Source organism: Filicampus tigris, chromosome 5, assembly GCF_054856515.1.
Source record: "Filicampus tigris isolate MCC_2025a chromosome 5, RoL_Ftig_1.0, whole genome shotgun sequence".
Taxonomy (NCBI): Eukaryota; Metazoa; Chordata; class Actinopteri; order Syngnathiformes; family Syngnathidae; genus Filicampus; species Filicampus tigris.
In genome coordinates, this window is record NC_141221.1 from 2371922 (window position 1) to 2513476 (window position 141555).

Here is a 141555-nt window from a genome sequence, read left to right on the forward strand (position 1 = left end):
TAATATTGCATTTTAAGTTCAGCAGCAAAATGCACCCACTTTTAGTCATGTCAAGTGTTTGTGGAATATGAGGAATCCACCGTTTTTAGCTAGCTCAGGAGGCGGCCATTTTGTCACCTGAGTCGACTGAAAATGACATCACAACTGCTCAGGTAACAACCAATCGTGGCTCAACTTAAGAAAACAGGTGAGTCGTGATTGCACAGCTTCAGAAAACAGGTGAGCCGTGATTGGTTGTTATGTGAGCCCTGAGCAACTTCGATGTCATCTTCAGTTGACAGAAGTGACAAAATGGCCGCCCCTTGAGCTAGCTAAAAACGGGCGGATTTCTCATATTACACAAACACAATCTTAATCAGTATGCCGTGTTTACACTAGTGAGCCTTCATAGAACATATTTTGAAAAAAATATGTATGGGCTGACTTCTCTTTAAGGTAAGGTTATAATGGTGGGATTGAGAATTCAGTAAAGATCAAGAGAGATATTAGAGGTTAACCAATAAAAAATTGTCAAAAAGTTACGGTAAGGTTAGGAAACAGAAAGTTACTGGACTGACACCCTAACGGCCACAGCTGTAATCGGGAAACAATTTAATGTGGAAGCCAGTAGAATCGTAACATGGTAGCATACACACTAAAATAACCACCACCACTTTAATCGGGGTAAAATAGAAAATTGGGCAAAACAGAGAGTCACGTGGCTCAGGTTCAGAAAACAGGTTAGCCATGATTGGTCGTTACCTGAGCCCTGAGCAACTGTGATGTCATTTTCAGTCGAGAGAAAGTGGCAAAATGGCCGCCCGCCTGAGAAGGAAAAGGGGTGGATTTTACTGCTTAATTCATATTCCACAAATGCAGTATTAATTAGAATGCCATGTTTTCTAGTGGATCTGTATAGGTCTAAACATTTTAAGGTGTATAGTTAGTTAGCATACACCTGTCGCGTAAAACCGCTTGTTTGTAGCCGCTCCTTTTTTCATCTCCATTTTCACGTTAGCGCAGAGGAGATCTGCAAGTTGGGTATTTCAAGTAGTCCCATTACTTATTGAATGTATAAAGAATATAAACAAATGAAGTTTAATTGACCAATCAAAGTACCCATTACTTTTAAAGAATAAACAAATGAAGTTTAACTGACCATATCATACTGATATCAAATGACAGTGTCAGTGTTGACTATAAAGGTTAACATTTGGGCAACAATATATTAAATTGACAATATAAAATGAATTTAAGTTAGAATGAATAATTGTCCATCTAAGTAGTTTTCTTTACAGATTAAAAATGTGAGGTAGGAGGTAGCATTCTGCATTCTCATTTAGTCATACGTGGACCGCCTGTGAGGCAAGACTCTGGGCACACTCGTCAACTTGTATTTACATAGCAAAGAAGAAATTGGATGATCGTGCTTGAGTTTCTAGCTAGTAGCCTGCGTCTGTGAAATTCTCGTTTGTTCTACTGTTATTTCGAAGGCAATTATCCGTCATGATTATTTTAAGAAGGACTGTCACGTCACTTCTTATACTTGTTCCGGTTGACAGAAATCTGATAATGCGATAGCTTCTTGGGTACGATAGCCAGGCTAGTTTTCTAGCAGCAAGTTAGTTAGCATTAGCTCAGGCAAAGCTACACTAAGGACGGTTGCTAAGCTACATAGCCGGGCTGCAGGCGTCACTTGGAACGCCATTTATATTTTATCTGTGGTTAAAACACTCCCGCCGGCATAAGGTGAAGATGCTTGTTGTTCCTCGTTACTGAAGACCGCCTCTGTCTGCTAACGTTAGCTAGCCGGGTAAGCAAAAGTGAAAGAACTGTCAGCCACTGTCATTTTCTTAAAAAAAAAAAAAAATACATGCCTGTCGTTTAGTATTCAGTTCTGATTATTCAATGGACTGTATACAATAATAGTGAACTAGGATTTCCAAGCTACTGTTCAATTATTGACCGTCTTTTTATTGCATTCTTTTGGTTCAAATGTTTTTGTTTTAATTACTCTCAAAGTAAAGGCCCTTTGTAAATACTGTTGTATTTAAATGCAGGCTTCAGTAAGACCATGGCAGATGAAAATACTCAGTTCTGCGGCAACTGGTAAGTGTACAAGTCATGTCAATCAAGAATTCACATTTCACGGTGAATAATGTTTCATTGTTAATTTCGACTTTTTATTTTGTAGCAAACATGACATTCCAGAAGCAAATTTCACTACCCATGAGATCCACTGTCGAAGAAACATCGCACTTTGTGATGTGTGCCAGGAGCCGGTGCCACACTCAGATCTGCAGGAGCACAAGCAACAGGAGCATAGCCAGGTATTACATTTCAAGAAGCCTGCGTGTGTAGGCAACATTATATATCATGCTTGAGTGCTGCAATCTTTTTTCTCTTGTCAAACGCAAATGGATAATGTAATAACTCTGAATAATCATCCATTCTGAGTCATTAATACTCTCCTTTTATTACAGATTACATGCAAGTGTGGACTCAAGATAAATAAGAATCAAATTGAAGTTCACCAGGTATTTATTTCTGTTTTATTCAAATTTAGCCCAAATGTGTTTGAACAGTGAAAGCTTTTATGTCTGTTTGTTTATTTATGCATTACACCAATTCATTCAAAATTATGATTAAAACGGCTGGATTTGCCGCTTAACTCTTATTCCACAGACGTAATATTAATCAGGATACCGTGTTTAGATTTGTGGGCCTGCATAGAAAATATTATTGTCAAGATCATTTTTGGGTTGACTTTTGCTTTAAGTGTGAGCTTGACATTGGACAGTAATGCATGACCCTCATGCTCAACGTGTGAGTGTTGACAGCTCTGGTCAAAACAATTTATGGGAGAAAGTCTGAATTTTGTGATGCCAAAGGACTCCTGACTTCAGGCACTCAGGGATGCAAAGCAATTTTTTCAACTATTGAAAAAGAATACCGGTAGTTAAAGTAACAGTATATCATTTTGCCCCTGAGATGTAGGTAGTCTACATAAATGGCTGTGATTCCTAAATCGTAAATGCCTTACTTTTTTGAAACCTCTTAAATTAAAGCTGAAAATGTACACTGTGAGTCCCATCTCGGTGGTCTAATTTCAAACACTGTGTGGGTGTATGTGTGCGTACGTAAAGGCAAAATTATGAGAGCCCTCACAATCCACATACGTACTTGTGACCCTAACTATAAATTCAGTAATCATTCATTTTCACAACCTTTCCTCCTGCAGAACTCGGACTGTTCTCAGAGACTGGTGGCATGCCAGTACTGTGAACTGGAGATTGCTTTCAGTCAAGCCAGCGAGCATGAGGATTACTGTGGAGCACGCACTGAGCCCTGCCCACAGTGCAAGTGCAATGTCATGTTGAGGGAGAAATCCTTGCATCCAATGTTATGTGGTAGTCCCACACTCCTCCAAGAGAGGAACAACAGCTACTCCAGTCGCAACCCGGCAGACCTGCAGCCTCCGGGGGCCTGGTTTGAAGGCCACTCCATCCGAAACCCCCTAAGAACCGAAGAGCGAGGCCCCAAGGAAAACAACCTGAGTGCTGCAAAACATCAGGCCTTTCCCCGCACTTTTGAGTCCACGTTTTATAACGCTTCAAGACAAGTCAGCGGAGACTGGAAAAATATTGCCCCGAGGAATATGACATCCAGCCGATGTGAGTTGATTCTTCTCTATAGCCTAAAGTTATCCAAGTATAAACTGATTTACAGTGAACCCCTCAAGTCATTCATCACAGACCTACACTCATCAGGTGGAAATTGGCGCTGCTAAAAATTATATACACACTATATATTTTTAGTTTTATCCCCTCACACATTAGGTACCCCATATTATTAGGCACAACAACAATGAACGGGTCTATTTTAAAATAGTTTCATACATAAGGCACTCCGGGTTATAAAATGCATTATTTTTGCAGAGCATTGTATGTTAAATAGTTTATTCAAATTGTATCATATGTTTATTATTTTGTTTGAAGTGACTTGACTAGTCCTGAGTTATGTTAACTTTCCGTGTTCAAAAACTAACCAGGAACCAGAACCCGTTTAAGTCCTTCGTGATTGAAACAAAGTTAATCACTTGTCCCTTGTCATACAGAAGCCCAACATCACACACATTTCCTTAAAGGCTCTGATACACCAAAACGACGTTCACCAACAGTGACAGACGCTTACCCCCTGTGGCGTCCGGCCGGCTGTCGGCACGTCACGCTGGCAACGCACACCGCAATGACAGACAGCGACGCTGACCACTTTCTGCGCATGCATAAGATGTAATACCCATCCATACCATCGGCGGCGGTAGTCACCATTTCTCATGGTTAGAAAACTCCAACCGGAACGATGTTGGCCAGGGGCTGATTATAACAACGTTAAACAATGCGTTCGACTCTATTCTTTGCTCACGATGAACTCCCACGCAAAGTAAACCATCACGTTCTTGACGCGGTATTGTGAAACACTTACATTGTCAACCCTCGCTCTTGTACTTGTAAGAGGATTAAGGCAGCGGAGGCGTGCTCACTGTTTTTCCGCCTTTGTCACTTCACGTTGGTGCTCCGCGCGCTGATTTGCTAGCTAACGGCCAATCAGAGTGACCAAATGTCACGACTGGCGACGCCGATTCAACAAACGTAAACGCCCCCAAGACGCTTACAGACGCTTTAACGACTTCCGACGTTGGTTTGGTGTATCAGGCCCTTAGAGTGCATGCATAAAGTATTCACATCACAGCACTTAACCCTTTCCACATTTTGTCATGATGCAGCCTTTTTTTTTTTTTTTTTAAATCAATTATTTGAGTAGGAAAAAATTAATTTAATTCATTTTGAATTAAGGCTGTAATATTCCAAAATGTGGAAAAGGTGAAACGATGTCAATACTTTCCCATTGCTCGTTGTCTGTCTTCCAGGCCAGATGTTAAAGCTGGACCCGTATCTTACAAAACATCCATTCTTTTATCAGTCAAAACTAATACAATTCTTTCAATCTTTGCATTTCTGCCATGGTACCAAATACAACAAAGGAGAACAAAAAAAAAAAAATCCGTCCTCTTCTGAACATTGTTCAATGAACTGTTGTGTTTTGTTGGTAGTATCTGAACAGAGCGACATCCTGAGTCGCGGCAGTGCATGGCCACTTCAAGACGAGGATTCATCAGGCCTCGACTACATGCTGGCCCTCAGCCTGCAGACAGACGGCGAGTCCATGGCTGGTGCTGGAGAGGCCAGTCTGTGGAGTGACATCTGGGACCACACAAAGACGTCCAATAGCTCCGTCGGCTGTCAACTTCCCACATCCAACAACAACTACCCAAACTTCCCCTCTCGCACAAGTGCCCTTCTCGACCGTGATCAAACAGGTACTTAAAAGAATACCGTCCACGTCCTTTCTTTCTCACAGTGGGTGGTCTGCATTTAACAGGAATGTAAATGATTTCTTTCAGACATCATGCTTCCCTGTGAGTTTTGCGAAGAGCTGTTTCCTGAAGAGGACCTCATTTTGCATCAGGTTTGGTGTCATTAGTGTAACACGAACCGCAATCCTCACACAGGTTAGAAAGCGAACTAATATTTAACAATGGTACGATGGCGCAGTAGAGACATTACGAGAGAAATGTCGACTTCCTTCAACGCCACGAGTTCTTTGGTATTGTCTATTGCTTGTGTATCATTTAATATATTGTAACTAATTACATTATCTTGTCAGCGGCACAGATTTGCGACTGTTTATCTCTTTAAAGGGGAAGACCACTTAAAAATGTTCTTAACACGTTCTGTGCGTCCCCACTAGTCTAAACACAGCATTCTTATTAACACTGCATTTGTGGAATATGAGTTAAGCAGCAAAATCCACCCGTTTTTACCCATCTTAGAGGGCGGCCATTATGCCACATGCTTGACTGATCACAGTTGCTCAGAGCTCAGGTAATGACCAACCACGGCTCACAAGTTTTTTTGTTTTTTTTTTAAATTCATATTCCACAAACCCAATATTAATCGCAGTGATATGTTTAGACTAGTGGAGGCACATATACCTGACTTCCACTTTAAGCGGGGTACACGCGTTCCGATTTTTAACGCGAGAATCTCTACACATGACATCCAGGCCACTTCCCAATTGGCTGCTGTTCGGTTTCATGTCACAGCCAAGGAGCCCATGGCTCACACACACACACACAAGGATTTGAGATTGCAAATATTATACAGTATATAACAGGTTGAACATTTACGATTGTCAGCCCTGACCAATTTGTGAAAATATCAGGGAGGGAAAATCACTCTTAACACCCCACACAGGATAAACGCTCAGGATAATCTTTGAGAGATATCCGCCAATGATTTTATCCGAAAAGAGGAAAAATGCTCAAATAAGGCCCGATCATGACTGTGGTATGTATACCCCGCTTTACTTGTCTGTTGTCTTTCAGACTGGCTGCAGCCCCGCGTCCGCATTTGCGTCCTTCAGCAAGCAGCCGCCGTCCCCCCCTAAAGAGGCCAGGAATGCTGCCGGAATGATGCGCAGCCTCCCCAACACATTGGCCTCCAACATCCCCACCTTCCAAGGATCCGTCTCGCCAGCTTCCTACAGTCCACCAGCCAGCCCACTAGAGGGCGACGTAGTGATTCCATGTGAATTCTGTGGCGTTGCGCTGGAGGAGGCTGTGGTCTTTCATCATCAGGTATGTCACTCCTCCGGTTGGTTAGACAACTCCAGATGATCGGCTTCCTGTCTGATACATAGTGAAAAATGCCACTGTCCTATTTTTACATCAGCTTCATATCTTTTGTAGATTGTAAAGATCATTTTGGAACATGTTTATGAATAACAACAATAGTGTAACTGTGCATTATTTCTGTGCATGTCTTTTCCCATGCAGGACAAATGTGACATGCGTCCTCAGACCGCCTTTCCTCTTAACAATATAACAAAAGCATCTTTCAAAAAAACTCCTACCAAGGACGCGTTTGGACGAACTTCCCCAGATTTTCACAGGAGAATAAAGCACCAAGGTAGTGTACTGATGTTACGGCAGTATTCAATCGGGATGTGGATGGTTTGGGAATGGACAGAAACAGTTGCTGCATGGGGGAAGGATTCAAATTGCATACCATCAAATGTGTTTCACTTAATTCTGTATGAAACACTGATGCAGTGTTACCATAAATGTTATAAAAGATTTGTATGATTCTAATACCTGGAAACTGGATGGATGTATTAATGGATATGTATGTAGATGGAGAGATGTTTGTTTCGCATACAGATGATTTCTTGGTTGGTTGATTGATTGATTGAGAGATGTTTGTTTGGCATACAGGTGACTTCTTAGATGAAAATCTTGGAGTGGACGGAGACGCTCCGCCAGGACAAAACCAAAGGGATTGGCAGAGAGGTTACATCGGGCGGCCGAGTCAGCGAAAAACATCCAACTGTGAGGTTTCAGCACAGAACAGAGCTCAACATGGCAGAGAATCGGAAGGGGCGCTGTCATCTTTTTTGGACTCTGACAAGCCAGCCTCTGACTATCTAAAGGGGTACGTCCGCAAGAAACGTAATAATCAGAGATGGGCACTTTACCCTATTTTGCCGTCCGTCCTCCGTCCGTGACCTGGACACCCTTCCGTCATCATCCGTCCGCCCTTATTTATAAAATAATTGTCCTCCGTCCTCATCCTTCTAAAGCGCTTCCGTCCTTACATTTCAACTGTGCGAATAAAAGCGACTCTGTGGTATCGCAGAAGAGAACAGTGGTCTTCCTTTTAAAAAGAACTCAACACATCACCTCAGTTGTCACTTGGCCCGGTTAGGGACGATTACAGGGACGGACGGAAACCCACTTGCTTTGTACTCCCTTTAAAAAAAAAAAAAAAAAAAAACCTCTCGGCCTTTGGGGAGGGACGGACGGAACGGAATGCCCATCTCTCATAAAGATAAATATAGCTATCTGAAGTGTTTGTGCTTATACACAATATGTGAGAAGTGACTTCATGTTTTGCATGTGTGCCAATCAGACTACACTCAACAGAGAACAAAGAGGGGAGAGGAAACAGAAGGAATGTGTTAACTAAGGTACAGTTCAAATTTAAGCTCCATCAATTCCCTTTGTTTTTAGCAAAATACTGTTGCGTGTGCCATGCGGAACAAGCTAATGAAAAACATGCAACCAGACATTTCACATTATAAGCTGTCTGTTCAATGGGAGACAAACAGTGTTTAAATTCTTTTGAAGGGTGGATTTCTCCCCTTAAGAGGCTACACAATTGTGTTTGGCACTCATTTTAGGTTTTTTTTATTGACCTTTCTCCCATTCACAGCTCCCTAAGAAGCAGAATGAAGACCAGCAGGAGGAATGAGAGCTGCGACGTGGCGAGAAAGATGCTTATTCGCTCTCTGCTTTTTGTTTCTGTCCATGTTTAAAAATCTTAAATATATCTGATAAGTGCCTGTGTCAGCAGCAACACCACATTACATTTAACAATTCAAGGTGATTTGATTTTGCTATGAATATTATACCTTTCTCTCAGCTGATACTAAAATTGTTTTATTCGTTGTAAGCCTTTTTATTCACCATCCCTAATTTGAATATTTCTCCATGTAACGTTCATACACTCTTCAACTAGTGTGTTTTTATACTGTTGAATATTCGTTAGTATTTTAGCTAATAGTTGATGGATTTCATCGTATTCTTAGTGTCACGTTTCGATTACTTTTTCAGTTGTCTCCTGTTCGGTCTTCATGTCATGTTCAGCCAAACAAATGATTGAAACATTTAAAAATAAGGTTTTATATCAAAGAAATGCAATTACAGTATTCTGTGTATTCATGTGCCACAAATGTCTGAAGATCTGCAGAAAATCGTTTGTTAATGGGGATGATTAATTATAATGTGTGAGTATTATTCATACCAGAGAGGGGTGAGTGAATGGTGAAATCTCCTGGTTTGGTGTTTGTTCATGCATGTTGATGGTCATTCTCTCTGTACTGCAACCATGTCAATGCTCTCAACTCTGTGACTCTCTTTGGGTGTTTTGTAATGTCAATAAATGTTCACGGCTTCAGTTTGCATTCTGTTTTATTTCCAAATATCGGCTGTATGCCGACTCAGTCAGTTGCGTTGGGGAAGAAACAAAAAAAATTGGGGAATAGGAGAAGGATGACAATTACTGCAAAAACGCAATTCACTAGAAAAATGCAGAATGGATTCTGTATCAGACCTGAGACATAATACAGTTGTTGTTATCCTTTCGGCTTTCCCCCTCAGGGGTCGCCACAGCGAATCAAGTGCACGCTCGATTCGCATCAATGATTTGGCAAAGCATTTTACGCCGGATGCCCTTCCTGACGCAACCCTATTAGCAGGGCACACACACAGACCCCCCCTGGCGGCACGGTGGTCGACTGGTTAGCACGTCCGCCTCACAGTTCAGAGGTCGCGGGTTCGATCCCGGCTCCGGCCTCCCTGTGTGGAGTTTGCATGTTCTCCCCGTGCCTGCGTGGGTTTTCTCCGGGCACTCCGGTTTCCTCCCACATTCCAAAAACATGCATGGTAAGTTGATTGGATACTCTAAATTGGCCCTAGGTGTGATTGTGAGTGCGGATGTTTGTCTCTGTGTGCCCTGCGATTGGCTGGCAACCAGTTCAGGATGTCCCCCGCCTACTGCCCAAAGACAGCTGGGATAGGCTCCAGCACGCCCCGCGACCCTTGTGAGGAGAAGCGGTACAGATAATGGATGGATGGATGGACACACAGACCCCATCACAGAGCGGGAAACGATCCCACGCTGCCAGCACACAACTCGGGCGCGTCTAGAGACATAATACAGTATGTGCATAATTGTCTGGTTTTTTTTTTTTTGGTCATTGCACAATGCAACATTTCAAGTCCCAAACACCTAGTTCTCATAACCACATTTGTAACACAATTTCAAAATATTCACTACTAATATGCTTAAAAATAGATAGCCATAAATTCAACGTATGAACTAGTCGTAAGTATTCAGTACTGTTTACATTCCAACAAAAATATTATTTAGAGTTGGTCTGCTGTTCACATGCACTATTTTGTGAATACAGAGGGTTTGATGTATAGCCTCCATTGTGGGCCAAAAGTAGATACGCTATCAAAGAAGAATGGAAACTAAGAGTATGAAAAGTAGGATCTTTGAGTTTGCAGTGTGTCACGTTATTCCGAAAAGGTTTGAGAAACGTTGCAGAGTTGAAGGAGGACAGTTTGAGCCTTTATAAGATGATACAGTTTTGAAGTTAATTAATGCACCATAATTGAAATAAACAGAGATGGCAGAAGTACTCACATTCAGTTAGGTAGAAGAACAGATATTTAAAGTGGGAAAAAAATCTCAAAGTTTTTTTTTTTTTCTAATCAAAGCTAGATCTCGCCCCACAACAACACACCTGACTCAAATGATGAGGACCGTTTCAGATTAGTACCGAACATACTGATGAGCTGATCATTTGAATCAGGTGTGTTGTAGTAGGGAGGGATCCAAAACAGGCAGGATATGGCTGTCGAGGAACCGGAGTTCCCTACCCCATAGTGGAAGAAAGGCACGCATGAAATCACTTAGTTGTTCTCGGGCTCTGTGGATTAATGAGACAAATAGTGTACTACTACTAGTACTGTATATGGACAATTCAGCGCACTAATATGATATCGGATAAAGGCTCAACCGACAATGTAAGGTAACTCGTTTGAAGTTAGTTTTGTTTCGCACGGTTGTACCGATACACACAGTGGTGCGCTTTAAATACGCGCCTGGAGCAGCAGCCTGTCCCACGAGGGGGGCGGGGCTTACACCGTCCACTCTCATTGTGCAGTTCAAAAAGCGACCAACGTTTCCCGGTGAGTGAGCGTGTGGCCACTGGCGCGGCGGCTTCCGACTCTCACACACGACGCTGACCTGCAAAATGCTCTCTACTTGAAAAGCTCCCGTTTGTATTTATTTGTGTTTTTACTTTTAAAGCATCCTTTTTAAAGCAGACTTTTAAAGAAAAGAGAGAGACAAAAAAAAAAAAGAGAGAAAAGACACTTGATTTAGTCTGCTAGCAAAGTCGAGCAGGTGGAACGTCGTCGTCGTCGCCGGGAGTCAAGAAGTCTCACCGCAGTCTGACTGAAGCCGGAGAGTGTTGCTTGTCACCTGAGTGTGATAACGAGACAACATGTCCAAAATGTCCCAGGAAAGTTACGATGCCCTGGACGAGTCCTCCCTCCGAGCTTTGGTGAGTAACACACGAGGTGTCGGATATTCTCTCAGTGCCAATGAACGTGGATGCCCTTGTTGAGCACAGCTCTCGAAGCTCACTGCCACCTCACTTGGAGACGTTGTTGTGTTTTGAGACAAACTTTGAACTTGTACTGTATTAGAAAAAGACAGTAATGTCAGGCCAAACAAAAAGTGGATTAATGGTTCTGTACATTGATCCGCCATCTAGTGGAAGAGCATTTAACAAAGATGCATTCTTTGTAGTAAATAAATAGTTTTGGACCATTTAACTAAGTTTAATAAGATGATTCACTGTGGCAGACCTGATGAAATCTCAAGTCAGTGTCACGGCACACTGGTGGTGACTTTTGTGTTACAAATTCCACTAAACTTCCCATTGTGCGTCGTTTTATTTGTTTACATGCTGTCAAGTATAAACTTCATTGTGAAGAGTATATTGGAAGTGAGCCAGTGCAACAATGTGTTCATTGTTTGCCCACATTCAGATAAAATCATTCCAGTCACTCACCAACGTCAACCAAGAATCAACAAAAGAGATTTTTGATTGTTAGTTTATTAATATTGTTTTAACATTATTATTATTATTATTATTATTATTATTATTATGTCCACTACATTTACACAGTGTCTTTTGCGTGTAGTTTTGATGCACCCTAAATGGGTGATTAATGTTTGTAAAATGTCAATCAGTCCATTTTCTGTAGCGCGTATCTTTTATTAAGGTTGTGAGTGAACTGGAGCCTCTCTGCTGATTTTGGCCGAGACATGTGCTACAACCTGGACTGGTAGCCAGTCAATTGCAGGGCACATATAGACAACCAACTATGAACAATTTTGAGTCTTGAGTTTCCCTCATACCATATGCATGTATTTGGAATGTGCCGTACGCCTAGAAAACCCACACAAGAACACGCAACCTCCACACAGGGAGACTGTAGCCAAGATTCAACCCCAAACCTCAGGACAGTGAGGCAGACATGCTAACCACTAGGCACTATGATGCATTTGTAAAATGTCTTCATGTATTTGGTCGAGAATAGGAGTAGTCACACATATTAGTCACGTGAAATCGAGGCATGTCTGCATTCTTAAAATTGCGCCTTGTATGCAATGATTGAGTAATCCCATGCTGATTAATCAGTGCAAGAACAGGAAGTTCTTTGCTGTTGTGTGACTTCATACTTTTTCTGCTCACACATGATGTCACTTATCAGTATTGATGAAGTGTCGTTGGGTGTGACCATGTCCTGCTTTATTGACGTTAGTCATATCTTCAATATAACCTTAAGCAGAAGTGAGTTGTTTTTTTTTTTGGTTTTTTTTCCTGAACGACACCTGGAGGACATGTTAGGTAGTTCCTATGCAGCTCGACTCATTTGCCGCCAACACACCTCATGTTGCTACGCAACATTTGCAAAGGAAGCATCTGAGAGCCAATCCACTTCCTTGAACCTTTTCATTTTCTAATACTAGCGACGACGCTCACCAACCACAACACCTTGACATACCTTCACTATATAATTAGATCCATTACACAAACTGTATTTAAGTTGCACCTTTACAAAGATTATAATGCTCACCTTTAATTGACACTGGCGGAGGTATTCACCTAACAATACAGTTGAATGCCCGAGGTTGAAACACAATCTGTTCCAGGATGATTGTCGACCTGTGAATTGTTTAGATTTTGCCTTAGGACCTAATGGACGTATCACAATGATCTGCTCCACGGTCAAACTCTCACCCTCATAAATCCTTTATTAACTATTGAGGCGTACTTTTGTCAAGTAACATTTATGACTGCCAAACACCTGTGAAAAGAATTTAACTGCTTTTTTTTTTTTATACTCAACTTTATTTATCGAGAATTTAGGAAACAGCCATCGCATACAAAGTGCTGCGCATGGAGTAAAAATCAGCATATAAGAAAAATGGCATTTAAAACAATACATTAATAACAGAAACCAGTGGTGTCGGGAGTCCGTCATTGTCAGTCATATCAGTCGGCGTTATTTCAGGCCGGCCCAGCCCATCACTCAGTCATCGTCATTTTTAACGCGCTTCCTTCATCGCTAAATTACGTGTACGTACATTTTGTCACCTCTATTTTAGGACCACCTATAAACTGTTTTCAAGTGTGACTGCACACAATTTTATTCATCTAGATACATTTTAGACCACTTTACACAAAAAAAAAAATATCTTTCTTATAGGCTGGTTTTATGCTAAGATGAAGCATGAATAAACTTGAAAGGTGGTTTATTTTTGTCAATTACGGTTGTGAGGGATGTCAAGATCAATCAACAACTAATCTATTGTCAAATTAAATATTTTAATAATCGAGTAATCGTTCAGCGCCATTGTTTAACTTAAAATTACGGCCAAACAATTAATAGCATTTGCAATATAATCGCAATTTGATCAAATGTGATTTATTAATCACAAAAGCGCCGGTTGAAATGGTCACTAAGACGTCATCAGTGTAACTCAAGTCTGCTGCCGTATAGCTGCACGTACATTTTTGCGTTTTCTGTCCAGTGAGACCTTGAGTCGAGTATCCAACATGTTTGACCTGTTTCCCATGGCGAGGTTAAAAAAAACATAACAAAATGTGTGTGTTGTGTGGCTGCTGTCATGATCTGCGTGTGAGAGTGGGGAATTGTCTGTGTGTGCGCGAGTGCGCGGCTGATTTAAATATGAGTGTCTCTGCTAATAGACGACCTGTCATGTGAGCCACTAAGGCAGTCTGATGCGTGCATGTAAAATGTAAAGTATTAACGTCGATCGACGTGTCTCTGATTATAATTTTTTTTACTGCGCTGTGACACATCCTCCGGTCAAATGATTTGAAAATGGAAGCGCCTTGCTAAGTTATCATTTATTTTGAGGAAAAATACGTCCGAATGAGGCCATGTGATGCGTTATTTAACATTGACATTACTTCATTGTTGTTGAATGTTTGTTTGTTTTTATCCCTCAACAATGCCAAATAAACGTTTTTTGATGAATAAACAGTAATCCATGGGATAAAGGGTTTTGTAGTGCACTTTAATGCAAAGTAACATTTTATCCGATTAAGCGATGGAATAATTGATTCTCAAAAAATATTCCATAGTGACAGCCCTACAATTTACTCAGTACTTTGACTTGGAGTCTTCTTAGCATTTGCCACAACAATGCAACAAAATTCCACCAAGCAAGTGTGAAGTAATAACATATAAGTCGATGATGAATCACTCCAATTAAAGTTCTTGTCAAATTAACAGGCTTCTCGCAGTATGTCGTGATGGCTGCCGACCTTTGCGTTTGTACGGCTTCTCAAAATGTTGATGAGAGTCCGAATACTATGTGACGTCGTACTTTTGAGTTTTGAGGCTCCACTCTTTGGTATTGGGGTTGTTGTTTAGTCTAGCGTGTAACTCAACTGTATTGCTAAAATTACTCTCCCTCAAACATACTATTGACTTGCTTCCTTTATTATGTTACAAAATTGGATTAAAAAAATATAACGCTTAAAAATTACAACCAAATGAACATGTTTTTAGATGAATACCTCTCCAAACTATTATCCGTTTACAGGTGGAATTTCAGCTCAGCTGCATCTCATTATTTAGCGCTGTAGTATATAAAGGACGTGGTGCAGGTGTACCGATACTGTTGACAACCTAGGTTCAGTTGTGACTTTCTACTATCAAGAGAGAGCTGCGTGTGTGTGTGTTCAAAAAGACTTTGCTCTCACAAGCCTGCTTTCCCAAGAATGAGTTAAAAAAAAAAAAAAAAAAAAAAAAACTCACATTTTGATTTCTCTGCTTAGGTCTCACTAAATAAGACAAGAAAAGACTTGTTTACTCTGGAACAAAGAAAAAAAAAAAAGTTCTCTTGACCTTTCTATCGTGTTACTTTTCCAAACTGTAATCATCCTGCCAAATTGCTCATAAATCAGTGGAGGGACAATCTTTACCATATTTTTTCCCCCTTTTAGCGTAATAGCTGTAATCAAAGTCCTGAGCGCTTTGATCTGTCAATTTATGAGTTTATTTAAAAAGGCAAAGGCCAAATCTGTAGGAGTAATGAAGGATTAAGTTCTGTTTTCTCACCAGAGAATTTATCAGGAAGGATCTGGTTTATAGTCCCTGATGGTGCAGTGGTTCACTTGCCGGAGCTTCCGTAGAGGAATCGTGGGTTCAGTTCCCACTCAGAGAGTGCGCGAGTGTGAGTGGAAATGGCTGTCTGTCTATCTCTATATGTGCCCAGTGATTGACAGGCGATCAGACCATGGTGTCATCTGCTTTGATGAAGTCAGCGGGGATAAGCGATGTAGCAAATAAATAGGGATGGAAAAACGGACTTGGTCTATACATGATTCTAAAGAGAGCTTGGCATTCATGATGGGAGAAATCTTTTTTTTTTTTCTGAATCTTCTCTTATAGCCATGCAGAAGTTGTCTGTAAAAATGGCACAGAGTGAAAACAATGAAATTCAGTCAGAAGCGAGAATCCAGGAGTGAGTGAGGTCCTCAATCGTGTTCGGCTCCCTCACTCAAACGTGACCACCCGCTTGGGTCAGCGAGATCCCACATTCTCACTGAAACATGTTTGCGGTGACAGAAGAGTCCGCATTTTCCACTCTGCACAGCCCCCGTGGGACTGTTATCCAGTTTCGACACGGCTCACGCTACGTTCACATGACATTGGCATGGAACAACCGTACAGACGGCAGTGTGGCCAAAACGGTCCATGTTCACGAGGACCTGCAAAAAAATTTGCAAACCACCTATTTCGTTGTGGAAAAAAAAGACCCCCCCAGCCAGTAAATAAGTGTTTTTCAACTCCAATCGTTTGGATGTGATTCAGGGATTCTCGTTGAAGTTCTTTGCGGCGCAGCTATTAATGAGCGCACGCTTCCATCCTGTGTTGCACTTGATGAACTAAGCGGTCAGAAGGTCATATGGCGGCCTCTCCAAAGCCGCTAATCCCATCGCCACTCATCTATTCAGAGCACTGGTTGCCCTTTTATTTGCGCATCTAATCCCCTCCATGGCAACCAACATTTTTCTTTTTGCTCAGCCACACAATTATTTATAACAAAAAAAAAAAAAAAAAAAATAACCAGTTGGTGTCCCAGTTTGTGTGGCAGTTGCACAGCATGTGTGTGGTCATCCGTCTGGATGGCAGAATTAGAGCTGGCGCTTCAACTTAATCACCTGCTTAAGCTACTGTGTACTCGCCTACTTGAGCAATTTGAAATGGTTTCCGCCCCCCCTCTGAAAATAAAAATTGATGCCTATGCTAATGGCTTGAAAATGTTCCAAAAGAAAAAAGTAACTCCCCTCATGGAAACAGAGTTGTGGGCTGTCAAGCACATTCCACAGAAACAGGTGGCGCTGTAACCCGTTATGCAAGGTTCAGTCAGAAAGTGAGTTTTGCCTTCTTCACGTTAGTACTGGAAAGATTTTTTGTTTTGCTTTTTGGTGGTGGGGTTGGAACATACAATTATACAAACACAATTGTATGTTGGCAAAATATCCAAACGTACAGGGGAAAAAAAATAAATTGTAAATAAAACTAATTCTGCCTGGCTTCTAAGAAAATGTTTTGTGATTTTTGTTGCTTGGCGAGTGGAGACGATCAATAGCCCGTATGCTATGCGCTTTTTGAACTGTACTCCGCAGTAAGTCAAACCTGTAGGACGAGCAGGTGGTTGAGTGTGTGTGTGTGTGTGTGTGTGTGTGCGTGTGTGTGTGTGTGTGCGCGGCCTCTGGCAGCTGCTCCACTCTCCTTCTTATTAGCGCTTCAAACATGCCTTATGACACCGAAGGAATGAAGATTGACTTTCCTCTTCCTGCTTGTTATTAACGCAGTCATTTTGGATGAAACATGGCCGCCATAGGGGGTCTTTCTGTGTATGGCGCCTGCCCTGTTGATGTCCCACGCTGGATGTCTGGCACATTGGTTTGCAATTATTCCTACCAGTCGTGTGAGCGTCCCTTCTCCCTGGTGATCTCGAAGCATCCGTATGTTGAAGCTTTGCGCCGCGATCGGGCCTTTACTTTATGACCCTCTGGACTTTTGTGCTTTTCAGCGGCCACAGTGAGCGTGGAAGAATGAGTTTGCTTGTCAGCTCTCTGTAGTCCTCCCACCCCCAAGAGACGTGTTGAAAAATGTCAGCTTCATCAGCAGGGAGCAATAAATCAGCCAAATTGTGCCGTTTTATGTAACATGTCAGCAACATGGAAACAACAATAATAGACTTTATCATCGCTTCAATAAATTAGCCCGATTATACTCACTGATATTTTTACCCTGCTATGTTGTGTTCTGCACCAAAAATGTCCTTGAAGTCCCCCAAAAAATTTTTTTTTTAACTAACATGCCAAAGCAACATGTCACATCTAACCATCAAACAGACCATTTGTGGAAACAAGTTGTCTTCACTGCCGCAGTGACAGTCCACAACAAAAAGGTTTGACATCATCCTATCCAAATACACAGCACAGAGATAAAAAGTCAAAGTTTATTGGACTAAACAGGAAACCTCTTTTGGTGAATGTGACTATAAATGGGCATATTTAGTTGTCGTCCTATACGCCTCAAAGTTTATATTTGGTTTTAGGGCTTTAAGTTTATTGTACTGAAACAATGCAACCCCCGCGCCCCATCTATACTTAAGCAAATGTTTCCTCTCAGTCTGAGGTTGAATTAAAGTTCAGCTCGTTTTCCACCGTTCGAGAGAACATTTGTGTCATTCTCGAATGCTGCTTTGTTAATATGAGGTGCTGTGTTTTTATTATAACAGTATCATTGTTCCATAATGGAATAATGTGGCAGTTAAACACGTGCCTGAACCAAATAAATGTCCCAGAGATGGTTGTTAGTTGTGTTGGTGTGGTAATGTGATTACATTCTTACTGTAAGTGAATTACAGGTCTGCTGAACCACACACATTGCTGTTTTTCGTCTTGCAGTTCTGTCCTGCAATCCTTCCTCATACGTTGTGATGCACGTATCCTTAAAGGGAAGTCAACCCAAACATATATTTTTTTTCCAGAATATGTTCTATGCAGGCCCAATGGTTGAAACAAGGCAAATGATTATTATGAGTTAAGCAGCAAAATCCACCCGTTTTTAGCCACGTCAGGGGTGGTGGCCATTTTGGCACTTCAGTCGACTGCAAATGGCGTCACAGACCCTCTGGACTCAGATAATGACCAGTCTACAGAAATGACAAAATGGCCGCCCCCAAGAGATGACTCAAAACAGGTGTATTTCGTTGCTTAACTCATATTCCAGAAACGCAATATGAATCAGAATGCTCCGTTTCAACTAATGGGCCTCAATAGAACATATTCTTTAAAAATATATGTTTGGGTTGATCTCCACTTTAATTGACAATGGACAGCAAAATGTTTTTTTTCTTTGTTTTTCTTTTTTTGTTTGTTCTTTTCCTCTTAATGTGTTAATTTAATAGTGAGGAATTTCTGTCCCATAATCTCAGCAAGAGGTGTCAAAATGAATTGATTATCAAATAAATCGACTATTTTCGTAATCGAGTCTCGCTTGGGGCCATTAACTTTAAATTGTTCAAATCCTCTTAATTCAGACTTTCAACAGTAATTATTCTGATTTGTTTTTTTAAGTCCTTTATGAAAGCAGACTGTTTGTGTTTAATCAAAATAAGACATTTGCATGTTGCAAACAGATGCTTTTACTTTAGAAAATAATGACTGACTGAATTAGTTTTCAAAAAGGTTGGTGAGTACAGTACATCAATCCCTGTGTGATATTGCTTAATTGTTGTTGGGGTTTTTTTAATCAACAAACAATACCAAATAAAGAACAATAATTGGCTCATAAACGAATTGGGAAAATGGTTTTGTAATACACTTTGATGCTAAATAAAAGGATTTTTCATGCAAAATAAAATTTGAACTGATTACACTGGTCAACAGCAAAGTTAATATTTACAGATGGCTTTTTTTCCATACAAAAAAAAAAAGTTATCTTATTTTTGAAAATTTCCGTCCAGACCCTTTTTAATTATTGAAAAAAGTGTTTATGCAAAGAAAAAAATAACATAAATTTGCCTGTGGAAAAAACAGACGTAGAAGCAAAACAACACTGGTGGACCACAGCAATGGTATTGTTGTTGTTTCTGCATCCAGCTGAGTCGCATTACTTGCATACGTCAAATTCTGTACTCACTCTGACCACAGTTTCAGGTAAGACCCATGACGACAAGCAATCGGTGTGATAATATTTCCATACAAAGGAACATCCGTAACAGCAGACCTGGCATTTATATTATTTATTAAATGCCCAGGTGAACAAGGATTGTTTCAACACATCTGATGTCTGTAAGCATATTTTTCATGCAAAATAAAGAATGCAATGGCATGTAAATGGGCGATAACGCTCGTGGGTTTGTTGAATGTCGTATACATCAACATTGAGAGAGGTTGGGTGAGGATTCTAAGAAAATAAAATGGGGAGGGAACATAAATATAAATGTGGGTTTCTCAATGAAATCCCTGAGGAAAGAGTCATTTCCTCATATCTTGCAGAAGTCATCAGGAGGATGTTGATGTTTGGCTTTTCCGCTCACGGTTGTTAACGCTGCGAGCTTCTGGAGATATATCGTACTTAGACCGTCGTTCAGTGGCGCAAGTTTCACGGCTCTTATTAAAGTTGAGTCAGCGTGCATCTGTTTCGATGAATAAATTATGTTCTTCCTGCTGAGGGATAACCACATTTGGCAAAAATTGGCATACAAAACTTTTTTCTTTTTTTCTTTCCAGCAGTGTGTTTTATGAGAAGCATCATTTCCCATGTGCTGACCACTCAGGAAAATGGTGTCTTATCTGGAAGTGATATGCTGTCTCCTTCCCGGTCTTCTGCTTACTATCTAATGCGAGAAGCAAGACTCCTATCCTTAGGAAACAATCCTTAAACCGCTTTTTGAGTACAGTATTAAAAACTGAAACATGTACAGTATACACTTTCAAGTGTTTTTTTTTATTATGATTTTTTTTTTTTAGCCTATTGTTTTACTGTACTCAATTAATTAGTTGTTTTTTTTTGTTGTTGATGCAAAATGGAATGGACCATTTGGGAACACGAGAATATATTTGTTCCTACTTTGGAGTCCATTGTTGATCCCAATGTAGTCAATTTTTATGATGGCTTGTACCTCCAGGGACTCCCCAGTTTCAAACACTGTCACGCAACACTTGGCCTTGTATCACATGAGTTGAAATTGTTTTTCAGTCTATTAATCTATTGTGTTCTATAGAATGTCATTTATGCCCTGTACCCCCCCCACCAACTTGCATGCATTCCGCCATGTGTCCCATCTTTGTTTCTGCTCTGTGGACTGGAAAGGGGGACCGTGTTTTCCCGTCTGTCTGTCTGTCTGTCTGTGTGCAAGCATCTAGTTATGCTTGAAAGTCGAGCGTCCCTGCACGTGTAGCTTCTGTCAAAGCGAGCACGTTGCCACATGTACGTGAGTCTTTCTCCTTTTCGGGTTTTAATTCATTGGCAGTCCATGTTCAGTCTTGTTTCCACACAATGCAGGCCCAGTGGGCTCAGCACGACAATGTGGTTCAGCCTTGAATCTAGTTCATTTCTTTGTTGATCTTCCAGCTGTGAGGTGACCGAAACTCCCTCTTCTAAGAAACAGATTGCCCTGCAGGGCTCTCTTGTGTCCTGACTACTTTCCCATTTTTCATAGGGTGTGTGTGTTTGCCTTCTGTCTGCGTTCATTGTTATCCCGAGTTATCGCCCCAAAAAAAAAAAAAAAAAAAAAAAAGTATTCTGGAGTTGACGTTCAAAATCACTTGAGGATGTGCAATATTTTTAGTATGTTTATTTATTTATTTTTGAAAGAGCTCATATGAGTTCATCTGAGCGTCTCCATTTAGACGGCGTCTGCATTTGTAGCCGCTAACTCACTTCAGCATTATTACAAGGAATGTCCTTTGTCCTTATAAGGCAAAACTCCTAGTCTTGACAGCTCTCTGATCCCATCTGCTGCCTGGATGCTCTCTAACCTCATTGTGCTCTGGAAATGATTATTCCACGGCTCGATTCCAGCCTACAAAGCATAAACCCCCCCACCCCCCCGATGCAGGCGCACCTGTATGCTGAATGCACGTGTGGTCTTTAATGCGTCATATTTCACAAATTAGTGAGTGAAAATTGTGCTACAAACACAACAGGGAACGCAGATGTGGACAAACCGGGAGTCAAAAGGTCGAGGGTCGGCCTTAGGGGTGCTGATGATGCGTCCAGATCGCTCGGTGGGGGTTCCTAGGAGCTGTTTCTCTGTGAGTGTTTAAGCCATCACACGCAAGTACCTTCTCCTCCTTGTGGTGAAGCAAATTATAAAGCGTAAGAGACCAAGAGACTGTGCTGCTTACTTAATTGCAGGGACTGGCCTCCCAGGGGGTTTACATGAAAAATGCGGTCGTTGTGCTGATGGAATATAAACAGCTGACTCATTTTTAGACTTTGTTTACTTTGCATTTTTCTCCTCATATTATTGTCTGATTGTTGTTGACTCAGTCAACACTAAGCAGCAAGGAAGGACAGAGACATATGTCACGTACCTCTGTGTTACCACTTATTTCGGGTTGTATAGTCATCTTTTTTCCATCTCGTACAGATAACATTCTTTGGTGGCCTCCCCAATTAACCACACACAAAACAGAAAATAAGAAAATGATTTATTTTTTATTATTATTTTGGGGGGCGGGTGAATTAAGAGCTACTTTCACCACAAAACTTGGTTGAAATCCAAATGATACAATTTAGGGGTCATCTAACTTTTTAGATTTTTATACAAAGTTTAATTTAACACTGTACTATTTCTCTATATATTTTTCTTTTTGCTGATATCCCTTCGTCATAGCCTCCCATACTTGGAGGCGAAGTCAAGAATATGTTCTATGCAAGCCCACTAGTTGAAACAGGGCGTCCTGATAAACATTGCGTTTGTGGAATAAGTGTTAATCCACTCGGTTTTAGCCATCTCTGGGGGCGACCATTTTGTCTTCTGTCGACTGAAAATGACATCACAACTGCTCACAACCACCAATCACGGCTCAGATTCAGAAAACAGGTCAGCCGTGATTGGTGGTTGTGAGCAGTTGTGATGTCATTTTCAGTCGACAGGAGTGACAAAATGGCCGCCCCCAGAGATGGCTAAGAACGAGTGCATTTTCAGAAAAAAAAAAAAAAAACAGAAGGCCGTGTTTCAACTATTGGGCCTGCTGGGAACATATTCTTGAAAAAAATATATGTTTGGGTTGACTTCCGCTTTAAGTAGAGGATTGTGTCTTGCTCCAGGATACACCTTTCCACCAATTTCAGTCAAACTCTGCCTGTAGATTTTGCATAATCCCACAAACCGACATACAAAGCTGCAGCGGCAGAAGCCTAATCCCCGTTTAGCAGAGGCAAATCAATGACTAATGAAAAGTGTAGACACGAAGGGTGTCATTTAGACACGGTCAACTCATAAACCAAATACAGTCCTTTTGTATTTGTATGGTAATTGAGCTGAGTGGTCAGTTGCTTTTTGTTCACTCCAGCCTTGTGGCGACCGGTGCTCATTAAAACGTAGATCGTAGACCCGCATAATTGTACCGTTCTGGTATTTTGTCTACCTGAGGAATTTAAAGCATCTGCCGCGTTTGACTACATTACAACTTTTGGCCCACTAAGATAAACTGACCTTGCAGGTGTTGAGATTCAGTTCCCTTTGTGGCCTGGTGTGTAGATGAGAGCAAGAGCATTTTGCCAGCTGGATGGGATTAAAGTAAACCACCAACGGTCCTTAATTGACCGTGATTGATTGAGCTGCTCAGTCAGACGTTCGCAGGTCCGCGGCCGGCCAGCATCATCACGTTATTTAGACTACGATCTTGTTTGAGTCGTGCCACATCACGTCCTGCCTTTCTGGTTTATTCTAAGCAGGCATGCGGGAGTCTGCAGCAGACACTGTCATTTGTCTGTAATATCACCTGCAATTACTGACACAGTTTGTTTTCTCTCCTGCCTTCCTGTCAGTCATGCACCTCCGCCGTCGTGTTTCCCAACAATCTGGTCAGGTCACTCCCGCTAGAGCTGGTAGGTGTGTCAGTAGTGTTTTAGGAGTCGACGGGTAGCTCAAGACTGTTACAAGATGAGGCCTAACTTCACTCGTGTACCAGTTCTGACTCATGCGTCTGCTGGCAAGCAGCATGACGTGAAAAGCGGTTCTGTTTGCGAGTAACGGCTACTCTCTGGTTCATAGAATGAATGCTTTCAATACATACCGACAGCACTTTTCAGTTTTAGAGGTTTATTTTGAAAAAAAAAAAAAAAAAAATGCTTAGTGGCATAAAGGTGTTGCTGCCATGCAACCAGAGGTTTCCTCTCATATTTTCTGTGACACACTGCAGTCCTTGACTGTGTGGCGGCTACTGCATCTGGACTCTGTGCCTGCACTCATTTCAACCTCTGTTCCTTTAACGGCTACTCTTGTTTTCGTTGGCATGTGCTCTTGTCTGAGGTGTTTTATTTGCTGTCGTCATGGTCACTCATTACTTTACAGTGCCGGGACAGTATTGGTATCAAAAAAAAAAAGAAGTATTCTTTCTTTTCTTTTTTTTCTTGCTCTCTTTCAAATGCCCAGAGGAAGAGCGTTGCGGCTGCTGGCTTTGTGCCAGGTCGTTTTTGTGTCAACGTTAAACGCTACAACCAATCCAAACGTACTCAACCCAAAGTCTACCTTCTTATTGGCTCATTTTAAACATCAACTGGGTGCCGCTCTTTGAATTTGTGTCAAAGTCCTGATGCGTTTTATCATCAAGGCTAATCGTCTCCACCCACTGATCCCCAATCAGCAGTTTTGATTTTTTTTTTTTAAATTCACTTTGTGCATAGCAGCAAACTGTATGTTCTTGTCCAGATACATTTGCAGGCCATTTCAAACACAAATGTGAATTATACAGTATTGCGTTAACAATTGAGTAATATTAGTGATAAATATTCTGTGTGGTGAATGTGTTTAGACTAGTGGGGCCGCATAAAACCTACTGTATAATTGTGAAGAACATTTTTTACTTGACTTCCACTTTAAAGTTGTATAAACTCCGCTTTAACACATTCCAGCCAGACTTGCTTTGCAAAGTATACTCAATCAGCCAAGCACTTAATTTCGGTGTTTCACGATTGTAATTTTTAGGTTAGCTTAGCAATTGGCATGGCTTCTCCAAATGTCTTAAAAAATGTCTCCAAGTGTTGCTTTTCACTGCGGAGGCGATGTTTGCTGACTTGGGGTTACTCTGTGACATTAATTGTTAAGCCGCACTGGCGAGCCAGCCGAAGCGCTTTGCTAGCGAGCTGATGCGGCGCAAATCACCCTGAGTTTGCCTCTGCGGAAAAACTGCTGCCAAATCTGCGATTGTCAATTTTGCTATTCATTGTTTCAAAGAGGCGCAAAGTCTGGATTTTGACTCCCAAACTGTGACGCGAATCTGCTTGTTTTGAGCCTTGCACAAACGCATTGCCATATTGTTTCCTCATGTATAGGATCTCTTATGTAGAAGTGAAAAAGACCGGTTAAGATCTTCAAAATGTGTGCGCGTGCCTGTACTCTGTGTTAGATTAAAAGTGTGACAGAAACGAGCACACGTAGTCATACCATGTCTCCTCTCACCCTTTCCCTGCTGTTTAAATAAAAAGCAACCTGACCCCAGTTCCTGACTCCACTACCATCTCTTTCCTTGTGAGTCAGCAGGAATGTGAGGAATGACCTGTCCCCTTTCCCACCCAGTTTTCTTCTGCCCATTTTTAGGCAAAGACAATCCAAGCTTCATTCTCCCTTTTATCCTGCTTGTCATCACACCTCTATGCTGTCAACTGTTTCCACTCTTCTCCTTCCCCTCCCTCCTCTGCTCTTTTCTTTTCGGAGCGCATTCACTGAAGTTTCTGAAATGTCCAAAAATGACAGCGCGAGAGCGACTCTTGGCCAGCGCATATTTTTCGTTCAACCGCAGCGAGACCTCAAAAACCGCTCATCATCTTTGGTGAGATCCCGCCTCCTCTGTCTCCGGCATGTGGCGCAGCCATTTGGAGAGGCAACACGTCATCCTCCACTTTGGAGTCGTCATAGTGTGTGTGGCTTGGCCTAACCACCGCATCCAGTGAGCAAGCTGGTATGAATAGAGAAGCCCGGTGTTCCTCCGCTGCACATTTTGGACCCAAGCAGCAAGAAAACCTAACGAGTGCAGCTGAGTGTGAGGCGTCTCAACCGTCCTTGGATCGCTCGCCTCGGCATGTGTTGACAGGCTCCCGCTGTCTGCCAAAAGAGAGATCTGTCTCTCATGAACCAACACACAGCACACCTCTACCCTCCGCTGCTCACAGCTGCACTGAGTGTTCACATCATAGCGATTTAGTAAATGAATCTAGCTATCTTAAATTAGCTTGAAGTAATGAAAGAAAAATGTGAGGCCTGCCGAGCGAACACCCTGGAAGCCAAACAGCAGCTGTTTGTGTTCCTCCTTGCCCAGGTGGACCCGTCTCCTCCCATTAGAGATTTCTGCGCAGTATGCACTTGTCAGCACCAGTCCGCTGTGGCCACTTCATTATGTACACCTGCACACGCTAATGCATACAAGAGCAGTGTCCAACGTTCTACTCTCACAAACGTCATGCTCGGCTTTGATTGGCAATGAGAGTGTTTTTAAATACAATGTATTTATGTACTGTATTTTCCACTTACAGAACTGGGCTGATGTTCTAAATGCGATAGAATGTACGCTGTTGTACATATTGTAACTGTTGAGTATGAAGTGTTTCTTGTATTTTGGTTATCGTGGTGACAAGAGTGACAACATATTAGGAAGTCTAGTCAGAAGAATTCAGTGCAGGTCTACACCACCGCAAACTGGAATCATAATAACAAAGACGTTTGGAAAAGTACATCTGCAATTGTCTTGTTGATACAACTTTAGTATTATCACATTGGATGATGCAACTATATCTAATGTTGTGGTCTATGAGTGTATGTTATCGCTTCACTGACCCATCAATATCTTGCATTTAATTCGGTTCACCTCAGTTTCAGATACAGTTTGTCTGATGACTGGAAAAAATAGATAGACTTGTTTTGTTTTGTTCTATTTAGGGCTGCGTTATCGTATCGAAATCAAGATATGAACATTCAAGAAATTACATCGAAATGAGGATATCAGTCATGTGACCTTGCCACGCTTGTGTGTCAACCAACCAACCAACCACCTTCTTTCCTTTTAAGTTTGGCATTCATTTACAGCTAAAGTCAGACGATGACAATCATCTTGTGGAGGAAGCAAGGGGGAGAGAGTGGAAGGGTCCCTTTCGGGTCCCTATAGTAAACCCTTGCTGCAGGGTGCAGTTCAGATACTAACCTCAACCATACAAGGATTACGCCCTCTCCTGGGGACACGTGGTACTGCACCCATCCCACTTATTTCTCAGTGGACATCTTTCAAACGCATTGGCCTAGACTAGGGTTCGGCAGCCCCGCGTCTCCGGAGCCGCATGCGTCTCTCTCATCCTTATGTTGCGGCTCTGCGTGGCTTGGGAAAATAAATTATGTGAGACCTTAGATATGTGGCTTTCACACAGGCCCGAGTTTATTCACCTTTACTGTTTCAGTCAAAGATATAAAAATGTGTCAGTGCAAGACAAGCTATATTCTGATGAATTTCATTGGTTAAGAGACAGAGAATTTGATTTGGAAAAAAAAGAAAATGACGTATATGCTCTCCAGGCTTTGAGGGTAGAAAGACGCAACAGCGCTCCAGGCTCTAGTGGTAGAAACGCGGTTATGCGCTCCCGTCCTTAATGGGTTAAAGGTTTTGCCATGGTATTTTTTTTTTTTTTGTTATCCATTAAAGTGAGATAAAGTAATTGACCTGTTTTTTCATCCTCCGCTTGGTGCAAACAAAGTTGTTGTTACAGTAAAATATTTAGCAAATATCGCTTCAGTCACTATCAATCTAGATCATACGAAATGACGGTATGCCAGTTGAGACAACTATACACCAAATATGGTCATGCTCTACCGCCCCAAAAAACGGTGCGACCAAAGGCTCTCAGTGCAAAAGTTAATGTAGATCCCTGCATCTGGCAAAAATATCGAGAGATGAACATTTAGCCATATCGCACAGCACTAGTTCTATTTATAAACCATGTTGACACGATGAAGCAAAAGTCTTTTCACGTTTAACTCCAATGTGGTTACTGTGAAGTTCTGACTATAAGATGCAACTTCTTTCCTTTGCATTAAACCCCCTGAGGCTTAAACAGCGTTGCACCTTATCATTGCTTTACTGTCTACTGTTTTATGGCGTTGTCGAACAATTCTGTGTCACGCTACTGCTACTGTCAGGCTTGGGCATGCACACCAGAAGGCAGCAAACTCTCACGTTTGTATGTGTAGTGTCAAACAGAATTCCGTTTTTTTTTTTTTTTTTGTGAGTGCAGTTAAGATACCCATGAGCTGAAAAGACTGCAATTTTCTATACATCCTTGAATGTGACTGTCGATGCAGAAACACAGTACATCCTATTTTATACGAGCGAAGAGTGGCCGACGCTTGACAGTGTGACACCTTGTGATTATGTCTGCACCTCAATCATTCGGCCTCCGTTTTGTCCTTTTGCGGTGGACGCGCAGCTGGATGGAACCGTGGATCTGGACGAGAGACGCCTCATCCGTTCAGCTATCCGCGAGTTGAGGAGGAGAGAGATCGAAGACATGGAGGCCGCGCTGGCCAGCAAGCGGTTTCGCCACACACGACTCAAACAGCAGGAGGACAAAGAAAACCAGCACAGGTGAACCCACACACATAAACGTACGGAACCTGAATGTCCTAATTACAAAGCAGTCCAGATGAAATGGATATGCAATGGTGAGATGGAAAGCAGCATTCCTCAACACACCAGCAGGAAAAGTCTGGAAATGTGAAGTGGGTAAATCGTAAATGGCAGCTACAGTAGACTTTCCATTTTCCATCATGGTTGCCTTTTTTACAATAAATAGACCCATTTAATAGCTTGTCTACATATCAAGTTACCAGTCAGCATTTAAACCACGAGTCGGATAGAAGAGCAAGCTGTGTTAGAAGTGTTATTAATGCATTTTCTAGGGCCTGTCTCTTAAATATTTAGCTGAGCCACGTGGAAGGAAATCTGTTGCTTAAATTCTTGTCAGTTGATAGTTTTCCCACTAAAATCGAATGAGAAATGGAATTACGGTTTTAGTCATTCCTAAAGATAATCTTGTGTAAGAAGAAACGCTTTTACTTATTTAGAAACTTAAGATCAGAGGTTGCCTGCATCTATTCACCTGTGACTTTTCTTCACTTGTGACTTTTCTTTGAAAAAACAAACAAAAACCACCAAAAAAAACAAACGTTGCATTTAAGTCAACACAGCATTGCTAGCATTAGCTATATTCTCATTCAGTGACAAATCCTTGAAATCTCTCAACCCAGGCCAAATTGCATCGCTAAGAATTAGAGCCACAAAATCTGTGTTTGGCAAATTAGACATTAAAGAGATTAGAGAAACTGTTTCTCTAAACTAATTGGATAGCAAGAAAAAACCCTCGGGGGGAAACAGAAAAGCGATTTCATGTTAGAGGATGAAGCACCAGGAATATGCGCTCTTCTTTGGTGAAAAATGTTTTGCGAAAGTTGACCCACAGAGGAATGCTTGATCTGATTATTTGTGTGTTGATAACAATTCCAAAATAATCCACACACTAAATATTATTTCATCATGCTTCATCATATTTAATGCGAGCAACATCCATATATTTTATGTACATTAGCAGTTGTTAAGTTGTTCCTGACTTTGGGTGATTGTTGTCCTCGATTGTTTGCCTGTCAGTGACAGTGCTAGCAACTAAAGGAAAGCAAAGATGATCGGAGAACTCAAATAGTGTGTGAGTAATACAAAGCAAACCAGAAAAATGGTTCCAAAAATAAAAGAGGATGAGATGTGTCTTTTTCAAACCATCTGTGCCTGTGACGCCAAATTTCTTCTGCTACAGTATAATTATTTCCAGTTATGGAATATTTTTTGCATAGCTATGAAAATTCTGTGTCCGGCTGCCTCTTCATATAAATCAGTGAAGCCGTAGTTTGTATTGTGAAGTTACAGGCCAGTGATGATGACCATGTTATAACCACTCTGTTGCTCTCCCAGGTCCGAATCCAGCACGGCTTTGGATGTCCTGTCAAACAAAATAAAAGCAATCAGAGATGTCGACGAACTCACCAAGATGGTGAGTAACAGCGAAGGAATCTAATTTTAATTAGGGACGGACATCGTAGAGTGACACTTGATTGGGCTGAACACCGGCACTTATATAATAGGTCTGTATGTAAAAATGATGTCAGCACTAAAATCCACCCCCCTAAAAGAATTTGTAGTGATTTATGGGTGTGCGAATGTGTTGTGAATTATCGTCTATATAGCGCCCTTGAAAAGTAGTGGACATCCGATGTTCACTGGAAAACCAGAATATCCCGTTTTGAATTGCACCACTGCAGAAAAATGATTTTCCAATTCCAATGATGTATTGTTTGATTTTTGTCAGGAAACAAATTTACTTGTGGCGCGTGAATATTTTGATTTAGAGCAACTTGCTACAACATGAATGGACGGAAGATGCTTTGCTTGTATTGATTTTGTAAAATACATTCCGATTAAAGCAATATAATGGTCTATATTTTTTAATTAGTTCAATATGTATTATCAGTGACATGCAGTGAGGTAATGACTCGTGAGGCATGTGCGAAGTGAACATTCAGTGCTTTAAGCACCGCCCCCTGGCGGTCAGAAGGCATGAAATCGAACTGATCGTCATTTGACTGAGTGAACCATATAGTCCAGTATACAAAATATGAAGCGATATAATATTTCGTGAGTAGGGAATGAGTAAATGAGTCTGACTGAGCACTGACTAATTCTTGGGTCTGCTTGTAGCTCCGTGCTGCCGGTGAATACGAGGAGAGGAAGATGATTAGAGCTGCCATTCGACAAATCAGAGATGAACAGCAGCAAGGTGCGTTTGATGACATCACACTCTGCCTGATTGCTTATGACATGCTGTATATACTTGGGATGCACGGCATTGGAAAAACATGTGATATGGGTGTTCACTAATGCTAAATCGGTATTATTACAATTATTTAACATGTATCGAAAGAAATTACATTTTTATTATTTAATGAAAAAAAAATTTTTATGTGGAAAAATAAACAGGCTCAATGTATTCTTAGATAATGAAGTTATTTTGTGTTAGTATTGTCCCTAGATACTGCTCTCCTATTGGATGGTAATGCTCATTTAAGGTTGTGGTTTTATCACATTTCTTTGCGATACATATATTGCGTGTCATTGTGATGGCAATATTTTTCCATTATATTGTGCAGCCCGAGATTATACCACAATATAACTTTTTAACAATTTTTTTTTTAATCATGTTTTATATAATAATAATAAATATAATATAAAGCACTTGATTTTTACTGGTACTCGTGAAAACACAATTCAGAGTGTTATGATTGACTTGATGTTTAAGGTCACTAAATGCATTGAAAGTCCACGGTTGAAGAGGTCACCTTGACAGCTCTGTCACTATGGCCACACAGCACGTGTGATGCCCTGTCAGATAGTGGATTCCTACCATTCTTTCATGCCGTCTAGTGTCTACTGTGCGCAATGCTTGTGCTATTTTGTATCTCCACGATAACTGGCCTGCTGTAAACAAACACACACACACATATACGAATGCACATTCTGTCCTCATCCTACCCTCTCTCTCTCTCTCTCTCTGAGGACACTGTAAACAATTCAGTCATCTCATGGTTGTTTGCGTCCTTTCTCGCATCATAAGTGATCCAGATGATGGTGTAAGTTGGCAAAGTTTTGTGCCACTTTTGAAAATTGTGTCTTCTAGGGCCAGTGGAGAGGGTTAAAGCCCCTGGTCGTAGCCTGGAGACGGAGAGTCTGGAGGCCCAGAGCATCAAGGGGACTCCGGTGAGTACAGTAAAAAGGAAAATCCGATTCTTGTCGGAATGTTGAGATCATTTCCATGTTCTAGGATTTTACTGAAACAAATAATGTGCCTTGGTTGTCTCGTGACAGGCGACATTTAGAAATCGGAACTGAGCACTGACCTATTTGTGCGTGCGGAGTTTGTTCGCAGGGCTGTGGTGGCCACTGGGGTTTCTCTGTTGCCACAATCAAGTATGCAGCACACAACGATTTGAGTCACAGGCGCTATGTCATTAAGCAATGCTAAATGTAACCCTCATGTGAATAGATTGGGCTTGTACATTTTTTTAAAATATATTTATCACTGACTTTTTGTGCACCTCCATAGACAAGTGCTTCATTTGGCTCCTTCCTTCCCGTGGATGCGTTTTTTTTTTTTTTAAAGCTGCTTATTCTCGTAGCTGTCCAGCCCTCTTGCGAACAACAGTAGTTGTGTTGACTGTAAAGTAAAACCAAAGATTCCGTAATTGATATGATTGTCCAAGTGGATCAGGTGACAGCCTCCCTGGGGCCAGATCTTATCTTATCCACTGCGTTTGATCAACTTTTTGCTTCCGTTTCCGTTGGAAGTCTGAATAATTCTTACTATAGATGGCCACTGTTGTGCTGCTCTCAGATTAGGAAGCTATGACAGCAACAAGCTGGCGTCACAGGATGCTGGAGCATTCCCGTTTTTTTTTTTTCCTTTGGTGCCTCACTTCCTGTAAGACAGCTGAGTGCTGTACGGTGGGGAGGTCATGAGTCACAGGAGGTGTGGATGTGTGGTTCTGAGGAGAGAGGTGGGACAGCGAAAGCCGGACTGACAAAAACACAGGCAGCCCACCAGCTGTGCTCCAGTGGCCTAAAGTCGGCCGTGGAACGTGTACGTGTCCAAAACCAACACAAGCGATAGCAGCGGGGCTCCTTACAGTCACATCACAGTAGCGGATCTCTTTGAGCTACATGCAATTGTACCGTGGCAGATGAACGTCTCAGATAAGACACACACCCACACACACACACACACTATTCAAAATGCATGCCACACGCATCAAACTAACGCAGACTTGTGAACCTTCAGATGGAAAGTATGTGGGCTCGCTTAGTGGATTATTGCATGTGTAGCCATAGCGTTGCCAAAAACGATTATACATTTAATGACTGTTTTAAATGGCACGACTGAGTTACAATAAAAGTTTCCTTTGGCTCCTGGAGAAGCCACTTGGTGATAGCATATTAAAACTTAATTATACCTTTGGAGCAACATGCATAAAAGTCAGTACAGCACTCTAGACGACAGTGTAAACAAAAATGGATTTTATCCTCAAACCGACCAAAAGATGTAAGAGTACTACCCCGCATATTCATAGTGTACTAGGGGTGTTCATCTCTGCACAAAAGACGATGGGATAACGTTTTCGATATGTGGGGTGCAAAACTATTCCATTCGGTTTTAAAGTGGAGCGATTCGGTTCAATACGGTGCAGCTCAGTTTGAGAGAGTATGATGCGATGACTTTTGTTGTCATTTTACATTTAAATGAACTTGTCAGCACTGTAAATGTGCTGTTTCCTTCTAAGATCTAGCTCTCCAATAAAAGTCAATTCAATATGTATCTCTATATTTTGAAGTGGAACCGTTCGCTTCGAAGCACTTTCATCTTTTCAATCAAAAAAAGATTTTGCGGGTCAAACCGTTTGTTACACCCTATGGTGTACTACTCATAAATTCATCCATTTGCTGAAACGGCCCTACGTTGCCACAAGGTGCTGCCGAAGCCCAGTCCAAATAGGAAACTAGTTCAGTCGTGATTTTTTACAGCATGTGCATGGAAGCACGCACTTCTAGTGCACTTTGTTTTCAAATTCAAATAATCTCTAAGACTTTTAATTTATTCTTAAAAGGAATGTTGTAAATTGAGTTTGATATTATGTGAAACTTTTGGTATCCTAGTTTGTGGTCCATTTAGAATTTAAACTATATATCTGTGGATAGAGAGAGAGAGAGAGAGAGAGAGGGATGTATATTCATTCATATACACACGTATGTATGTACGTATTTTAAGGGTGGTTTGGTTGGTTTGTACTGTGTGAAACCTGGTATATTTAGAGTTCAATCTTTTCCGATTGTATGTAAATGTGACACTTTTGGTGAAAAGCAAGGTCAAAACGAAGGCAGAGTTTCAGAAGTTAATCTGTCAACCAGGCGACCCATTAACTTTTGCTTTTGTGTGTGTAGGGGGGTTCGGATCCCTGTGGAGACAGAAGGGGAGGTAGAGGAAATCGAGGGAGTGGCTTGTTTGTGGTGTGTGTGGAGTGTATATGTTTGTGCACATGGCGGTGCGTGTGTGTGTAATGAGTTAGCGGACGTCCTGACTCCAGAGGGTTAAAAGAGAGCGAGAAAGAGAGAAGGGGCGGTCGCTCTTGTTAAGAGGTAAATGTCAGTCTTCTTTTCCTCCAGATGTGTGTCACACACAAAGCGCTCCACTGGCTTTTCCCCCTCCACTCTCTGTGGCATAGAAGAAGCCAACTAGACAACATTACTCATACTACATTTTTTTTATTATATGACTGAAGAATGGAACAGTTCTGCCTCTCTGGTTACGTTTCAGGTTTGTGAACAAGTTTATTCAACTTAACTGACAACTTGACTCTCAGGACGTAAATGATACCGACTTGATGCACGCAGTGACTTTCGGTGATCTTCCAATCGTTTTGGGACACCGGGTCTTCTTGTGAGTTTGCATGCCATCTAAGACAGGTGTTCTGAACCAGAGGTCCAGAGCTAAGGGGGAAAAAAAAGTGAGGTTTACAGATTTGAGTGAAAGTGCATGATTTCTTTTTTTACAGTTTTTTTTTTTAAAGTCTTTTAGCTGGGAATGACGGGCAATAACAAAGACTTTAAGACAGGTTAAGATATACATTTTTCTTTTTCTTTTTTAAATCTTTTCCTTTTTTTAATAAACTTTTTGACACAAAAGGTACCGGTACATGTCAAATTAGTCATGCCCTTTCTCAGTACTGTACAGGTATATTAATTGTTCTCAATGTACTGCTGATTAGTATGTCTCTTATTGTAATGATTGTCAGACATGAACAGGATCTTTTAGAATGCTTAAATGGCAAATAGATTTCGTTTGATATTTCCGACAGTTGGAAATAGTATATTGCATATTGCAATCAAGATGTGACTGCGGATGTGTATTTTCTTTTGAGGGTGTTTGCAGTGTGTTCTCAACACCCTTAGAGTCGTAAAGATGTGAAGAACCTCTTTCAAGCTAAGAATGCTCATCGTAAAACATGTTTTGAAAAGAAACTTGGCCCCCCCCCAAAAAAAAAACAAAAAAAAACTGGCACTGCACTAATGCTTCCTTGTGGAGTTCTAGAAATGGCTGCCCATGTGATGAGGAGCAGAAAGTAATGTGAATGAATTTCCCTTGTGGGTTCCGTCATCCCAGACTGTGATGCAGACATGATTGCTACTGTAGCTTTGACTTTGGAGGTGGGCCGAGTGTGTGGAGGCAGTCGTGGAAAAGCCGCCAGGTTTCATCTCCCTTCCACATGATGATGGCATCATGGAACACTGATGCAAATTCCACGGCAATGGGGAGCACTGAACCCCACTTGATTAATCCATATGTCTGAAACGCGTTGGGGCAGAAGGAGCGGGGCCTCCATTTTAGCGGTCCTTAGTTTCTGCCTGTGGGGGTTCAGAAGAGTACAGATGGCCTACGCCTTGCTGTGGTCACACGAGAGGACAGTCCCCATATTTTCGACATCGCTATGAGCTTTTGTAATTATAGTGTAAACACAAACATTCTCCTGTGGCCAAGTTGGGGTGAGTGCTTCAAAGAAGCGGGGCATCGAACCGGTGTCACTGTTGACTCTTTCGGGTCTCAGCTGTCTGGACCAGTGGGAAGCCGCAAATGACAGTATGGCGACTAGCAGCAAGTTTTTGCATCCCTCTCTTTTTTTTCCCCCCCTTCTGAAAAAACATGTTCCCAGTGGTTAAGTGGGAGCTGTGAACTGATGGCCGTCACTGCTCCTGGAAGCAACAGGCGGGCACGGAAAGGCTCTTTCTCTCTAATTGTGTTTATAGCTCAAACACCATTATTTCGGCTCCTGTGTAGGTCCACTTACACAGGGGGTGCCCTTTGTGTGCATCCTTAACCGTTATGGCTGGCCAATGTCTTGATTCCTTTGTGCTAAATAGGGCAAAACCCCTTTTTGTGTTCTTCCAAGCTCATCAAGCACCGCAATATCTCATTAAGAATTCAAGATTTGTGGCATATTAGCTTGATTTGTGAGCATTGGCCATTGTCTTGACAATCTGAAAAGAGATTTTTAGCGAGGCAATATTCTTGATCACTTCAGATTTTTGTTCCGCAAGCAGAGGAATTGAAATGGGGGGGAAAAAAGATGGCATGGGATCATCGTGGTTCTCCATTTACTTGGCCACGATATTCCAGTTCACTTCTTTCAGAAGTCTCGCGCACAACGTGATCTCAACTAGATTTAAACCAAGCCTGAACTAATGAACACAATGTGGCTTTTGACATTGCTATTGTGGCATGATTGGTAATTAACCTAACGTAGAAACACCTTTCCTGTTGTCTGTTGACAATTTTTCCAATTGGAATTAGTTGCTGCGCTCCATAACCTACTCAAGGCGGGCAACTTGACAGTCAACACAACAGAGTGCATCTCCCTCGCGTTTGAAAAGATTGTGGATTTTGTCAGCGTGTCTGACCTATCCATCTATGTTTAGCATCTGGTCACAGAGTGAATTAATAAAAAAGCCTTTGTAATACATGTAATTGTCCTTTTGTCTTGGGTGTTTACATGCTAGTTCCTGGAGCTTTCGTTCCTCGCGTTAGACATTTGTAATGTGTTTTCAGAAGCTTTTTGAAATCAACGTATAGGGTAGGTTGTAAATCTTGACTAAGGTCATTTTGAAGTACAGTAAATGTTTCTGTAGGATCATCCCAAACCTTTGACCAGACTTTAGCTAACAACACCTTAAAATCTCATGGTGTTTAAATGTTCCGCTTCAAAAAGAAAAATGGGATGCCTGCCCTTGTGGACATAAAGTTGTAATCAAATTAGCTGTGGGTTTAAAAACGCGAGTAAAGCTCATACTCCTCATAACCCTGATCAACAGCTCAATTTAATCAGAGATGTCTTTGTGTTCCCAAACACATTTTTGCCACTGATTAAATTTTGTTTTTATTTTTTTTTTTAACTTTTTTTGTCTAGCACATCAGGTTGAGAGATTTCATCTTTTGTATTTAAGTTTGACCTACAGTATACAAGTTTGCGCAATACAGAAAGGGTCACAGTTTTTGAAACTGATCAATTCTTTCATTCTGGCAATTCTTCGATCCATCTCGAATGGTGGTCGTCTGCGTTCCACCGCGTCTCGCTGGTTTTGCCTTCCATTTTAAAGCATTGGAGCTCATTTTTGATGAGCAGCCCAGTATTGTCTGCATTTGTTTCCCCTTCTCCAATCAAAGTTTTATTCAAATTACGCTGTTCTTCTGAACATTGTCTAGAAGGACCCATTTTCTCAGGTTTTCAGAGTGAAACGCTTGTATAACAGGTGATCATGAAGCAAAAGGAGCAACTTAAGTCAGGCAACTGAAAACAGTTTTTTGGGGTCATCACTGAATCCATATGTTGTGTCTGTCTTTAACCCCCGGCCTTTCAGAAGGAAAATGAAACTTGTATGTAGTTTTCCAGCTGGCAAAGCATGCTGCACAGCAAGGCTGCGTCTCCTAGCAGAGCAGTTGACCTCGAACAACAATCTTCAGATGACCTAAGAAATGAATGGTTTAACCAACAGTTTTTTTTGTTTTTTTTTAATCTTCTATTTTACAGCGGAGAGAGCAGGACTGTGAACAAGACCACATCAAATCTCAGATCCGGGACTTGCGTGGCCAACAGACAAACCAAAGCCGGGAGCTACAGAGACTAGGTGAGAACCACTTCTCTGTAAGTAGGGCGCACCCTCACACTTGGATGCATTCTCCACATCCCACACATCCGTGATTGTTGCCATACAAAAGCTTGTATAGGCTCTAAACATTCACCTGAAGGTCAAATTTAGATAACTTGGAGGAAAACACTACATGTCTGTGCAATGAACCCGTGGCTACATTAAGGCAGCTAAATACAACTTCCTCTCAAAAGCTTGTTAAAACAACCAGTTGAAAGAGCTTTTCTTCTCAGGTGGCAGTCAAAAAGTCATATTAGTTTGGAATCTTTAAGACCTTTCATTTTTATTAACTGTGCAGAGGTGTTCAAGCCATCGGCTTATATTCTTTTGATTCTTTAGTGTGAGGAAATTTAATTAACTGTTGAGGCCATTAATAAAGCGGCATGAATGCAAGCCTTCAGGGCACAATGAATACATTTTTTTTTTAAATACTGTACCTGATTATTGATAGCTTATTTATTTATACTGCATTTACAATTGACAAAAGTGTTACCCACATCTAAAGTAATTTTTTATCACTCCACCCCATATAAAACATTGTTGTGCAATTAAAATCCATTCTACAGCCATAATGTAATTCTATTTGTCCTCATCCATGAGTCCTTTTCATGGATCTGGACTCTGGCTAAGGGTTTTAGGAACCAGCAGTGGGAAACCCAGCTGCCACAACTCTGCTAAATAAAGCTGATACCAGAACAGAACCAATGTTTGCTTGATGTGGCACAGCAAATCATCTAATGTTCCTGATTTATTCCTGCCTTATAATTTAAGACAGGGTGAAGCTTGTGTCAACTAAAAAAGACCACCAGTGCAAAGCACTTGTCAACAAAGACAGAGAACATTATGTGGTTGGGACAGGAGTGAGTAGGCAGTGTGAGCCGGTGTTTTTTTTTTTGGGGCTAAAATATGTGAAAATGAGAGATGAGCCTGTAAAAGTGCATTCTTTGGGATGGTCAACATTATAAAAACCCATTCTCATGCTTCTCAGACAAAAAAAGCTTCTACAGTATTTAAAAGCTTTAACGATATGACCACGTGTTCAGCCGTATTGTATTCTATAGCAACTTATACTGCCAGGGCTATGATTTAGAAAATGAAATGTTTGTATGGACACAGTGCAATGCATTATATCCTTGTCTGACATGACCGCTTGATGTTCTGCCCACCATGGATGCCTGAATAGAGTCTTACCACTTAGGGAGTTGCAAAAATAACCGAAAACAGTGAAAACCCATGTTGGTATGTGCGTGAGGGTCAAGTGCCAGATGTATGCGACTAGTTTGTTCACAATTGTCCAGTTGAGTCGCATTCGGCCATGTTGCTCGAAATGCAGCCGGCTTAAGGGAAGCAACATGCTTGGCTTCAAGTTCTCACCACCGTTTCATTCATTGAGGAAATTGGCAGATTAGATACAGTGTCACTTCTGACATCTAATGAGATAATTGAAGTGTCACGTGTACCAACCAATCAGTGGGAGCCAGAATTCTAAATTGTATGCGATTCAAAATTTAGTTCACACAAATAAAAATGTTAACACTTATGTATATTTTTTTTTCTTAATTGTTTTTGGGTGTTTGTAAAAATATGAGACTGCTAATTCAATCATCTTCACTAAAACCCATGAAGTCATCTTCTTCTGTTGAAAAAGTAGATATTTACTGAATTTACAGAACGATTTAGAACTGCACATGTACTGTACATGTATGTACCTGAACAGATTCTTTCCTGACAGTGCCTTTTAACACGGCAGCAACTTTGCTGATTAAAACGGAACAGAACCAAGAGAAAATAAACAGTACTTATCTTCATTTCACTTCCTGCCCCGCCTCCGACGTCTCACCATAGATTTATTGACGCTAAGCCCGCGTGCAGCAGCGCGGTTTCAATTTAAGACTTGCATCATACAAACTTCTTCGTGTGGGTTCCATGATGAAGGGGCAAGGATTTGAACATAATTAAGTGTTTGTAATTTGCCGTCCATGTTTTGTTTTATCTGCTACAGAAAAAGTAGTGTATTCTTCTTTTATATAGATTTTTTTTTCCTTACTTTTGGTTCTAATTCCGGTTAGAGCGCCCCCTAGCGGTGGAAGAAAAATCCACAGAATAGCCGCACCTTTATATAAGCTGCGCGGTTCAAACCCTAGGAAAAAAAGTAGCATCTTATAGTCTGGAAAATACGGACTTTGTAGGACCCCTTTGTAGGGATAAAGTCAGCTGCTTGATAACTTGAGTCTGATTTGTTTTCTCTGGAATGTGCACAGCCACAGATATTCCCCCATAAAACGCACTGTTATGCGTTTAGAAGTAGAAAGGATGTGGGTGCTTCTGTATTGTTTGGAGTGTGGTTTCCTGAGGACAGAGGGAGCAGTGAAGGAGCTCAGTTGGAGGGGAATGAAAGCTCTTGTCTCCATTTCACTTCAACTTCCTCCTTGACGTTTTGGCACCTTTAGCAGCGCCACCGCTCCGCTTCCTCCTCTTTTATGCGCAACGCAATCTGACAAATCTAACTTAGGAACAGAGACTAGTCTGGAGGAAATGCAGACATCCCGTCATGTCTCCACGTGTCTCCTCTCTGATCCTGGGCGATATGTTCCATCCCGGTCTCTCTTTGAGCTCTGTGTGTCCGGAAGTATTTCATTTCCCCCCTTTTCAGTCCCTTAAACGCCACCTGTTGCTTCTACTCATATTCAATGAAACAAAGAGGAAACAGTGAATACTTATAGGGGAAGTCAAATCAAAAAATGTCTTTACCGTATCTTCTATGCGGCCCCACTAGTCCGAACGCGGCATTCTGATTAATATTATGTTTGTGGAATATGGATTAAGCAGGAAAATCCACCCATTTTCAGCCATATCAGGGTGCGGCCATTTTTCCACTTGCTCTCGATTGGGGGGAAAATAACATCACAGTTGCGCAGGGCTCAGGTAACAACCAATCGTAGCTCAACTTGCGTGACCCAGCTCATAAAACAGGTGCGTTTTGACATCGCTAACTTAAACCCACTTTGGATCCATCTTCTGTGTTGCAGGCTCCAACTCAGGCATGGTGCTCGTTCTTGACCATCTGGTGAAAGGGGATGGCTCTGGGCCTCTGCTGATCCAGCCACAGAGAGAAGCAGTGGCCACAGAGCCCGACCTGGTTCTGTCTCACCGTCAGAGGTCTGATTCCGCAGCTTCCGACTGCAGCGTGGCCTCTTCACTTTCCAAATCCAATATGGATTCTGTGACTGCAGAAAAGAGCGTGAGCTCAACCTATAGAGCACGTTCGGATTCTGGAGCCTCAGACGGAAGCCAGCGCTCCTCTCAGCGCAGCAGACAAGACTCTGGGACGTCAGAGCATAGTATCGAATCCCAGTCTTGCGTCAGTCAGACAATCGGCACAGATGGAGCAGATTCTTGTGTAGGGCTCCCTCTAGGTTTTGGAGGTTTTGACACCGTTGATTTGTCGAGAACCCGCAATGACTCCGGAACATCAGATCGCAGTGTGACTATGTTCTCTGAAGAGAGGTGTCCGCCAGATGAAGAGACGGTGGGCACAAGTGTCTCGGCTCACAGTACCGACTCAGAAACCGAGACCAGAAGCCACGGTGTAACCAGCCTCCACGTTGCGTCCAGCCATGACCATGTCGTTGAGCAGGATCTTCCAGATGGATCCGTCTTGTCTCGCAGAACTCTTGAAACCGGCCCGGTCAATGGTACCTCCGAGGAAAAGCACGACATCCTGAGACAAAAGGTAAACCATATTCTGTATTGTCAGCCCTGGTGGTCATTTGATACTGATGATCAGTGGACACACAAATAACAGCAAAAAAAAAAAATTGGTCAAATCTCAATAACATCTGCCGGTATTTCCTCATCCTGTCCGAAAGAAATGAAAGATCTGAAAGAGGTAAAAGTGCTAGGAGCGGTTTGTCCAAGTACAGTACTTATACTTTCACTTCACGAAGACCTTTTGTAAAAAAGAGATTTTAAAGAAGATATTTCTTCTTTCTGTCAGTCATTGCTGTCAAAACCGTACCACCAGAGGGGGCTGTTTAGTCACAAAGCATGCGCGTATGAGCTCTCACTTTCTTCCCCCTGACACCCACTTGACACTTATGTGACACCCAGGTTACATTGGCATCCATAAACGCGCTGTACTGACATCCAGTTCTGGGCTGTTTATCTTTTGTTGCTCGGCTACACAAACAAACACATCTGCACCTGAGTAGCTCTGCTTCCTGTCAGAAGTGTTGTGAGCCTCACCTGTTGTCAGAGAGGACAAGGCGCTGTTCTGTCTCGCTTCAGCCAAAAGCACCGATACATTGTCACACAATCATCAGTGTTAACTGTTACTTCTCATCTTGGGTTTCTTTTTTTAAACATGTTTACCCAAGACTAGCTTTAACTTCTTTTACTGTCCATTTCAATTTAGGCTGATGCTCAGTCGCCTGAATCTAATGTAAACACTCTGGGGCCCCTGTAGCCAAAAAAAGAACAGAGGCCCACGACTTTACTCAAAACACAAGTGTTACGTAATAAAAACACCAGCAGTCAATGCTTTACTGTATGTTAGGTTATATGTGGCTGTCACAACACCCATCTATAACAACTTTAAAGCCTCGTACTTGTGAGACCCTGCCATGTTCAATAGAGTGCTTTGTGTTTGTTAATCCAGTGCAATTGAACTTCAGCTCCACTGATGGCTCTCTTCTGTTTTTGGTTTCCTTCATATAGATGGCAGCATGTGACCCAACCCTCACTCATGGCAAGGATGCTGGTAAGAAAAAAAACTTAATTGGTCACAAATTTGAGGTGATGTTTGATGGCAGTGAACTCAACTCGGCTTGCTTCATAAAAAGCAGTTGAGCAGAAAATCAAGAGGCTAAAGTCTTAATGCTAACACATAATGGGAAACACCATAGACAGGCTAACGAATGGCATCTGTGTTTGGTCTTTAAGCAATGGATATTCGAACACCGACACAGCAACACATGTAGACAGACAATATATCATTACTCAGAGGCATATTTTCGTTATCCTCTGTGAAAAACAAATTTCTCATCAGTGCTACAAAAATGCTATTTTAAATGGACAAAGTACATGCATGTATGCAAAATATGTGCTCTTAATATTTATTTTCTATTTATAATACTGTACATTTTTCAATGCATGTATAAAAAAAAATCCACTGATCCAAGCCAAAAACAAAGGGGTTGAAGCAAATAACAAAGTAACCACATACTGTATTTTTTTTTTTTTCCAGTGCAAATTTTTTGCATAAAATTCACGAACGGCACAAAACTGCTGAACAAGAAACCAATATTAAGTGCAAAGCTCATTTTGGGGAAAAAAAAGAGACTCATTCAAAATTTGAATATTATTGACATGTTATGTTTGTCCTGCATATCATTCCAAATCCATATTAGGCCTACTCACGCTGTAGTACAAGGCAGTACTACAAGACCCAAAGCACAACTACGAGATGTCTGCCATCTAACGGTGATTGGTGATATCAAAATTTAAAACTATATTTGACCCCATTTGTGATTAACTTTTTTTTGTTTTGTTTTGTTTTTTTCCTTGCCGTTGCCCTTGTTTTTCTTGGAAAACGCACAATGAATGTTTTTTTTATGAAGAACTGTTTGGGATTGTTTAGAAAAAAATAAAAATCAATGGACCACCAGTTTGGGTGTGTCAGTGGAGCCTTATTTACTTTGAGTTGCGGGTGAAAACTAGCCTGAGCATTTTGTCTCAGGATGTCAATGGTGGTAGATTCAGATGAAAGAATTCCACCTTCTCTCCTCTCTGTCTTCACAGCACCCGAGAAGAAAGATGCCCTGCTGGAACAGTCCAAGCGCACCAACTCCGTACGTGATCGGATGCGCAAGTTCAACGAGCCCGGTCAGAACATACATTTCCCAGCTTTGAAGAAGGTTCCTCTGAGCAGCGGCGGCCAGACAAACCTCTCCAGAGCCGCGGAGCTGTTTACTCCCACTGCAACATCCCTCATCTCCTCTGGCAACAAGCCAGCATGGGCGCGCGCAGACTGCACAGCTCACACCTCTGCTGCATCCAAGAGTCAAGCCACACCTCAGCTCAGAGGTGTGGCTAGCAAACCTCTGTCTTCGACCGACCAATCCCAGCACTCCACGGGTGGTACGAGGCACCCGACTGAGAAGAGTGAGTCCGTCTTGAGGGAGTCAAAGGAGGAGCGGACCCAAGGGAGAGAAGCTGGGCAGCAGCGCACCCAAGAAGAAGCAGACCCAGACATGAAGACCTTCCTCACCATCGAGATCAAGGATGGTCGTAGCACATCTTCGTCCACATCCTCCCAGAGGGCCGACATGGTCCCCATCAGCAACATGTCCCCACGCGTCACCGCTAATGCTCTGGGGCAGAGAACAGGTAGGGCATGCTAGCAACAGGAAACACATTCACTCCAGTTTCTGCTTAAGGTCGGATTTTGATGATGCACTTGTTTGGCAGCAGCTATTTACTACTTTACGCGCAGGGCCAGGCCTCCGACCCACTCGGCTGTCAAAGGTGACTCGCGCCAGTCACGGGGTCACAAGTGGGTTGATGACAAAGCTTTTCGTCAGACTCGTGAAAATGAAGAAGCGGGCTCGTTCTAAAGGGTGCTTGTTATAGAGAGGACTTGTTGAGTGGGTGAGGTCAGTAGTTGACCGCAGAAAGTATATCAGGACAAAGGACACAACAACTGTCCCTCTCAAACCAGACTGAGTAGTAGGATAGAAGAGACTTTGTCAATCAACACAGGGCACTGCTTTGTCTGCTATGTGATGTGCTTTCAAAGTCAAGAAGTCTGAAGGGTGAATTGGAGGTCTGCTGTAAGCTACTTGCAGTTCATTGCACCTTGTACAATTGAGTCCATCTGTTACTCAACATCATGTATTTAGCTAAAACATTTTAGGATGAACTCTTGACCGTTTTAGTTTCCAAGTTCATCTTTTCCGGATACACAACCATGCAGTTGTTTGTGGAAAATGCTATGTCAAGTTAAATTCAATGCATCAAACAACCACACTGTTTGAACTGTCACAAAATGTTGTATACAGTAAAAAGAAAAAAGCTTTCGTAATCACTTTTGGTGTTTGTAATTTGAGAAATGTGATAATTGAATGACTTGATTTTTCATTAGGAGCTAAATAGTAAGATGCGCAGTCATTCCCAGCCGTACAAAATGTATGCGTCTCTTTCAGATGAAAAATTGACACGACATCTGTCACAATATGTCCAAACAAGGAATCGAAAGATTTACTTCATGCTGTCAACCATGACCGCCAACCCAAACAATTCGTTTCAGTCAGTCAGTCAGGATCGGTACGTTTATTATGCCGCCCGACCTCCTTTAGGATACTGTCGGTGCCCCTACTATGCTGCTGCTTGTTTGACTGTTTTCGCCCCCTCATTTACCTCAAGTTGTCTCCAGTTTTTCCACCCAAACACTCAAGTGTTGGCTACATCCTGGTCAGATGCATTTTGAGTGGTTAGAGGTGGGGGGACGATGCACATGCGCACTCACGGATTTATTTGGGTTAAAAGTGGCGTCATGTACATATTTCTCTCTTGCATCATGTCCGCCTAGAGTCTTACACTATGTTTATGGCTGTCTGGCATCTTATGTAACGGATTAATGGCTACCCCAGAGCAGGCACACATCCATCAGGGCCTTTCTTATGGTCGAACGCTAAAATGTGAATCTCTATTTCAGAGCTGACCCTTGGCCTCAGAGCGACCCCATTCAAGATCTCCACTTCCAGCATCTCCGGATCCTCGATTAAGGTAGCGGCTTTGGGAATTCCAAATCATCACTGAGGCTCTCCAGAGCTGATCAAAACATTGCAACGCATGTTCTCTAGCACACTCCGTAGAGGTTATTGTGTTCAAATGAATCTGCAGAGTTGCTCTGAAACCGAAATCCCCTATAAAGGAAGCGAGCGTGTCTGTTCAGTGAAAACCGGACAGAGTAAGAGAAGCAGAGGGACGAGCAGTGTTTATCAAATACAGAGAGGGTAGCCAGTCACATCTTTCCTTCTAGGGTATGTGAAGGAGAGCAAAGGAGGGAGGAGGTGCTCAGGGCATTCCTCCTTTTTTTTTTTTTTTTTTTTTTTTTTTTTACAGCAGCCAAATGCCCGCTGAGATCCATCCAGGAAGAGTTGGTTAAATCACATCTGTCTATCATCCATCACACCGAACGACAACTTGTTCCATCGAGTCTTTATTTGGCCGCACTTGAGATGCATCTCTTTTGGGAAGCGTGCGCTCGATGACTGCTGATGGAGGAGAGTGACTGCTGTTAGACTGTTCCCTCTGCTCAGTGAGGAGTTCAAATCCAATTTCTTGCCTTCCTTCACCTCCGCTGCCCTCCAAGGAAGGAAGTGTTGCGATGAGCTGAGGGTAGGGGAGGAAGGTGAGGAGAGGTGGGGTCTTGCCTACTCGTTAATGGCACTGGTGAGGGCGGACATCATTTGGTTTGGGGATCAGGGAGTTGGTTAATTGGGGCTAGGAGGAGTCTCCATGAGGCCGCAGGCTTGATATAAGGTGTTGGAGTGAGAGAGTGTCCATCAGTTGGAGCCTCACTGAGACAAACGTTAGACACTTCATCAGTATTTCACCAGAAGAAGGTAGCATTTTGTAGGCGATGAGACTGACATAGCCGAGCACAACAACCTAACATACAGGTAACCGTAACCTACTTTTTAAAAAAAAAAAAAAAAAAAAATTTCATTTTTTTTTTATAAAGGATATTTGCAATTTAGGTAAGTGTTATCACATCTTTAAACCTCCCATGGCAACCTATACTGTATATGCATGACAGTCGCTCACCACTCACTCGTTTGTTGCTTTCCTTCCAATTTGTTGTTTCACCCCAGTTTCCTTTGAAGGTTAACCACAGACATTACCGACGACCAGAAAGTGTCGCACATCAGGGATGACTGCATGCTTGCACCACTAGGCACTCGCTAACAAGCGAGAAACCACAACAATGGCATCGTTATTGTGTCAGTTAAACACGGGTGTCAAGACATTGATCTTGGGACTATGACTTGAAGTCTGTGTCGTTTAGTTTTTGGTTTATCGCAATGTCACATAGGTAACGTGTCGCCGATATCTTTAAACAAAAAATTTAATGCTTGCCTACTTATTTTCATTTCAAAAACACTACTTCCAGTACGGATAATACAATACAGAGCCGAAGGAACATTTTTACTGTCACATAATGTGGTTGACGCTAACACAGGTGCTAATAATTTAACAATATTTTCGTTTCTATACAGCGCTTGTATGAAATCTCTTTGGATTATGCAGGTAGTCGTGCCAAAATGCATCCAATACTAATCAATGAAATTATCCAACAACTATTCATTCATATATTATTCATTGAGCTATTAAGTTAAAATACTTTCAGATTTCAGCCTCTCACCTGTAATATTCTGATTCCTGTAGTCCTTCGTGAAAGCTGTCTGTTTCTATTTTGTTTAATCAAAATCCTGTCAGACATTCGCAAAATTTGGCTTTTATTTTGGAAAAATAAACCAAATCAGCAACTGAATCCTAATCAATTTATGGCCTCATCAAACTAGTTGCCCATTGCTTTAATCATTACCCAAGAAGTTTCAAAAAGATGGGTGTGTACTTCACTCCCTCTTGTGTGATATTGCTTACCGGTAATTGTTGCTTATTTGGTTTTGTATGATCATGAAAAAAAGATACCCAATAAACGATAAAAAATTGTCCATTAGTACACTAATTGAAAAAAATGTTTGTTTTTTTTACAATAAGTACAAAATCATTTAGAGGTAAACTGCATCTTTGCAAGGATTTACAGTTGAGCTGTCTTATTTTTATCGCTGGCCACAACACCACAGTATGTCACTCTTTGATCCGTTTGTGTGGTCTTGGCTCGCCTCGGTGGTCCACTGACAAAAACCTCCACTATTTCCGCCGTTGTATTTTTATTGCTCTTGTACTGGCGACGGCTATAGCCAGAAGCAGCGTTGGCTCTTTGCTTAGTCTGACATATGGATATCTGCCCATCTCAAGAGCATCTGGATGAAATTATACACTGTTTACAATACAAAAAGGTTATTGCCGGAGATATTTAGCCTCTCAGATTTCATTCTACTATCAATGTCCATGAAAGTTCCATCTCAGCATGGCCAAATACTGTGTGAAAATTGACCTGCGAGATAAACACATTTACGTCGACAAGTGCCCGGAATTTCAGAAAGTGTCAAAGCAGCAAACGTAGCACTTTCTGCTATGTTTGAGCTTTGGAGTTGCACCTCATTCTTGATAATATTACAAATGAGATCAGATTTAATGGTGATGAGGTCCAAAATGATGGGCGCGGGACCATTCAGTCAGGTGTTTACCAATGCTGAACAGGAATGCCTCGCGGTCTGTCGTCACAGCTGTTCCTGCTCCTCTTGCTGCGCTCGTCCTCGAGCGCCAATATAATAAAAGAAGAGTGATGATAGCTCAGTCACAGGCTTTGTCATTGTCCCGGAGATAAATGTTGAGCCCCGGCTCATACTTGAAACTTGCTGCGTGCATCGAGTCTCGACCTCGGCGGCCCGCAGTCAATGATGGCTTGTCGTAGATTTGCACAGTGTGATGATGAGCCCATTGTTTAAAACACCGCTGAGCCGTGACGCACGATGCCTGGCTAACCACTCCACATATGATAGTCTGGTTTGCAGAGTGGGTGATAATTGCAACGTTGTGTCCCACTCGTTGTCCTCAGTCATTAAGATTGACTTGAGTTTTATACTGGTTTCAGGTTTGTTATATTTCGTTGGTCACAGAACGCCTTTATTTCTGTGCCTTACAAGGTGCACACCGCGTTATTTTTAGAAACAGAGCAGCAGGGGTTTATACTCCGGACACACTCACTCTGTCTCTCTCACTCTGTCTCATTCACACACTCGCACATGGATCCACTGATATGAAGGAAAGAAGATCAAATTCAAGAGTGAGAGTTCTCTCAAAATATTCCACATCTAAGTGCTTGGCGTCTCATCTTTGAGATGAAATGCACTCTAATTTGAGTAATATAATTGTTGCGTGATGCTTATGTATACTCTCATGCTGACGTTCCAATTGTCACTTGCAATAATCCAGAAACAACTATTGGATAAACAACACGCTCACAAACCCAACATGCACTGGATTCTGTTAATGTGAGCATAATAAAGTATTTTAAGTCAGAATGTGCGCAGTGTCACGACCTGCCTTGTTTGCGTTCAAATATTAAACAAAATATTCTTGGAAGGGATGTAATATGAGAGCAAGGGCCAAGCTAACCACGGCTGATGTTCCTTAATCACAGTCACGCAATCTAGCTCTAACGAGCAATCTGAAAGAGATTCAAAGACTTGTGTAACTCATCGTAAACCGTCTTCAGCCCAAAACCGCATCCATACCATGTTTGTCTTCCAATGGAAGTGTGAAGGACAAGTGGAGGTGCGTGTGTGTTTTTATTTGAATTGATATATGATTGTGTCCTCTCGGGCTTCCACCATTGCCCCACAGCTGACTGGCTCAATGGGATCATGTACAAGCCAGAGATAAATAGACACGTCAATGGCACCTGGAAAAAGGGGGTGGAACTCCTGTTGCCTTGGCAGTGGGATTCCTTGCGTGCTCATTGGTTGGCACGGTTTGGGTCAGTAAAGAGGGGTGGTTTGTGGGGTGTGTATAAAGAGCATGTGTTGTTTGACAGGTCCTAGAAAAGGACTGCAAGAGAGAATACTTGTTGGCTGTTTTTTTTTTTTTTTTTTAATTTTTTTTAAATCTGAATGACGTTTTAATTTGAAATTCCATGCCCCTTAGGAAAAAAACGAAAAAAAAAAAACCAAAAGGTAGAATTTGAAATTCATGAAGAGCTCAAATTTGTGGTATTGGTAGAACTTTGCAGCCAGTTACAACGGTTGTGACAATGCCTGGTGTTAACTTGGACTTCCTACCAGCCCCAGAGGGTCCAGAGGCACTAGATAGCCCAGACGGCGCTTGTTCTGCATCTGGCTTAGAGGAGGTCATTGGAGATCTACTTTCACAACAAGAGTATGAAGGACGGCAGTTTGGTGAGAGGAATTTTGAATTGGCACTGAGATGCGTGGTGGAGGAGGTCCACAGTGACCTCAAGTCATTTCGAAAGCAAGTGGATTCACAGCTGGAACAGGCAGAAGTGCACATGTTGCCGCTGGCCCAGGCGCTGGCTGGTTTGCAAGAGGAGAACTCCAGGCTGAGGATTCAACAGGAGAGCTTGGTGAAGCGAGTCGAGGCTCTTTGCCAGGCCATGGGGCTTCCTGAGCCTTTACCCCAAGTCAGCTCAAACCCCGCCTCCGATTCTCCATTGAGTGATTCCCGCGACTGCACAACACCAAGTGCAAAGCTTCGCACAACCCATGAGGAAAGCGTAAATATTTCAACTGGGGATGCTCCACCTGTTGAACCCCTGGAAAGGGCAACAGAAACCCAGGGCTTGGAATCGACTTCAAAATGCACAGAGGCAACACCAACGTTGGAACCTGAGCCCGCGCCAGTCTCTCACCCTCCAGCTTTTGCATCCTGCCGCTCTCTCTCTGCTCCCGCCCTGATGGGAAACGTTTCATGGAACAGCAGTATGGTACTGCGCATATTACAGTTTTGATTATAACCTCATTTTAATTTGGATTGTTTTTTTGGTTTCCCTTGTGGATGATGGTTGAAAAGGACAGGTGTGAAGTCGAGCAAAGACGTGAAATTGGATTTAGCCCTGCAGATTAGATTTGTTCCATCCTAACTATTGCTGCACAAAGCTCTTAAGAAATTCTAAATCCGTAGATATTTAATTGGGGGGCGGGGGGGGGGGGGTCGTACCTGCTGGTCCTGCACAGGTGACGGCCTTCAAGAGAACTGATGTAAAGAATAATCCTTCATCTGATCAGTTGCCCTCAACTGTTTCCACAACAACCCCAAACACCTAAGACACCGAGTTCGACGAATTGTCTCAAACATGATTTGCACACAAAAGGTCTTAGAGATTTTTTTTTTTCACCCCCCCCCCCGCACAGACTCGCGCACATTCTGTCTTTGCTCAACTCGGGGGCCTTGTTTGGCCGTGCTGCAAGCCAAAATATGCCCTGTGAGTCAAATGACTCTCCATTCCGCCCTGTCCCAGGGGCCACAAGTTCACAAAGATTTGGTCAACACGCAGTGATCGCGCAATTCTGGCTTGTCTTGACTTTTTGTCCCTCCCCGCTGGAGACCTGGTCAGGCCGGGGCCTTCCTAGAAGAGCGGAGGAGCGGGATGGAGACAGCTGTCTGAGCTATATCTGGACCTGGACCTGATTATGGCAAAAGCACACAGGCCGCAGCTACAGTGGTCTTCCACAGGCATTCAGGAACCATGTGAACATTTGAAGAGGTGTTTTGTTTAGGATTCATGGTCACTGAATATATTTTGGAATACGCCTAAGGCGTTTCCCACCCAAACAACGACACCGAGCTACTTTCATTATCTAAAATGCTTCCTATAGTGTTCCAACTTCAAAAGAATGCACAAACGACCTACTGCAGTTCAAACTACATTCGCTTAATTTAATGGTACATTTACTTTGGTCACCAATCAGTGATGTCTTTAGTTTTCATACGTGCACAGCATGTATGGTAGGGTGAGATGTAATTTAGTCACATTACCTTTTTTTTTTTTTAATTGTAACCTGCGTATAAGCTTTAGCCCCCACCAAAGTGTTCTCAATGTTTATTTATATACAATAATTCATAATTATAATTTCTGACAGCAGCACTCATTACATAGCTTTTTTTTTTTTTTTTTTTTTGCTATTGGTGCACCGTGCTGAGCCCAGGAGTTAATTACCCACGTTAATTCATACTCCGATGTTCATACTGTTGTGTTTGGTGGACAGACTGCTCTCTCTCTCTTCCTTCTGATTGTTACTCTATTTAGTACAACCTTTCAACTTGGGGCACAATTCAGAATGGCTTTCAATCTTCTATAACATTGATGCACGTTCTCCTATGCGCTACGCCTAATGGCGCTACATAAACAGTAGGTTCCCGGCTGCTCAGTCACATTTACAAACCCGCCGTCAGCCACACTTGATGAACAAGTGACTCTCATGTGCTCGCTGCGTGCCTCTCTTTCTGGGGGGGGCGGACGAAATAATGAGCTATGTTGAGTGGGCCGTCTTTGTCCGAGAAGAGAAGATTATCAGATGGATGGAAATATGTGGGCTTTGAAACCAAGTTCACTGATTCAGGCCTATTATGGTGTTCACCTAAATCCTTACTTACTCGGTGAATGTCTTACAAACTTTGGTTGTGTTTTCTTAACGTCACTCTGCTCTCGTAACGATGAACCTTGCGGTCCGTGGTTCAGGCTTGGAGTTTTACGTTGTTTCCAACTATGGTCACAGTTTAGCAATCTCGCCATAAATAATCAACATCCCTTATTGCGCGCGTTTTTGTCCGTGCTCTTATTGTCTTTTGTTTTGTCTCGTGCAGATGGAGACGGAGCCCGTCGCCGCCTCGGAGCCGGTGTTCTCATCCGGGCCGTCGGTCCAAGTGCACATCCCAAACGGCTCCGCGATGCAGGCCAACGCTGAGGAGTCTCCCGGAAAGCTGACTGCTGACCAGTTGGCTGCTATAGAGGATGAAGAGCTCCTTGATAAAATGGTACTTCACACCCAAGTTATGATTGTAAATGATGAATAGATCCACTTAGTGACAAATGCAACAGCTACAGACGTGCGCCCAAGTTTGTGTACGTGTAGTAAATCTCATCAGCTGGGTTATATTTGGAAAATTCACAGCCTGTTGCTGCGCGTTGGCACACGATTATCATCCGAGCAGAGTGCGTAAACAGTTGCGACCCCGATTGTGTAAGGACTAACCTCTCATTGTTACTATTTTGTAACTCTTCCAACAGCTCGATGAATCCAAAGATTTTGAGGAAAGGAAAATGATCCGTGCAGCCATGAGGGACCTTCGCAAGAAAAAGAGAGGTAACCAAAGGATAACCGACCGATTCCAGCCATCACGGTTGGCACAGTGCCTGTAAAATGCAAACCTCGAAAAGTCACGAAGGCAAGGATGGGTTGTGCATTTGTAAACAAACGCTGTGGGGATTTCCCCCAAATTTCCATTCACTCTGCTCTCAGAGGCCATGCTGGGCTGTACTCAAGAGGAAATAGGTAGGACAGGTTGGTTTGCAGTGCGGTTTAGCAGCTAATATGCTTGCGTTTTCCATTTTGCTCGCGTGTGTTTGCACCATGTCACCATTGTCCGACACTTAGGATGGAGCGAATCGCACGTCTGTCGTGTGCTGCCCGCTTGATGCATGCTTCTTGTATTTCGGTTTGAGAGCGGTGTTTGCCAATCGCCGCAACCCATGTTGTGACACTCCTTCATTCATGCGGATGAGTCAACTGACGTATCGAACTCAAAGTGCATGATAGACACATTCAAAACTGTCAAAGTTGCAAGTGAGAGTAAACATCTTAAATCGTTTGGAAGTGAAAGTATCTATTTTTGGTGATCGTTGCGTTTTGTCACTCTTTTCACATCACGCTCGACAAAAGTCTTGATGCACTTTTCCCCGGAAGCCCCTTTTGTCCTTATTTGTGGGGTTTTAACCTCTCTTTTGCCCACTGATTTACACGCCATCTCTGTCCCATCCATTCGTCTCCTTTCCAGACCAGAGAGAAAAAGAACGCGAGACTCGTCTGCAGGAGCTCCGGCAGCAGAGAGATGAGCGCTCCAACAAAAGTCGCGCAGGAGTCGGAGCGGGAGAGGTGGTGATGAGGAAGGTGGAGAAGTCTGCAGACGGCTCCACGCTTAGCCAATTCACCAAGACGGACCGCTTTGCTCAGTCCGGTATTTTGGACCCTTTGCCTTTCCTCACCCCCCCCCCCTTTCAAATCATGCGTGTTATTGAGCCTGCGGCGAAGCTGCACTTGTCAACTGACTAATCTCAATGCGTGTGCTTAGATGATGGCAGCAGATCATCTCGCAGCACTGTCGTTGAGGCGAGTTATGTGCAGAAAACAGACAGTGAGTTGCCCCCCCACCCCCCCGACCCCCAAAACCAATTCAATGCATGTTTGGCTTGAGTGTTTTGCTAACATGTTTCCCTCTACTTTTTAGGAGGGACGGTCCAATCTAAGTCATACAGCTACACATCTTCATCCTCCTCTAACACAAGCAAAAAAGTAGGCAGGTGAGTTGTTGCCAGTGCTTTCTTGGAATTCGTAGTTTTCATTTTCCAAAAATAACATTTATTTGAGGTTGGAACATGGATCTAAAAAGGCATCTCTTGATTTAAATTAGCTTGTGATATTTTTGCGCAGAGATTTCACATCATTGATACACAGTTTGACCTTATTATTGGAACCTCGTTTATTTTTACATGAATGAAAAACGTGTTTATTTGTAATTGTCACAAGAAAGTGGCACACGATAGGTTATGTGAAGGGATTTTAATTACATAAATGTTGAATTAGTAACACAAAAAACTCTCTCTGTCCAAATGTATCGAAATGTTGATTAGAATGCACTGATATTGATAGAAATTAACAAGTTCCTTGCGATGGTTTATGTCCATATTTAATATATACATATAGTTTGTGAAATTGGGTTGATATGTTCCAAATGTAAAAAAAAAAAAAAAAACAATCGTGATTTCAGCAAATAGCCCGTTCAACGATTTGAAATCAACTTGCTTAAAGGGGAAGTCAAGCCAAATTTTTTGCTCAGATAACGACCAATCATGGCTCAGCTTCAGAAAACAGGTGAGCCGTGATTGGTCGTTGAACACCGAGGGTATGTGATGTAATTTTCAGTCGACAGAAGTGACCAAATGGCCTCCCCCCCGAGATAGCTAAAAATGTGTCGATGTTGCTGCTTAACTCATATTCCACGAATGCAATATTTCTCAGAATGTCATATTTTGACATATTCTGGAAAAAAAATATTTGGGTTGACTTCATTTTAAGGTCATTTTGGGCTTAACTGCACATGCAGTAACAAATAATCGGAGGATTGCCCACTGGACTACAATGTGCTCGTCAGTCACCGTGCGTTTTCACAGCCACTTTCTGCTCTTTTCCTGATGAAGTGTCCTGCGTGCGATTTCTTTCAGCGTGTTTGATCGCGAGGACGAGCCGTCGCCTCGCGGCGGCGGGTCGGCCGCCGCGGAGCGAAGGCAAGCCGAGAGGCGCAAGGAGCTGATGAGGGCGCAGACTTTGCCCAAGACCTCGGCCATGCAGGCCCGCAAAGCCATGATAGAGAAGCTGGAGAAGGAGGGAGGCGGGTGAGGATAAACGCCCAAAGTAAGAAAAGAACAAGCAAGTCCTGACGTCAACTCTCCTCTTTTAAGCCCCGGACATCAGGTGGTCTCCAAAGTCAACAAGGTGCAGCGTTCCACCAGCTTTGGTGTACCGAACGCTAACTCCATCAAGCAGATGCTGCTGGACTGGTGCCGTGCCAAGACCCGCTCGTACGAGGTGCGCCCCCCCCCCCCCCCCCCCCCCGCTCTCCTTTCATGCCACCCATTTTCAAAGTCGAGCTGAGCCCGCCAATAATGCACCTTAGGCTCGGGGTGATGTCTAACAACCCAGGGAAGGTTTCCGCCGCCGCTTAACTCGCTCTATTTTTCTCTCCTCGATCAGCATGTGGATATACAAAACTTTTCATCCAGCTGGAGCAACGGCATGGCCTTCTGCGCCCTGGTGCACAACTTCTTTCCGGAGGCCTTCGACTACGGCTCCCTGAGTCCCGGCAACCGCAGGCAAAACTTTGAGGTGGCCTTCAGCAATGCAGAGTGAGTTCAAACGCGCGGCTAGCTCGACGCAGTCGCGGGCGCCGTTGTTTGGAGAGCGTGCACTCGCCCAATTCGGCCTTGTATGCTCGAACACGCGGCGGACGGAGCGGCGCGATAAGGATAGGCAGCAAATGTGTGCACTTGTGGCATTTGCGAAAGCTGTATTAATCACAATCGGACATGGTGGTTTCACATGTTTCTTCTTGCGGCGGTATAGGACTGGTCTGCATTCAACTGAGAGAGGCTTTTCTGCCATTTTCTTTGACCTTATTTAGCTACAAAAGAGAGGGGGCCAAGAGCAAATGTTTCTGCCTGTGTTTTCTTTTCAATTGTAATGGAAAATGCATTAAAATGCCAGCGCGTGCGGTGCCGTTTTTACACATTGATCAGCATTCCTCCTTAACACGCGCTGTCCTCAGTTTACGACGCTTACCGCCGTCTTTTTTTCCGTCTGATTGTTTTTACATCTACGACTCGGCGTTTGTCATGCAAATGTTGATTAGAATTATGAGCGGCGTGCCATGAGCTCGTTTGCACAGCAGCATCCGAATGCATCATCGTTTTTGCTTTATGGCCCTGAAGTTTTTTGTTTTTTTTTAAATACAATTCTTTATTGTGATTCAGACTAAAATACTGAATTAGCGCATGGTCGCGATGGACTTCGGCACATTACACATTTGGTTTTCGTTGTTATTGCAGGGACTGAACTAGGTCATAAACCAAGGGACCCCCTGATACAGAGCAAAAACTACAAAATATATCATTGAAATAAGCAATCAAACGAAAAACAATATTACGCTAACCGTATGACATAAGACTGATCACCGCCACAACTCCCACCGTCTCATCTCCTTTCTAAGCCGCACGGCGGCGGGCAACTCGACAAACCGCCGGGTCCAAAAAAGTCCAAACTGGTCCAGCCGTCAGCCTTGCGATATCATCTCCCTCCCCTTTTTTTTTTTTTTTTTTTTTTCCCCCTCTTCCTCCCGCATTCATTTTGATTTCTCCTGTCATCATACCATACCTGTGATGTCACCCATGCGCACCACGCCCACACTGGTTTGTGATTTATGGACTGTCACCTGACCACAGTCACCACCCGTGTGCTTGTGTGTGGATGTGCACTCTTCACATGTATTGAGCCCCACTTGCATTTTTTTCCTTTATCTGGAGTCACGCACACACGCGAACCGTTTTTTTTCAGTCACTTTATAATATTAGTCGTCGTGTTGTTTTAACGCAAAAAAAAAAAAAGGCTAAGTGAGCATCGTTTGTTTTGTCTTATTTCTGTTTATTCTATGCCACATGTGTTTGACGTTTCATGATGTTTGAGAAGCATGTCAACACATTGCTACTTATGTGGACACTGAGAATGTAATGTTTGTTTTGTTTGTGTGTCTCTTTCTGTCTCTGTCCACTGAATCTGTATCGTGGCTGCTCACCGCATCATCTGTATTATCCCCTTCATGTCTTTCCCACCTGTTGTCGTCCTCTTCTTTTACCTCCTTTTCTTTCCTTCATTCCTCGTATCGTTTGCCTCCTCCTCCTCCTCTTCCTCTCTCTGTCCATCTTCCCCATCCTTGGCGGGCGCAGGAAACTAGTGGACTGTCCGCAGCTGCTGGACGTGGATGACATGGTGAAGATGCGCGAGCCCGATTGGAAGTGTGTGTACACGTACCTGCAGGAGTTCTACAGGGGTCTGGTGACCAAGGGCCTGGTTAAAACCAAAAACTCCTCCTAAAGTCGCACCCGAGCCTAAAAGCGAACCCATGGTGAGAGAGGGCAACAGCAAGCCTCGCTCTGGCTCTTCTACACCGCGCATCTCTGAGCATGTTTTTTTTTTTTTTTTTTTTTTAAATGTACGTGGAATGCATATGCAAAGAGGACGTTTGGTTCATTTTTAAGAGAAGAGCCAAACATGGTACGCTTGTGTCCCTTTGTGCATATTAGCCAGACTTTGACTGAGGCATCTGGCCAGGTCAACCTGCTCTTAAACACTCTAAAAGGAGTCGATGTATCACAGTGTTTCAAACAGACAGCTCCGGAGACAAAACAGAAGGGAAAAAAAAAAAAAAAAAAAATCATCGGAAAGCTTGTGTTGTGTAGCTCGCGGTTTCGTTTAATCAAGTGATAGTTTACATGTGTTTATGCATTTAGGCTTTCAAAGCCTTTTAAAGATGCTTTTAAAGCAAGAATGTTCTATTCTCTGAAATAGAAAATGACTTATTTTACTATGTTGATGTTCTCATGCGGCAGGGCAGACTGTCTGTCTTTGCCATTTTTGATCGACTGAGAACGCTGAGATTCAAGCGCTAGATTATGTGCGCATACTGGCACCATGTGGCCGATGTTTGTAATGCCCGCACGTGGGAATGTGGAACGTAGCCAGCGACAAGATTACTCATTCATTTTCCAAACCACCGGAAGGATGAAATTCCATCCGTGCAGAACTATTCCCAAATGTCTTGCTAACCAATGATCCATACATTTGATCAATTGTGGTTGTCGCTTGCTCGTCAAACGTCACACTGGTCGTCGTCTTGCTCATGCCGAGTCTGTCGAATGCCTCCCCAGGACGTACGCCAACTGCATGCCTCTGCTGGAAGTGGAGGACATGATGATCATGGGAAACAAACCCGACTCCAAATGCGTGTTCACCTACGTGCAGTCTCTGGTCAACCACCTTCGCAGGCACGAGATGAGAATGGGTCGGCCCTCTGACCTTTGACGTGCGCTCCGTGACAAAATGTTGAGCCTCGGTGTGCCGGGTCACACCTTCGCCAACCAACAAGGCCGGGGCGGATTGTGTGCGTGTGCGTGTGCGTGCGCGTGGGTGTGTGTTAAATATTTCCGTCAGCGGTGTTGATGTGCTGTCCTCTCCTGGATAAAATCACATGTGTGTTTTCCAACAAGATACCGTTGAAGGTGACTTTGAACTTAACATTTTGAACGCAACCACCCTTTCTGTTGTGCAACCCCCCCCCCCCCCCCCCCCCCCAATTCAGTCGTATGTACGCTAGTGGCACACAGCAAGAGAGTCAACACTATACACTACTTCTCTTTTTAACTTATTTATACATCTATTTTCTATTGTAAATTCCATGTCATCAGTCCCACTAAACAAGAATTCTTGTGATGCAATATTGGCAGTTAATGTTGGTACTTTTAAATTTTGGACCCAACTCTGGTGACTTTATTATTTAGTTCTAAGTTATTATTCTCCTTCTGGTGTCATTTAGCATATTACTATTTAATGCATTTCCACGGGGTAGACTTATTTGTAGTACATATACTTCTTATAAGTGTAAGCGCAGCTGTCTAGTCTGCAGTGCTACTGAAGACAAGGATCAGGTTTGGATGAAACTTGTCGACTGTGTTTCAATGTGTGTCACAATGACAAATGATCAGTGATCTTGCCACCACCACCACCACCACCATCATCATCACGCTTATTTGTTCTTAATCGTGGGCTTTTGAGGAAAAGGGACAACTCTACTCGCAATAGATGAGGGGGGAAAAAAAAGTTCAGTTTTTGTCGGCCTGATGAGCTCCAGCTCTCAGCTGAGACAAAACGCCTAACCAAAAATGAGTGCATGTGTATATTTTACAGCTAAGATCATTTTTAAATGTAGATTTTTTTTTTTTTTTTAAATGGTTTTCATTTCTACAATTTGCAGTATTTGAAGTTCTCGGTTGGATGAAACTAAATGTGTTCACTCTATTCTGTAGAACTTTACCAAATTGCTCTCCCAGGGCTACCAACTAAGACAAACTTTCCTCAAGGCAGGGACTGCTGTACATAAGATGTGATAAGATGCACCGCACCTCAATGTGAATTCATTAAAGCAGACAAACCAATTTTTGTGTTGATTATTTCTCTCTGGGGTCTAAATGTGTCATTCTGCAGCTGATGCAATGGTGTAAGGGCCTGTCGGAGGCATCATTCAGGTTAACAACGTTCGCTTTTCAGTTGCTTTCAGGTGCTACAGAATGGAAGGGCATTTCTGTATTGTGAGGTTGCCATTTTGACAAAAGGTGTTTCAGTACGACCAGGAGGACTTAACGCTTCAACTAACTTCCATTGCATTGAAGCGTTATTTCACCTCACTGACGGCGTGCAAATTTTATGGGGGGAAAAAAAACTAGCACTTTTTTGTGAAGGGGGTTTGGTGTTTTGTTTTTTGTTTTTCTTTTTTAAACAATTTCAAGAATAGTCAAATTTGTGAAATAAAAGAGCCAAGCCATATTTTTTTAAATAGTCCTACTTCAAGAACGGTGAAGGTTAGTTGAAAATGTATCCCAAAAATATTAAGAGACAAAACACTTTTTCAACATAGCATCTCAGTAGTGCATGTGAACGAATATTTTAATCCTGAATTATGTTCCTACTGGTGGACCAATGTATAAACATGCTTGTAGTCGGCCCAATTGTAGTCTACTTCCTCCAGTAAAACCACAATGCATTTGTTGGAAACATTTTATTCTTTTGCAGTGGTGACACTTGAATCTCGCTGTGTTTAGCAGCCCACCCACCAGCACATGTAGCATCAGCCTCAGACCAATCAGCAGATTTTTAACCTGCGGCTTCATTGGGTAGCTCAGTGGGTCGGAAGTAAACACAAGTGGACACAAGTGAGACAACCTCAAGATGGCCAACGCATGACTGAGAATTACAAACGGTTTACCATGAACAGATCAGTGTAGCCCAAAAAAAAAAAAAAGTGTCATTTAGTGAAGCGAAGAGATTGTCCGTCCTTTGTTCCAGGATCTGCTGGCCTTGTCTAGCAGCGGTCCCATATTACCGATATGGTTATAGGTCAATGCGCTTGGCCTCGGGTTTGGGCTCTGAGTCGGCGTTCTGAGTGACCACAGAATCAGTGGCGGGCTTGGATGTTGGCTCACTTTCAAACGGGCTATCTTTGGCGGGAGCGAAGCGGAACTGTGCTGGCACGTCGTCATCTGCTTGAGACTTTTTGTAGAAGCCCATTTTGTCCAGAAGCATGTTGATCTCTGAGCGCGTCATGTCAGACAAGGGGATCCGCTGAGGAGACAATATGACACCATGGCTCAGAGCTCCTCCGTTGCCAAATAAGAACCCAAAGTATTAACAGCATGATGTTGTGCATTTCGAAAAACATTGCAAACTGCAATCACGGGAATGAACCTTTTGAGTAACGACTACCGGGGCATGCGCGGATGTAATTGCAATGGTGACAAAACAGAACTTACATCCAGCTCCTCATAGTAATGATTTAGGAGGACAAGCTCAGGGTCGGCCCCAGGAATGTGCTTCATCACCAGGTTATGACTGAAGAAGCGTTGGTCAAGGACTGGTGAACGTCCAATATCACTAGACTATCCTAGTAGAGCACATACTGACTTGTACAAACAACAGAGCTAACCTCATTTAATAATAAGAGCACATTTTGTTTGTCCCAGTTTTTATTAGTTGGCAGGCTCGCTTTTAATTGGATTAAATGTAATAATCCCTCAAGGGGGAATTCAGGATTATGAACAAACAGGAGAAACCATTTACCTACATACATCGCATTTTCCAAAATTGAATCTCACTCAGTTGTGAAGGTGTACTTCACTAAAGGATACTAAAGTGGAATGTCCTGGACCACAAAGGCTTTGACCTGCACACAGAAATAAACACACAGAAATAAACGTTCAGTGACATGTCTACCGGAGATGATTGACATCTTTAAAAAACAACATTTGTGTTGTTGCAATTTGCAACACAACTTACCTCTTTGAGCCTATTCAACTGTCATCCACCACACGTCTGGAAAAAGACATTATTATTATTATTAGAAACACTTGGATATTTTGTTGTTATCAGATTGGGGCAGAAATGTGCTACATATACTACACTGAAAAAAGTTTGTTGAATTTACTCTTATTTTATTTCATCGAGCGGTTGCACGAAATATATCCAGATACATGTTTAAGTAGGCTATACATCTACTACAATTTTTTTATCTGCATCCAGATGATTTTATTTTGTGCAACCATTTAATGAAATAAAAGTGAGTAAATTCAACATATTTTTTCAGTGAACTTAAATAACTTGTTAGATACATTATATTTGTCTCAGCAATTTTAACCCAGCATTTTTTTGCTTTTACTGGAGTATTATCTATGGTACTTTTACCCTATTACATTGAGCTACATTATACTTTTATTGTTATCTTCATGGGAATATATAATAAAATATAAAAGCCCATTGTGCTGTTTAACAATGGTAAACAAAGAGTTAAATTCAGACCATTACTTGTGGCTCATTTGCCTTCATTATGCATTATTGTTTTTAGCTAAAGTGCTATTGTTGAGCACTATTAATTTGCACATATTTTTTTGTTTTTGTGTATTATGTTTTAAGCATACTTCTCTTTAGCACAATTTTTCTCTACTCTACCCACGTGTGTACATTAGATTTTTGGGCTAGAATTTCAGAATGAAACTAAAAAGCACTCAGCTTTAACACAACTACACAACACACACACACACACACTTTATAAAGCAACTGACAACATCAAAGCAAGTCACATGTTGTACATGTACATTTAAACGTGTAAAGATTATATTAAGTTCACTTTTAATAGTGCATTTTAGGTTGATCCCGAAATTTCACCACAGCCCCAAATCCTTAAACATTTTCTGAGTAGCGTAGTAGAACGTTTATTCATTTGTTAACTTTCCATGCCCTGAGGGAGATATGCTCAAACCTATTTTATGGAAACGGGAGACTCGAGTTTCGAGGTGCGGGCGTTACCGTCCCAACAATAGTGACCGATAGCACGCTTTTGTTCAACTGGCAGGCCCGGTATTCCCCTGAGGAAGCACATCATCCTTTTCAACAGTACTGCACACCACTTCATCCCATCTACTTTTGCACGTCGTGTCCTTTTTTTTTTTTTCAGATCCTATACTTCAAAACGTACTCCAGTATATTTCACGTGTAACCAGTAAACACGTGTGATTTTCGCACTATATTGCCAACACGTTCTGTTTTTTGTTTTTTTTTAACTTTTTAAAAGTGCTGGCGATGTTTTAGTACTCCTCTACGCATGCGCAGATTGCGCACACCGCCATTCATTCAGTCAAGGACAAAAAAAAAAAAAGAAATGATTACAGGTGGTACTCAGTTTACGTCGTAACGCGTCTTAGTCTTATCACTCACTAACCTATGCTAAAGCAGTAGTCACGATTACAGTACATTTGTGTCTAAGGCCATAAATATGTAACAATGTAAACGTATTCGCGCGCCGTTCGTAATATGGAAATGTCGTAAACCGAGAAGCCCCTTGTACACGTCTCCGTCTCTGTCTCTGTCTCTGTCTCTGTTTCGTCCTGTACAGTACCTCCACCCTGGCTCGAGCCAGCCCCTCCAGCTTGTTGACGTCCACTTCATATGAAGACGCACAGGAAAGCAGACTTAATAGCAGCCACATTGTTCCGAAGCGCAAGGGCCAGCGATCCATGAGCTGCTGCAGACGCTGCACACCGCGCACACCTGAAGAGGATGTTGGACACAGAAAGTACACCGCAGCAGATGTGAGGATGAGGAGCAGCGGGGGGAGGAGCAGGATCGTGCTCGGAGATGTCACATCCGGACTGCGTGCCACGTCAAAGGTTTTCCACGGGAAAGTGCACGGGAGTAGTCTCGAAGATTGACATTAAGACACACGCATAAGGGGAAATGGATTTTGTAGTTGCTTTCAGAGGTGGCAAAAGTACGCACACTCTCGAAAAGAAAAGACTTTGTGCTTGTGCAGTATTAGTGTAAAAAAGAAAAAAATGAGAGAGTGAGAGAGAGAGAGAGAGAGAGAGCGCGATCATCTAACAACAAATCACAAGATAAAGTAAATGTGTAAAATAAATATTTAAGTATGCTGAACAACTATTGATCAATTTATGTTACGAAAGGATTTGGTGGGGGAAAATACTTGTAATACAGTATCTCCAGATGCTGTATTATAATTATTGTTTATTGTTTTTTTTTTTCTTTAATGGCAGTTGCTATCTCTGCACAGATTTTCTGATACTATGAAAAGAACAAATCAATTAAGCAGTAATTATGAAGTAGACACACTTTATTTGCTATAGTGGGACACTTAAAATTATGTGGTGGGCCTTGAGTCTGACACCACTGTGTGCGACAAACAGGCAATCGCCTGGGGCCCTCATTGTCTCATAAAACTGGTTAATAACATTTTTATTTGATTTAGAACAACATTTTAGTTTTTGCCTTAATTCACACAAAGAAAAAAGACACCAAATTCTAATCCATTATGATTGTTTGATTGCTCCTCCCTCCCTTCTCATGATTGGAACTATTCCATTCTCTACTGCACATGTGCAGACTTGATTCAGGAAGAAAGTAGCAAAACAAACCTGCTGGCGCGGTTGTGAGGAAAATGAAGCGGCATTACCCCGGGGCCATGGAGGCAGAGGAGAAGAGAAGGCGAGAGGTAACCTTTTTAAAAAAAAAAAAAAAAAAAAATCAAATCTGCCGTTCAACCTTTTTCAAAGTGACGTTGAATGTGCATAACCGACAACAGCAACTCTTGCCAGTTGCAGTAGCACTGCTGTCAGTGTCTGCTGAGGAGGCTGCAGTAGAGATTAACATACAACTTCAGATGTGGGGGGGCCAATGAGCATGTTAGCTTTGCACCCCCAAATGACTAGAAACGCCCCTGCTGGTGCGTGCCTGTTGAACCATTTTGTGCTCTTCCTGTTTGTGCACTTCTCCATTGTGACCACCAGGAGGCGCTATGGTTTGAATCCCCCACTGAATAAGCGTCGCCGTAATTTAACATGACTTTATCTTATCTCGGTCCAATCATGTCCCTGCATTCCTGCAGCCAATTGTTTGGTCCACTCACAAACGGAAGCCGTCGGTGTGGCTGTGGGCGTGGGGTTGAGGTGGGGGGCGGGGGGGGGGGGTCGTGCCAGACTAGAACAAGTAGAAGGTGTGTCACGTTGCCGTTAGTCACACTCGCTTGTTGTAGTTGAGTGTCCTTCACCGGCCGTTTCCGGTAGCGCTGTACTACTCGCGGCTGGTTTGAAGGACACTCGGTGGCAACGAGGCGGTGCTTGTGTCTCTTTAACGCGCAGCGGGAGGAGGAGGAGGAGGAGGAGGTTGTGGTCGTGTGTCCGAGAGAGGTTGTGGTTGTGTGTCCGAGAGATGTAGCCTGCTGCCTGCTGTGCCTGCCTGCTGCCTCGGCCGTGTGTCTCCAGCATCCAGCCCACCTCCAGTGCTCCCTCTAGCCGAGGACAACAGAGAGGCGCTGGGATGCCGATGCTGTCACCAACGCAACCGTGTCTTTTATAGTCAACCTGAGAGGGTTTTATTTTTATTTATTTTTTCCCGGGGTAACGTCTGAGGAACTATCATCTTTTTCAAATCAGCACAAAACAGGTGAGTGACGAGTATAAACACCCGCAGGCGTGCTTACGTCATCTTTGTATTTATACTGTAACAGTGTCTCTCGTTTTGTGTGCATGACAATTGCACTGATGTGTTGCTTCTCTTTGGCGTCCACATGTAAAATGCAGGCTTCCACGAAAGGACCTCATTTAACACACACTAAGTAGATGTTCATTTATGGAAAGCTGTTTGAGATTTCATTCAATGTCTTTGATATTCATCTTAAAGGAGGAGTTTGCATCCCCCTCTCCGTCGCCCTCCCCCCCCAAGATGACCATTTGTCATTATGCCTTGACAGTAGTACATTATAAATACGATCTGTGAAAACAACATCAACCATCTGTGGCACCATCGTGTGCCCCAAATTTGATATGTAAGAAACCACTTCACCTGAGAAAAAAGAACAACCAATCAAAGATAGATGACACCCACGCAGCCTCCCGAAAAAAATACAACTTCAAACTGCCACATTTAGTGTTATTGCGACATTCCATTATGAATAACATGCTTTTCTGGGGTAACAACTCAAGAGTATTTATCATGTTCTACTTTCAAGTCTTACTGACTGGTTTAACCAATACAACAATACTTTCTGTATTTTGAAAATGACAAACACCCCTTTTGAGGTCCATGTAAACCTCCACACGTTGTTGTCCACACTTAAAATTCAGCACGCTTTTAGAACATCCAGGATGCACTAGTGACCGAACAACTGTGTTTTTCCAGCAACATTATTTTCCATTACCTTGAACCCAGTCGCTTTTGGCATTCTCACATTAGACGATTATTTTTAAGTTATCATGTTATATTCTAAAAAAAATTTTTTTTAAATCCTTTTTGCTGTTTTTGTGCTCCATTTGCACATTGAATGGCCATTTGGTGGCAAGAAAATATGGCGGATTTGAGGGGTTTCATTTTGACGAAAGTAGCGTTTTGCCGCCAATTTGTAGGCAAGTTACCAACCTTTCGGGGGTGCGTAAAATACTCACACCCTCAACGAGCATCATGATGGCCCAACATGGAATCATATGACCCTCATCGTCTTTGTGCAATCACTCAAATGTCCTTGAAGCCGTTCTGTAATTAGGCCGCGCGAATACATACCCGCCGGAGACGTTAGTCATTTCTGTCGCGATATGCAAATGAGCTCTGACCCGGGGTCGCACTCTGAGTATTGCTTAAAGCGGAACTGACAGAACACATTTATTTTATGTGCGGTGTCATTGGTCAGGTGTTAGAGCTACATTGCGGTGTGCTTTCTTAAGTTCTAGTGTGTCTTGTAAACATTCAATGCACTTTTGTATAATGCTAGGTAATAATGTGTGTGCCTGGCTCGTATCGTTTGAATTGAATTGTCCTTAATCCCGCTCGCTCGCTCGCTTCCTCTTGAGAAGTAAATGGTGTGAAGATATGATACTTGTGCAATGCTTTTGCTTTGGACTTGACAGGAAGGAAGAGTGAAGTGACTCCTCTGTAGCTGCTCGGCCTTTTGCAGACATCAGTTTACACACGTTAGACTCTTATCGCTCGAGTTTCAGTCCACCTATACTGTGGATTTTAGTTCCCCCCACCCAGCTGAGTGTCAGTTAAGACTTCATTATCAGGTTTCCCATCGGGCACGTGATCTAGGTCTCAATAAGCCATTGTCTGCGAATGTTCTAAAGTGGAACATGGGACGTGAGAACATTTGACTTTTCTTATGATATCCGCGTGATAGGTTGATTGACGTTGTCCGTAGTGAGTGTGAACGGTTGTTTGTCTCCGGCTCACCCTTGACCCAAATGAATGAGGAAAAGACACTGTGGAAAATGGACGGACGGACGTTTATCATGTACTATTAACTAACTACTTTTGACATAATGTCACTGAAGCTGTGGGGGTGATCAATGTACGTCATGACGCCCGACGCTGAACAGAGTGGTGCCAAGCGTTAGGCACTAGGACCTGGAGGAAACATTTCCAGCTGTGGCAGCATGTCGTTAGTGTGAAGGTCAACATCGGTGTGTCCCGCTCACAGGGACATATGGCCCCCGGAGGCCTCTAAATTACAAGGCTCTCTTTTGGCTGCCATGTCAAAATGAAACAGCAGGCAAGGCAATGTGGACCAAACATGATAGGCACTGAGCTCGGAGGCTACACGTGCACACGACTATATACACTCGCTGGACACTTCATGAAGTGTTTGATGCAGGAGTTTTCTAAAGCTTTTGCTCTGGGGACCGAGGAGATATTTTTTTCAAGAACCCCCTTATGATCCTAACATCTATTAACGCCAATAATGCTCACACTTCTGATTGAGGAATAATTTCACAAAATGGCCATTAGTCTAAATCAGGGAGGGGCAACTTAAACAATGGAAGGGGCCCAGAATTTTTCATCAGTGGTACTTTGGGGGGGGGGGGTGCATATAGAACCGTGTACTTCCTAACCAGCTGTATGACAAAAATGCCATTTTAAACAAGGACAAAATATTTGTTTTTTTATGGAACTGTACAGAAGAGTATCTTAACATATAAGAAAAGATGCACTCCTCAACTACAAAGGCTTTGAAGCGAACAAAAGATATGGACATACTGTACTGGGAAAATTCCCATTCAAAGATGGCACAAAACTGATGAGCATCAAACCAACAGTTTGGGCTGGAACTCATTTTGTGCACATTTTCACAAAAATCATCACACGCTTTTGATATTGTACTACCGTTTGTTTGTGCTGCATATCGTTCAAAATCCCCCGATATAATAGACCGACTCACCTGCCTGTATAATACTGCAGTGTAATAGTCAGCGGCAGCAAAGTTCTTCCACTATGTACTGTATCCAGGGTACGCCGTCCATTTAAAGCGGAAGTCAACCCAAAGATATTTTTTTCAAGAAGCAGGCCCACTAGTTGAAACACGGCATTCTGATTCATTTTGCGTTTGTGGAATATGAGTTAAGCAGCAAAAGCCATCTGCGGGGGCGGCCATTTTGTCACTTCTGTCGACTGAAAATGACATCACAACTGCTCACAACCACCAATCACGGCTCAGATTCCGAAAACAGGTCAGCTGTGATTGGTCGAAACTAACTGTCAACGGTCCTCCTGGAAAAAAACAAAATCGCTGTTTGTGTACTTTTGAGATCGGTGGTGTGGTAGAGACTTTGGCCGAAATATTTCATGGCCGATAGCGTCTTTAAGCAAACCAGGCAGATCGGTTTGCGTTTACAATTGGTGAACGTATAATCTGCTTCCCATTGTACCCGAAAGACACCAATTTCTTGACCTAATTTTCTCCTTTGGTGGAGACGTACCGTCCTGGCGTTTGAGGTGTTCTTACGCCATGTCTGCCATCTAGTGGTGAACACTGTTATTACCACTTAAATCCGCTCTGTACAGTAAACATATTTACCTTCAAAAATGAATCGAGGCCCCTCGGTTATCGGTTTCCCATCCGTGGTCTGAATGTAGTTTGCAGTGTTGTATGACATTCACCCACCTCAAATGCAGTTGTACACTACAAATACAGATACAACTTGGATTGCGCATTAATTGCGCACATGACTTTTCATTAACCCCCGAACTCGCTCAAAAATAAAATCGTCAGTAGTCATTCAGAGTAATCGATGTGGTCAGAAATCAGACGGAGCTCGTTCCTTGAGTTCGACTCCACTTGCATCTCTCTCATCCTCAGGAGGGTGCATGGAAACACCAGGACACATTTGTGATGATCAAATTGTTCCGCTCTCCCCTCCGCGGACGTGAGCAGAATAGGAAATGCTAATCTCTCCTCACTGTTCCCAGCGCAGAAAATCATCTTTGCTCTTGCCGTGACATACATTTAAAAAAAAAAAAAAATTAAAAAAGGAAGATCGTCTGCACTGAATGTTTGAATGTTTATTTTACTATGTGCGGCTTCGGTTCCGCCTGACCTCAAGATGTCCTTCCGATCTGTTGGGTGTTTCTTTCCGTCATTTTGCCCTTCATTGTGCATACAGTGAAAATGTCTGTCACAATATTTTTTTAGTCACTTAACAGTTAATGGTTTAAAGTGCTGACTTATGATTCGTACGCGTCAATTAAGTGTAAGTGGACACCGGCGTCTCGCTCGCTTTCGAGTCCGCTTCCCACCCTTGTTGAAACCTTTTGATTTTACTTCCTGCGGTGATATTACAAGAGCAGGTGCGGGATTAAATCTCGGAGGAATAGACAGTGCCCCAAGGAAGCGTTTTATACCGCAACAAGCCACTAAAATGGGACATCTCGCTCAACTGTCTATCTCTCTCTCTCTCTCTCTTGAGACCCACCCACTGTCACGTGAGCACAATCGCCCTCCATTCTGAAGCCCCTCCCCTGCTAAGAGACGAGCATGGGAGCACATAACTCCCAGACAAAGATAAGAGCACATGTGGGCATGTGGAGCCCTTTGCGTCAAGTCAAGGTCGCCTTCTCTTCAAGGTCATGTTGTAATCATGACATTTTGTGACCTTTTTATTATTTTTTTTTTTTTTATCAATTCATAATTTGTTGTATAAATTGGTTGGACGCGTACACCCACAAGAAGAACAACACGTCCACGTCGGGAAATATCATCTTAACATGATCACTTTCAATTGTTCAGTGGCTGCAATGGGGAATATCAGGATCATCATATTATTCTGAGATGTATTAAAGCTGCATACTTGTTTTGGATTAAAAAAATCTCTATTGTGTCTTGGCATTCTCGTCCCTCAGCATGCGATATAGTTATTACTCAAGGATTAAATCGCTTTTTGCTCGACTAAATGGGCTTTCGCTTCCTCGTTTATTGCCACGCTGGCTGCAGCTGTTGTTGGCTGGTGCCGTGTTTGGTGCGTTCATTCGCGTTTGTCAGGTGCGCCGAGTTGATGCGAAGTGACCGAGCATCTGCCTGGTTACTGCAGAAAAGGTAGACACACATTAGGCACGAGGGGAACAGTGCGCAATGTGCCTTTTCTCTGCCACAAAACATATTTGCTGTCCATACCGTTGTTGTTTGTATCTTTGTTTTTGACAGTCGGCGTCCTTTAGCAATCGGTGCTGCTGCTGCAACAACGGGTTTCCAAGGTTTTGAAACAGCAGGAAATAGACCTGTGGGGGTGGGGGTGGGGGGGGGGGGGGTTGGGCCAACAATGATTAACTAAGTCCACCCTGTTGCGTCAACAGAGTAAGCTCAATTGGCTTGTCAAACGGTGCATGGAAAAAGGCTGAGAGTGACACAAGAATAGAATAGACAACCTTTGCTACTGTTGTACAGTATACGACAAAATTGCAAATACTTTCAAGTGGACCCTCCAAACCCTGAAACAATTGTGTTCTGTGTAATGTTGGTCGAAGTAGCGATTTTTTTTTTCTTTAATCTATTTGAGTCAAATGTTATTCCGGTGCAGCAAGTGACCAAAACGTATGTACATTTAATCCTTTCAACGCTCACCGATTCTTGAAAAAATATTTGCTGAAGTCTTGCGCAACTTCACGCACGATAACGGTTTGACCGCCAATATTGGGTGCAATTTTTGAGGCATATCTGTCCGGAGAATTTTGAACTCCAAATTGTATGACCTAAAAGCATTTGAGTTCATATTTCGTGTAGTCTTTTAAATGATAGTATATACTCAGCAGCCTCAACATTAGGCGCGCTTGCATGATCCGGTCAGATGCAATACACACACTGGATGCACTTCTGAAGTGTTCCACACATGTAGAATTTATTTTCAAACGCAAACACGGCCTGATTTGCGTCCTCTTTGTGTGACAGAGACGGCGGGAAATGGACCAAGAGCACCCGAACCAAAGCCAGATGCCAAAAGACAACTTGAGCGAAGCAGCAGACACAGTAACGCCTCAAACGACCGACTCGCCACATCCTTCAGAGCCAACATGCGAACCCGGCGCCGGGCCGCCCGCCGCTACCGCCAGACCCCGGCGGCCCCAGAGAAGCGCCAGAGTCGAGGGTTCCGTGGACGTGTGCGAGGCCAAAGCCGAGCCCACGCGGGGCGATAACCAGGGCGAATGCGATCCCGACGGCGCTGCGGCGAGTCGTGAAAAAGCTGCCTGCGGCCCACCTGTCAGGCCCTCGGGGGACCGGCCCGGTCCCCGCATCAAAGGCCGCCCGAAAGGTCCCGGCCACCACGCGGTCAGGGCCGCCTCCGTGCCCCACCCGCATTTAAGCAAGGCTGCACCCCCTCACCTGACCACTCACACCCAGAGAGCTCTGTCTGTTGCGGGCACAGCCGACACTCAGGCCCAGACCGTGGAAGAGTTCAGGCAAGTTCCCCGGCTCGCGTGCCAACATGATGTCACGCGGCCTCCCAATCCGAGATGAGCGTGACAGCCACAGAGGCACTTTAGCACCTCAGTGCGGTCTACAAGCTTTTAACTTGCCACTTTTGCCCAAAATATACGGTACCAGGGGCGGAGCCGTGGGTGTGGCCTGGGTGTGCACAGGCCCACCCAGATTGAGAGACTGCCCGCCCAGTGAGATTCATGAAAAAATAGACACTTTTTCATTTTTAGTCAATTACGAAATTATTTGTGTGTGTTTTTTTTTATTGAATATTAAGAAATGGCATAATTGTGGTTGTCTAAGGAAGATCGGAACTTCACGTTATTCGGTTTGTCATTTTATTTGAATATACGACGTCTCGGGACAGGGGCCGGTGTCCTGCCTGTTTTCCATCCATCCCAGTTGCAACGCACCCGTTTCGAGAGATCATAATTGTCTTCAAGCTTCTTCAGAGCTTGCTGATGAGCTGATCATTTACATCAGGTGTGTTGCCACAAGGAGAATTGGAAAACGGGCAGGAAAGCGGAGGGCTGAGGGCTGAAAGGAAAACTTTTAACCCTCAGTTAAAAATAAAGTATAGTAAGCGTCATGTCCGTATTTGTGTTTCAAACAGGATTCACTGTCGCCAAAATATTTTGCCAGAAATGCCACCGCATTGCAAAGGCACAACATTCATTTAACACTGACAGCAAACAGGTTTCAACCCAAGCATTTTTTTTTTTTTTGCAAGAATATATTCCCAGCAGGGCCACTAGTTGAAACACGGCATTCTGGTGAATTTTGCGTTTGTGGAATATAAGTGAAGCAGCAAAAGCCACCCGTTTTTAGGCGTCTCAGGGAGCGGCCATTTTGTCACTTCCGTCGATTGAGAATGACATCACAAATGCTCAGGGCTCAATTAACGACCAATCACGGCTCAGCTTCAGCAAATAGTGTAGGTGAGCTGTGATTGGTCGTTACTTATGCCACAAACGCAATATTGATCATATTGATTGGGAGGAACGGCCCCCCCGATCTGAACCCGAGCGGTGTTCGGTTACTGGACTTCTGTGCTCATCACGGATTGTCCATAACGAACACCATGTTCAAGCATAAGGGTGTCCATATGTGCACTTGGCACCAGGATACCCTAGGCCGCAGTTCGATGATCGACTTTGTAGTCGTATCATCAGACTTGCGGCCGCATGTTTTGGACACTCGGGTGAAGAGAGGGGCGGAGCTGTCAACTGATCACCATCTGGTGGTGAGTTGGCTCCGATGGTGGGGGAAGATGCCGGTCCGACCTGGCAGACCCAAACGTATTGTGAGGGTTTGCTGGGAACGTCTGGCAGAATCCCCTGTCAGAAGGAGTTTCAACTCCCACCTCCGGCAGAACTTTTCCCACGTCCCGGGGGAGGCGGGGGACATCGAGTCCGAGTGGACCATGTTTCGTGCCTCCATTGTTGAGGCGGCCGATCGGAGCTGCGGCCGCAAGGTGGTCGGTGCCTGTCGCGGCGGCAATCCCCGAACCCGCTGGTGGACACCAGCGGTAAGGGATGCTGTCCAGCTGAAGAAGGAGTCCTATCGGGCCTTTTTGGCCTGCGGGACCCCGGAGGCAGCTGACGGGTACCGGCAAGCCAAGCGGAATGCGGCTCTGGCGGTTGCTGAGGCAAAAACCCGGGTGTGGGAGGAGTTCGGGGAGGCCATGGAAAATGACTTCCGGACGGCTTCGAGGAAATTCTGGTCCACCATCCGGCGTCTCAGGAGGGGGAAGCAGTGCACCATTAACACTGTTTATAGTGGAGATGGGGTGCTGCTGACCTCAACTCGGGACGTTGTGGGTCGGTGGGGAGAGTACTTCGAAGACCTCCTCAATTCCACCGACACGCCTTCCACTGAGGAAGCAGAGCCTGGAGACTCTGAGGTGGGCTCTCCTATCTCTGGGGTTGAAGTCACCGAGGTAGTCAAAAAGCTCCTCGGTGGCAAAGCCCCGGGGGTGGATGAGATCCGCCCGGAGTTCATAAAGGCTCTGGATGTTGAGGGGCTGTCATGGTTGACACGTCTCTTCAACATCGCGTGGACATCGGGGACAGTGCCTCTGGATTGGCAGACCGGGGTGGTGGTCCCCCTTTTTAAGAAGGGGGACCGGAGGGTGTGCTCCAATTACAGAGGGATCACACTCCTCAGCCTCCCCGGCAAGGTCTATTCAGGGGTGCTGGAGAGGAGGGTCCGTCGGAAGGTCGAATCCCGGATTCAGGAGGAGCAATGTGGTTTTCGTCCTGGCCGTGGAACAGTGGACCAGCTCTACACCCTCAGCAGGGTCCTCGAGGGTGCATGGGAGTTTGCCCAACCGGTCTACATGTGTTTTGTGGACTTGGAGAAGGCGTTCGACCGTGTCCCTCGGGGAGTTCTGTGGGGGGTGCTTCGGGAGTACGGGGTACCGAGCCCCCTGATAAGGGCTGTCCGGTCCCTGTACCACCGATGCCAGAGTTTGGTCCGAATTGCCGGCAGTAAGTCGGATTCGTTTCCTGTGGGCGTTGGACTCCGCCAAGGCTGCCCTTTGTCACCGATTCTGTTCATAACCTTTATGGACAGAATTTCTAGGCGCAGCCGAGGTGTCGAGGGGGTCCGGTTTGGTGGCCTCAGTGTTGCATCTCTGCTTTTTGCAGATGATGTAGTACTGTTGGCTTCTTCAAGCCGCGATCTCCAACTCTCGCTGGAGCGGTTCGCAGCCGAGTGTGAAACGGTCGGAATGAAGATCAGCACCTCCAAATCTGAGACCATGGTCCTCAGTCGGAAAAGGGTGGCGTGCCCTCTCCAGGTCGGGGATGAGATTCTGCCCCAAGTGGAGGAGTTCAAGTATCTTGGGGTCTTGTTCACGAGTGAGGGTAAGATGGAACGGGAGATCGACAGGCGGATCGGTGCAGCGTCTGCTGTGATGCGGACCCTGTATCGGTCTGTCGTGGTGAAGAAGGAGCTTAGCCGAAAGGCGAAGCTCTCAATTTACCGGTCGATCTACGTTCCTACTCTCACCTATGGTCATGAGCTGTGGGTCATGACCGAAAGAACAAGATCTCGGATACAAGCGGCCGAAATGGGTTTCCTTCGCAGGGTGTCCGGGCTCTCCCTTAGAGATAGGGTGAGAAGTTCGGCCATCCGGGAGGGACTCAGAGTCGAGCCGCTGCTCCTCCGCGTCGAGAGGAGCCAGTTGAGGTGGCTCGGGCATCTGATTAGGATGCCTCCTGGACGCCTCCCTGGTGAGGTGTTCCGGGCATGTCCCACCGGCAGGAGACCCCGAGGACGACCCAGAACACGCTGGAGAGACTATGTCTCCCGGCTTGCCTGGGAACGCCTTGGGATCCTTCCGGAAGAGCTGGAGGATGTTGCTGGGGAGAGGGAAGTCTGGGCTTCCCTGCTGAAGCTGCTGCCTCCGCGACCCGACTTCGGATAAGCGGGAGATAATGGATGGATGGATGGATGAATGGCTGGACTGTGAAAAGAAACGTAAATTCGTCAATGGCAGCGAATGAGTTACATTAGTCATACACGGAAATGCCACTGCATTGCAAAGCTACAACATTAATTCAACACTGACATCCAACAGGGTTTGAGGTTTTTGTGTGTTTTAAGTCATACACACGAGGAAAGCAAAATACCTCAAACACAAGTCGTTAGCTCTGTGGACAGATTCGAGCCGATGGATTAACAAATCGCGTTTGCTCCTTGATGTTTGTGAATAAGTGCCAAATAATTCACCTTTCGTAGATTTGCTCCAGGTACACACTTGATGCATACGCAAATCATGCTTAGTCGAGTCATATTGTTCTCTAAATGCTAGATCAAGAGTTGAAATCATTGTATTTAGATCACAGGTGTCGACCTCAAGGCACCCGGGGGCCAGATCCGGCCTGCAACCTCATTTTATGTGGCCCGCCAAGGCAAATCATGCGCGTCAGCTTCGTTTCTTGCAAATTGTGTTCAATTTTAACAACGCACGAGATACTGCAATGTGTGATTTGTTACCAATCCTCCCGCTTAGAATAACATTTAAAAATAATTGAACAAACAATTAATTACTGGCTTCTAATGTCCAAACTAGCTATCCATTACGGCAATATGTTGCGTACTTGTGATCACGAGAGCAGAATCTTATGACGGGTCTTTGCCGACAGGGTGCACATCATCACTTGGAACGTGGGGTCAGCCACGCCTCCTGATGACATCACCTCCTTGCTGGGCTTGAATATAGGTGACGGGAACACAGACATGTACATCATCGGGTGAGTGTGTCGTGTAGCGGCACCGCTTTGCCCGTGTGCTTTGCTCGCTTCGCTCGGTCACCGACATGCAAACAGTTCTGACTGGCGAGAAGTAGCGCTGCGCTGGTTGCGCCTGTCGTAATTGCGAATCCATGAGACGATCAAAGGCTGCTCCTGCTGACCCCGTGTGCATTGTGTCATGTGTCTCCAAGGCTGCAGGAAGTCAACTCTATGATTAACAAACGGCTGAAAGATGTCCTCTTCACGGACCAGTGGAGCGAGGTTTGCATGGAGAGACTCAGCCCCTTTGGATACGTGCTGGTCAGTAATGGTTTTCTGGGTACGAACATGTGCTTACTGATTCAGAAATGCGGTCGGGCTTCCGTTCAGATGTATTATGTGATGGATGATGAGGTCAGTGCTCATAGCCTTTTTTTTTTTTTTCTGTGCTGCTGCGCCGCTGCCTCGGCTGATTTTCTTCCCCGAGCAACAAATACAGTGATGATTTAGAACAAGCGTGCAATGTTAGCGTGTCCGCTATCTTCCGCTCTCTACCAGGCTCATTGGGCACAATCAAGTTGTCGTTGTCTCCTGGCCTCCGTGTTTGCCTATTTTCCACTTTTGGTTGCTCCATGTTACAGCTCAATAATATATTGTATAGCCAATATGTGTTTATTGTTTTTTTTTTTAATAGTTTGAGCCATTGATTCATTGTATTACAATACCGTAAACAGTGGTGCCTTGTGATCTAAGTGACCTGATTTACGATTTTTAAAAAAAAATAAATGTTTTTTTATTATTATTATTTTTATGCTTTGACAAATATTCAACATGCACAAGGTGCAAGTAAATAGACACAGTGGACAGCAGCTCAACTCACGCAAATTGGTAGAGAGACTGACCCAAAAATATAAATGTTCAAAAAAGATGCTTCAAGCTATTTAATGCCACTCCAAGTTGAAACTTACTGTCAAACATATAACAAAGAGAAAACAACTACACGATTGTGTCTCTCACTAGTTTAATGTTAACACAGTGCACAATGCAATAGTCGGGCTAACGGATAGCATCAATAGTCACCTACTTAACGCTTGAAGCAATGGCTATTCAAATGTCACAGGACACAGACACACGCATACGCACTCACGATCACATAAATGCATTGATAAAACTGTAAGTATCTACGATATACAGTTACCCCACTAGGAAAAATATTGACATCCGCTATGACTTGCATATTGGAATGCATAAGTAAAATCAGATGATATCTAGTGGGATAACTTGTGGTCATACATGATGATGTATTGTTGCCACCTACGAAATTTCGTTGTATACTTTGCACTGACACCATTCCAATTCTACCTCCAGCTCAGTGTTTTTCAAAATTTATTTCATTGAAAAAATCCCGCGGCACGCCAGCAGCTGAAATTGTGAAAAAAAAAAAAGTTTATTTTAACAAGATAATTGTTATATTGTTTATATAAGCATTTTTTGAACATTGAAGAATGACGTCATATTATAACGTCTCGAATAGGAATCAAATAAACACAAAGAAAAAAGTATTTTAGAATGTTTCGTATTGATACTTACTCAGTGTGAAACATGGGCCTGTTTGGATAAAAATGCGTCACTACGCTTGTCTCTAAACAAAGACAATTGGCTACCTGCTGCTGCTGCCACCTGCTGGTATGGAAGAGTACTACAATGTAGGAAAAACATGATTAGGCTGCCAGGAGCTAGCCCACACAAGCACTCAAATGAGATAATTTGCCACGGCACACCTGACAATATCTCGCGGCACACAGTTTGAAAAAAAAACTGCTCTAGCTTACTTTAACACTGTTCATTGTGATTTTCTTTGGTTAAGCTGCACTGCATCGTACTGAGAGGTGTGTCTTATATTTAAAGCAAAATATTAGAAACATCTCTCATTACGATGCAGTGAATTAAAAAGACTCAAGTAAAATCACAGTAATAAGCATGATGTTAAAGTCAACGGCTCTCTAAGTATTGCCATATTTAAAAAGAATTTTCAGATGGTATTTTGCGGGGGTCTCATAAATGATACGTGTCACAGTTATCTTGTAGAATACCAAATTGACGAAACGGCACCTGATCTTAAACATGCAGCAATGTAACGTTACGATTAGTAAGAAAAAAACCCGAATCATCTCGAGCCCGACCTTGTGTGTCAATATTTCATTTGTATTTATATAGCTGGCGAGTCAACAGGACATACCGTGGCATTGCAGGCAGCTGGTTTTCCTGCATCCTGTTGTGAAAGGATGTTTGCTGGTGCCGTTGGCATGCTAAGCGACGTAATCATCTTTGTGAGCGCAAATCAGCCGTCGAGCCGAAAGAGTGAGACAAACGTCTCCCGGGGTGCTGTTTTATTTTTGGGATCAGAATGTTGTCAGTGTTGATGGGCCTCTGGCAACGACGCTGATGTCTTCCAACTCTCACGGTCAGCTACATGAGTGGAAGCCTCTGTGAAAACATGTTAGTGTGCACTTTGTGTGGCTGTTTAACACAATGAATGCCTTTTATGGTCGCCAAGTGCTATTTGGAGGATTCTGTGTGGAGTAGTTGGTATGGAGACATTAACATAACCCAACCGTTTTCTGGCATGTGCATTGTGTGTGGCCGCGCAGGGCACCATTGCTGGGAGTGCCCTGCAATGTGCCTTTAATTAAAAAAAAAAAAAAAAAAAAAAATGTATTCTACGTGAAATCCTTCAGGGAATTTGTCCCCACTTATAGACTCGCCCTCTACGAAGGGATGCGGAAAAAAAAATACAATCATGAACATAAAGAATGTTTGCTGGTAAACAAAGCAGAAATTATTGTAACAAGGTTCTCTGAAGGTTGTTTTTTTTTTTTCAATACGTACAATGCGAGATTTGTGTTTTTTTGTGTTTTTTTTCAAGTACTGGTAATGTATTTTCACATTGCTCTCCCATTTGGATGGGCAGTGGCACTCCCAGCACACGCACACACACACACACACACACACACACACACCCACCCCCACACACACTCACACACACATGAAAAAAACACACTGGAATGGACCTTATAGTTTAATTAAAGCAGAAGTCAACGCAAACATTTTTTTTTCAAGAAAATATTCTATGCAAGCCCACTAGTTGAAACGGGGCATTCTGATAAATATTGCGTTTGTGGAATAAGTTAATCCACTCGTTTTTAGCCATCTCCGGGGGCGGCCATTTTGTCACTTCTGTCGACTGAAAATGACAACACAACCGCTCACGACGACCAATCACGGCTCAGATTCAGAAAACAGGTCAGCCGTGATTGGTTGTCGCGAACAGTTGCGATGTCATTTTCAGTCGACAGAAGACAAAATGGCCGCCCCCACAGAAAAACGAGTGCATTTTGCTGATTAATTTATATTCCACAAACGCAAAATGAATCAGAATGCCGTGTTTCAACTCGTGGGCCTGCTGGGAACATATTCTTGAAAAAAATATGTTTGGGTTGACTTCCGCTTTAATGAGACCATAAGGTCCATTCCAGTGTGGGTTTTTTTTTCGTGTGTGTGTGTGCGCATGTGCTGGGAGCGCCACTGCCCAGCCAAATGGGAGAGTCGAATCTCACAGTTTTCTGAACATGTTAACACTTCTGGGCATCAGCCAACTTTACACAATAGCTGTCTGTGACCATTATCAACAACAGTGCACAAGGGAGAAGGCACTTAATCTCTATTTCACAATGGAGCAGCAATGGAGAATGTGTAGAATTGAGCCATTATTTTTAGAAGGCAAATCCATTGAATAATGTATGAAGTCATTAGCCTTACGCTGGATTTAACACGGTGGCCATCTTTGCGCGTAGAAGAAATGCACACATTTGTGCTGAATATAAGATATTGTTTTTCTACTGAGCACATTTACTGTAGTTGGACACAGATCTCACCAGCCACTAAGATGCACTCATTCACTCACAGAAAATACTCCACCTTCGCAAACATAATAATGTTCACTTTTAATTGAACAACATGTTCATTACTGCGGTTGTAGTTTGTAGTGGTCTGGAGGTGTACCGCGTCATAGTCCGAGGCACAGACAAGTGGGAAGTGCGTGTCTCACTTGGCAAATGAAAAAAGCGACTCAACATATTATAAACAGTTTTCATTATGATGCAGAGCAGTTCTGCACCACTGCCGCCACCAAATGATGAACTTTTCAACCAGCACAGGGATCTTGTTTTTGTACAGGTGTGCCAGGTGACTGGTGCGCACTTTTAATGTTGCTCTCCAAACAATCAGCATTAAAAAAAAAAAAAAAGATCCACCTCACGGTTCAGCAAAAATCATTATGCAACAAAGGCGTGTACATCCAGCCAGTAACAACACAAGCAAGAGGGTCTTCAGTCACGTGGGGATGTGCGCATCCATTACTGGCCGCAGGGCATTTGAGGCTCTGCATGATTATGCTTCACTGGCCCGCAGTTGGGATGAGCGGAGTAGCGAAGGAGAATGGGAGGAGGGCAAAAGCGCTGTAGTTATCCATTAGGGAGCTTGACATAACATGCAAATACTTCATCTTGTCCTAAGTGAACCCATAACGTGCATAACGTCGTGTAAAACGTCGTGTAAAAAAAAAAAAAGGCCGGGTAGAAAGAAAAGTGCAAAATGACCTTCGGACGGCGACCTTTACTTGTGCTCTGAAAAGCAGCCGTCTTACGTGGTTGGGCTGACCGCGAGCAGTGGCCCGCTTAGTATGTGTGTTCCTCTAAGATAGTGGTTGAGCTCAGCCACGGCATCCTTTGGGCTCAAGCGGAGGTGTCGGGCCATCGGAAGATTGGGATTTGAAATGATCCAATTTGTTTATTGAAATCAAAGTGCCGCGTGACTGATTTGAACTTGCCTCTTTTTGAGAAGCATGCAAGCGTGTCTGATCTCCATAATCGTCCAGGTCTTGGCTCATGTTGTCCTTAGGTGACCTCCCAGAGGATGCAGGGCGTGTTGCTGCTGGTTTTTGCCAAGTACTACCATCTGCCCTTCCTGCGTGGAGTCCAGACGGAGACCACCCGCACTGGCCTGGGGGGTTACTGGGTGAGACAGCCACTCACACGACACTCTCTGTCGCACTTGGATATGAAAGCATGACACTGTAAAAAAGACAGACGTCCCTGGCGCTAAAACACGGCCACAATATCGGCCCGCTCAGTTTAATGGGATCTCGTACAACAGAGAGCTCAACTCAAAACATTGAGTGTGGCGCTCTTGCGTTGGATTGAAGCCGTCAGAGAGTTGAACGTTGACAAAATAATCGTTATTGTTAGCGTGCTGGGTTTGCGCCGCGTGAGCCGTACATCTCTGGCATCAGGCGCAATCCCCGAACCTCCAAAAGTTCATCTGCAGTGACGTTAAATCCAAGAGCTGTCTTACTAAGGTTCGCATAGTCGAGCAAAGCAAAAAGAACCAAAACGCCAGTCCGACATAGTGCCTACATTGTCTACTTAGAGCGCTTCAAAGAAATTACACACATTCTGGACCATCCACCTTACCGCACTTACGTTTGTTTTGTCGTTGATTTTGATGAGAAAAAAAAAAAAAGTTGATCGTGCGGCACAGCCCAAATCATGCAACCACATGCAGATCATTTATTTGGCAGGCATCGTCCGCATTGCTGAGGGCTTGACTAAATAACTGCCTACAGCGTTATGCAAGCCTGACTTCTAAGTTAAATCCTGCTGTTGTCCGGCGTGCGCGACATGCGTCAGCACATTCTACACGTTTTACACACTGAAGCGTCTTTCGTGATTCAATGGGGCAGAACATCGGGGTGAACGGCGGGAGAAAAGCCGCACGCCCGTCTTTCCACCCCCTGCGTTGCATGTAGTCTTTTTGTTTGCGTAAAAGATTGTCTGACTCACAATGAATACATTTCCTGTTAGCATAGCAGCCACACAACTAGTTGGCACGTTTCAAATGACTAGTTCCTCACCGTTTTGATTACATTGATTGGATTCTTTTGATCTTAAAGCGGAAGTCAAGCCAAACATATTTTTTTCAAGAATATGTTCCTAGCAGGCCCACTAGTTATTATATTGCGTTTGTGGAATAAGTGTTAATGCACTCGCTTTTAGCCATCTCTGGGGGCGGCCATTTTGTCTTCCGTCGACTGAAAATGACATCACAACTGCTCACAACGACCAATCACGGCTGACCTGTTCTGTGAATCTGAGCCGTGATTGGTCGTTGTGAGCAGTTGTGATGTCATTTTCAGTCGACAGAAGACAAAATGGCCGCCCCCAGAGATGGCTAATGGCGAGTGGATTAGTTTATATTCCGCAAACGCAAAATGAATCCGAATGCCGTGTTTCAACTAGTGGGCCTGCTGGGAACATATTCTTGAAAAAAAAAAAGATGTTTGGGTTGACTTCCGCTTTAATGAATCTATTTCTGTCCTCCCGCGTGCCATAGGGAAACAAAGGTGGAGTCAGCGCCCGCATGTCGGTGTTCGGTCACACCATCTGCTTCCTCAACTGCCACCTGCCGGCCCACATGGAAAACTCGGATCAGCGCATGGAGGACTTTGAGAGCATCCTGCAACAGCAGCAGTTTGAGGGCCAGGCGGCCTCTGGTGTCCTTGACCACGAGTAGGTCACAAGCACACACACTCGCACGGTGACGACACACATCTATGTACGGATGGATTTTAGTATTTTCAGGTAAAGAGCGGGAGGTCTAAGTAAAGAGTTTTTTTGTTGTTGTTGTTTTTTTTTGTCAAATCTATCACATTTTATGGATCAACAGAAAACGAGTGACCTTTTAAATTGAATTGCAGTGTGGTGTTCTGGCTTGGGGATCTCAATTTCCGCATTGATGATCTGGAAATGCAAGTTGTAAAAGCGGCCATTGACAATAACAAGATGTCCATGTTGTGGGAAAAAGATCAGGTAAGAACAAAAGTTGTTTGGATGTACGTTTTCGGAGGAGAATTCAGTGAAAATGAGATATAGAGGAGAATACTGTGCTTATTTTGAAAAGTATTTAAGTAGCATAATTGTACTGGGCAACACTAAAATATGAACACTTGATGAACTGGAATTGGTTAAGGTACACCCCCACTAATATTGACTATTACTGAAATTAGATACAAGGAAAATAAACAGTAACGATAACCAAGACAAAGTTATTACCTCTCCGACCATATGCATCAACATTGAGCATCGTTATCGTCATATTATTTTTATATCTCCTGTAGTACTGACACGGCTTTAGCATTGGGTCACATCCATCGTCGCCTATGTACCTAATGTTGTGTCTTGTGAGGTTATGATTGTGGTCGGGGCCACTAGGGGGTGTTAGAGAGACCCAAAGGAAATCAGCCATGATGCTAACGCCATTATTGTTATTTCAGTTGAACATGGCAAAGGACAGTGAGACGGTGCTGGAGGGATTCCAAGAGGGGCCCCTCAAGTTCCCCCCGACTTACAAGTTTGATGTTGGGACAAACATTTACGACACAAGGTTGGTGAAGCCAGGGAAGCAGGTGCAGCGTCGGCGTCAAAGCGCATCGAAGCAGGGGCCTACGCTGCAGGGAGGGAGGTCAGCGGGTACAGAAAAGTAATTGGTGGGGGGCGTGATGCAGATATTGTGTAGCTGCCAATTGTTAGCTAGCAATTACATTGCTCCGGAATGCAGCCACCACATTTGATAGTACCTTAGTGTCAATCATTCCATTTGAGGAGATGTGTTTCCTCTTGGCTCCGTGTCCTCCTCCCAGTGGCAAGAAACGCAAACCAGCTTGGACCGACCGTATCCTCTGGCGCCTGAGAGCCACGGTGCCTGCTGCCAGCAGCGCCAAGCGTAGTTCTCTTACCGGGCTGACCAGCGGCACCAAGGTAACGCAGCACTGCTACAGAAGTCACATGGAATACGTCGTCAGCGACCACAAGCCAGTCTCTTCCATCTTCACACTGCAGGTGAGAGGACCGGACTGTCTGCGGGCGGTACCCACATTGAGTAGCTTTTTTTTTTTTTTTTTTTAATTTATGAATACTTTCATTTTAAAGAGATTCTATATGCTACGTTGAAAACGTTTACAGAAACATAAAATATGCTGTTGGTGACAGTAGCGGTTGATGTATTTGGCAGTCCAATAAAAGTTTTAAGTACTGCACATACTACAGTATTTGCCAGAGCTGGGCACTTGACCCTTTTTTTGCCCTTCCGGCCGCGACCCCCCCGGCCATATTCATAAATATTGTCGGCCCCCGTCCCGTTCCGAACCCCGCCCCCCGAAAAATAAAAAAACATGTGCATGATGCCCCCGCGGGAGAGATGCTAACGGAAGAGGTTTATTTAAAGACAATTAGCTAACTTACAATTCAAACCCGCTGCGGACACGCTTCAAACGCGCCACTTACTCACGTACTTACCCAGCTGCGTGTACTAACTTCCATTGCGAGCCCTGGGGTTGGTTTTGTCGTATTGTATAATTATTTGGCTCCAACAGACGACAAGTCTGCAAGCATTCAACAAGGTACTTATTTTTCACACGTCCCCTCCTTCACAGTTCCCGGCCTTCAAAATAAAAGCCACTACACAGCAGTTTTGCTACGCCGTATTTCCGGAAGTAAGAAAGTACAGGATGTGTCATACTTGAGCGCAGCTTGAATATTCTCCCGGACACAAGTTGTTTTGAAAGACGCCTAAAATGAAGCCTTTCACCGAGTAATTTGGCCGCTTCGCGAGCACGTCACACGCATGAGGGCCGATTAGTGGGCCGGAATAAAATCCACTTCCGGCCATGCTTAGTCCAGCCTTTTTTTTTCTTTTTTTTTTCAATTTGTCACCCCCCACCCCTCCGCCCCAAAAATAGGCATGCGGCCGGGCCGCAGGGTCCGCGACGGACTGCCCAGTTGTGGGCCATGTATGCATGTAGAACCATGCAGTTCTTTTTGAATGAAATAGGTTTGTTCACGAACGTTGCTCCCTCTCCAGTTCCCTTACAAGGTGGATGTTCCCCTAGTCACAGTCTTGGTGGAGGATGAGTGGAATAGCATTGCTGACGCTATAGCCAAGTTCAAACTGGCACCCAACTATTCTCGCAGCTCCTGGGACTGGATCGGACTATATAAGGTAGTAGAAAATACTGGCAAGGTTGAGCGTGCACACCAAACCTGTTTCGCCAGCCATTGGTGACTTTGCCTGTGTTTTCTCAGGTGGGTTTCAAACACCACAAAGATTACGTGGGATACGTGTGGGCCAAACAGGAAGAAGCAGATTATCATCGACAACAACATCAGGTAAGATGCGCGTGTCCCGTGGTCTCTTTTCAAGACGGCTTCCTCTCGCATTTAATGAATGTCTCGCAAATTGTTTTGCAGGTAACCTTTACAGAAGAGGAACTGCCCAAAGGCTCGGGAGATTTTATCTTGGGTTACTATAGCAACAACATGAGCACCATCGTGGGTGTAACGGAGCCGTTTCAGGTAATCGCCGACCGCTTGCACTATTTTCCACTTCTCTTACTTATCCTTAACGGTGTTTACCCGTTCCGCTCTCCATCTTGCGTCCGCAGATCCAGCTCCCCACATCCGGCAACGACAGCAGCTCCTCAGACAGCTCTGACTTCAGCTCCGAGGATGACAGCACAGTGGTCCTCATGAAGTCGAGGTCCCGCAGTCCCAGTCCCCACAAGGCCAAGCACCAGCGGCGCCGTCGCAGCGGCAGCGGCCACAGCCGCTCGGCAAGTCCCTCGCGGGAGAAAATGAAGGCGCTCGCTGCCACCGAGGAGGCTCCATTTGCGACCGCGTCAGAGTGCCAGTCCGTAAAACACCCAGCAGAGGGCAACCGACGGCCTGCTTCTGAGGAGAACAACAAACAGAGAGAGGAGACAGGAGTGTGACGATGTCTCATGGCTGAAAGGTGTGAGTTGCTCATTTGTTAACAATAACAGCCAGATTGGAGGTTTTGTCTTCATGAAACTGGGCAGTTTGGGACGCAGTCCTTTTCAGGAACAAATGTCGTGTTCCTCAACAGGGTTTGTTTTGCCTTCAGTTGTTATCCTGCATTTTCTCTGTCTTGGTCCATTTCTTTGGTGTGGACAGTACAGTACAACCATGCGTAATTGTAGTTTAAAAAAAATATATATATACATATGTATATATATATTTGAAGGGCATTTTCTCACCTTGTGTAGGTCAAGGTCATTTGCTCGCTGCCTTGTTGGGCAATGGATGCATTCAGGTGTGGATGCATGGTGACCATGCTTAGAATTTCGATCTGGCTCAGGTTGCATGAAGTGTTTTCGTTTTCTGGGATGTAACACAGCATGCATATTGTCGCATCGTCAAGTATTTCGAAGAAAGACCCATCCAGCGTTCACATCCGTCATCAACCTCTTGATGCCGATTGATCTTACGTGGGGGAAAATGTCACCAAGCGGTCGTGACAGCCAGATCGGATCTGCACTGAATAGAAAGAGTGTTCATCCACCTCTCCCTTTGGTATTGCAATATCGTACAACATGCATATCGTCACCCTCTTACAATAAATCATATTATGAAAACAATGGGGGTGGGGGGGGGTTGCCTTAAAGGGGAAGTCAACCCAAACATATTTTTGTATGTAGTATGTTCGATGCGGGCTCGCTTGTTGAAATACGGCATTTTGGTGAATATTGCGTTTGTGGAATATAAGTTAAGGCTCACCTGTTTTCTGTCGCTGAACCGTGATTGATTGCTATCTGTGCCCTGAGCATCTGTGATGTCGTCTTCAGTCGACAGAAGTGACAACATGGCCGTCCCCTGAACCAGGTAAAAATGGGTGGATTTCTCATATTCCTCAAATGGACTATTAATCAGAATGCCGTGTTTAGACTACTGGGTCTGCATAGAACATATTCTGGGGAAAAAAAATATGTTTGGGTTGACTTCCACTTTAAACATCCCCTCATGGTTTGGTGCATGTAATCTGCAAAAATCGACTATCAATTCTACCCCTGAAATGATGTTATTAGTAAATATAATACAATGAGTATTTGGTTCAGGTTTTTAATTTTTTTTTTTTTTATGTGAATATGCAGAAGGTTTTATGACTTTGCAACTTGTAGTGGCTTTTCCTTCTATCCATAGGAACATGGTGACATGTCAATTCCCAACATCTCTCCTGCATGGCTAATCTCAAAAGCTAAAACCAAATCGTTGCATGATGCGCTTTAGGAGGCCTCTCCTGCTAGCCATGTCAGCAGCATTGCACATGTCAGCGCGGAGAGTGAACGTGAGCATTAAGGGCCTTTAAATAGACCCCCGAATGAGTGCAGTGAGATGTGGCGTCCCGTGGGAGGATCACTCTCAGCTGACACAGCACAGCTGTCCTGCCAGAACTCATTTTTATTGGCTGCAGGGCAGCTGATATTGTCAAGATAATTGTGACACTGATGACCATAACAACAGACAAAATCTGCCCCCCCCCCCATTGTTGAAATGAATTAGCAAAAAATAAATCACCAGAAATCCTTTTCCTTTCATTCCATTATCAATTCAGAACAGTTGCATGACTTGTGGAAATGTAATCGGTAACTCTACCATGTAGAGCAGCTACGAGGCTTTACATTTGCATTGTGAACCAAAACTGTCATCACGTTCTCATGAAATATCCCCAGTTGCACTGTGATGTGTCATAAAAATGCATGCTTAGTCCAGTTTAATTTCATGTTTCATTTTGCAAAGGGTTCTCCTTCACTGACGCCAGTGATTAATTGGCAGCGCAGTAGCCGTGTGGCATTGAGTGTGACCTCTGATGACCTGTCTAGCACACTTTGAATCTTTTGAACTCTTAGAGTAGGACAGTATTGTCTAGCTGTTACCTCAGTGTGTATGTCTAAGATTTGCTGTGTGCGCGTGTGTTTATTTATTTTTTTTTTTGAATGGCGTTTGCTATGACTGCGTTCGCATGATGTGGACATACACTACATTCCGGTACTGTGATTTTTTTTTTTTTTTTTGGGGTGCCGTCAAGTGCTGTTTTGGACTCTTTGTCATTTGTGAAAGTCGTTAGAAAATTAGAAAAGATATGATGGTTGAAAATGTATCTTCTGTGTAAGTGTTAGGTGAAGAAAACTACAAGGGTAGGTACACCTGCCTAATTCTGAAGCTTTTGAATGGTTTCAAAATGTAACAATGTATTTTATTTATTTTAAAATGAAAATACAGTATAGTATAATGGACCTTTGTTTATAGTAAGACGTAAAAAAAAGAAAAGAATAAGAATGTGATGAACTACGGTAGATAAATATCTGTCATGATCAGTGATTTGTGAAAAATGTCTGTCTACAGAATGTTTTCCTATGTGTCTGAAATAGAATAATGTGTATCTGAATGATAAAAATGAAGTATGATATAAACATAGCAGACAATCTAATGCCACAAAGTTTATTTTCTTTAAATTATGTATTTATTTTCTTATTGAGATATATTGTATGTGTATCTATTAAATGAGCCTGAATTCTGCTGGCCAGTGAGGGAGCATTATTTCAGTGGGGTGGGGGGAATCATTGAAACCTTTTTTTTTTTTTTCTTAATTCTACGAGCTTGATTTCTCAAGTTGCTTTAAAAAAAATAAATTTCAATAAAATGTTGCTTTTATTGTATGATGTGTAGATTGAGTCTCTGTGTCTGTTGTATGACTTGATGGAAATGATTACACAATACTGGCTTGTGAGGAAAATTGGCTTGGTTTGTCTGGCATGTGAGGTCAAAAGGATTACCAATAAGTAAAATGTCACAGTACTCTTCTGCCACCTTTTTTTTTTTTAAATAATTATTATATGACTGTCCAACATGGCTGCTTCAGTTTAATAGATATGAACAATCTGTCATTTCAGTGAAGACCATGATGACATGATGCTCTATAATGAAACCGAACTGGTATAGTGACTAAACTCAAATGATGACTGATGTATTGAAACGAGGCGAGAGAGAGCGGGAAAAAAATAGTAGCCAGGCACTCTACTACTTTTTTATACATATGTCTCTTTTTGGTACTTATTGAGATAAATCTGAGACCTTGAGAACTACTTTTATCCACATGTTATCTCCATACATAAATTGTCTGCTGGTAAGACAACGTTTCCTGAACCCTTGAGCTCCATGTGTCTATGATGATGATGATAATGATGATGAATGATGCTTTCTGGACAAAAGTATGGTATAGGAACAAAACATCACACTACATCCAGCAGAGCAATAACAGGTGCATCTTGCATCATGCTATTGCCCGATGAATCAAAAGTGTCAGTTCTGCAAATTCATGCTGACTCATTTGCACTGATGCAATACCGGCCGGGGATTGTACCACTTTGTTGTTATGGAAATGGAAACTTCACAAGTATAAGTAGGGTGGATGGAAAACACACAAAGTGCACTAGGATGTTTTGAGTGCTACTTTCAGTCTAATTTGATGAGTAGAACAATAATATAATATAGAGTAATAAGAACAAAGAATAATACTGTAGTCCCACTTGGCTGGTTTCTGAACAGCAAAGGTTATCTTTGCCTTGTCAGCCATTTGTTTTAGCAGCATTGTTACAGATTGGTAATGATTGCCTACGATGATGTGAGGAAATCTTGTATTGAAGAGAATTTGAGAATCAGGTCAACAATAAAGCTATACTGTATGTACTAGTTGTTCTGCTATATTTTGAGACCTGTTTCAAACCTCTGCTAAACCAGACCCTGACTTACCATTTTGTAAATGGGTTCAATTACCGACCAAACAGGTACAACATGTTCACAATCAAGAGTGTCTAATTAGATTGCAATGCAGCACACAGCACCTGAAGCAAAATAGAGGGATGGGAACCTTTTTACACGTAGAATAATGACGTTAAAAAGAAAGATAACTCTATACTCTGCTCTGATCACTGCTGTCTGCTGTTTACGTTTTAGAATTATATTGCTTTTCAATAAAGTTCTAAAAAAAAAAGAAAAAGAAATACATTGCATTTGGAATATGTTTATCCAATACATAATATATAATCATTCCATTCTGTTAAATCAATCCCTTATAATGTTCATGTATTCCCTGAAAAGACTGCAACTTATTACCTGTGGCTCTTTCTTTTGAACTTCTACAGTGCTTTGTTAGAAAAGGCCCAAGGGCAACTTATGTGGTCCTCGAGGGACACTTAATGTCGACTTTTTGGAATGTGGGAGGAAGCCAGAGTACCTGGAGAAACCCCACGCAAGCATGGGAAGAACATACAAACTCCACACAGGCAGGCTGATTTGGACACTGAAACTCAAAACTGTGAGGTAGTCAGTGGTTGCTAACCACTAATCCACCAGATAAATCCATCAATTTTATATCCTGAAATTTTCTAGGCAAAACTGCATTACATATCTGCAACACATCCACATTTTAGATGTTAAAAGGGATTTTTTTCCATAGTGACTCAGAGGACACTTATATGTAAGTGCGTCCCCGCCCACTGTTTTAGCCCTGGCTCACCCCAAAAATCAGGGGGAAAAAAAAGCAACGGTGAAATGAAAACTCACTGCTATCACCACAATTCAGTCCTACTTAGTTCTCAGTATTTGCACATTTTCAGCAACTATCTTCAAAACACGTATGGTAAATAGAGCCTCAATTTGACAATTTCACTCGACAGGGACTTTAACATTTCAGAACTGAAATCATTTTTGGAATTGTCTTTAACAAAAAAGATGGCCTTCCTGACTAACATACTGTAGATAAGTAAACATAACAGTCACAACAGTCAATCATTTATGAAATTTGCTATTTACAGTGTAAAACCTGTTGGGACTTATGAGTGTCAACCAAGTCACGATACAGAACTTTTTTCGTCCTTCGGCGTTACTCGAGAGAACATGCTAAGTACAGTGCACGCCGCACGGTGCGATATAACCCCCTTCAGTCGCGTTATTGGTATGGTCCATTTCCTATGACGTCACGTGCAGACTTCATGGCATAAATATTGGAGCCGGGCTCCATGAGGCTTACTTGTATTTGGACTGCGAGGAGGAAGGCAGACTTTCGTGAGAGTTGCCAGTGCAAGCACACACCCTTTGTTGATTTTTCCGCCGTTACGCTCTTTGGCCTATACACAACCATTAGTCGTGAACGATGATGAACGGCCAGATGAATGGTTTTCACAACTCTGTCATTGACGAGGACTGCTTCTTGTTCACCTCGGAATCTGTCGGAGAAGGGCATCCCGGTAAGTACACGCTGACCTTTTAGACCACATTAACCTAATTAGCCAACGGCACGCGGTCGATGTTTAGCTGTCAAGCAGTATTGAACATTTACGCGTATGAAACGCGGGGTAGTTTAGTATATTCGTGTGTCGATGTTAGTGAGGAAATGAGGGGCCGGTCCGCACTCGGAAGGCACACGAGCCAGTCGCTATCTTGCTAATCTAACAGCGAACAGCTCTTTGGATATGTGGCGTCCTAACATGTATTTTCCGTACAGAATGTACTAGTTTTAATACATATTTATTGTGGGCCTTTTATTTATTTATTTTATTATTATTATTTTTTTTTTTAGCCCATCCAAGAGATGAGGTCGAGTGTTCACTGTGACTGTGCTTGTTGGTTAGATAAGCAGCTAACAATGTGCGAAGGATTGGGAATTGGAGACGTGTTTCCGGTTATTCGGTCGCTTGGCTAACAAAAAATAAAATTGCATTGTTTCTACGACGCTATTTTCACAAAGTTATTTGGCATATGGATGACGTCTCGAACAACACTGCTAAACATATCTGAAATGCTAACTGAACCCGGCGCGATCGAGCACAAAGCCAAGGAGGGGAAAAAAGTCGTTTTAATGAAGAGCGCGAACAGAGCCGAGACTGTTGGGCGGCCGTGTTTCTTGTCAGTTGCTTTCCTGTTGCCGGTTAGCTAGCTGTGGGCCCCCCACCACATGTGCACATGTTTGAAATGGCGGCTCTTTCGCTCGTTGGGCCACTCCCACCGAGCACATGGGCTGGCTGCACTCTGCATATTGAGTCTGTGCTTTACTGCAACCTTCTAATTGAACTTTTCAGACAAGATCTGCGATCAAATTAGTGATGCGGTCCTTGACGCTCATCTCAAGCAAGATCCTGATGCCAAGGTTGCTTGTGGTAAGACAATCAAAGCCTTTCCTTTCGTATACATTCGTGTGCAAATGTTAATTTTGATTGTGTTCCATTCCCTGCGTGTTCCACCAGAAACGGTTGCTAAGACTGGAATGATCCTGTTGGCTGGCGAAGTGACCTCACGAGCTACAGTGGACTACCAGAAAATCGTGCGGGACACTATTCGCCAGATTGGCTACGATGACTCGGCTAAAGGTGTGTGTGACCGTTTTTGTCAGACAAAGGAAATACTTTTGTTGGCGGAGGCAGTGCTACTGTGCAGAAGTGCGAAATAGCTCACTATTGGATGCATTTTAAGAAACGGTTGGTGAGCTTTACTTGGTTACTTGATGTAAGACTAGATGGTTGGGCTGACACATTTACGTACTAGCAAGTCAAGTTTCCCTAATATGGTGGCGCCTTGGCTTGCCGGTTTGATTTGTTCAAAGTTCATTGCTCAATGCACCGAAGCTTCGGTTTAAAGACCAACTGTAATTAGACGAGTGCAGACTCGTGTTGGACGTGCCTTTTTATTTTACTCAGCACAAAGCAAAAAAAAAAAAAAATCACCCAAGCAATGGCTTGTAACTCATGTCTCAGAAGTTGGCGAACTCTGAAGCCTTTTATTGGCTTAATGTTTACAGTGATTAACTTAATTTTATCCCTACTCCCCAAACCAGAGTTTTTCCTGTTATTTTCATCCCTTTTGGCCGCTTTGTTTCAGTCTTGACTTTGTTTCTCTGCGTGCAGGTTTTGACTACAAGACCTGCAATGTGCTGGTGGCCTTGGAGCAGCAGTCTCCAGACATCGCTCAGGGCGTCCACGTTGACCGCAACGAAGAGGACATTGGAGCTGGCGACCAGGTCGGTTTTACCCTCATCCTCTTGTCCAGCGTTCTGTCGTCCTTAAACGGCACGTGAAGGTGACGGTGTTGTTTTCACCCCCCCTGCTTTCAAGGGCTTGATGTTCGGGTACGCCACTGACGAGACAAAGGAGGGCATGCCCCTCACAATTGTGCTCGCTCACAAACTGAATGCCAAGATGGCCGAGCTCCGACGCAACGGCACTCTGCCGTGGCTCCGACCTGACTCCAAGACGCAGGTAGCTGCCTGTTCCAACTGGTCAAGCGCAGGGATGGCAAAACTTTCCACGGGGGAAATGGAAGGAAGACGAGGCCATGCCATCTTTCTGCTAAAAACCACTTCCATGTACTGTAGTTGAAACATGAAAGGAAAACCTCAACTTAATTTTCTTGGTAGCAAAGGAAGAAGTTACTTATGGTATGAATTTCATTTCTGCGTTTTAGGGATTCTATGGAAACATTCGATTTCTCTTTTTTTAATTTTTAAATGGTGAATAGAATTGTAACTTTCAACATTAAATGAAAAATTTGTCTTATCTGGTAGCATCCTAAATTATTTACCATTTAAGACAAAGTTATTAACAATTCCTAATCAAAACATCTTGTAACCAACGTTTTTTTGTTGCCCGATTAGGATATGCAGTGTTCCAATAAAATGCCAAATGGTCCACAAATGCCCCAAGGCCAACATTTTGACACCACTGGTCTAAGTCCGTTCGATTGTGTTGTACGTTTTACGCTGACATGTCTTTTACCTCCTCTCAGGTTACCGTGCAGTATCGGCAGGACCGCGGCGCCATGCTTCCGGTGCGCGTGCACACCATCGTCATCTCTGTTCAGCATGATGAGGAGATTTGCCTTGAAGAGATGAGAGATGCCCTGAAGGAAAAAGTCATCAAGTCTGTTGTTCCGTGCAATTATTTGGACGACGACACCATCTACCACCTGCAGCCCAGTGGCAGGTTTGTCATTGGCGGCCCTCAGGTAAGGAGGCGGGATTCACACGCCTTGCGACTTGGGAGTGTCGCTCACCCATCCGCGCGCCGTCGCCGCGTTCGCAGGGCGATGCCGGCCTGACGGGGCGCAAGATAATCGTGGACACTTACGGCGGCTGGGGGGCCCACGGAGGCGGAGCTTTCTCTGGCAAAGACTACACTAAAGTGGACCGCTCGGCTGCGTACGCGGCACGCTGGGTCGCCAAGTCTCTGGTGAAGGCTGAGCTCTGCAGGAGAGTGTTGGTGCAGGTCAGTCCGCCGCTAGACCGCGCCGACTTTTAGTCCCGGGACTTTTCTGTCGGCTTGCAATCGCAAAGGCTCTTTTTGCTACGTGCCTCATGTATGCGATGCTGCGTTAGGTGTCCTATGCCATCGGAGTTGCCCACCCCCTCTCCATTTCCATCTTCCACTACGGCACTTCCAACAAGAGTGAGCGAGAGCTGCTGGACATCGTAAGGAAGAACTTTGACCTGCGTCCCGGGGTCATTGTGAGGTAATGCACGACGTGAAGCCGCCGGCCGTTCACCCGCGCGGTATGGCGTTCCGTTAATGCCGCGGTTACGTCAGCGTATTGTCAAACGCCGCATACAGAAACGTGTTTCGCGTGTATGTAATGTGAAATACGTTTTGCGCGTTCAAAAATGTTTCGCATGTACAAAACCGTCCACGTGCACGCGCAAGATTTTTGCGCTTGAGTCTTCTCCCCGCTACGCGCGCGATACTCTTGATTCGCTCGTGCAATACAGGCCTGATAATTGTGCCACAATTCTTAATCAGGATTTGGGCTGATTCTGATTGGCTGTTTACTATCCAATAGTAACTAAGAGGTGGAGAGAAACGGGGGTGGGAATCAACTGCTGGTGGTGTCTCGAGGGACAATAACGTTAAACCAAACAAAGATACTTGGAAATAATATTTTTGAATTGTTACCACAACAATAAGGACAGCAAAGTGTGTAGAATCCAGAATACTTCCATCGACTGTTTGTTGGAGTCTTCCCGGACGTCGTACTTACTGCTGTAAAATGCGCAATTGTGGCCTCAATCTAACGCCATAGCGCAGCAGCTCCTGGCCTGATTTGCTTTGATCCCGTTTTTTTTTTTTTTTTTTTTTTTTTTTTTAAAGTGCGTGAGAGCTGTGCTCTCATCATGTAGATATAGAAGGGAGTGTAGTCTACTGTTATCTTTTCGAGTTGCATGGTGAGAGCCCACAATTTGTTTTGGGAATTTGCCGCTACCTCCTTGTTCAGAGGAAAAGGGGGTAGGTGGGGTAAGTGATATATTTTATTTTCTCCCACAACTTTCACTAGCTGGGTGCTAGGTGCTAGCTCCCCCCCAAGTACGTCACTGAGTTTGGCCTGCGGGAAGTGGAATGTGTGCATCTGATCTCGGTGCGTGCGTGCGTGTGTATGTGTGTGGTTGCTGCTCAACCTGTTGGTTATGTATTCCAGGGATCTGGATCTGAAGAAGCCCTTGTATCAGAGGACAGCCGCCTATGGCCACTTTGGCCGTGACTCCTTCCCATGGGAGGTTCCCAAAAAGCTGAAATACTAAACTTGTTAAGCTTTTCGCCCCCAGGCTTGTTGGTGTATACTACAGAGAAGCCTCCAAGATTCAGGGGGTGAAATGCCCTTAGCTGTCTCTCTCTCTCTCTCTCTCCGCCCCCCCTTCCTCTAAAATGATTCATCATTTACCACATGAATATTTGTCCTCTTTTTTTCTGTTTGTGTTATGCAGCCTCCTTGAAATCAAATCTTTTTTTCTTAATTTATTGTTTTTTTTGTTGTTGTTGTTTTTTTTTTTTTTTAACCTTTGGGTTCCAAGAACTTGTCCCTTCTCCTTCTGCTCATTACTGTGTGAAAACCTGATTGGATGCGCTCCTCTTTCCAGTTAACATGAGTCTAATCAGTGGGAAAGTGTTGTTTCGTCTTACTGTAGTTGGCCTTCACTCGCTGGTGCTACGACAAGAGGAGCGCGTATGACCTGCGAAGTAAATCGTCATCTCTTTGTTTTGGAGACTCCTCGGCGCTTACTGCGCAAAACGTTCCTCTTCGCTCAGTCTGGTAGAAATATTCCCTCAGCCACTGGTCTTTTCTTTTTGGCTAGCATTGCTCCTTTTCTTTATGGGGCATGCTAGAGTGGCACAATGAAATGGAAAGGTTGTCATTGTTGACTTTAAAAAAAAAAAAAAAAAAAAATTAAAGAAATGCTATGCATTGCATGCCGAAGAGCCGCCAAATGTTGCACTTTCAAGCTCTCCTCTGAATTGAATGGCCCACATGCCGCTGCGGACCGTTGCCGTTTTCTGACGTCATACAGAAAAGTCAGAGGCTGCTATGTCGTTGCTCTGGTCTGCAGAGGTGTTGGACGAACTTGATAGCGATGAAACATTTGGATTTCGGGTTTTTGAACTGTCCCCCCTTTTTGTTAGGGGGGGGGGAGCGGAGACAAATGTAATTATTAAGTACCATTGACTCCACAGGTACATTGATGGCAGGTGTAGTTTCAGAGAAGCCTGGCTTGCCGTCTTTATTCTGGTGGAATTTGTCAGTCATTTTGGATACCCAATGGCAACACTATTTATTTGTTCTCTGGAACTCAGTGTGGATACAGAGAAGCTGAGTTTTCAGAAGGCAGCTTTAAAAACACTCAGTTACTGAATCTTGAATTCCTCTTGACTTGATTCATTTGTTTGTTTGCTCGAGGCTCCGGAGTGTTGTACAGAAAAGCTTTGGTTTACCTCAAAAACAAACAGCAAATGTTTGACTATTTTACAACTTTTTTTTTTTATTCTTGGACTGCAGAAATATTTTTGAGATGCATTGGTTGTCTAACTCTTTTTTTTTTTCCTTTTTAAATTCCTTTTAATTTAATTGGCTCTTATAAAATCCTCATCACGATGGCAACATTTGGTTGGTGTAGTACAGAGAAACTAACCTTATTTACATGGTCATCCAATGTCGTGCTCTTATTGCAGGTCATAATCGTTGGCTACAGTAAGTGTATATGTGCCTTTTCTATTTCTTCTCCACCTTTGCTTCTCTTCGTACCCCTCACACAAAATGGGATTCTATCAAGGACACGTAGCTCTTTCTGTAATGTTTCATGTTTAGATTGAAGACTTGCCTCTCTTGTGCTCTGTAATAAATCAACCTACATGCAGTGTCTCAAGTGTCAGTGTCTTCTTGGTATGTGTTTTTTTTTGGGGGGGGGGGTTAACTACTGTAGATTGTATTTGAAGGTACAGGTTTAAAACAGTACTCGTCAGTCACATGTGCAAAATTATGTTGTTCTGTCAGACAAACGGTAATGTTTCATTCCTACCTAATTTCTGTGGATATGTATATATTTCTGTACTGTGTGTATGTTTATATATGTATACACAGTGGGTACGGTAAGTATTTAGACCCCTTGAAAGTTTTCACTTTGTGTCATTGCTGCCATATGCCAAAAGCAAAACTTCATTTTATTTCTCATTGAAGTACACTCAGCATCCCATCTGGACAAAAAAATAAAAATTTTTTGCAAATTTATGAAAAACCGAAATATATGGTCATAAGTGTTCAGACCCTTTGCCGCAAGCTTCATATTTAACTCACATGCTGGCCATTTCTTCTGATCCTCCTTGAGATGGTTCTGATCCTTTATTGGAGTCTGGCTGCGTTTAATTGAACTGATTGGACTTGATTAGGAAAGGTACAATTGAAGGAAAGATTAGCGCGGCCGAGCACAGAAATATCCTGGAGGTAAACCTCTTCCAGACTGCTCAGGATCTCCGACTGGGCCGAAGGTTCACCTTTCAAAAGGACAATGACCTGAAGCACACAGCTAAAATAACAAAGGAGTGGCTTCAGGACAACTCTGTAACCGTTCTTGACTGGCCCAGCCCGAGCTAAGCCCGATTGAGCATCTATGGAGAGACCTGAAAATGGCTGCCCACAAACTTTCACCATCTAACCTGACAGAACTGGAGAGGGTCTGCCAGGAAGAATGGCAGGGGATCCCCAAATCCAGGTGGGGAAAACTTTGAATTTTTTTCAACTGTGAAACAGAGTTTGACTCTCTGTATTGAAATTAAGTTTTACATGACATTCTCTGTGTGTGTGTGTGTGTGTGTGTATATGCGCACACCCCTATTCAAAGGCCAGTTTTTGTGATATTAAAAAAAAAAGAGACCTTACGAAATCAATTACACGCTTTTTCTTCCATCAATGTTGCCTATTATTTGTACCCTTTTTTTTTTCGCTCAGAAGAGCGTTGAAAATCAACTTTCACTAGTGTGCATTCAGAGTTAACCAATCACATTCAGTCAAACGAATATCAACGCTCACATGGCACCATTTAACATGACTGTTAATTGATTGATGCTGCCACATCCCAATTGCAAATGTTCACGCTTAAGCAACCTCATTCAGTAATGTATATTTTTTTACCTTCCCTCTCAAATAGACATTTCCCCCCCAGTTTGTAGGTCACATTAGTGGTGGAAAAGTTGAAAAGAAAAATAACTGTCATTTGAACATGGGTGTGTATTTGACTGTATCCACTATATACGTTAGAGGTGTGTGTCTTTATGTAAATGTGTACATAATGTGTATATAATCATACACACACACACACACAAAAGTACTGTATAAACAGATGATATTTGCCCTCTTCTCATATCAGTGTTTGCCGTTTCCCACACTTTAATGTTTAGGATCATCAAATGTGTAAATATGAGACAAAGATAACCCAAAGAAAAAGCAGTTTTGTAAAATGGTGATTTTATTTATTAAGCAACAACAACCATCCAAAGTTTCTTGGCCCTATGTGAAAAGTTATTGAAACATTTAAAAGCATGAAGTAACTGTGGCTAATCACTTGATTATCTCCAGACGCTTTCAATCAAGAAATCACATAAATAGAAACTGTATGACAACATGAAGGTGGCCAAAAAAACCTCAAAAAGTTGCAACTTCGGGCTATTTTATACAGTATTATGAGCTTTTTTTTTTTTTTTAAATCACCAACCTCCCCGCAATGTCGTGATAATTGTCGGATTTTTAATTGTCCCCCAGAACGTCACATTTGGTGAAAACCAAGCAGCCTATTGGCACAAACCTCATGTCAGTGCACGATGTGGAGTGAAGCCTAACTGAATTTAGAAACTGCACAGTCATTGACAAGTAAATGCTGAAAACCCCACAAAGAACCAGTGTTCAGCAGAGTGGAACACAACATTTATCCTGATTAATATATATTCCAAGATGATACTGTTTAAGGTGATTTCTCAAGCTATTGAGTCATATAATAGTCTACTTACTTTTTCACCTGAAAAAATGTCACAAGGTAGTGTGATGAACAGCTCTATCACATGTAATAAAATGTCATCATTTTTTTTTTACTTATGTTAATAAATAGCTAAACACACATTTTCAATTCGATTTTGGCACGTACACGATGAACTGACAAGCGTCTGTTGACATAGCAGGGCGAGCACTTTGCTGTGTGACTGCAGCTGTGAGCTTGACTGGAAGGCATTGCATGGGGTTGTCCAGAGTTACAAGGAAGACTAATTGTTCAAGCAACAAATATTGGTCTCGTGACTAAGTAGAAAATCAAACAAATAACAGGTCGTGTAAGGATAAGACATCTTTGCTGCAAACCCTTCAGGCCAGATATTAAAGTATACCGTGCCTTCAGTTCTTGTGTATTTCTTCTTATCCGGTGACTTCCTTTAATTTAAATCAAGAAGTTACTTAAAAGATAGGCAGCAGTTTGTGAAGTTGGGTACATTTCAATCTAAATGTTTGGACATCGTGTGTGGTGTACCCCAGGGTTCAGTGTTAGGACCAAAATTATTTATATCATATACTAATGTTACATGTAAAGTCTCCCACTTATTGAAATTTGTTTTGTTTGCAGATGATACCAATATTGATATATATATATGTATGTATATATATGTGTGTGTGTGTGTATGTTATATATTATATTATGGTCATTACTGTCTGGTTATATGATCAATATTGCCATTATAACTATTGTTCTTGTGCCATTATGTACACCCATTTACCCATTTTCCCATATTCCTAATAATAGGTGTACCAATCCGTATTAACTGAATCCAGTATAAACAAATAGTGAACTACACTTAACAGCATTTATTAATATATGAATCAGTAGTGGATATGGAAGTGTATTGCCTGTAGTTTATATTATTATATAATACTATTTCTTGTTATAGAATTAGCGGAAAATTGGAATATATTGTAATATCATGTTCATGAAATGGAGATAAAAGGGGTAGGAACATAAAAGTATACTTATACTTCTTCCTACTCCTTTTGGAACATGTAATGTATGTCTGTCTTTTTTTTTCATCCACTTAAATGACACTCCTTTTTTTTTTTTTTTTTTTTTTAAATTAAATGTTTTCTTATATGCTCAAAATAAAACGAAGGAGAAAAAAAAATGAAACAAGAAAGTTTCTATGTTGAGAAAGTAGACAAAAACGAAGAAGGACATAACAGTCCTCGTTTCACATGGTCTCGACTCTCGAGGTCATGAAAGTTGTCAGGGAGAAACTGGGCAACAGCTGCTGTTTGGGTCAACTATTCTCTCTTTTGTACCCTGGGAACAGCTTGGATTTAGTTTCTTTTGTTAGTCTGAAGCAAACTTGGCCAACCATCTTTTGAATAATACTAACGGCTAAAACTATTTTCACCATATACCAGATTCACAATTGGACCCATAGCAACGCGCTTTGACAACAAAAATGCATATTCGTTAATCTCCGGTAATCTTCAGTGAGTGATGTCATTTACAGAAGGGTGAGGAAATAATCAAAAATAAAGATGTATTGTATTTGTTACTCCTCAGAAAAGAAATACAATAAGCTCACTGGAATTCCCTTTGCCTATCATAGCCGTGATTCCACCGTCTCCAAGCCCAAGTCAAGTCTCAACTCTTTGACCCACAAGTACAAGTCGGTTCCAAGTCAAGTCTCAAGTTCCTGACCGTGAGTCCATGGACGTTGCACGGGCGAATGAAAAGGTTAGGGGGAGAAAGAAGGACAACTTACGGGGCGGCACCTGTCACTTAGCCGCACGCGCGCATAGACATTTGCTGTAAGGAGGGAAAAGAATATGTGACAGGTGTGGAAAGTTACAAAATTCAACTAAAAACATGTTTGTAGCAGTCAAACCTGTTGACTTGTTCCTATTGTAAGATGAAGGTTACAATTCTTTATTGTATCTTAATTGTGCAAATAGAGGGGGGGTTCCTCTCAAATAAACCTCTTACTTCATATAAACTACTCACTGCAGTTGGGTAAACAAACACACCAGGCCGCTATTTGAGGAAATACAGTATTGAGCTGTCACGTCACCAAATCCTGTTTTAGCCTAGCATCAATGGAGCACTTCCCATGTAATTATTAGCTTTATTATATTGACACACAACTCCTGCCATGTGGTTGTTGTATTTTTACTCTATACAAAGTTTATGCTTAAATCACTTAAGTTTATATTAAAGCAGAAATCAACCCAAACATAGTTTTTTTTTTCAAGAATATGTTCCGGGGCTCAGATTCAGAAAACAGGTCAGCCCTGATTGGTCGTTGTGAGCAGTTGTGATGTCATTTTCAGTCGACAGAAGACAAAATGGCCGCCCCCGGAGATGGCTAAAAACTAGTGCATTTTGGTGCTAAACTTATATTCCGCAAACTCATAATTAATCAGAATGCCGTCTTTCAACTAGTGGGCCTGCTGGGAACATATTCTTGAAAAAAATATGAGAGGGTTGACTTCCGTTTTAAAAAGGAAATAAAGACTTCGGCCTGATTTAAAACTTGTTACCGCTAGACTTCGTACTTTATTTTGGAGTGTTGAGTCTCAGGCACTTGAGTACATAAGGTTTTCAGTGGATACTTTCAGTCTACACATGTATACACAAGCTCCCATAAGCATCAATACAGCAGACATTTGACAGTGTTGACCTTTTGACGGCGACGTCATTGATCAAAGGTATTTATTTCTTGCCACGAACAGATGGCTTTACATATTAAATTAGATCACTACAGTGACAGCGTATCAGGCTACAGTATATTTGTGCACAAGTTACATCATCACATTTTGACTGCCTCCCTTTACAGTGTAAATACAGTGGCTTTGCATTTCCACTACTGCAGTGGCTGACTTGAACGTCTATATTTAACCAGTCGCGACCAGTGTGGGATTGCAATGTCGCAGCCTTGAATGGGAATCTCCTTCACTCAGACTGTTGTGGATCAAATTTGAGGAGACACACCTCCACACACTCAGTCTGCGCTCCAAACAAAGAGCTTTGTCTCATTCCGAGAGGTGTTCCTTGTACTTTGCTCTCAAAACAGCTTCCGGTTTGAAATAAGCCGAGTGTTTAATATACCTTGCGGTGTAACTCAAAACTGAGCATTATTATTTCTGGACGGTTCTTTTTTTTTTTTTTTTTTTTTTCCCAAGTCACAAGGGCCTAGGGCCTTCCTGCTGGCATAGAGCATGAAAGAGCACAACATAAAACATTTCCACGGACTGAAAGGCCTTGTGGGACTGTCGGGTCACTCGCAGCACGGCCGCTGGTGATCAGCACCATGCGGTGACACAAGTGCACACTCGGGCCAGATATTTTCTCGAGGTCGGTGACATTTCCTGCATGCAAGCTTAAGGTGACAGCTGATGCAATATTTTTCATAGCGTGTCAGCTTGTGAAAGAGCGAGGCCCAACGAGCATGTACTTGATCACTCCATGTCGCCTAGAAACATTTGGACTTTTATGTCGCCAAACCTAGTTTCGAATTATTCTATACCATATTTTATAATAGAAAAGAACTACTGGAGTGGAAAATTCAGATGCTTTTAGTGGCATGTTTTACAGATGCACCGACAATAACATAATTTCCAGTACACTATTAAGACAGATGTCCTCCTTTTGCATAATATGTTATTGAACTAAATTCCATAACTATTCTACTTTTGTTTACAAGCGGGCTAGCTGGTTGCACAAGGAGAAGGATAACAAATTAGGTGAGACTACAAAGTAAATGTTATGTAAAAAAAAAAAAAAAAAAGTAGAATGCATGTGTTGTAGCACAACTGCTGCTTTGCATGTTACAACAAGATTTAGTGCTTTGACAAGAATTGAGAAGTGCTTATCAAGAGGACAGCTCGTACTTTATATAATTTCAATGTGAGGGATCGTCTCACAGGCGATTGGCTACTTTTCAGCCAATTGCTGAACCCATGCAGCAGGAATGGTGGGGAGCAGCAAGAATGGGCTACATGGGAATGCATTCCTCAACCCCTGGTTAAGTCGCATGCTGGTTGAGAAGTGAGGTTGAACGAGAGGTGTGTCTCTTTCCCTCCAATAGCGGAGCACATCTGGATCCTCCTTGAAAGTTTTGCATAACATTCTTGGCACGCCATGAGGCCCAACTTATTAAAAACTGCCAATCTTTATAGTTTGTGTCAGTCAAACTCTGAGAAATGTCAAGCTAATTATTGTTCCCTTCAGGAAATTCAATTGCGTGCGATCTTACGCTTTGGATAGCTGAACATTCTTTCGTCTTAACGTAGGCCCCAATCTGTGCTTTAGGGGATTTCTACGTGACAAAGGCAAGTTTTCAACATGCAACTGATTCAGACTTGTTAAGTTATTCCCATGTGAGAAATGCACCCAGACCAGATCACAATTATTGTTTGTTTATGGAACATATAAACAGATAATAGAAAGGTAATCAAACAGAAAATAACAACAACAACAACAAAAAAACATAAAAAATAAGTAAATAAAGTAAAGAAGACATAACCGTTCATCGTTACAGTTTGTTAGTTCAAAAGGGAGTAGGAAGAAGTAAAGAATTGATCAAGTCCTACCCCTTGGTCTCTGTGTATTTTGACTACAATAATTGGACATTTATTTATATGGTGTGTCCCTCAACAAGAAAAGGGGAAAAAAAGTCATATATTAACCTACTCATATATGCAACTACACTTACACTTTTGGGAACAAAATGCCTCCATACATACAGTACATAAGCGCACACTCTGACACATTTATATATCGTTATACTCTCATACTCATAATGAATATATCATTACATTACAATCAAGAAATGAAGTACCGTTCAGAAGTTGAAAGTAGTAACATTGAAGTAACGTATCAGAGGCAACTGGCGCATCAAGTGACTTTAGTGGTCCTAAAACACCGGATTGCTGAGGGTCGGATTATGGCAACTTTGATTTAAAAACACTGCAAAATTGTATGCGTTTAAAAGCGCAGTGGATGCTTCCGGACCATTTTAAGACTACTTCCCAGGAAGAATATTGTTTTTTGTCGCCACCTGCTGAAGACAACTTGTAAAAACTTGTCTATTTGTCATTAAGGATGAGTTGCAACAAAATTGATGCTTGGAAAAGAAATATGCTTGTATCCAAATCATTTATTTGTACGAAACATAGAAAGGATTCACATTGCAATGCTATTAACTCCAAAAATTGCACCAGGACACATTTGAAGAAAACAAATAAAATCATGGGAAGAAAAGTTGTCCACAAAAAAAAACAACAAAAAAAAACGTACATTACAACAAAATAAAATAAATTGTAGACAATATAATACAATAGTAGAGGTAATGACGCAAAATAAATACATGGTCAAGGGTAAAACTCACTGAAAAAACATGCGGTGCTCCCACTTCTAGCACTTTATTCAAACTTCAAATATGAACAACAGAGGAAACGGTTTTCTTTTCTTCTTTGTCTTAGAAAACATGGAACACAAATGTGCACAATGCTCCCCTATGATGTAAACTCGGCACAAGGCGAGTGAAATGCAGCGTGGGCTGCCATCGACTATACGTCCTTCTTTTTACAACAACAGGAATGCACATCGGATCTGTGCTTGCCTACTTGACACAATCATCCAGGTTTCTTCACGCCAGCTCTGTCTGCAGCCTTCCTGCTAATCAGGATGACGACGTTGTGGGCAGGTCTTTGCCTACCGTGCGTCTGTTGCGAAATACACTCTTACGCTCCTCCCTCACCTCAGCGTTTATCTCTTCTTTTGTCCATCTCCTTTCGAATGCGGACCTCCAGGACTGCCCTCATGGCTACATCCAGGACGTTCTTTTCAGCGACGCGTTCTACCACCCTCGCTGGATTGTCGTCCTTTAGGAAAAAAGAAACGGATTACCGAGCAATGAAAAATAAGCAGGCACGCAATAGTGCAGAGGACGGTTCGGCCACCTTGTGCACAAGGAAGGATGTGATGGTCCCCGAGTCCGCCTGATAGTCGAGCCAGAAGAGTTCAGTTCCCTGCATCTCCGTCTCAGTGCTTGAGCCGCTCTCATTCCACTCTTCTGCCTCGGCGCTCACATGAGGCTCAGATTCATCTAGAGCATTATAATTAGTGGCTGTGAATTCCATCCGACCTGGAAAACTGATGACAGTCAACAGGACTCAGACATAAAAATGCCTTACGTCTTTGTCGGGGATGGTAAACCTGAATGTCAGGTCGTCTGGGTCGTTGAGGAGTTGTAGTGTGCCTCCTCCGTTGAGTTTCTTTGGCTAACTTCACCTCTTTGTCGTAGTCATCTCTTGGAGGCAAGGACAAACAACAATAGTCATAAATAGATTGTCTGGCCATTTCTTTTCAAAAGCACTTGTCTTCATTTGTGTCACAGGTGAGCTTGAGAGGCAGGAGTCACCCTGCATGGCCCACCCGTCAATCGCAGGGCACATACAAACAATGGACCAGTTGTTAATAGGACACGGATAGACAAACAAGTATTTACACTCACAATCGCACCTATGGACATTTTATAGACTTCAATTCATCTAACAGGCATGTTTTGGAACATTGGTAGGCCAGAGCACAGATTGTAATCCCGAACCTCCGTTCTGTGTGGCTGAGGTGCTAGCTAGCCAATCATTAAATGTGCCACATACACCTTGCGACACACATATTGGCAATTGATGACTGAATTATGAGTAACTACTGTAACAATCTGGTTTTGTCGTAGTTTGAACAAATACCGGCACTTTCATCGAAAGGTTGCTTTTCAAAAATATTGCTCCAATGTTATTCTATTTAAAAGGACTAATTTGGAATACATTTGTTGTACCTAATTACCTTCAACATGTGTGTGTCCTTTCAAGACACCAGAGTAACTATTTTTTACTAGGAGCACAATGGCCCCAAACCTGAAATTTTAGAGCCGCAAATGGAAAATTTAAGGGCGCACATTGTATATCGACTTGCAAGGTAAGTACTGTACTGTGTTTATATTCCTACTCATTTTCATAGTATTACTGATAAATGTGCTGGAGTGTGGGGCATAGGTTTGTCAGCAACTAAACATATTCAAGAAAATAACCCAGCAAATTTACTGATTGCACATGCGGGATTAGAAATTGTTTTTAGATGCACATACTGTCTCAAAATGTTTTGTTTTAGGGGGCGGGGGGTCCACCATTTGGGGACATTCTGGAGCCCTGCCTTTTGTTCAAAAGCAGAACTGTAACGGTACTATAACGGTACTTACAATAATAATTGTGAAAGTAAATACATCCTGCATACATTTTCCCGTGCACCAACTGTATACTTAACTGGCACAATATGCTACCTCCTCCCACACAAACTTTTAAATGAGTGTGCTATACTGAGACCGAACCAAAAACTACAACTCAAGCTCATGTGCGTCCTTTCATATAATGTTCTATAAAAACACACCTAAGTAGAAATAACCTCCTCTGAGTATTTGCATTGTTCTATTAATTTGTTGAGACTGGATCAGCTGTAGGACAATAATCGATGTTTGCTAACATTGTAGCCGCTAGCATTAGCTGTAGCCACCTGGCAATCTGGTTCCTGCGGATATGGTGCAGGAAGCCGTGGCTCATGTCCAAACGCCCCCCGCGTTTGTACTTCAACTCGTGCGCGTCTTCGTCTCTAAAAATATCCATTTCATCCGACATAGTCCACAAACGTGGCAGTATGATTGTGCCAATAACGCAAGAGAACCCACAAGAGTCTGACAAAAAGCTACATGGCTAGCTGCTAGTAAGTTGATGGCCAACTAAAACACTTCCGGGTCAATGTTAAGCGTGAACACTTTCTAATAAATAAATACATTTTTAAAAAAGGACTTGCTCGTGTTTTAAAATTGAAATGATGAATGAAAACAATTATTTAATACCACTCGAACGAAACATTGTCACAACATAGGACAGACCGGAGAGGATTTGTTAATTTCAGTCGTTTAATGCCTACTAAAGATGAGTGTTGTTTAAAACGGTTTAAATGCGTCTTGTAATAGATATAAAGAATTTTGTTTCACAAAGTGAAAGTCTTTAATCTTTATGATTTATGGGATTAATATAAATTTTTGGTTCGTTTTTTTGTGGCCGCCATAATCTTTCTGTCGCAGTGAGTGACGTAGCACGGCGGGCTCCGACGCGTTTTGTCTTCGACGGTTGGTTTGTGCGAAATAAAGTTTACAGTAGTAAAATCTCTGCTTGGACCAATAACCTACATTATGATAACTGCAATGGATTCTGTGAAGCGAGAAAGAGAAGACGACGTGGACGACGAAGACGACGAGGACGGTGGGGAAAAATAAATTACAACATTCATTCTGGTTTTGGATTAGCACGTTGCTAACGTCAACACATTTCTAACTTGAGATATTTTGAATACTGTACTCGCATCCTCCCATCAACGTCTATTTTTTTATGAACATTCTAAAAAAACAAACAAACAAAAAACATCGGATTTAATTTACGAGGTAGTTTCCCATCTACCATCTGCTATAGGCGTGCTCACTAGCGTGCTCGCCTAGCCAGTTTGAACCGTGAAATGAATGAAATAATTCAATAACCTTTTGCTTCACGTCATGTTGCAGTGCCAGTCAAAAAAAGGCGAGGTCGTGTTGTGGAGGACCGAAGAAGCCGTCACTGTCCGTATCTTGACACCATAAACAGGCAAGATGCATTCAGTTGTGTACAGCTCGCAGTGCTGAATGCTAGCAAGCTCCCAGGCTCAGTCCTTACGTTTGTGTGTTTGTCCCTTAGGAGTGTGCTGGACTTTGACTTTGAGAAGCTCTGCTCCATCTCCTTGTCACACATCAACGTGTATGCCTGCCTCGTATGTGGGAAGTACTTTCAAGGTATGGGCATTGTAGCAATGAAACATCACTTTAGTTATTAAACTGTACTTACTTGCTACACGCTTCCCTGTGTAGGTCGAGGTTTGAAATCCCATGCGTACACCCACAGTGTCCAGTTCACCCACCATGTGTTCCTCAACCTGCACACACTCAAGTTTTATTGTCTGCCTGACAACTATGAGATCATTGACTCTTCGCTAGAAGACATTACGGTGAGTCAGCGATTTGATCACCGTGGACCAGGACATGTTCGCTTTGTCCCAGAATAACATCCATCCAATTTCTAGAACTGGCTTTTCTGCACCAGGCCAAGTCAAGTCAAGTTTATGTACATAACCCTTAATCACAAAAAAGTCTCGGATTGATTCACAGATGAAAGGATTCGGCTTCCACAAGCAAACCTGCACTCACCCACACACACACACACACGCACCCCCCCCCCCCACACACACACACACACACACGCACACACCCCCCCACACACACACACACACACACACATAACCTGATGAACTATGATAAAAAAAAAAAGACATGGCCAGCCACCCACATGAGGAAACACTAGAGCTAAAAGCTATTTAAATATTATTTATTTTCAAATATTTGACTTAACATTTTCAATTAATACCTCAATACTTGGCCATTATTATCTTTATAAATGCACAATTTTGATTGTATTCGATGAGGTTATGAATGTATTCAGTGAACATTTACTTCTGTCAATTTGCGTATGACCATTTGTTTTGTACCATTTTTTTTTTTTTTTAAATGAGATGGTTCAGAAATTCCTTATCGTTTACTTCCACAGTATGTGCTTAAACCAACATTCACCAAGCTGCACATTTCCGGTTTGGACAAGCAGGGCAAACTTTACAGAGCCTATGACGGAACAACTTATCTGCCAGGCATTGTTGGCCTCAACAACATTAAAGCCAATGACTACGCCAATGTGGTCTTGCAGGTATGAATATTTCTTCATTTTAGGAACACAGATTTCCGAGGTTTTCGATATTGTACGCAACTACTTTGTCTCTTCAAGGCCTTTTCCAATGTTCCGCCACTGCGGAACTACTTTCTAGAGGAGGAAAACTATCGGGGGATCCGCAGACCACCGGGAGACATCATGTTCCTGCTGGTGCAGCGCTTTGGCGAGCTGATGCGCAAACTTTGGAATCCGAGAAACTTCAAGGCCCACGTGTCTCCTCATGAGATGCTCCAGGCCGTGGTGCTTTGCAGCAAGAAGAACTTCCAAATCACCAAGCAAGGTCAGAATTATGGGCTTGCATTTTGGGAAAAATGCAGATTGAATGAGATGCGTTTCTGTGGCCATGACTGTAGGCCTGTGATGTGTGCTCTGTAGGAGACGCTGTGGACTTCATGACATGGTTTTTGAATGCGCTGCATGGTGCTCTTGGAGGTACAAAGAAAAAGCCAAGTGAGTGGGGGAGGGGGGACTTAAGTATCTATGTATTGTCACTTTTGAAAATCATCAATGTAATCCTGTGTTTTTTTTTTTTTTTTTGCAATCTAGCAATCCTAACAAAAGCGTTCCAAGGCTCCATGCGGATCTTCTCAAAGAAGCTACCACACCCAGATCTGGTGAGTCAACTACACTATTTGTTGTCAGTTTAAACGGCGGGTGGGCAAATCTTTGTGCTCAAGAGCCACATTTTGATTTTTAGAAATGGACAAATGGGCCAGGTCATTGTCAATGTGGTTTTTATCAGGCAGTAAAGTACACGGCGGTCTTCATTGCGTCCTCAGGATTTCTTTTTGCTCTCTGTCCCAAACGTTCGGACAGAATTTGGGACAAAGGCTTTTCGGTACGCTGCACCCGCAACTTGGAATCTCCTACGTACAGAATGACTTGAAACTCAAGAAACTGGTGTAAATATAAAGTATCGTAAGTGTCATGTCAGTATTTGTGTTTCAAACGGGATTCACTGTCCCCAAAATATTTTGCCAGAAATGCCGCCGCATTGCAAAGGCACAACATTCATTTAACACTGACATCAAACAGGTTTTAAAGAGGAAGTCAACCCAAACATATTTTTTTTCAAGAATATGTTCTATGTAAGCCCACTAGTTGAAACAAGGCATTCTGATAAATACTGCGTTTGTGGAATAAGAGTTAATCCACTGCTCACAACCACCAATCACGGCTCACCTGCTTTCAGAAGCTGAGCCGTGATTGGTCGTTACCTGATCCCTGAGCAGTTGTAATGTCATTTTCAGTCAATAAAAGTGACAAAATGGCTACCCCCTGAGCTGGCTAAAAAGGGGTGGATTTTGCTGCTTAACTCATATTACACAAACGCAATATTCATCAGAACGCAGTGTTTCAACTAGTGGGCCTGCTGGGAACATATTCTTGAAAAAATGGTGTTGATTTCCACTTGAAGGACACCAGTTTCTTGAGTTTCGAGTCATTCTGTATGTAGGAGAGTCCAAGTTGCGGGTGCAGAGACTTTCTCCCAAATTCTGTCCGAACGTGAGAACCGGAGCAAAAAGAGATCCTGAGAACGCAATGACTAATGCTGTGTTTAAGGGATTGGTGGGCCTGGTTAAAAGAATGGAGCGGGCCGTACTTTGCCCGCCTGTTATTTAACTGCCAAAATAAGGGAAACAAAGAAATGCAAGAGTCACTGAATCTTTGCCTCAAAGTTTCTGACGGTCTTTTGGAAGGCTGTAAAGAGTGCAGCGCTCCACTCGGACTACTTTTCTACTCGTTTGATGAATCCTCATGATGCTTAAATGTTTCCAGACACCAGAGGAGAAGGACGCACTGCTCCTGACCGATGAGTACCAGGAGCAGATGTCAGAGTCCACGTTCTTGTTCTTGACCCTTGACCTCCCAACGGCCCCCTTGTACAAGGACGAGAAGGAGCAGCTTATCATCCCACAGGTTCCTCTCTTCAACATTCTGGGCAAGTTCAACGGCAGCACCGAGAAGGTAACAACACATCACAATTATTAGGTCGGGAAGTGTGTGAACTCGTTTTTTTTGTTATTTACCAACTTCAGGCTGTATGGCGTGATGATTGATTATGAGCACATCAGGTGTATTCGTGTAATGAGGGAGGGAGGGGAAGCTATGACTTAAGGAGGATAGAAAAAAAAGGCCAATGCCAAAAAGAGATTTGTCTGACTCTAAAATTTGTTTTAAAAAAAAAAACGTTCAAAGGGTTGCAGGCAGCATGCTGGAATATGCAAAGATATTGGCTCATGGTCACTGAGCTATCGTAGGCTTTCTTGCCAAAGATCAACAGGTTCTAAAAAGTCACAAATTAATGACCAAAGATTTACACAGAAACGAGTCTGAAACGTCTTTCCAGTGCTTTCATATTACAGAGCAATAGCCTACCTAGCGTTCCCAGAAGTTCAAGGTGTTCAGTGCTTAGAGACATGTCCAAAGGCTGAAATCCGACCACCACTGATCAAGACGCGTAGTCAAGACTGAAACAAAACATACTGCACCTGAAGTCCGATTTTCAAAGGTTTTATGGAAATGAGAGTAACTTTTGATGGACCAAATTTCCTTTATCTGACAAATACGTCATTTTGCGCAACAATGTCTGCCAAATGAGTGTGCACACTGAGATATTCGATCAAAAAAGACAAACCCTGATATTTACTTTGTAAAATCATTAGCGTTGAGATCCATTATCATTTAGAAATTGAATGGAGCTAGAGGGCTGTGGTTTAAAACAATAATCAATTTCTCAAGAAGAAGCACAGTTAATTCATACGTTTTAACAAAGCAGCCTTCCGTCTCTTATGTCTCCAGGAGTACAAAACATACAAGGAGAATTTCCTGAAAAGGTTCCAGTTGACCAAACTCCCACCATACCTCATCTTTTGCATCAAAAGGTTCACCAAGAACAACTTCTTTGTGGAAAAGAACCCCACCATCGTCAACTTCCCCATCACGTAAGCGTTGCCGGCCTTGCGCTAGGACAGACGAGCATAGTAAAAAAAAAATAAAAAATGGGACACACAACAATCACCAAACATGTGGGTCATCAGTAAACTGAGCAGGATCAGTTAAGAGTTGTGTTCTCTTGATCAGGAATGTAGATCTTCGTGAGTACTTGACAGAAGAAGCCCAAGTCACGGAGAAGAACACGACGTATGACCTCGTCGCCAATGTGGTGCATGATGGGAAACCAACTGAAGGCGCCTACAGGATACACGTCCTGCATCACGTAGGTGCAGCCTAAAAATGCACAGTGGCCTGGAAAAGTATTGCTAACCAATTGAACTTTTTTCTCATTTTGTGACCTGGCAATCGCAAACCTGAATGTGGTTTGTTGAGATTTGTCACAGACCAAGTTGGGCAAAGTAGCAATAATTGTGAAGTGGAACAAAAACGAAATACCATTTGCATCTTCAAATTTTAAGCAAATATAATTTCGAAAAGTGTGCATTTGTATCATTAAATTAATTAGTATTGAATAGAGTCCAACTGTGTATAATTTACTGAGTATAAATACAGAAGCCTTGTGAAGGCCTTAGCAGCTTGATAGAGAACATTGGTGAACGACATCATAAAAGGCTAAAAGGTTAGGGATATATTTGCGGGGAGGTTTAATGCAGGATTAGTTTATAAAAAAAAATATCACACGCTTTGAACATCTTAAGCAGCACCATTTGATATGTCCTCCAAAATTCGAGTATGTCACAAACGTAGCCATATAGGTCTGTCCACAAATCACAAATCTGGCCTTTGTGGAAGAGTGGCAAGAATGAAGCCATTTTTGTAATAATAAAAAAAAAAAAAAGAAAACAAAAGGCATAAGAAGTCCCCTTGGCAGTTTGCTACAAGCCATTTAGGGGACACCGCAAACGTGGGCGACGGTGCTTTGGTTAGATGAGACCAAAGAGCTGTTCGGATGCTGTACACCCGAACTCGAGCTGTTTTGCAAAGAACAAAGGGCAATACAGTAATTGCAGTGCCCAGATGTGCAAAGCTGGTAGAGATGTACCCCAAAACACATGCAAACGGTGGCTCTACAGACTATTGACATGGGAGGGCTGAATACAAATGCGCGCCACATTTTTTAAACTTTTTTTTTTTTGCTTAAAGGTTGGAAAACTATGTATGATTTCCATTCCACTTTACAAGTATGTGCTACTTTGTGTTGGTTAAGCACAAAATTTCAGTCAAAAAAAAAACCAACTAAAAAAACGTGTTTGCAGTTATAAGGTGGCAAAATGTGAAAACCGTTCAAGAGGTATGAATACTTTCAAGGACACTCGCTGTACATTGTTGAGCAGTGAATCGTTTTTAAACCCTTGTTTTGTCTCGGTTCTGCTGACCAAACGTTTGTGTCCCATCAGGGAACTGGGAAGTGGTACGAGATGCAGGATCTGCAGGTGATCGACATCCTCCCCCAGATGATCACTCTGTCGGAGGCCTATATCCAGGTGAGTTGTCTACGTGTGGCCGTTGCTGGACTTGTGTTATTTAGCAGTTAGCCATTTTTCCAATCGTACAATTTTTATTTGTGAGTACTGAGTCGAGCATTATCACTCATGTTATTCGGCTTACACATTTCTCAACAAATGCACACAATAGAATAGAAGCTATGACTGTGGCAGGCTCATCCACTCATCATTAATTTACAGAAAAAAAATGTCTGAAAATAATTTCATGTCCAGCGGAACCCCTCAAGTTGGATGCCCATGACATTTTTACAAAAATGTCGGCCAATCTTGCAAAACCTCAGCCAAACAAACATTCAAGGATTTCATTCTGGAATTGTTTTGCGTTTTCTTTTGCTAGTTTGGCACCAAACTTCATTCAATACTTTACAATTACAATCGTTAAATTGTGAGATCCCTGAGGTTATCATTAGACTATTTTAGTTTTTACATCATATTAAACAGTTACCTTTTTGCACTTGTATGACTTTAAAATGTCCGCACATGCCCACTACAGATTGGTTTTAATGCTGAGTTGGATTTTATTTTGAAATCACTAGAACTTGGAAGTTAACCAGCGTTCTGGAATTGTGGTCAACCTTTTTGGCTCCACTGGACAAACAAATCAACAACAACAACAAAAATGAATCCCTCAAATTCTTTTATTTTTTTATTTTTTCTCTAGTGGCACACAGTTATCAAATGATTAGCGATTCCATTTCCATCTCTTGTAGATTTGGAAGAGACAGGAGAGTGATAAGGACACAAACAACCACACCGGTGCATAATGGATAAAAGGAGCACCACAGGATTTTTTTTTTGTGCGTGTGTGTCCCCCCCCCCCCCCAAAAAAAATTAAAATTACATTTGTATTTTTTCCACCGGTTTTGTTTTTCTGTTGATGCTTCTAAATAAACATTCTTATGTTGTACAGCTGAGCGAGAACCATGTAGCTCTTCACGTCGCCTTTCAATCATCTGAAAATGTTTCATATCGACCACACAGAACATTTCCACGTTCATAGAGCACAATGCAACAGGACAAGTGATGGTTGACTTTTGGCTGCCAGTCATATTTTTTCCATGCAGACAAAAATAGTGTGGAAACACAGTAAATGACAAAAATGTTAAGTATATGAGGGAAATAAGGCTAGGTTCACTCCGCAGGCAAATGCGACCCAGATTGGATTTTATGCCCATATGCGACCTGTATTTGTTTTTTGTTTCTTTATGACAGTCTGAACGGCTCAATTCCGATTTTTTCAGATCCGACCTGGGCCGCTTTCGTATGTGGTCCTACATCGGATATGTATCGTATTTTTTGCAATGCGACTGCAGTCTGAACCTCGCCATGTCGCATATAGTTCGGCTAGAGCCCAAAATGCGCTCTTCCGCACAGGCGGAGGAGGGAAAGTGCTGGCAGCAGAGGGATTCAACTTTGCAAAACAGTATATATCAATTTGACTTGAATTTAATCCCACTTGAAACCTGAAGCATAGAGTGGACATTTATAGTACGTAGTAATTCAGCCACGGTTCAGATCGCTTCATTTTTTTTACGCACTTTAATGACGTGACGTCATTGTTAGTGAAAATGAAATGAGATAGACAAGCCCCACCTCGTAATTTCCCCCCAAATACTGCAATTACTTCTACCTCCGACCGAATCGCTTCACTGTAGAAATGCCACATTTACTTCCGTAAACAATACGTCTTGAGTGACGTCACTTTGGCGACGCATGTGTTGATGCTGCAGACAAGACTGAGGTCGCATTTATAATGTAATATGAACGCTTACACAAAAAAAAAAAAAAATGCTGAAAAAAAAATACATATTTTGCTCAATTTAACATAGAGTAATTCGAAAAAAAAAATCCGATTTGAGCATTAAGCCCTGCGGTGTGACCCTAGCCTAATCTGTGTGATTTTGTGTGCACATGCATGTAGTTGATTAAGAGCTATTCACTTCTTCCAAATGTGCTTCTCGCAGAAGGCCACGTTCTGAAAGGAGAACACAAGCACATCAGTAATCAAAAAGGCGACAAATCCAAACGCATGCTCACAGACGGCTAAACAAAAAAAAACGGGAATGCTGTACGCGGGATAGTGAATGCAAGTAAATTCGTTCAAGTCAATTTGTCAGAGGGATTTTAAGGACGCAAGCAATGTACTCACTATCCAAGACAACCTTTACAAAGGTAAGTTTTAATCGATCAGTTTTGCAGCTAACTTGGTTGAAGAAGGTGATATTAGATACAGTTCTGAAAAGTTGAATATAAAATCAGTATCTCTGAACAGTTGCGTTTATTCTGTGGAGGCTTAACAATACTGCCACTGAGTGGTAGACCGGCCCCGCCCCTCCCTGCCATTACCATGGTACCCATTCATAAAGCTTTGGAAATTGGTTAAGCAGATGTTGAGTCACGCTGGCAACAAACATACAAATTCGTATCTTACCCTGCACTTTATGTTCGCTACTTAATAACTGAGCGACGGGCATGAATATAACTTACGCCACACTTCTGAGCTGTGTCTGTGTTTCTGCACCAGTAGCTTGGCCCCCAAGTGCAGGGATTGCTTCCCAGCAGCTCCGACTTCTTTGTCGTGCACAGATCGGCCCTCTGAAGGACAGACGGAAGTGACGACAAACGGGGCACAAAATGTTCGATTCTGAAGTTGGTGCATCAAAACGGAATTTTCAAAACAAACGTAACTTCAGCCCCGCGAAGCGGTTTTTCGCCCCGGTGCACTTACTTCACAAATGTCTTCGTGGTCCACCTGGTTTCCCAAAACCTGCTGCAGTCTTGCGCCATAGATTTGGGTGAACGCCTCGCACTGAAAAACAAAAACATTCACTTACAGGCGTCATGAAGGCGGACCGCTCGAGTGACGAAGCCTCACTTGCCGCGAGTGGCGTTTATACAGAGCAGCGGCTTTGAAAAAAGGTAGATGATGACTTTTACGTACAACGCCACCACTGACACCAACAGACAGTTTGGAGTCTTCAACTAATACGACAGGCATGTTTTGGGAGCCTGGAAGGTAGCCTGCATAACCCATGGAGGAACATTCGAACCCATGCCAAATGGAGATTTGAAACGTCTGACTCGCAAGGGCCAAGAGTCGCACCTTTGGGATGGCTTTGGGGCGACGACCACACACGGACCGCAGGAAAGAGGACGTCTCAGGCTTTGTGGCGTTGGCACCCAGTTCAAGTCGGCTCAGCACAGCCAGCGTACGGCATGAATCACAGTCCGAGGGGACGGACACCTCTGGGAAGTTATCACGGCATCGTAACCGGGTGAGAAAGTTGCAGATGTCCATAGTGTGCATATCCTGTCAGTGAAGCTGCCGCTGACCTGGGGCAGGAGAGTCCCCAAACAAACAGATGTGCAGCAAAGCACATATGGTGTGAGGGGCGGCCGAAGACAGCAGGAATTCCACGATCTGCACACCGTATTTGTCGACAAAGTCATCGCACTCGTCCTCGTAGCTTTGAGGGAGAAGATCGCAGACCTCGGCCATGAGCTTCATCAACGCATCCTACAGGAAGAGGAAAACGGTGACAGACAACGGACACAAGGAAGGACGACAGCAAAAATGGATACGAAACAAACCTCGGTCATGTTTTGGGGTAACAGAGTCTCTAGTTTCTTGATGACAAACAAGCAGAGGGTGCAAGCTGGGTTGAACTGCTCCTGGATGAAAACAACAACAAGCTAGTTCCACCAATGACACAAACTTGGACGGACATGGTGTGATGCGTTGCTCTATTTCGATATCTTCTCACCACAACTGGTTAATTGGTCTCAAGCCGAAGATAAAAAATGTTTTTTACTGTCGCAATGCATCATGGGATGTTACTTTTCTAGCGAGCATTAGTACCTCGGTTTGAGTTAAATTGAGGGCATTGTACAGGTGATAACCGCTACGCAATTGAACCGAAATATACTGCATTACAAAATGGCAAAGGTCTACACGCCTCTGTTCAAATGTCGGGTTCTTGTGGAGTTAAAAAAAAAAACAGGCCAAGATAAATTATTTCTAAACTTTCTCAGCTATTTACAGAATATTTATTGTGCGGACCTCAAAAGCCAAAGTCAAAACTCAGGATTCTATTGTGAAAACAACAACATTATTGATCAATTATAAATACCTCATACTATATGAATGTACTTTTAACATGGGCAATTCCTCTTGGCTGACGTACACCGTAACGGAAGTTAATTCATTTCCGGTTCCGTTTTAGTTTAGCAAGTATGATTTTTATCTTCAGAATATTTTCAAAATCAAGTAATCAGCAATGTAACTTTCATGTTTTCAAGCTAACTGTGGCAACACTGAACTTGTACAACTGCAGACAGATGAGCGATGCTAAATTTCCAAGATTTTTTTTTTTTTTTGCCTTTGCCAATTAATGTGGGCGAAGCACGGCTAACCATCATTTCAAAGTGGTCATAAAGTTTGGCGTGCATTCCAATTCTGTGTTTTCATACGCACATGTGTGTTGGTGAGCGCAGGTACGTCCTCCCCATTGTCACGTTGGGGAAGTGCAATCTCTTCCTCATCCCTGTGGGCAGCGCATAGCCCGAAAGCCGAGCAGGTAGCTTCCCCGTCCTAAACGAGGCACTCACGCATTATTGTAAAACTGTAGTCAAATTGTTCACTTCTCTCACGGGAGGACGAAACGTTACCCCGTGATCAAGTGGTTGCAGCAGGATTTTGGGCAAATGCGTCTTCAACTGAGAGTCACATTTCAACGCCTGTTTGTCCGGGAGGTGCTGACATAGCGCATGCAAGGTTTCATACAAGCGCTCCTGCAAAAACACACGGGCCATAATGCAATTAGCACTCAAGCAAGACGACTTGGAATGTGTGCAAAGTAATAGGTAGACAACGCCACAGTTGTCTAGCTATTAGGCTCATATTTCATAAAAAGACTAACGAAAACATTCATCACCTTACTGTCTTTGCTGGGAATCATGTTGGCAGAGAGCTGGATGACCTGGCTGCACTGTGAGCAGATGGCCTTCCGACAAGGAGGTGACACAAACAGATGTTGTCATCACTGATGTCCAATGTGTTTAAACTAAATATACATGCACTCAGCATTATGGATAAAACATCAGGTGTAGTCTTTTGGGCTAAGCAGAACATCATCTTGACTGTTTTCTATGACTGATAAACATGACAAAGTGTGAAATCCAAACTACTGCATTGATGTATTTTGGTGGGCTTGCTGTAATGCTCAATAGGCAGATATTTTATGCATTTTTTATTTGAAAAGTCTTACCAGATTATTGTGTTTGGTGAATGCCAGAGGGTCTTTGATGATCATGGAGAGTCCTTAGAAATCCAAGACAAAAATATATATTTTGCTCAAATTAACATTCAGCATGACAAGACGGATGACAAATTGTTAACTAATAGATTCCTAATTCCTAATAAATAAATGGCATCCCATTGTGTACAGCGTACAGAATAACAAGACATCAACGTTGCTCGTCAGGGACAGGTGAGGTGATATGGATGCAGACATTAAAATGTCCACCTTCAGCTTCATCTTACCAGGGCATAGAAACGCCGTTACGACCACCACGAAAAACGCAACAGCCGACATGATGTAGGAGCTGCACAGAATGAGAAGCAGATGACTTGTGTTTATTTGTCTGCCGCTCCGGAAGTTATCCGTCTTAACATGCATCCAGGTCGCAAACCGAAACTGCGCGTCACATCCCACCTGACAATAACGATGCATTAACAGTTTTAATATCCCAAATTATATCAACATTATAATTTTTACGGGGTTTTTTTTAATCAAAGCGCCAATGAAGTTTGGCGCTCCAAAGGAAAGCAAAACGATAGATAAATGCATTCATTGAGCGGGGCGGGGTGGCACGTACTGATGTCACACGTCAGCGTGTCCGCCATATAAGATGTGGCAAATCAACAATATGCGCACGGCGTTAAGCTAGGAACTCAACAACATGCGTACGATACTCTCTCGCGTTCTCATTTAAATATCTCGTATCCTGCCGAGAATGTGCGACGCTTGAAGATGTTCCATATTAAACATTATTGTCCTTGCTCATAAGTCCGAATTCAATAACGAGTCTGTGACGCTTTTTTAAGCGTAGGTGTCCTGTTTTTCTGTGACTCCTGAGGCAGTCTAGAATTTACATTAGTTATACGTATTCTGTAACAGACAACTCAACGACGTACAAGGTGCGGAAGACTTCATGACCAAAAGTACAGGAACATGCACCACAAGATGCAAACCACTCAAGACCAGGCTTGAATTTTAATACAGCAAACAGGACTGAGACAAGCCGAAAAAACTACCAGATCAAAATCTTTTACAAAATGACCACTAGATGGCAGCAGAGGGATTAAACTCCCTCCTTCTGTATGTTTGGTAACACCTCAGGTACATGGCAAACGTGAGCCGTACAGGAGTAAAAATATAACAGAATAAAAAGAACAAATTGAGAAACTGCAACTGATTTAATACATAAATGTTATAAATGTACAAATTAAATGTACTTTTTTTTTATCACTGGTAAACGTGTCTCTTAGAATGTATTGAAGGCACTAGGCCCAGAAAGTGTTCATATTTACAAAAAAAAAACAGCAGGGACGATGCTACATGGTGGCCTGATTGCTCTCTGGCCGCCCCACTTCTAAGGAAAATTTTGATACCTGTGTTCACATAGTGTTCTTAGATCCCTTGAAACTCTGCCACAATTCACCAGTATATGCTCTGAAGCCATCAATACAGGATGCAATATGATGTCGACCGTGACATTTGATCCCTGTCTAAGTTCATATGGACACATTTATTCAGATTAAACGCCTAATCGGAATAAAAAGGCTTTATGTACACACACCGTTCGGAATATTCTGACCCGATCAAGCCCTTTCCAATCAACATTTTATTCTGAATGGGAGAGGTACGTAGTTTATGTCGATTGTTAATCCAATCGGCGCAGTAAGAGTACAAATTGGTGGTGTGAACATAGAGACATCTGAGATCAAATTCCTTGGGGTAATTATTGACTGTAAAATCTGTTGGAAGCCTCACATTAAATATAAAAAATCTAAACTTTCAAAAAGCATTTCTATCCTGTCTAAAGTAAAACATTTTCTCAACCATAAATCTTTGCACATTCTTGACTGCTCACTAGTGTTAACCATATTCAGAGGTCTGGGGAAACAACCAAGACCTGAATTTTTCGGCTCTTTTCCGGTGTCAATTTATATATAGTGTTTTATGTCAATTTATTGTCTTTATTTATTTATATTTTATTCATATTTTATATATTATTTATGTCTACATTTATCAATACATGTACCACAGCCTTTTTATTGTCTTTGTTTTATTTATTGTATTGTAAAGTGCTTTGTTACAGCCCTAGCTGTTATGAAATGCGCCATATAAATACAATTGTTTTGTATTGTATAAGAACTCATTACAGCCTCTGTACTGCAAAAAAGAGTTATGAGAGCAATCTGCATCGTCAATTATCTCCACCACGCAAGTGCGTAGTTTCTACATTCTAAAAGTTTAAAGTTGTTTGATTTTGTCGAATATCAAATTATACAACTAATCTTGTTGTTGTTGTTTTCATGCACTTTGAATGACAGTTTTTTTTCTTCCTGTCATTTTTTTTCACATGTTCGAAAAAAATAAAAATAAAAATTAATATATATATATATATATATATATATATATATATGCTCCACAAGTGCATTCAGTAGCATGCTTTAAGTACCTGACACATTACTGTAGTTTCTTGAGGCTCTCAAAGATAAAGCTCTCTTATGAAAAATTCAAGTTCATAGGTTCAATATCAATGCACTGGTTAAAAAATAGCGCTTTTAGATACTCATAGTAAAGTTCCCAAACAAAAAACTCAGATGTTCATACGATTTCTCTCCCGCCCCCGCCCACCCCAAAAAAAATAACTCTGGTTAGCTTCTTGTTCTTCTTTTTCTTTTTTAAGAATGCTAATTGAGAATTGTTAGGAACCAGAATCAAATTGAAGAATTGGAATCAGAACCAGAATCCAAATTCAAACGATGCCCAACCCTACCTGGCAGTGACTCCGATATTTTTAATAAATAGTGTGTCGTAATGGTATGTTATGATGTTTAATACGGCCATTGCGTGAATGCCGGTATTTCACGCTACAGTCTAGAGTGCAACCATTGCGAGAAACAAACAGAGAGGGAGGCGAGGGAGGTAGATAAGAACAGCGGAGCTAATATTAAAAAAAAAAAAAAAAAATACTAAGTGGGAATACTGATTGTGTGTTAACTTTAGGCTGGCTTCAGGCCACTCTGGCCACCCCACGGAAGAGGTTCTGGCTAGGCCACTGCACTGTGGACTGGTAACCAGCCAATTGCAGGGCTCATTTAGACAACCCCATTCTCTTGTCATGATACACCTCCACAGTGGCATCAAACACAAAGGCATCACCTTTTCATACAATGCAAATGTTGTAATTAAATAATTAGCGCAGTGATTAAAGTGTTTCGATTGGCGGCCAGTTTTAACCCTTCCCGATGAAGCCTCTTATTTTTATTCACAGTCTTACCGCATTGTCATGACGAAGTACAGCCTGATCAAATTATCAGTGGGCCGTTTAATCAGAAGGATTATAGTGTATTACTGATAAATATTTAACTGATGTATTCACTTTTTTGCTGCCTGTAAATTCGCACACAAACACACCGCCAAAAGTACAACAATACACTTCTCCCCCATTGAGAGAAACCACTAAAGAAATGACTTTTTTTTTGTCATTAAAATTTTTTTTTTCACACTGTGACTTAATAATATAATAGCAAACTTTAGTTTGTGAAATAAACGATGATTATTATGCAACTGTTAATTCCCATGTCCACCATGATCAAAAACAGGGCTCTTACACAGCGTTTGCAAAAGTTGCATTTTTGTGAAATAAACAATGAGCCAACTTAACTGTTGGTGCTACAAGGACAAAAAAATAACTGCAGGATTTGCCTTGGACATTTCACTTTAAAGCCAAAACTTTTACATGTTTCAAAGGTAACAAAAACAGTGAGTGCATGAATAATGCCTTCGCTTTCAATTGGAAGACATTAATATTGGTTAAAAGAGCATGAAATCGAATTAAAAATAATAATAATAAAAACAAAGAATGTGACGTGTCTGTGAACAAACACAAATTAAAAAAAAAAAATCTGCTTTTATGAACAGTATGACCGCATTCTTTCCTGAACTGCCAAGTCTCTTATGTCTCCATTTTTAATATGATGACTACACAGCGCCTCATTTCTCTTCATACTGCTTAAAAACGATTCTAATTTCCAAAATTAGGTCTAGAAATGTTAGGTCTAGCAACGTGATGCATGCTTTAATTATTTTTCATTTTGCTTGATATTGCCAAGACGTTTCTGTAAATTAGTAGTCTTCTGCTTCTTTGACTTGAATGATGTTTTAGGTATTATAAGAATTAGTGTCAATGTACAGTATATATCCTGCATGTGAATGTCAAAAGTTCTCGTTTCATATATCAGTCGATTCAGGAGGTAGATCAAATATCACCGCCTCCACGCCCCCCCTCCCTATTTATTTCTAACCCTGAATATTGATATGGGCTTCGACCTCAGAAAATCCAACGCGGTCAGGCTGTATCAAAGAGACGAGGAAAACGCTGAAATGAATGAAATGAGGTGTTCCAGGAAGAAACGTGAGAAAATAACATCATTTTCGATTCACAATAGGATGAGTACTCAAAAGTTTGGGGACTAAAGAGCAGTAGCCGTGCACTGTGTAGTCTTGAACTAATGTAAAAGCTTGACTGAATCCTCCATTGTTACTTGCGGGAAAGTGTTGGAAATGTACTAATAAGAAAGTATGAAATACATCTAATAAATAGAATAGGTCAAATCTGGCTAAAGATTGCCATTGGCCGCTTGCTTGTCGCTGACATGCTGTGTAGGCTCAAGATGCTGAAGGGTTGTGGAACTTGTCCAGCTGTAAACGGGAAATGATGCACGACTCAAGGCAAAGCTAAATAACCTGTTGGAAATATTTCCTGATCGGCTGGAACCCTTCCGGGCACAGCTCAAACAAGGAACTATCGAGTTGCTGCAGCGATGATTCTTTTGCTTTCATAAAAAAATAATACTCAATCACATCTATCGAATATTAGCAAGCAGGTGCAGGTACTGTCCACAATACTTTTTTGTTGTTGTTGTTGTTGACAAAGGCAATGTGATGAAAATTCTAAGAGCCCATGAATGACAGCTGCCCTGGAATTTGCCATTTGCTATTTGCAGCATTGGAATGGAGCATCCCAAATAGTGTTGCCAATTCGTTTTCACGATCGGTTGCTAAAGATGGATCAATATGTTGCTAAAAGTTGCCCAGTGATGTTCCCCTTGAGCACTGAGGACAGTGATTCTCAAATCAAATCATATAGCAAATCACACCCCCAAATGACAACTTGGCTCCCCAAGTAGCACCATCGTGACCAAGATTAAATACAGTGGTCTAGAGGGCCCGAGTGTTCATCCATAGCGAGGACGTGGTTTGCTTCCTAAAATGTCTATTAAAATGTAATTGTAAGCCAATGTAACATATGCACAATTTGAACATTAACACTGCACTTAAAATACTGTCCCAAAACAAAAACTACTTGAATAAATCTTATTTAAAAAAAAACTCCTTTAAAAGATGACAAGTAAGATTTTTGTACTTAAGATTTAAATGCAAATGAACTGCACTTAAAAGATATTAGGTATTGTACGGGATTTTAAAAAATGTACTGTAACATCATGCAGTGTTTGAAGATTTAATTCAGTCTAAGAGTATATTATGTATTCCCATAGAAAACTTCTAATTGCATTCTTAACAATGAAATTCTCACCCAAATTACAGGTGAAAGCGTATGCCATACACCGAGGCATTTTTGCCAAAGACGGAAAATAACGTGAAAATACTGCGGAGAATTCAAGTTGGGCGCGCCGAGTGAGTGGCAGTGCGAGACAGCCGCCGATGTCTTCACTTCTCACTACGAAGAGTAAGCGGCCTTTTTTTTTTCTCCGTTCATAAACAGCGCCATGTAGCGAGTGCGTATTGGGAACTTGCAAAATTGTTCCCAAAATAATTCTTGCCTCTAACATAATTTCACAAATTATTTTGTTGAAAATGGCACCATAATGCGACGCTGTAGTACAAAATCGAGTCGCGCGGACGTATTTTAAGCAATATTCAGGCTCAAAGAAGAATAAATAGACGTCTGTCGAACAATGACGGTAGGTTGAACCATTTGACCTTGTAACAGAAGCGAATTGCGTCATGGGATCCAGACCGCGGCAAATCTTTGTAATCCAAAGATAGAGTTAATCTTCAATTCCGAGATTTCTTTCTTTAATGAGTCTAGTTCTGCTTTTATCCAATATGTTCATGCACCGCAGTCTCTGGGAAACTAAAGCAAGTTAGCTAGGTCATCATTTAACATCAGCGCGTGGATCAATCATGCAACAAAGTTGAATTTCATTTTTTAGCGTGCGAATTGGAACACAAAAATGTTCATGGTAGTTTGTGCTATTTTTTTTGGACTGGAGGGGGAAAAAAAAAAGATGTGTTAACACTAAGCTCATACTTGGCTTCTTATTCGAGACTCGTTTAATTTTTTCCGATGGCAATGTGCATAAGTCCTCGATCACTGGACTCTCGTGAAAGTGCTCAGTTGTCGCCAGTACTCCCGAGGTAAGTCATTGACGAGGCCCCAAATCTCTGACATCAGCAATCATGCGTGATCTCAGCATCTCTTAACATCTCAGCTCGCCTCGAATGTTTCGCTCTTTTTGCGCGAAACCTTCAAATCGACTGGCCGCAGTCACGATGTGATACCCTCATTATCACGACCATGTTTCAAGCAAATAAAATAAACAACTCAAAAAAACAACAACAAAGGTGTTGCGCAAGCGTACACAGTGCACACCCTCTTAAAACTGTTTTCAGAATGAACAAATCACATTCAAACTCATGCAATGGCATTGTCTCCGAGCAAGGGCAAGTAAAGTCAAGATGTTTTAGTAGGCCTTTTCTTTTTTGCTTTGTGGGTCAAGTGTTTTGTGCAAATACATCATAGGTCCCTCCGCCTTGTCCCACCTAAAGGAAAAAAAACAGCTCCAAAGCTGCCTCGACCATACTTTGTTGTAGCTATGGAGTTGTTTTGGGTGACGAGCAGTGTTGCGTTGTGTTGTGCCACAAACATACTTTTTTGATATCACGGAGATTTCAAATGTCTTTCTGTAAAATGGAGCCAGGCTTGGATGGGGTTTTTTTTGTGTGTTTTTTTGTAACAAACGTCTGCCACCATAGCCCGTAGAACACGGGAAATTGTTGTTCCATGTACTAAACATTGATATTCGTATGTATTTTTAGTCAACGGCCATTTTGCAGCCTCTCTGGCCAGTTTCCCTTCCATCTTTTCATGAATTTTGGAGGAACATCCAATTTTTGGTAATGACAATGACGTGCCATATTTATTTCACCCGCAACCCTACTGAGGACGGGCGACAGTTCCCATTGTTCGCATCAGTGCATTTCTTTTTCTTCCCTAATGCGTGAACGGATATCAGTGTTGCAACACTGCCTTACCTTAAAATCAAAGCTCAGTCCGACAATCTTTTAAGGTGTGACTTTTAGGTAGGGTGTATGCGGAAATAGGACAAAAGCAGATTTCCCCGTCTTTTGCTTGACGCCGTAAAAAAAGAAAGTATATTTTTGCAGCAAGATAGCTGTCATACACATGCGTGAATAGAATTCAAATTATTGATTGAAATTTATAGTTAAAGGTGTGGATACCAGACGCAAATGAATGAAGTCCTTGCTTCGTCTGGAGTTTTTTTTTGTGTTTTTTTTTTTTTTGTTTTGCTCTACTTTAAAAGAAGATGTGAAGGAAGAAAGCAAGTGACTTTTCTAGTTTGGTGGCTTTGCTAACCGCGTAAGAGACATACTGTAATGAAGGAACAAAGTGGATTGTGCCTCAAGTCCAACATATTTAAGAATGGAAATAATATATAAACCATCAATTTGGGTGGCTCTAAATAAACAGGCTTAGCAATGGCAGGTTTTAACGTTTGAGAATTGATCGTCTGATTGAAGTGTTGACATGATGTGGCACGGCTCCATCCTCACACCGTCTGTCTTACAGTGGCGAACGACGCATGCAAATAAAACGCTTTACGCTTATGAAACCACTCCTATGTCGCAGTGTGATAACCACTTTGCGTGCCAATGCTTCATTTGACTCATGACTACTCCACAGCATCAGCGCGTGCAAAGTACAAAAACATGAAGGAGCATTATTTGACTCTAACCTGATTCGGTTTTAGCACATAGGCCCTCAAATGTCGCCTTTTCACATTCATTTTTTTTTTTTTTCCATTTGTCTCCTTTATGATGTCATAGAATGAATCTCAAGCCGGATAATTAAAGTGATCGTCATCAATAATCTTTGCATTTGCTTGTCCATCCAGTTTTCAGTCATTTATTTTACATTTTCAATTGACGTCAATTGTTCAATTGTTATACTTAAATTTGAAAATGTTGCTTTTCTATGTCAGCCAGTACATAACAGCGAGTCTGTGCAGCAATTTCAGAAATTTCAGAAACAAGGAAGATGATCATTGAATCATCTTACCGAACCTAAACTGGCTTTGACTTTAATTGAGGCCCGGCATGAAAAGGGAAAAGGTGCCAGACAAGAACCCATTTAAGATGGTTGAGATGTGGTGTGGTTACAAGTAACGGACATTGGAAAAAGAAATCCCAAATTTTAATTAAGTTGGAACGTTGTGTCAGACAAAAACAGAATGCAAAGGTTTGCAAATACCTCCAGTATACCAACCTGCTGTATATTCAACTGAGTACACTACAAAGACAAGATACTTGTTCAAATTGATGAACTTTATTTATTGCGCTCATTTTCAATTTGATGTCTGCAACGTGTTTCAAAAAAGCTGGGACAGGGGCAACAAAATACTTGGAAAGTTGAGGAATGCTAAAAAAACAAAACAAAAAACAAAAAAAAAACACCAGTTTGGAATATTCCACAGGTGAACAAGTTAATTGTATGCATGAGAGTGTCATGATTATAAAAAGAGCCTGGCCAAAAGGTTCAGTTGTTCACAAACAAGGCTGGTGTGAGATTCGAAACTTTGCGAACAACTGCGTGAGCAAATTGTCCTGCAGTTTAAAAAAAACAATGTTTCCCAACATACAATCACGGGTTATTCTTGGGATTCCATCAGCTACGCTACCATAACATCAGCAAAAGATTACGAAGGTCTGGGAAAATCCCTGCACGCAAGTTGGCAAGGCCAAAAACCTTGACATTGAATACACTTTGGTCACCCAAGGCGGCACCGTATCACAAACGGGCATCGTTGTGAAAAAGGACATTGGCACGTGGGCCCAGGAACGCCGTTTGTCACTACATGGACAAATGCAATTTAAAACTACCGCCAAATATCAACAACACCCATAAAGGTGAGCTTCTCTGGGCTGAAGCTCATCTGAGATTGAGACTGAAGGGGGAATGGTTTTTCTGTGGTCTGATGAGTCCACATTTCAAATTTTTTTTTTTTTTTTTGGGAAATGATGAACGTCTTATAAGAGGAAAAGGACCGTCCAGGTTATCAGATCAAAAGTTCAAAAGCCAGCATCTGTGATGTCATGGGTAACTTGCACGTCTGTGACGTGCACCATTTATGCTGAAAGGTATAAGCAGGTTTTGGAGTAACTTATGCTACCATCCAAGTAACTTCTCTCACATCAGGGATGTCCCTGCTTATTTCAGCAAGACAATGAACGGCCAAGGCACATTCTGCACATGATACAACCGCATGGTTTTGTCGTCTCCCACTGAAAATGATAAATCATAACTATAATCATGAAAATAAATCGTCAGTTTCCAAAGTTGTTAAAAGGAAAGGTGATTGTAAGACAGTGGCAAAAATGCAAGTTAAAAACGAAAACTATTTTTGAAATGTGAACCATGTCCCAGCTTTTTTCGGAATATGTTGCAGGAGTGGGTTGACCGTGAAATTTCGCACTGACTCCCTAACTTTTTGTGCGGTGTAGCTCACGTAGCGCAACGTTGCTGTTTTAGCGGCTCGAAAGACTTCATGTAGACAACGTAAATTTTTCTCTCGGTTGTTTTATTTGATAACGCTTCTTCTTCATTGTATTGGATGTCTTGTCAGCCCTGTAACCAGTGATCAAGTCTTCTCGTTGCAGGGTGTGTTACTTAATTGCTGAATTGTGTGGGTTGGAAAGTTAAAAATGTGACTGCAGTCCAACGCAACTTTACTGCAACAGGTGCAGCAGGGCAAGAAGTAGAGAGACGGTAAGAAAAGAGAAACTCAACCGTGAGAGACATCACATTAGGACACAAAATCTGCTTCAAACGTGATATGTAAGAGCACTGTTACCCGTCTCTAATTTGACATTGTCATGAGTCACATAAGGCCACCAATGGGGTCCAGGCTGAGCCCAAACAAGCTTACATGGGTCCGTCCCCCTTGGGGGACGGACGGGGGCCAGTGCGCTGTGAACCAGCTGGCAGTCAGCAGCTGGTTTTTGCTTAACACCATTATCTCTTGTATAATGTATTTCCTTTCATTAATAATGATAATAATAATCATTAATAATTGTTGAAATATAAAATATGGTGCCTAAGTATTAAAGTGAGTGATTTAAATAAACGGAAGTTCAAAGGTATGCATATGCAGATACCTGTGTCTTCTTATAGACACACCCAGTGTAAAACCCACGGTGGGCTTGTTTCAAAGGCTTGTACAATTCCATTAAGTTTGCTCTTGGTTTACTATCCATTGTAAAGCATGTGTTCCTTAAAATCACCGGTTTCAAGTAAACCATCAAACGTTGAAAAACTATGGTTGATGGTTACGATTTGGATTTTCGAGTCAAATTAGTACTGTACGTTTCACACACAGTCTGCAGTCTATTAAAAAGAAAAAACCCTGCTACACTTGAGTGACACCCTTTGACTGACATCCAAAGCATGTTGCACAACCTGATCTGTGAGAGAGTCAAAGCCGGTGATAGTTCCTCCAAATGCAGATCCAACTGTAAAAATAAACCGAACAACACCTTGTAAAAGAGTTATCAGGATATGATTTCTTCCTTCTCTGGCTTCACTCAATCAAGGAAGCGCTGAAGCAAAAGTTGGACGAAACCACACACTGTTTAATTCTACCACTGGTAAACCGGACCAAGCTCTGGCAATTACCTCGCTAACAATGTCAAAATAACGGAGCCAACCGGCACCAAAATATACGTGGAGGTCTCTACTTAGGCCCACTTCAACCTCTGACATCACAAAACGATTAGCCTTTCCATGGCTTACTTAACGCGGAAGTCAACCCAAACATCTTTTTTTACAGAATATGTTCCAAGCAGGCCCACTATAGCTGAAACACGGCAATCTGATTAATTTTGCGTTTGTGGAATATAAATTAAGCAGCAAAATGCACTCGTTTTTTCGCCATCTCCGGGGGCGGCCATTTTGTCTTCTGCCGACTGAAAATGACATCACAACTGCTCACAACGACCGATCACAGCTCACCTGTTTTCTGGATCCGAGCCGTGATCTATCGCTTTACACAACAACAACGACAAGCGTTTAAAAGTGCATTGTACCAGGATTGTACCTTTGAATGAAATGCACCACGGCACTCTAGTTAAAGTGAGTCAATTATATGATAAAAATGAAAACTTTAACGTTATTAGCAAACGTTCCGTCGTAATCGTCCGCTGCCGCGGTTGAAGCTCACGTTCCTCTCACAGCCTGCAGCTTGGTGTTTATTCTTCATTTTGCATTTTTAAAGTTAAATTGAGGGTGGGAACCATGTCGGGGGTTCGCAACAGGTGTAACAGAGGCGTAAATCCCCCCCAAAATAAAACTTTAAAATAAATATAAAATAATAATAATATTAATTATATATATATATATATATATATATATATATATATATATATATATATATATATATATATATATATTTAGTACCATCTGCGCCCAAAATAATAGTTACAAATATTATCTTACGATGTGACATTCACAAAAAGGGTTGGACTCTGTTTTAATAAAATAGCACAAACCAAAAGGTTAACGAGAGAATTATCAAAATAATGAAAACGGTAGTAAAATAACGTATGTGCGTGCGTGGGTGGCTGTGGAAAAATTGGTGATCATGCATTTCTTCTTGTCACGAACGCTTCTCCATCCGGAAGTTGTTTTTACATCACCTGTCAACATATTTTGGTGCCATTTGTCCATGCATAACTCGTTGCGTACCATCACGGATTCAATACGTTTTCAAAATATACAAACACTGCGCAAACACTTAAACATCATCACTATAAATGCCATAGAAACGGGGAGGAAACTATTTAGTATGACATGAAAACAAGCAAATGAAAACAGAAGACATCCTATAGACTAGAGCATTTATTTTAATGCGCGTTGTCTAATTGCAACAGTGAATGAGGTGACGTATAGTGTGTACTAAATTATCTCAGCCATGGTTAAAGTGGTTGAACCGGGAGCCCTAGGCGGAACAAAGAAGAAGAAAAAAAAAACAGAACAAAAGAAAAACAAGGAAAACAAAATGCTCCAAATTCTTGGTGACGAAAAGTGTTTCCAGTGACGCTCCTTTATAAAAGCTGCGAGCTTGGCAACTTCCTTACTGCACACTCGACTGCCGCTGCTGATTTTACACATCTTGGAGCTACTTCCTTACAGGTCACTCACAATATCTAAACCTAAAAAAATATGAATCACAATAATAATAATAACCGGAACATTTTTTGTCATTTGATTTATGATTGTTATTTAATTATATTAGATTTAATGTGTGAGTTTGACGAGGCAATGATTTACCCCCCCCACCCCTCTTTTTTTCCTCACCAGAGATGTTTCAGCGTGCGTGCCTGCTGCTTGCAGCGCTTTGCATGCAGTGGCAGGTGAATGCCCGTAAGTATATATAGAGCCTGCTAAAACACATTTAATCGTATCTGGTTCGAAATTTCCAACAGATGAGTTAGTCAGTTAGTTGACAAGATGCATTTTTCTACATACTTCCAGAATTTCTGACCAGGGAGAGCCTTGAACAGGCCGTGAACGCCGCCATCACTAAAGTGGACTCGGCTTATGAATACTCAAGACAAGAGTGAGTTTTTACATTTGATGTACGGACTTTTTTTTTTTTTTTTTTTAACTGAAGGCGGGTAGGTACACCGGCATACTTTGATGAAGAAAAAAATGATTGACAAGTCAGAGCTGCACATTTTGGTTTATTATTATGATGGTGTAGTGGTGGTGGTGTAATAATGCATGTTTGATATTTTATTATAATGTTAAGCTACAGAGGGATAAAACATTTATATAAATAAATAAATACATAAATAAATCTCTGAAGCATATGGTGAGCTAGCTCCGTGTTTTTCAAACTCAGGCACTCCGGTTTCCTCCTACATTTCCAAAAACATGCATGGTAGGTTATTTGAACACTCTGTGAGTGTGAATTGTTGTTTGTCTCCGTGATCCCTGTGATTGGCTGGCAACCAATTCAGGGTGTACCCCGCCAACTACCCGAAGACAGTTCGGATAGGCTCCAGCACGCCCGCGACCCCTGTGAGGAGAAGCAGTTTAGATAATGGATGGATGGAAGTTAATTGGACCTTCTGCCATCTAGTGGAGGACCATTTAATTGTTCTGCTTGTCACCATGCATTGCTGGCATAGCTAGGTGAACAAGATTATTTCTAGTGAAATACGTAATAATTTGGACCATTTTAGACTTTTTTTTTCTTTTCTTTTTCATCCTTTTCTTTCTTTTGGTATTTTTATAGAGGGCGCAAAGTAGAAACGGGTATGTGTCCTGTTGTGGGAGGGAACACAGCCGATTTGATTGCCATCCAATGGGAGTGGCTCCTCCTATTCCCTTTAAATTCAGCACAGGAGAGCATTGCTGTTTACGTGGCGGAAGGACCCGCGTCTGTGCGGCATGCACAAAGTACCTTTAATAAGACCTGCGAGATCATCGCCACTTACTGATGATGTAGTAAAGTTGGCCACTGTGGAGTGGAACTTGGAGACAGCCATCTACCCACGACTATACGTCCGTGTGCGACAACACCCACCCCAGCCAACCCCCTAGTTTTGTCTTGCAGTCGGGGTGCTATGAAGCATATTTTTAAGACGCTAATAATAATGATAATCAGTTGAATGACTTGATTTCTATAATGATTCAGAGGAATTGACGCGCAATGACATGTCCGCGGAGCACAAAGTCTGCCTGCGTCTTGACCAAATCGCGTTACTCCACCTACGCCACAACTTAGACCTGCTTTTAGTTGGTTTAAAGTCTACTCTCTGTCACCAAGCTGTCTGGTGCAATACAAAACACATTCGCTCGGCGGCAGGAGCGGAGCCACGGGTGGGCCGGGTGTGCACAGATTGACAGACTGCCCACCCGGTGAGACTCCTAAAAAAACGTTTACAGTTTGAGTAAATTCTGAAATTATTTGTGTTTTATTTAACTGAATATCAAGAACGGGATAATTGTGGTTGTGTAAGGAGGATCTGAACTTCGTAGTGTTCGGTCTGTCATTTTATTTGAATATACGATGCTCAGTGAGAGAAACATTCAGGCCCACCCTGATTTTTCCAGGCCCACCCATTAGCCACGTTCTGGCTCCGCCCCCGATCGGCGGGAACGCCCAGCGAGGCGCAATGTGGTCTGCCAAATTTCCAAACGTGGTAAACTAGACTCGCCCTGGCCCGAAAATGAAAAAGCAGCAGTTTTTAAATAGGGCGCTACATTGTGCAGGTATACCGAATGAGGCAATTTAGTCTAATTCTATTGTGCACAACAAGAGGCCCGCTGCTCATAAACGTGACCTCTTGATGCTCCAGGTCCCTTGAGCGTATCAGGCGGAATGCAGCCAGACCTCAGGATGTGTTGCGCTTTCTCAAGCAACCTGTGGGAATTACCCGCGAGGTGGCCCGATCGGCCGATTACATGGAGACCACGCTGAATATCGTCAAAAGGTCTGCAGAAAGACGCCAGAGACGATCCATCAATGCAACGGGTGAGTGAAAATAGTTTCTCAATATTAGTCAGCACTCAATGTTTGTGACTCTTCAGTGATTGGCTTTACCCCCTCCGCGTTGCTAACCTTGAAACTTTGATGCATTCCAAACATACCACGAGTTTAGCCACAGGTGACACATTGGTGTAGATTTGACAATGAGGGGAAGAGAAGAGACGTACTTGTTTGTTTTGTGTAGACCCTCAATCACCAGCGGTCCGATTTCGTTGCCAGATCTGCTGTCCGAGGAAGATCTGGAGTTCATTGCAGAGCTGACAGGCTGCTCACCTCGACAGCGCGTACCCAAGTGCGCGACAACCCCCAACCTTAACGTCTTTCGCACCATAAGCGGCGTCTGTAACAACGAGTAAGACGACGGCGGTTCTTGCTTGCAGGCTGTTGGCCCCGCTCCCAATTTGACTGCATTTTTTTTTTTTTTAGCTTTTACTCACTAAAGCGAGCAACGCCGATGAAGGCGCTAATTCGTTCCGCTTGCCCGCAGGCACAATCCACGATGGGGAGCCGCTAACATACCATTCGTACGCTGGCTTCCCGCCGAGTACCAGGACGGACTCGCGGTGCCCCGGGGTTGGGACCCCATTAAAATCAATGGCTTCCTTCTTCCTTTGGTACGGTCATCCTATTCCGCTTCTTTATCAAATCCGACTGAAGGTATCCAAATGGCCATTTGGAATTGAAATTGCTCTCTTTGGCGAAACCACGTCTTTATCGTTTTAAGGTGCGAGAGGTGTCCAACCGCATCCTGGCCACATCCATCAACGATGTAGTGAGTGACTCGGTCTTTACTCACCTGTTGCCCTCCTTTGGACAATGGACGGACCACGACCAAACCTTGGCGCCGCATTCCCCGGTCATCCGTTCATTCAGCAACGGTCTGGACTGCGACGAGAGCTGTGAGCGCACTGAGCCTTGTTTCCCAATTCTGGTCAGTAACCTCGCTTACCGTCCGGCTTAGCCGGCACACCCACAAAGGCAAACGCGCTCACCGCGTCTCACCCTCCGAGCAGATCCCCAAGAATGACCCGCGCTTCGGCGTGCAGGAGTGCATCCCCTTCTTCCGATCAACAGCGACTTGCGGCTCCGGCAAAGCAGGCGTCATCTTTGGCGCTGCCACCGTACGGCAACAGCTGAACGCCCTCACGGCTTACATCGACGCGAGTCAGGTGTACGGCACAGAGGACGAAAAAGCCAAAGAGCTCCGTGACCTCACCACGGACGAGGGCTTGTTGAGGGTCAACGAAAAGTTTACCGACAAAGGCAGGGAGCTGCTGCCCTTCACCGATATGATGGCCAACGTGTGCGCGACCCGAGCTCGTATCACCAATGACAAAAAGGCTGAGGAAGTGCGTTGCTTTTTGGCAGGTGAGTGGCTGCTTGAAGTTGCTCTCCTCTCCTTTGTGGCTCCCACCGGCAACCATTTTACTCGATGCTAACTTTGAAGGTGATGAACGAACCAACGAGAACATTATTCTGACCTCGCTGCACACGCTATTTTTACGCGAGCACAACCGTTTGGCTCGAGCCCTGGCCAAACTAAATCCCGACTGGAGCGGGGAGAGACTGTACCAGGAAGCCCGCAAGATTGTGGGAGCGTATCTCCAGGTTTGAGCTGGCCTCTCTCGCGTGAACAGTGATCTTGCTCGATGAATTCTGCCGTTTACAGTTTTTTTTTTTTTTTTCCCCCTTGTCTCTCAGGTTATTACATTCAGAGACTACATTGGCAACGTAGTTGGTCCTGACGTTGTCGCCAAGAAGCTCTCCACCTACCCTGGCTACGATAAATTCATCGACGCCTCGATCGCCAATGTATACGCGACAGCCGCCTACCGATACGGCCACTCGATGATTCAGCCGTTTGTTATCCGTCTCAATGCGGCCTACGAGGAACACCCGTTGTACCCCTCCCCGCTGCTGCACACGGCCTTGAACGCACCGTGGAGGATTGTCTTTGAAGGTATTGGTCACAACCTGCAGCTGCTTTTTCGATCGCATGCCCCGCGCGTATGATTACAGTATGTGCGAAAATGATTTCAGGCGGCATCGACCCGATCTTCAGGGGCCTCATCAGTCGGCCGGCCAAGTTGAATGTTCAGGATTCCATCTTAACAGATGAGCTGAGAGACTACCTGTTTCGGTTTTCTTTTGAGATGGCACTGGATTTGGGCTCCCTCAACATGCAGCGTGGACGTGACCACGGACTCCCCGGTAGGGTGTTTCTGTCGTCCCGCACACACACACACACACACACACACTCTGTTTATGATCTCAAGAGTCGACTTTCGTTCATGTGCATACCTGTGTTCTCAGGATACAACCAATGGCGGAAGTTCTGTGGTCTGTCGCAGCCCAGAGATGAGACGGAGCTGGCTGAAGTGCTGAAAAACAAGGATTTGGCTAGGAGTCTTCTGGAGCTGTACGGCACACCCGATAACATTGATCCGTGGCTCGGAGGAATTGCAGAGCCTCTGGTGAGAGGAGGACGAGTTGGAGCCTTGTTTGCCTGCCTGATTGGAATTCAGTTCAGCAATAGTAGAGCGGGCGACAGGTAACGCGATAAGAACAAATGCGCGGCTTAAAGCTTCTCTACCCACAAACTCAGCGACAAAATGTTCTTTCCAGATTTTGGTGGGAGAACGAGGGAGTCTTCACAAAGTCCCAGAGGGCATCTCTGATGACGACGTCGTTGTCCCGCATTCTCTGCGACAACACTGGTATCACAGAAGTTCCAGACAAACCGTTCCTGTTCCGGCCACGAGGTGACGGTTACACCGATTGCCGTTACATCCCGGAGTTTGACCTTACTCCATGGACAGACACCCGTGAGTCCCACGAGGAAACACCAGAGAAAAAGAGTGCCTTTTGTCTTTGCATTTTGGAATGACTGACTTCACCATTCTATGTTTGATAGCGTATGGATTTGTGGACACCAAACCAGAGCCATCCAAGCCCGCTCCAAGTATGTGAAACATACTTAAAAACATATACATATATATATATATATATATATATATATATATATATATAGAGAGAGAGAGAGAGAGAGAGATATTAAAAATTGTATTTTGACTGACTGCTATCACCCATTCATTGATTCAAGCTCCCTGGACTGGATGGGCAAGCGTGAAACCTGTAGGATATGGACAACAAGGAGCTGTTGGACCCCCTGGACCACCAGGTAAAACTAGTGATGTTAGGTTATTTTCTTTTCAGTTTATTCAGTTTAACGTTTTGATTTTTCAATGTTCATTTATTTTGAAAAACTACTATTAACTTCAATAATATGCAAAAAAAAAAAAACAACAAAAAGTGTCATCACATCAGCGTACTTTTAAAAAATATATAATCGTTTTTTTCTTCTTCTTTTTTTATTGTATTTTATCCAAATACATAATATACACAATATACATAACATACAGCGTAGGTCTATAATGGCTAATTATATTACATCGGGGGGCCCGCCCCTGCAGGAGGCTGCCATGTTTCGCTGCCATCTTTCTGCTACGGATACCCGAAGGAGACAAACTTAGCGAACATAGTTCCTCCACATCACGACTACAGCATGTGTAACAAATGCAATGCGCTTACTTTGTCACTTGAGGGCACTCTAGAAGTTGTTTGTGACAACAACAACTCTGCTGAAGAGAAGGCTTGCGGCACATGGTCTCTCCGTGCTTCTAGCTAAGGTCGTTGCATTCTATTTAGTTCACCACTAAATACAACAAAATTCTACACACTGTCTCTTTACAACAGCTGGCTAACGTTTAACCCAGCAGTTTGAAGGGTGTTACCTATCCACGTTTTTTTTTCCTGTTCCAGGACCTCCAGGTGTCCCCGGGTCTATGAGCCACGAGAAAATGGCTTTCTCTGTCCGACTGAGCAACAATTTCCCCAGACCTGGTGTTCCAATCGCCTTCCAAGAGATCATCTACAACGGGCAGAACAGCTATGACATCAACACGGGCATATTTACTTGCATGTATTCAGGGGTGTACGAATTCCAGTTCTCCTGCACCATCTTCGAGCATGCTGCCAGTGTGGATCTGATGCGTAATGGAGATGTCATTTTGCATTCATTCACCACCAAGCAGGAAGGTTACATCACAGCCAGTGGAGGCACATACGTCAAGCTGAGACAGGGAGACAAGGTATGGCTTGTGGCTAACTTTGGTGGCAACGGTTTGACAAGAGACAGCTACTTCAATGGCCATTTGCTCTTTACTGAGGACTAATCACTAGTCCAAAACATCTCGAAGAATAGTTGCAAGTGGAAAAGCATATGTGCAAACATTCAATCCTGTATAACACAAACACACTGTTGCACATATGCATTGACGCCCGTTTATTTTCTTTTTTTTTTTAAAGATTGGTTTAATTAGATAGATAGATAGATCCATAGAAAGATCTCTAAATCGATAGATAGATAGATAGATCACACACACACGACCGATCGATCGATAGACAGACAGACAAATGTTGCGCCCATGTTGCGTGTGTGTGTGGGCGTGTGTGCGCGTGTGCGTGCGTGTGTAGGTGGTCTGCGTGCATGTGTGTGGGTGTATACACATTTGTTTCTATATCTCACAATTGCATACTACTGATACATACTGATATGTAATGTCTTCTCCTTCCTTGAAAATAATTCGTCATTTTTAAATGGTCCTTTCCACTCTTCCAAAATAATAGCTTCCCACGTCTCAAGCTATTTTTGACATGAAGTAAAACTATTGGATCATCTTAAGTTGAAAAGTCGTTCTTTTCTGATTTGTTATGATAATGTAATTGAATATGTCAATAAATATATGAACAAAGCATGTGCCTTTTCCAAGATAAATCATATTGAGCTTTAAAGATAGATTACAGAATTATCACTTTTTGGGTCAAACGATTGATTCCAATTCAAACTCTAATTATTTAAACACGCACACACATCAACCTGATGCAGTTTTTGCATATCAAAAATTGTAAACAGCCATGGAATATTTTAGGCGCTGTGATCTGTGAAATATCACTTTGGGCCCCACCACTAAATGCCGAAAATTGAAAGTAGTATATTTAAAAAATGTTTTCTATAAAAATCATCATTACTTGTGTAAAACAGCAGCAATCAAAAGGAATTTTCAAGCATGGAAGACCCTGCAAAATTGACTTCAAATTGCCGGGACTACATTGAACAGTAAACTTTTGGGTAGTGGTACAATTTCGCATAGAGGGTAATTATCCTGAGTTAATTACACCCCCACTTCTGCCCTAAAATAAATAGATAAATAAATAAATTCTTCTGTTGACCAGTGGATGGCGCTAATATACAAGGTATGTGAAAATACACCGGGCCACAACCTGTGGAATTTTACTTTCCTGAAATGCAACACATTCACGATGCTTGACACGTATTCTCTGTAAAAGCATGAGGAAGAGTTTTGTATTGTAAAAGTTAGCGTTCGCCCATTGTTTTAATGCTGTAATCGTAGATAATACTTTTTTTTTTAATTTTCAGCTCTACTGTTGTTGAATTTTATGGCTTGAATATGGGGGATCATTTGTATTTAAAGCTTGGGTGACCCAAAATGTTATTATAACGTGATCTGAATACATTTGTAACATTTGCTGCTCTGACTAATAAATATTCACACCACTACTACTACTACTACTGCTACTACTACTACTAATAATAATAATAATAATCATAATGATTGCATTGTGAATGTGATTTACAGTTTTAAACGTTTAAAACTCCTGATTTAAAGAGCTTAGAAAATATTAATTACAGTACGTATAATGAGATCACTGTAAAGTTTGAGTTGTTGCTCTTGTTAATAATAAAATAAAGCATTAGGTCGTATTCACCATATAGAAATTGTAACACAACAACAGCGCAACATTTGTGAATTTTTAAACAAATATTTAACAATATATTCTTTACAATATTAATGTCAATATGAAGTTGTAACGTGATTAAAAAGTAAATGAGTCCTGTTGTATTAGTTTTCTCATTAGTCAGAATGCAGTGATCTCTTTTAATTGTGCTGGTGCGACTTATGTTTTGACTGGTTCAATATCCTTTATTTAACCAGGTAAAAAACAAACAACGTTTTTCTAATTCTTACTCCTTAAATTGACCCGACAGAACAATACATCAATTAATGGCGTGATGAAAAGTATTGTGTGCATTATATTTAAAGGCTGCAATTCAAATTCACAGTCTTTAGAGTGATGACAGAGCTGCAGAAAGAACTTTTTAATGACAGCATATTTTGATATCCTTAGCTGAGTAAAATTAGTACTGTGATTCATTCATACAATCAGACTGAATCACATGAATTTGACTCTATTTTCTGATATTCCAGAAAAAGCTCAAGTAACTTTGCTTCTATCGTAAATTGGGCATGCTCACTGGGGATATGCATCTTAATAGGTAAAGAAAACAAAACAAAAAAAGCAGCCCAATAGGCTAGCAGTCAATGGAAGATTGTGATGGTGGCACACATTAGTTCTGCTATTGGAGGGGAGGGACGGGAACCAGCTGCTGTCTCCAACACACGCACGTGTGCACACGCGCACACGTACACGCGTGCACAACAACACACCCATTTTGGGTTGAACAACCATAAAGAGTTTTCTAGTTGATACTGTTGTGATGAAAGTCAAGTCATGTCAAATTCGATGAATCGATTAAATGTGACCTATTTTACAAGTGGGAGTTCAATTGGTCTCATTTACAAATAGCTAAACAAGTTGCTATGTCGGTGTGTGCTGTACCATGCGACTTCTATGACGAATAAAGTTCTCATGATGAAGACGGTGCTTCACTTTGGACCACTGCCCTCGTTCCTTGCAGTTTTGTGGTCCCACTACTGCTGGTTTGAATATTTTAGGGCTCGCATTGAACGATTAGCTAAAGATAGCGAGGCAAGTCGCTATTCTCATCCACAACCGGCTTATTTTTGTACTCTAGGACCCCATACAGACATCTGAAGTCGGCATTGTCTTTTCAGCCGAACATTTTGACTCTCAACAAAGTCCTGCAGCAAATGGGTGAGTCCAAAGTCCTCTGGAAATTGTAAATTGGCCAACCGGAAGGGTCAAAAGCACATGTATAGCTATGTGTTGACTTAAACACTAGTGGGCCCAGAACAGCACCACATGATTGAGTCTAGCCAAAGTATTATACAAAAAGTACACCGCGGTACCACTGGACTAATTAGCGGTTGTCATGTCTGCCTCACTGTTAGTTTAGAATCGAAAAATCTGCGGTCTTCCTGTGTGAAGTTTGCACGTTCTCCCTGTGCTGCCTATTGTATATCCAACATTCAAGACGCATACCGGTTAGGTTAAGGGAAGACTCTAAATTGAGTGTGACTGTTAATGGTTGTATATATGAATGAATCAAAAAACAACAAAACAATTAAACAGTTGCTGTTTATATTTTTGTCTTTTATCTTAAAAAATCTTTTGACACAATTAATCATTCAATCCTGCTAAACAATCTTGAAAATTATGGAATTTGGGGTGTTGCTGGTCTATGGTTGAAAAGTTGATTAAAGGATAGGGTGCCATAGGTAAAAATGGGCTCCCCCAGGAGTCTGTGCTGGGGCCAAACATTTTCAATTTGTACATCAATTACATCTTTAATGTATCCCAAGTACTTAAATTCATTCTCTTTGCCGATGATATACTAATATTTTCTGGAGTAGTGATAATCATAATGAGCTCATAACTACTGTGAACAATGAACTAAGTAATTTGAAAAAGTGGATGGACATAAACAAATGATCCTTAAACATAAACCAAACCAATGTTGTTTGTTAATTGAATAATGGATTGAGGATTACCAATAACTATTGATGATGTTCAAATCGAAGGTGTGTATGAAAATACATTTTTGGGAGTTATAATGGATAATAAAAGGTCTTGGAAACCTCACGTCGGACACGAAGCAACAAAAATCTCTAAAATCTCTCGATTTCAAATATCGTAAAACCGTACCAGGATGAGGATGCACTCCATACTTTGGTTCTCCCATACTTTCTGTACTCGAGTAGTTTATTTCCAGTACTTTGTAATTCACAGAGTATTTTTTAAATACTTTTTACATTTTAACACCAGTAACTGTACGTTTTATTCGATACATTTTCAAAACAGGGTCGTTCTTATTGTTTTACATGATGCATGTCGATTAAAAAACAAAGTAGACCAATGTTTGTGGCTCTGACAATTCCAGTAAAACACAGTAAGAAAAATCACCATCCATGACGACAATAATTTGTGAAAAAGCGTTAGTTACTGCCATTTTCCGTTACACTCTGCACTTTTAGTTGTCCCATATGGACAGTACTATTACATTAGACCTGCAGTGAAAGAACCATACTGGTCACTGAAAGTGACAAACACTACCAAGAAAAAAAAGCGATGAAATAATCAAACATTAGAAACAAATAAATAAGCCATAAAGGGACACTTATGGAATTTTTTTTTTTAACATCAGAATTGTACAATGCCTTTAATAGTTACTTTCATAAACTGTATTCAGTATTTGAAATGCTGTACTAAAATATCTCCCTCTTCATCTTCTTCTGCCCAATGAAAAAAAAAAACCTAATAATAATAATAATAATAATAATAAAATATGTGCTCTATGCTACTTTTCTGATTTTAGTTTGTTGCTTATTAATCCG

At 42.5% G+C, this 141555-nt stretch overlaps 9 protein-coding genes and 2 long non-coding RNA genes across 16 annotated transcripts; 6 read left to right on the plus strand and 5 right to left on the minus strand.

Moving 5' to 3' along the window:
• Positions 1-1331: 1331 nt before the first annotated feature.
• trafd1 (TRAF-type zinc finger domain containing 1) lies at positions 1332-9056 on the plus strand. The gene is made up of 12 exons (XM_086031882.1): positions 1332-1792; positions 2040-2088; positions 2174-2309; positions 2463-2516; positions 3221-3653; positions 5093-5359; positions 5444-5508; positions 6428-6679; positions 6878-7010; positions 7316-7532; positions 8010-8067; positions 8313-9056. The coding sequence occupies exons 2-12, from the start codon at positions 2054-2056 to the stop codon at positions 8349-8351; spliced, it is 1689 nt and encodes a 562-aa protein (XP_085888008.1). The 5' UTR covers positions 1332-1792; positions 2040-2053; the 3' UTR covers positions 8352-9056.
• Positions 9057-10852: 1796 nt separating this feature from the next.
• On the plus strand, positions 10853-58999 carry smtnb (smoothelin b). 4 transcript variants are annotated; one of them, XM_086031151.1, is made up of 21 exons: positions 10853-11235; positions 27947-28104; positions 29482-29560; positions 30265-30343; positions 31241-31320; positions 37194-37290; positions 40341-41044; positions 42028-42070; positions 43111-43698; positions 45026-45096; positions 51826-51996; positions 52250-52325; positions 52482-52514; positions 53017-53196; positions 53311-53373; positions 53467-53539; positions 54461-54631; positions 54698-54824; positions 54990-55141; positions 56735-56913; positions 57716-57864. In XM_086031151.1, the coding sequence occupies exons 1-20, from the start codon at positions 11176-11178 to the stop codon at positions 56880-56882; spliced, it is 3153 nt and encodes a 1050-aa protein (XP_085887277.1). In that variant the 5' UTR covers positions 10853-11175; the 3' UTR covers positions 56883-56913; positions 57716-57864. The 4 variants fall into 4 exon arrangements, with proteins under 4 accessions (XP_085887277.1, XP_085887276.1, XP_085887278.1 ...); XM_086031150.1 differs by lacking the exon at positions 56735-56913 and having other exon boundaries at positions 57716-58999; XM_086031152.1 differs by lacking the exons at positions 52482-52514; positions 56735-56913 and having other exon boundaries at positions 57716-58999.
• A 605-nt stretch (positions 59000-59604) lies between these two features.
• selenom (selenoprotein M) lies at positions 59605-62858 on the minus strand. Its single transcript, XM_086030777.1, has 5 exons — positions 62509-62858; positions 60894-60929; positions 60746-60780; positions 60371-60449; positions 59605-60182 (listed from the first exon to the last, which is right to left on the minus strand). The coding sequence occupies exons 1-5, from the start codon at positions 62626-62628 to the stop codon at positions 59952-59954; spliced, it is 501 nt and encodes a 166-aa protein (XP_085886903.1). The 5' UTR covers positions 62629-62858; the 3' UTR covers positions 59605-59951.
• A 1246-nt stretch (positions 62859-64104) lies between these two features.
• On the plus strand, positions 64105-87735 carry inpp5jb (inositol polyphosphate-5-phosphatase Jb). 2 transcript variants are annotated; one of them, XM_086030771.1, is made up of 13 exons: positions 64105-64568; positions 70333-70841; positions 75012-75119; positions 75311-75419; positions 80058-80174; positions 81549-81724; positions 81913-82024; positions 82489-82598; positions 82855-83053; positions 84075-84212; positions 84296-84379; positions 84461-84565; positions 84655-87735. In XM_086030771.1, the coding sequence occupies exons 2-13, from the start codon at positions 70345-70347 to the stop codon at positions 84979-84981; spliced, it is 2082 nt and encodes a 693-aa protein (XP_085886897.1). In that variant the 5' UTR covers positions 64105-64568; positions 70333-70344; the 3' UTR covers positions 84982-87735. The 2 variants fall into 2 exon arrangements, with proteins under 2 accessions (XP_085886897.1, XP_085886896.1); XM_086030770.1 differs by having other exon boundaries at positions 84296-84565.
• On the minus strand, positions 69343-77578 carry LOC147146853 (uncharacterized). Its single transcript, XR_015086821.1, has 3 exons — positions 77338-77578; positions 69562-69665; positions 69343-69472 (listed from the first exon to the last, which is right to left on the minus strand). It is a non-coding gene; the product is annotated as an uncharacterized LOC147146853 (long non-coding RNA).
• Positions 82463-83263, minus strand: LOC147146854 (uncharacterized). Its single transcript, XR_015086820.1, has 2 exons — positions 82792-83263; positions 82463-82662 (listed from the first exon to the last, which is right to left on the minus strand). It is a non-coding gene; the product is annotated as an uncharacterized LOC147146854 (long non-coding RNA).
• Positions 87736-90071: 2336 nt separating the features above from the next.
• On the plus strand, positions 90072-96241 carry mat2ab (methionine adenosyltransferase 2Ab). Its single transcript, XM_086031205.1, has 9 exons — positions 90072-90315; positions 91147-91224; positions 91312-91434; positions 91969-92081; positions 92176-92319; positions 92846-93064; positions 93142-93324; positions 93435-93568; positions 94526-96241. The coding sequence occupies exons 1-9, from the start codon at positions 90222-90224 to the stop codon at positions 94626-94628; spliced, it is 1191 nt and encodes a 396-aa protein (XP_085887331.1). The 5' UTR covers positions 90072-90221; the 3' UTR covers positions 94629-96241.
• Positions 96242-103513: 7272 nt separating this feature from the next.
• On the minus strand, positions 103514-106761 carry c5h2orf68 (chromosome 5 C2orf68 homolog). 2 transcript variants are annotated; one of them, XM_086031177.1, is made up of 4 exons: positions 105918-106761; positions 104573-104688; positions 104339-104484; positions 103514-104260 (listed from the first exon to the last, which is right to left on the minus strand). In XM_086031177.1, exons 1-4 carry the CDS (start codon positions 106067-106069, stop codon positions 104138-104140), a joined length of 537 nt encoding a protein of 178 aa, XP_085887303.1. In that variant the 5' UTR covers positions 106070-106761; the 3' UTR covers positions 103514-104137. The 2 variants fall into 2 exon arrangements, with proteins under 2 accessions (XP_085887303.1, XP_085887304.1); XM_086031178.1 differs by having other exon boundaries at positions 105948-106706.
• usp39 (ubiquitin specific peptidase 39) lies at positions 106490-113526 on the plus strand. Its single transcript, XM_086031174.1, has 13 exons — positions 106490-106699; positions 106996-107074; positions 107165-107259; positions 107335-107471; positions 108068-108220; positions 108299-108524; positions 108620-108694; positions 108791-108858; positions 110024-110212; positions 111047-111189; positions 111329-111464; positions 112600-112686; positions 113418-113526. Exons 1-13 carry the CDS (start codon positions 106630-106632, stop codon positions 113469-113471), a joined length of 1512 nt encoding a protein of 503 aa, XP_085887300.1. The 5' UTR covers positions 106490-106629; the 3' UTR covers positions 113472-113526.
• sftpbb (surfactant protein Bb) lies at positions 113328-118411 on the minus strand. Its single transcript, XM_086031175.1, has 11 exons — positions 118250-118411; positions 117975-118027; positions 117642-117710; positions 117376-117498; positions 117182-117298; positions 116299-116379; positions 116041-116224; positions 115811-115953; positions 115436-115516; positions 115195-115302; positions 113328-114682 (listed from the first exon to the last, which is right to left on the minus strand). Exons 1-11 carry the CDS (start codon positions 118383-118385, stop codon positions 114644-114646), a joined length of 1134 nt encoding a protein of 377 aa, XP_085887301.1. The 5' UTR covers positions 118386-118411; the 3' UTR covers positions 113328-114643.
• Positions 118412-130418: 12007 nt separating this feature from the next.
• LOC147146859 (eosinophil peroxidase-like) lies at positions 130419-138518 on the plus strand. The gene is made up of 16 exons (XM_086030582.1): positions 130419-130512; positions 130681-130743; positions 130855-130939; positions 132687-132862; positions 133097-133229; positions 133365-133491; positions 133602-133808; positions 133891-134245; positions 134325-134485; positions 134579-134837; positions 134918-135088; positions 135191-135428; positions 135503-135702; positions 135792-135839; positions 135981-136058; positions 136700-138518. The coding sequence occupies exons 2-16, from the start codon at positions 130683-130685 to the stop codon at positions 137110-137112; spliced, it is 2712 nt and encodes a 903-aa protein (XP_085886708.1). The 5' UTR covers positions 130419-130512; positions 130681-130682; the 3' UTR covers positions 137113-138518.
• The last annotated feature ends 3037 nt before the right edge of the window (positions 138519-141555 follow it).

Bases quoted from the DNA above. Each gene is read 5' to 3' on its own strand.
- trafd1 (XM_086031882.1), top strand. From the start codon at position 2,054: ATGGCAGATGAAAATACTCAGTTCTGCGGCAACTG. The intron at 5,509-6,427 runs GTTTGGTGTCAT...GTTGTCTTTCAG, and splicing joins AGGACCTCATTTTGCATCAG to ACTGGCTGCAGCCCCGCGTC. The intron at 6,680-6,877 runs GTATGTCACTCC...TTTCCCATGCAG, and splicing joins CTGTGGTCTTTCATCATCAG to GACAAATGTGACATGCGTCC.
- smtnb (XM_086031150.1), top strand. From the start codon at position 11,176: ATGTCCAAAATGTCCCAGGAAAGTTACGATGCCCTGGACGAGTCCTCC. The intron at 11,236-27,946 runs GTGAGTAACACA...GTGGACGCGCAG, and splicing joins AGTCCTCCCTCCGAGCTTTG to CTGGATGGAACCGTGGATCT. The intron at 53,197-53,310 runs GTATTTTGGACC...GCGTGTGCTTAG, and splicing joins GGACCGCTTTGCTCAGTCCG to ATGATGGCAGCAGATCATCT.
- inpp5jb (XM_086030770.1), top strand. From the start codon at position 70,345: ATGGACCAAGAGCACCCGAACCAAAGCCAGATGCCAAAAGACAACTTG. The intron at 80,175-81,548 runs GTGAGACAGCCA...CGCGTGCCATAG, and splicing joins CTGGCCTGGGGGGTTACTGG to GGAAACAAAGGTGGAGTCAG. The intron at 82,025-82,488 runs GTAAGAACAAAA...TTGTTATTTCAG, and splicing joins TGTTGTGGGAAAAAGATCAG to TTGAACATGGCAAAGGACAG.
- mat2ab (XM_086031205.1), top strand. From the start codon at position 90,222: ATGATGAACGGCCAGATGAATGGTTTTCACAACTCTGTCATTGACGAG. The intron at 91,435-91,968 runs GTGTGTGTGACC...CTCTGCGTGCAG, and splicing joins CTACGATGACTCGGCTAAAG to GTTTTGACTACAAGACCTGC. The intron at 93,569-94,525 runs GTAATGCACGAC...TATGTATTCCAG, and splicing joins CGTCCCGGGGTCATTGTGAG to GGATCTGGATCTGAAGAAGC.
- c5h2orf68 (XM_086031177.1), bottom strand. From the start codon at position 106,069: ATGTCGGATGAAATGGATATTTTTAGAGACGAAGACGCGCACGAGTTG. The intron at 104,689-105,917 runs GTTAGCAAACAT...CTTGCCTCCAAG, and splicing joins CTAATGCTAGCGGCTACAAT to AGATGACTACGACAAAGAGG. The intron at 104,485-104,572 runs GTAAGGCATTTT...ATAATGCTCTAG, and splicing joins TTACCATCCCCGACAAAGAC to ATGAATCTGAGCCTCATGTG.
- usp39 (XM_086031174.1), top strand. From the start codon at position 106,630: ATGATAACTGCAATGGATTCTGTGAAGCGAGAAAGAGAAGACGACGTG. The intron at 107,472-108,067 runs GTGAGTCAGCGA...TTACTTCCACAG, and splicing joins CTTCGCTAGAAGACATTACG to TATGTGCTTAAACCAACATT. The intron at 108,525-108,619 runs GTCAGAATTATG...TGTGCTCTGTAG, and splicing joins CTTCCAAATCACCAAGCAAG to GAGACGCTGTGGACTTCATG.
- sftpbb (XM_086031175.1), bottom strand. From the start codon at position 118,385: ATGCATGTTAAGACGGATAACTTCCGGAGCGGCAGACAAATAAACACA. The intron at 117,711-117,974 runs GTAAGACTTTTC...CCTTGTCGGAAG, and splicing joins TCACCAAACACAATAATCTG to GCCATCTGCTCACAGTGCAG. The intron at 115,517-115,810 runs GTGCGACTCTTG...TTTGTTTTTCAG, and splicing joins GCCCCAAAGCCATCCCAAAG to TGCGAGGCGTTCACCCAAAT.
- LOC147146859 (XM_086030582.1), top strand. From the start codon at position 130,683: ATGTTTCAGCGTGCGTGCCTGCTGCTTGCAGCGCTTTGCATGCAGTGG. The intron at 134,838-134,917 runs GTATTGGTCACA...AAATGATTTCAG, and splicing joins GTGGAGGATTGTCTTTGAAG to GCGGCATCGACCCGATCTTC. The intron at 135,429-135,502 runs GTAACGCGATAA...TGTTCTTTCCAG, and splicing joins AATAGTAGAGCGGGCGACAG to ATTTTGGTGGGAGAACGAGG.